Raw genomic sequence first — 115,659 nt, forward strand, 5'->3', positions numbered from 1 at the left:
AATTTTATCTCTCATAGTATTTGGTATAAAATTTGGATATATAGTTAAGTACATAGTTAGGAACTTAAATAAGCACAGGCATGGGGAACAGCAATGCCAGAGATTTCATCTGAGAAAGAAGCTTGGTTAAGCCATTTTGCAAAGGCTAATTCCGGCTTTTAGCCAATAGTTCTCTTTATAACGCATGAAATACATGTTTTGTTTGTTTGTTTGTTTGTTTTTTACTTTAAAACAATGCATAAACTAAGGTTTTAGCATTTGTAACCCTTCACTGATTTATTGACATAGCATTTTTAAAAGGTGGAGGGGAGGAAAGCTGAAGGTTTTGGCATTTGTAACCCCTCACTGATTTATTGACAGCATTTTTAAAGGATGGAGGGGAGGAAAGAGAAGAGAGAGGGCAAATCACTTGCCTCTACCTCTCCCCTGCCAAGTGGTTCTGTGCAGAGATATCCCGTGTCTTTAGTCCTGAACAAGGTAATGGCAAATGAGCCTTTTTCCCTCCAACATGACAAGTTATATGGCAGGGCCTTTGCATTTGCAGCTCATTTTGTTTGGAGTTCTTGTCCCCATATTTCCCCATAGCTGCCTCTTTTCCACCTTTTAAGTTCTTTCTCAAGAAGCCTTCATTCCTAGCTGTTAGCCCCTGCTACTCAGTCGCACCTAGTAACCCCATTTAAGCATTCCACAAACATTTATCTAGGCCTGATGTTATCTTATGTGTTTATTATCTGTCACCCTCAACTTGAGCATAAGCTCCTTGAGGGCAGAGAATTCTGATACATCCTCAGATGCCTGGCACAGAGCAGATGCTCATTAAATATGTGTGAATTTAACTTTAGGAAAACAACTCCTCCTCCCCCAAACCCCGCTTCTATATTCATCCTTCATCTCCAAGCCAGAAAGGCTGTACCAAGGCCACATCTAAGTAAGTGGCACTTCCTGGTCCTTGGTGGTGCCTAGCAGTCTCATTGTGACTAGAGCACTTCTGCTCTGCCTGTGGCAGCCTCAGCTCAAATCCTATTTATTTTATTTTATTTTTTAATTTGTTTATGTGGTGTGTCACATTAATTGATTTGCATATGTTGAACCATCCCTGTGTCTCTGGGATGAAGCCCACTTGATCGTGGTGTATAATCATTTTAATATGTTGCTGTATTCGGTTCACTAGTATCTTATTTAGGATTTTTGCATCGGTGTTCATGAGAGATATTGGTCTGTAGTTTTGTGTGTGTGTGTGTTATCTTTACCAGGTTTTGATATCAGAGTAATACTGGCCTCAAAAAATGAGTTGGGAAGTATTGCCTCCTCTTCGATTTTTTGGAAGAGTTTGAGGAGAATAGGTATTAAATCTTCTTTGAATGTTTGGTAGAATTCACTGGTGAAGCCATCTGGTCCTGGACTTTTACTTTTTGGTAGGTTTTTGATGATTGTTTCAATTTCCATACTTCAGCTCAAATCCTAATCTACACTCTTGGTGTATTGTTGCAAGGAGTCTCTATTATGAATGCCAGGGTTCAAATTCCTGCTCTGTCTCTTACTAGCTGGGTGATCTTGGGGCTAGTTATTTAATTCCACTATGTCTGTTTCTTTTTACAGAGGGGATATATAGCACCTATCCCGAAGAGTTGTGAAGATTCACTGAGATAATAAATGTACCAGGCTGAGTCTAGTACCTGGCACAAGGTAAAATCTCAATATATTATAGCTCTGAATTTATTAATGATGCAAGAAAATTTACACTTGTGCCACTAGTCCCTTTACCATGGGAGACCTCACTAATTGATTAGACCATTCTTTCTTTAAAAAAAAAAAAAAAAAAAAGGTCTCACAGCCTTCCTAACACTGCCCTCACCTAGGTAGTCATTACCAATAAATCATTTGGAATTGTCGTGGCAATTGAAATCTATTAGCCCTTCCTAATTCAGAAGCTCTTAACAAGCTGTCAAACAGGATTATTAACATTGAGCTTGGTGTCTGGGAGTAAATCAGTAGTTAATTTTGCCTCTGGACAAGTGGCAAATTCAGCAGTATACATCCATGGACAAACTCATTAGCATGAGAGAAGAGGAAGGAATAGAAGAACCTGCTCTCGATAGGTGAAGGTAGAGGGAAGGCCTTGCCTCCTCCCATTAGGTTTGTCTACCAAGAGGTTATACAAATTAGGACTATTGGAAGGCAGAGTGTGAGCAGTGCTCTGATTTGCTCTCTGATGTATTCCTTTGGATGATATAGCTCTGATGGAAATTGGGAGGGAAGACATCACTAAAACTTACAGCATTTCTCCTACCCCACAGTTTTACAAAAAGAGAATGAATCAGATCGCAAATCTGTTTACCCACAAGGCATTCTACACAGTCAATATAAATATGTTATATTGTCTTGCATCCCAAGAAGAGGTAGGAACAGAGCCATCTGGGACCTTTGGATTCAGGGATTTAAGAAGTGAGCACATTAGCATTCAAAGCATATTTTAAGGCTTTTCCAAGTGTTTATCAATAAATGGAAGTCAAGCTGAGGTTAAACCAGCCAGGTACTTAATACCAAAAAAAAAAGAAAAAAAGATGTAGCCTTCCTGCTGAGTCTTGTCCCCAGTGTGCACAGGCAGTCTACCCCTGGCCATTCCTTTTCAGCAACAGAGAGCTATCCCCTCTCTGTCTCCATCCCAATCTGGCATGAGATGTCTCCATTCATTAATCTTGAATCTGTAATGTTACCCATTCCGTTCTGTCCACCTTGTTCCCCTTGCCCAGGCCCTCTCCTCCAAAGCCCACTACACCTCCCCTTCTCAATTATCTATCTCGTATCTACTTCCCTGTGCAACACAGCTCATCCCACTGTGCAACAGACTCAAGAAATCCTGAGCAGAGGGCCTGAGAGGAGAGAACTGGGTCCCATTCTCCAATCGGGTCTCTGGGAGTTCTTGTAGCATGTCTGTTAAAAATGTATCATTAGCCTGATAATGCAACACTCTTTAGAAATCCAGAATTGACCCCAGATGAATAAATATTAAAATCTTTGGAGAAGGATCTTAACAAAAGAAAAATAGACAAAGGTTTGATTTTCTAGACTTATTTTATAGTTGGTTTCCTCTTCAAGAAGAATGTTAGCAAGATGACTTGCTTTCAATTGAACTAAGATTGTTTATTATGAATGGTTATTTACATGAGCCTTGCAGAAAACTATTTCTCAACATCTCCATCAGAACAGAAATTACCACAATGATATGTTCACTTAGCTCCTGTTAACCTGACACCTCCTCCATTGTCCAGCAGAAGAGAGAAGAAATACTAGTCTGTGGTTATTATAAATGACATAGTGAAATTTTAGCACATATATATTTTTTTACCCACTAAATTGCTGAATCCAGTAAAGGTGTGTTTGTTTTTCGCTTTTCTTAAGTAATGATAAATCAATAGAATTATTTGGCTTAACCTCTCTATGTTGACAGCTCATGGTAAATCATGAGGATGGAAGAGAGGACCATACTTGATTTCCTTTGTATTGTGTCCTTGAATCTCCAAGAAACTTTTCTCATTGTTCAGGTGACCTCACTCCCTAGGCTAGCTTAGCTATTCATGGGTAAGCTTGATTTGCAAGTATACACCCATAGTCTTTCATTCAGAGATACCCCCACATCATTGATTTTTCATCTAACTTTCTCTCCTTTCATCACATTGTAATTTGTTAGTCAATTTTCTTGACCAGTCAGTGTGTTTTTATTTTTTAAATTCTTTTAGGCTATATAATACCGATGAGAGAAGACAAAAACTGATAATGTTCTAATATGAATTTTTTTTCAAGTGGTTCACGGAGGAATTTGGTTTGATACTACTGAATGTGACAACTTCCATGAATGTCCTGTAATGTCTCTTGCAGTACCTGGTAAAATCTTCATATTCTTTCACAAGCATATCTATTATATTGTACATACAAAAGAACCTATCAGAGCATACAATTATGAATAGCTCAATCACAGAATTCTCCTAAAATAGTAACTAAAGGAATAAAAGCAGAGGTTAAAAATTGTTAAAAGCAGCAAATATAGTGCAATGCTCCCCATAAGCATTTAATAAACACTCACTAGCAAACTAAGAGACAAAGAAAATACCAAAATGTGACTCAGGTCTGTGCCTTCATAGATATACAATCACTGACAAACCACAGAAACTTGTGATGTGAGGTTTCATCAGCCTCTGAAGAATATAAATAAAGAGATAGAAACAACAACAACAACAAAAGGAAAAAACACTGAAAATTCTGGAACTGAAATTAAGTAATACAAAAGGCAGAATGAGCAGAACACTAAACATAGAGGAATAAATAACTTCATGAGATAAAACTTCCCATCATAGCCTACTTATGCACACAAAATGGTTATCTTGGTTTGGATTCCTCATACTCAGAGACACGAATTTAAGTGTAAGTATTTTGTTTGGCAGTATGATCCTAGGGAACTGTGTGAAGGAAGAGAAATAAGAAAAGACAAGTGATTACCAATAAAGGGTGAGTTATCAAGCTGCTTTGGGCAACTTGAGCTGATACCACTGCAGAACTCTGGGAGACAGTGAGAAACATGCCTCAAAATTATCTCAACCAGGAGATGTTAGGAACCTGGGTTTTTATCCACCAAAACCTTCATCTACCCAGCATCATTGGTTGGGTCTGCGTCCAGGAATGTTAACTCTCCAGCATTCCTGGCTTGCCCAGGTCTTGGCTGAGCATGTTCCCTCTGCTAGAAAAATCCCTCAAAAACTCACAGCTTTTTGCACTAAGCAGCCTTCAGCCCGAAGAGGTTCATGCTAAGGAAAAATGGATACAGCACCAATAGCACCTGACTCAATGGAAATCCGAATATGTAAGTTATTAAAATATGACTAACTGTATAATTTGATTTTGGTCCTTTGATTGCAAGGAAAGAAAGCACGCTTAAGATAACCAAGACAAGTTAAATTTATTTTAAAGATACCAATAGGCTCATGGGCTTACAAGTAGAGAAAACAAAGTAATGTCAGGTCTAATGGGAACTATAACAAGCCATTAAGAAGCAATGCAGCTACTTTGTCTCTTTCAAGGGCCAAACTCATGACTGTTCTCTGCTGGTCTCTTCCATTCATCTCCCTTTACTACCGTATTAGTCAAGTTAGGTTATGTCACTGTAACACAAAACCCTCACATCTCTGGCTTAACACAATAAAAGTTAATTTCTCCTTAGTCATTCTCTAGGTAGTGAATCAACAATTCTGATAGCTCTTTTCCATGTGGAAATTCAGTGATCCGGGCAGCTTTGATCTTATAGTTTAATGAAATCTCAACACATTTTCCAAAACATTGTGCAGAGGTTTTTACTGACTCAGTCTAGAAGTAACACACATCATTTCTGCATACAGTCCTTTGGCCAGAACTGGTTACAAAGTCTTGCCTAAGAACAAAAGGTTGGGATGCATAGTCTCCCATATCCAGCCCCCAGGAAAGAAGAGACCCAGATGTTGCTAAGCACTGGTAACATCTACCATGCCAGACATAATTCCTCAAAACTTTAACTTCTATGTAACCAAATTGGCTAATTTGGCTGCTAATACGGTTCATGACCTTTCTGCTTAGCCACTCAACTAACGTCCTCAGTCTTTCAGGTTTACGATTTCAGAATCCTAAAAATTCCTATACTCAGTGTCATCTAGCATTACCAAAAGTAGTAACACTAATTTTTTTTTTAAATGTGGTGCGAAAGACTTCTGACTTGGAGACTTAAGCATTAGAGAAGAGCCCGGGGCAATGTTTACTGAACACCTAAAGAAAAAGGATTTTGCAACAAGTTATTTTTTCTTGCAAACTACCTTCTTAAAGGCAGGGAAAAAATATTTGAAAACTTACAGAATGTAGAGAAATTCACCAGGAAGACAACTCCAGAGAACATTATAAGGAACAATGGCATTGGAACTGTCCTGGGAGACTTAAGAGGAAAGTAGCTATGATTTCTAATAAGGATAGAATAAGTGATATACGGTCTGATTAACACTATAATAGCATATATAAAGTAGAATTCCAAAATATAAGATCTGAAACATAATAGATACTTCCAAATTCTGCTGTATGACAATGAGGATTAGGTAAGAGAAAGGGAATCACAAATAGAAGTGCTCACAGTTCTTCAGAAATCACCTCCAAATTCTTCTAAAATTGTTGATTAGATGTTTTCCAAATTATAACACATGCTTGTTATGAAAAATGAAATAACCTAGTACAAAAGTATATGATGATGTGTGCATGTATAGGGTGAACTTCCACCAGGCTGGGCCATAACAACTTCTGAGGAAAGCACAGTTACCGAAACTGCAATACAAGCAATTCTCCTTACCTATCTTGAGAATCTTTTCTTTTTCCTTAGAGTTCGAGAATTTTATCTGTATATGCCTGGGTCTTTTTTCATCAAGATCATCTGTAATTCTAAAATCCTTTCAATCTGTAACCTCATATCTTTCTTTGATTCAGGAAAATTATTTTTTCAATTGTGGTTTTTTTCCATCTGTGTCTTTTCCCATGCTGGGATTCCTATTATTCACAAGTTAGGTCTCTTGGATTTATCCTCCAACTCTCTTACCTTAATACAAGATTCATTAAACCTCCATCTTCCCGGATTCTTCTGTCCACCCTTTCCAAAGTATTAGCAATATATTACTTATAGTTAGAAATACTACAGAATTTGAATAAGGTCATCTTCAAGTAGTACTAAATGGGCAAAACATTCTTAATTTACTATAATAATTGCATAATTAAAAAGACAAAGGAATATCAACAGTAAATAAATATAGAAATTATTAAAAGATGGTACAAATATAGCAAGTATAAATTAAATTTTAACAACCCCATAAAAAGAAGTTTCCTCAAAATTTCTTTTGAAATAGAACATCGCCCTCATCACTTTTCAAATGATGCAAATTTTACAAAACACATTCAGCAATATCATTAATCACAGAATATTTTTATCTATGTATCAGAGAATCTTAAAGTGCCAGAGCCTAGAATCAGCATCTTTCATTGATTTTCGCCCCCTACAACCAAAGATAGTTGGTTATAGGATAAAGTGAGGGGACATGAGAGAGAATTCTTTTTCCTCTGAGTGTTCATTCTTCAGAATCAAAGGGACTGTTGTGTTAAAAATTAAGCATTGTAGTCAAAAGTAAATAGGAACACATCTAATTTTTCACTGGTAAACATTTGTTTTTTAAAAAATGGAAAAGCTGCTAGAACATTTTAAGTTTGCTCTATTCATTGCTAAAGAACATGGTTTGGATGACTAATTTACTAAGTTCCAGAGGATAATCAGGCACTTTACACAAATGAGAACATCTGCAGTCATTCCAGGAGCGATGAAATTACAGAGCTATCAATCCTTGTGCTTCAGGCATTGGGTTGATCTGATCACCAGCTGGAAGAGAGAAGATATTCCCTGTAGTATTTCTATAATATCATCAATTACATTCAGATGTTTGTTTCCCTTTAAACACAACTCATTGGGGGGATTTAAAGTACATTATGGCCAAATAGTGCACCACGAAGGGAAAATCTTCAAAGGTTTACAAAAATATTTTAGATAAATTAATTTTAAAAAAAAAAAACCTCTCAGGGAAGGTAAGCGGAAGAGCATAGAAGTTAACAAAGACGATTTGGGGTATTTTATCACGCACAGAATGTGACAGAGTAGAACTCAGCATTTGTTGGATAAATGAATGAGTGAATGAATACGTAAAGAAACAAACTTACATGTGCCTGGATTCAAATCCTAGCCTCATCAATATTTGACCATGCTTATCCTTAGTTTACTCATCTTCAAAATGGGTACAAATGTACCTACCTCTTCTTGTTATTACTGAACTAGGTAATGCATGTAAATAAATAAAACCACTGCCTAGAACACATAACAAATAGCAGTCATTTTAAGAGCTCACCTGGGATTGATTTGGCTAATTCTCAAGATCTAACAATTAAATCACTTCAATATATCTCATTATAGATCAAATTGCATATCGACTGTACTGTAAATCTGTATTGTACCGAGTCTCTGTGAAACCAACAGTGTATTACACCTAAGACTATCCTTTATTTTGAACTAAGCATAAGTTTTCTGCTAGTAAGCAGACCTCATAAAATGGTGCCTTTGTCCGTTTAGGCTGCTGTAACAAAACACCACAGAGTAAGGAGCTTATAAACAACAGGAATTAAAGTTCTGAAGGCTGGAAAGTGTAAGATCAAGGTGTCTGCAGATTTGGTATCTGGTAAGGGCCTGCTTCCTCATATGGTAGAAGGGGCAAGGGACCTTTCTTCGGCCACTTTTATAAGGGCACTAATCTCGTTCATGAAGACTCTGCCCTCATGACCACCTCCCAAAGGCCTCCACTTCCAAATACCATCACTTTGGGGGTTAGCATTTCAAGATATGAATTTGGAGGAGATACAAACATTCAGTCTATAGCAGATGGCATAATGTTCAAACTCATAAAAAAAGAGTAACAGCTGCTCGCCTTGAAATGTCCAGACCCCTGGCCCAAAGTTACTATGAATTTCAGCCGAATGCATACGAAAGTCATGGAGAGGATTGTAAATTGTGAGTGGTACTGACACTTCTTTTTAACAGTTTCTTAATAATTACCCACTTGTTATTAGCAAATTCTCTTGGGACTCCTGAATTAGATGTATCCTACAGATACAGATAATGTTCCAAACTCAAATGAAGAAATTCTGTGCAAACAGAATACATATGCCTTTGGATGCTCTGGACTCAACTAGTTAAAACAGAGGTTAAAAATAAATTTCATAGCATTTGTGATTAATGTAACTTTAAATAACAATGAGAACTTTTTCCCCCAAATAGTGATCAAGTGCTGTTTTCATTGCAACTGAAGAGCGTATTAGAAAGATAGCCCAGTTTATGGGACTGTTTTTCCAAGGGCAGGGTTATAAAAAGTCCTTTTTTTCTGGTCAGTAAAATGGTTTTAAATTATAAATGTTGCTGCATATAATCAAATTATCTCTTTTCTGGAAGATGGAAAGTTGAAAGATTTCTTAGAACTTAGAGTTTTTGTCATTATTTCATGAATCACTCAGCAAAAGGCAGCCATGTACTACTTCAAATAAGTTACTACCTCAGAATGTTGCTATGTCACTTGACTCAGGTTTTTCTTTCTTTTTGTCTTCTATTATCAAATCAACAGTTCCGTAGGCAAGGGGCAGATAACTCCAGCAGTGTTTGGGGAGAGGGAGAATAAGGGTGCTCAATCTGTGAGAACACTAGAACCCCTCTATCTGTCCTTCCACTTCCCCATCACCATGACTTAAGGGAACAGAAGGAGCCCACCATTCCGAAGCTGTGGTAAATCCTCAGGCCACGTGACATTGCATAATGCTATTTGGAGTCAAATATTGAGACTCCTTAGTAACACAGTGATTCATTGGAGCAAGTTACTAAACTATGCATACCCAGAAATGGGTAACCCATTGCTGCCTCAGCTAAACCAAAGGTCCTGCTGGCCCCTGTGAAAGGCTCAGCCAGATGCTGAGAGCAAGCGGGGTGAGAACACAGCTTTGGGAGGCAGGGAGATTGAAGAGGGGACAGAGACACGTTCACAACATACCATAAGAAGCCTCTGGGCCAGCTGAATTTAAAGCGGGAGATGAAAGAGACATAGATTTGAACTAATATATTGAGTCTTTACATCGGCTACCTATTTTAAATCTCTAGGAAGTCGATATTATTGTTAGACACCAGAGACTGGTGGTGAAAGACGCGACGAGGCTGTTGCCAGGGCTCCCGCCCAGCGCCGTCAGACTGCGGGGATGGGGAGCGCCAGGGGCTGGCTTCAGCGAGTTCATGAGGGGGACAAAAGCTCGGCTGCCATACCGAAACCTAGGTTTGAGTGCGAGCCTGCCAAGGCTGCCAGCAGCAAGAGGAGAAGGGGGGTCTGCTGTGGTCGGCACGGAGACCATAGCTGGAAGCCAAACGCAGACTGTTGGCGAGAAGCACTAGCTCCCTCCGCCAGCCCACTCGCTGCGGGGAGGGGTTTCTCACGCCCCCTGCTCCTGGGTGACTGCACCGGAGGTCGGAAGGAAGCGGAGCGAGGGATGAGTCATCCCGCCTAATTCCTCCTTCCGGGTCCCCTCGCCAACGCACGCCAGCCCCCTCCTGAGATCATGCAGCAGGGAATGAAGACTCGGTTCATCCTCAGGAGTCCTCCACGAAACCCCCTGTGGCCTGCGGAGGAGAGGAGAAGGACGGGGCTTGTGACCAATGAGAGCTTTGCTCTGCCGCCCGTCGTCCAATAGGCAGTAGTTTACAGGTCGGGGCGGGACTTAGGAGGGCAGGAGGGGGCGGTTTGGGGCTGGCGCGCGGCGCCGCGGTTCTATAGCTCACCGAGTGCCTGGTAGGGAGTCCGCGCCTAGGCGACGCGGGAAGGCGCCGCTGCCGCCGCTGCCGCCGCTGCTGGCCAAGGTGCTGGACACGACAGGCCAGTCGGCCACCTCGCCAGCTCAGTCGCCCGTTGCAGCCGCCGCTGCCTCGCTTCCCGCCGGGTCCCCATGGAAGAGATGGAAGAAGAGTTAAAATGCCCCGTGTGCGGGTCCTTCTACCGGGAGCCTATCATCCTGCCCTGCTCTCACAATATTTGTCAGGCGTGTGCCCGCAACATCTTGGTGCAAACCCCAGAGTCTGAGTCTCCCCAGAGCCGTAGGGCCTCGGGCTCCGGGGTCTCTGACTATGACTACCTGGACTTGGACAAGATGAGCCTGTACAGCGAGGCGGACAGCGGCTATGGCTCCTACGGGGGTTTCGCCAGCGCCCCTACGACCCCGTGCCAGAAGTCTCCCAACGGAGTCCGCGTGTTCCCCCCGGCTATGCCGCCACCGGCCACCCACCTGTCACCGGCCTTGGTCCCAGTGCCCCGCAACTCCTGTATCACCTGTCCCCAGTGCCACCGCAGCCTCATCCTGGATGACCGGGGGCTCCGCGGCTTCCCCAAGAACCGCGTCCTGGAAGGGGTAATAGACCGCTACCAGCAGAGCAAAGCCGCGGCCCTCAAGTGCCAGCTCTGCGAGAAGGCGCCCAAGGAGGCTACTGTCATGTGCGAACAGTGTGATGTCTTCTACTGCGATCCGTGCCGCCTGCGCTGCCATCCGCCCCGGGGGCCCCTAGCCAAGCACCGCCTGGTGCCCCCGGCCCAGGGCCGCGTGAGCCGGCGGCTGAGCCCGCGCAAGGTCTCCACCTGCACAGACCACGAGCTGGAGAACCACAGCATGTACTGCGTGCAGTGCAAGATGCCCGTGTGTTACCAGTGCTTGGAGGAGGGCAAACACTCCAGCCACGAAGTCAAGGCTCTGGGGGCCATGTGGAAATTGCACAAGGTGAGTCCTAAGAAAACCCACCCCTAACTCCCCGCGCCTCCGATCCTCTGGTTTTGCATCATACAGTCTTCTTTAGCGCACAGTGCATCCCAGCGGGGGCGCAATGCAGGTGCCTACAATATTTGCTTCCGCCGTCTGGTGCATTGCAGGAAGCGCAGGGGGATCATAAACGGCGCACAGGGATATTGACTATTCCCAAGAGTTATTGCGGGGATGCCTTAGAGCGGGTCTCCCGGGGAGCGCTGCCTGCTAGCCAGCGCAGGGCGCCCCCTCTCCGCTGCGGACGTGCAGCTTGCGGCCGAGGCCAGCATGTGAGAAAGCGCTGCGGAACTGGGCAGAGCAGCACCAGTGCTCAGGGCCTCCAGGGCCCCTCCAGAGCAGAGCCGGCGGCTGGGCTCTGGCCGAGGTCCCCAGGGAGGAGGTAGGGGAGGTTGGGTAGCGCTGACCGCCGGGGACTGGAGCTGTTGGATAGGCAAGCGCCGTGAGCCACCGCCAGGGCGGGAGAAACGTCGCGGGCTGAATTCTGATGAGTCCGCTCTGGTCCAGACCTCGAGAACCTGCTGGAGGGGATGCTGTGCGCCTAGGAGGCGGAGGAGTCGGGAGGTTGGTGGGCAAATACTATGACAACACGGCTTGCAGGCTGTGATCGTGATCATCCGGGAGCGTACCTATGGCTGGAGTAGCAGGACCGGATGTTTCTGCGCGGTCACGGCCTGAAAGCTAGGCAGACATGTCTCCCAGGGTAACCCACTCCTCCTAACCTTCCACACACCCATTTGTTCAGGATTCAACCCTTTTCCTCTTTCAGTAGTTGTCTGCGCAAACTTCGAGATACCTGTTACCAGATTTATCTTTCTGGTCTCTTTTGATGGCGACTCCACCAAAGCTAGCTTCAAGAAGAGTGCCTTCAGTGTTAGGTCATATCATTCCACTGCTCAAAATCCTCCAGTTGTCCCCCACGTTTCTCAGACAGTCCTTAGAATGGTCCACCAAGACTTCCCCTTTGGCCTTATCGACCTCATTTCCTCCCACTTATTCCCTCTGCTCCAGCCACAAAGTCCCTCTTGCCATTCCCCAGCCCACACCAGGCACCTTCTGGCCCCAGTACCTTTACATTTGTTATTCCCTCAACCTGAGATGCTCTTCCCCAAAATATACCCATATCTAAGTGGCTCACGGTCTTGCCTCCTTAAGATCTTTGCCCAGATGTCTCCTTTGCGATGAGGCCTTCCTGACTGCAATTGCTGCCATTCATCTCAGACACTCCTTAGTTCCCTCCCTGCTTTATTTTTCTCAGTAGTAGTTATCACTACCTGGCATGCTACATATTTTAATTATCATGTTACTCTTGTATGTCTATTGCTTCCCTCCACTCCCCCCGCCCCGCCCCCGCACACACACACTGGAAAATAAGCTTCAAGAGATGAGATCTTTATAATGTTATGCCATCAAAGCTTGGAAGGAAGGGAAACACTCTTGAGGAGATGTGCATAAATTTGACTTCTGCTTTTTAAATAATCTAGTTAGTTAGGAGTGTGAAGAGCAGGGGTTCAGGATTATTGTAGGGAGGGTTTCTTCTCATCATTTAACTGCAAGCCCAAAGATAAGGCAGAGTGGTGAAAATGGTGTGTAGGCCTCAGCTATGGCTCCTCTCCAGGTGTCCTAGCATTCTTTGGAGCCTGGAAAGGCTAGCCTTTGAGAGAGGCCATTGATATTTTATTTACAGAAAGAAAAAACATTTTCAGCATTCAGGGAGGTTTTCTCAACTCAATATTAATTGAACGTAATCTATATTTACAGTCATTTGTGTTCTCACACATAACCCATTAAACCATGTCATTCCTGATGGAGATTTAATTCAGCACAAATTGAGCCCGAAGGCTTATGCCACTATTTTGAAAATGCTTCAATTAAAATTTTTTAAAATGACAGTTTTGAAAGTTCAAAAATTTAGTTCTTGGCCAATTTTCATTTCATTTTATGATTTCACTCTTAAACTGCCAACTATAGCCTATGTTGAATTGCCCTACAAAACTATCCTTGGAACTAAGAAATTAATCACCTTGTCTGGAAAAAGAACTTAGAGCCACACACTAATTAAGATGATCAAACCACAGCATTATTTTTCTGTGAATAAGAGCCTATACTTTATCCATTAAGATTAAAAGCAACCTTTAAATCTTTGTCTAGCCCCATGTAGATTTGAAATGTTAAACCATTTGTTTTATCCATAACGGAAGTGATAAGTACACATTGTGATGTGGAGTGGTTTGAAATTTGGATGTCTGCTAAAAAACATATGACAAAGTAGGCTAGAAAGAGAATGTTGTTTTTTGGTTTTTTAAGGCTATTTCTTCTCTGATCTCTTGCACATTTTTTTCCAAATTCTGTTCAGTCAATATCAGGCTTATTAAACTGCCAAGAAAATATAAGACAGAAGGATGACAGATTTTAACATTCACTTATCATCTGTTGGATGAACAACAAATATTACTCCCCCACCTTATCTCCTTAATAAGATAGTAAATGTGTTAGCACTGGATTTTCTCATAGTCTACTTATTTTCTAGTTAATGATACCCCTTATCTCCACAAAAGTTCACAGGCCAGAATTTCTATGCCTTTCAAAACATAGGAGAACAAAGAATTACACTAAGTAATTCTCTCAAAGTTGAGCAGTCAGTTATCAACACATGTGATTACTAGACCTGAAAGTTTTCATTCATATTCTACCATATTAATTAGCCATTTCTAGTGATAAAGAAAATCCTGTGAATAAATATTTTCCTTGGGCACTAATTCATTATCTTCCACACTCAAGACAAAATGACTGGTTTTCTTTTTAAATGATTTTAAAAACAACCGGTTAAAATTCATTAGTTGTCAGTTTACCAAGTTAAAATATTTTTCAGATATAATGGCCTTCAAAATCCATGAAAAATAATGCATGAAGTGGCCTTACAAGATAATCTGGTAACAGTTTTTATTTAGTATCAGCATTTGCTATATTCCTTTATCCAACTTAGGTTGGTATAAAGAATTGCTACACACGAAAAATGATTTTGTAGACACTTTCAAGTAAGCAATTAGAATCATTGTTATTACTTTGTAATTGATGCAATTCATATTCCTAAATTATCATTACCCTTGAATTCCCGGTGTATCAATCATTGAATCAGTAATATATTTGTAACCATTTTTGTGTGTGTGTTTGTGTTGTTGAGCAAGAATTTTCTTTTCCTTTGTATCCTAAGCACTGACTTTTCATTCTGACTGGTCTCAAATGTTATTTATCGCCTTTCTTTTTTTTTTTAATGAAGATTTGCAATTTAAATATTTTAAAATTAACCGTTAGTTGTTATGCTTTCATTTTCAAAGTATTCTGGGAAAATATTTGCTTTTGAGTGTGGTGACATCTCATCAAATATTTCTGCAGCAAAATGTGTTATTTAATGTAACAAAAATGATATTCAGTTAACTATATATCCGCATTAAACACAAGATAATCTAGACGTTCCTGTGGTAGCATATGTTCATGTTTTTTAATTTTTAAAAAATTTAGTTCTAGTACAATCAGAACATTCTGTGTGCAATGTAAACATACTTAAAAGTATTAAGAAGAATGCTACAGAGAAATAAATCGTTCCTCTTTGTACTGAGACATAACGGAAAGAGCTAGATGACAGGAAATCTGGGTTCCAGACCTGATGCTGCCACTTACTTGCTGGTAACTTTAGGCAAGTCATAACCTCTCTGTGCTTCCTATCCACAGGGATGTAAAGGAACTAAAACTATATTGTGAATGAAAACTCCATTTTGAAAGGATGATTTAAATGTTTATATCTTACTAATTTCAGGTTGACACAAGAGAAAGTTTTTGCACAAAATAGAAGTTATTGTCTCACTAGTCAACAATTACTACATAAAAATCTCATTCCCCAGTTTGGGGTACTTTGCTCACTCCTTTCAGAGCACAGAGTGCAATATAAAGGCTACTCTGACAAGTGAACTAAAAGAGTGAGCCACATCGTTATAGGTCCAGAGAGAATACTCAGTTGAATTAAGGTCAAGGAATAAGAACACTACACAAAGATATACTTATATATTGAATAAAGGTATCTTGTTTTTGAGTAACAAAGCTAAAACGATACTGACATAACTCAGATTTTTTCAGATTCTGCAGTGAAGATAGTGTTGTCACTTTGAAGTTTTAGAAATTGTTCTTTCTATATGTGCCATGAAAAGATGCTATGAATTAGAATTTCTGGTCAAATCACAGTTTGCATAAAGTAAGAGAAAATTATCACAACCATCTATTATTAAGTAATAAGAATAATGCACAGGCAAAAATTACCTTCACGATCAGTACAATTAATTGCACTTCTCTCACCTAAACACTTTTCAAAGTGTGTATGCATATAACCTAACCTTGGCAAAGAGGGTAGAATTCATTAAGAACAAAATAGTTCTAAATAATATCAGTTTTATTAAGGATTGTTGATTGTAAGAGACAGAAATCACTTAGGTGATCTCAGAGGATTTCATGGGAAATGAAACAAAAGCAGCTCACAAGGACAATGGAATTGGAAAGCCAGAAGCTACGTTTACTCTCGGTGTCAATCAGCTTGGACTAAATTATGCTGCAGTAACAGTTTCCAAACCTCAGTGAATTACAACAGCATCTAATTTCTTACTCATATCGATGCCCACTGAGAGTCAGCTGTGGCCCTCCTCCATATCCTTCTTATTCTTGAACTTAGACTGAAAGAGCATATTTGAGATATGCCAACTTTATGGCAGAGGATAGAGAGCAAAGCAGAACCGTTCGATGGCACTTAAAGGTTCTACTCAGATGTGACATGTCACTTTTGCTTATATTCCACTGGTTAAAACAAGTCGTGTGGCCAAACCTGATGTTCATGATGCAGGGAATACACTCTTCCTACAGAGAGAGGCACCAGAGAAAAGTCCCGTAGAAGTGGGCAGAGACTATTTTGAACAAATAATATAGTCTGCCGCATGTTTAGCTCTCTCATCTCTCAGGTTGGGCTTCCTTGGCCTGCGCAAGGCCTGATACAACTCTTCTAGCCCCAACTCAGTATGACATTTCAATTCAACTGTTCACTGTTATCTAACTAGCGTCTCTTAGTTCACATTTTCAGTTTAGAAGAAGAATCTGATTTGCTCAGCTTGAGTCAGGTGTTTACCACCCCTTTGGTTAGATGGGTGCAGAAGATTAGGGTGAGGCAAGTGGAAGAAAGAGGACAGAAGATGCCAAAACATGATTTTGCACTATCTTTGGGTGAAGCAAGTATGTAGTTGGGTTGGGAGGAAAATAGCAGCATATAGTTTTATTTCAATAATTCCATATATTTGTTAGAAGAAAAGAGCTCTAGTAACAGTGGAGTTTAGTGGTCTTTGTTCATTCATTTGTTGATGGACACTTACGTGGAAACCTTTGAGCACCGCACAAGTTTGGGAAACATGATTGCAGGCAATGATTAGCCAATAAGTCAGTAAGGAGGTAAGTGTTCTTAATTTCTTATGTACGTAGAACAGACTACTCTAAAATTCCAGCCTCTAGATAAATGTCCCTAATAAGCCTACTTAAATCTTATGTCAATTGTTAAATACCATGGTCAAAAACAAAGAGGTAAAAACAATTAATATAAGCTTTTGTACTATTTATATGCATATGTTGAATATATATTGGCTTGAATATTTGCTGCCTCCCTCTCTATTATAAATAACTCTGAAATTTTATTTTAGACATCAGTAATACTAATGTAATATAATTAAAATAACTGCGGATCTACTTTGAACTACTTTCAGGCTTTGTATACATGATACCAAATGACTAGCTTGATTGAGTTTTTCATTAAATTGTGGTGGATAGAAATAGATTGTTTTTAAAGTACTTTTGATAAAGCAAAAAAAGAGGGAATTTTAAAAGGTCAAAAGTCTAAGTTGCTCCTGTGACAATACAGCACAACAATTTATGAAAGTTAAAAGAGTAGTAGTGCTAATATTTTTGTAGTAGTGCTAAAATATTTGCTAATATTTTCATATTGATGTTCAGGGTCAATTTTTAACTATGGAAAGAGAAGCGGCTATAAAATGGCCACCAGCAATGTAGCTAGATCATTAGACACCTTCTAGGTTTTGTCAGCAACATGTCTCATTCATCCCAAAGGACATCTCAAAACCAAAAACATTTCCCTGGGGTGTTCTCACAGAATTTTTATCCCCAAACTTAAACTGGCCCCCTGTCTTAAACTGAGACAATCTCAGAGAGAGATTATGCAGAAAACAATCCAATACAATTGCACAGAATGCACTTGGCGTCATTGTCAGGGAAATCATCATCATTTTATTTCACTCCTGTTTGGCCTTTGCCTTGCCATCTTTTTAACTTTTCTGGTTTACAGTGCAGTATGTCGGCCACAGATCTAGTCATAGTCCCATCTACCCAAGTTACCTCTTCCTTCCTGACCTTCAAGGCCTTCTGGCTTCCTCAGTGAGCCCTCTACTCCTGTCCACCATGCCTGCCTGTCACCAATTCCTTGGACTAGACCTACAGATTACCTGACTAAGCTGGTCAAGCCTGCTCAGGCAAGCCACACTTGACAGCCCTGCACAAGACCATCCTGCCTACCAGGAACCTGAATGCTGCTCCTCACCCACCAGAGCTACCCTGCACCGGCAGCACTCCCACCTCAGCTGGGTTTGAGTATGGACACATCTTTTTTAACTGTAGAAAGTTTTCTTCATTTTGACTGAATCATTTTAAACTGAAAAAGGCAAGAAAGCATCTCTTGAGTTTCTAGTCATGAATAAACAAACATCACTGACTTTTCTCTCCTCCTCAACATGACTGTCTTGAGAGACTCATCCGCACCGTGGTTATAACTCCCACTTGTACCCAAATGTCTGAAACAGGTCTAGTCATCTCAGTCCCCCTCCCTTTCACAGTATGGTCTCAAACTCTCCTCTGTCTTCTATCCACCCCCCTTCAAAGTGCCCATCTCTGTGTTCTAACACTGAACGTCCTCCCACTGTATTGTTAGCATCGCCCACTGGATCCTAATGACAAAGTCAAAGACTGTTTCTGAAATGTCTTTGTTTCTCCAAGTTCTGCACTTAGTAGATGATAGAGAAAGATCTGTTTAGTGAAGGAATGAATCAGTAAGAATTTTAATGATTAGCAACATAGCTCAATACTTTATTTTTCATATTAACCTGATAGAAATAATTAAATTTGAAAATCTCTGTTTCATACTTTTTGCAAAAAAAGGTACTGAGCACATGGTATGTGCCAGGTACTGTTCTAAGCTCTTTTAAGGCACTTTGTCATTTAATTTTTAGAATTCACACCTCTTCCTATCAGAAAACTGGGACACAGAAAGGTTATTAAATCATTCCAGTTGTAAGCGGCAGAGCCAGGGTTTGAATCCAGGCTGTCTGGCTCCAGCTCATGGATAACTGCTATTCTGTCCTACCTGCTGAGGATCATAGGACATAGGACATATAAAGCACGGTTTCATGGTCTTATACATTACAATGACATAACAACTGAGATCCCTTAGTACTCATGTATGAAAATTACCAAGAAATTAGAAGTCATTTTTCTCCAAAGTTTTCTTGTGACAAAATAAGTTTAAAGAGGAAAGTATGGAGCAGAGGGAAGAGAGAGACAAGTATGTCGAGTATTCCATAGACTATATCATCAGAAGTGCACTGGTAAGACCAGACTACCTGTGAGAGGTCCATCTTGCCTCTCTGTCAGAACCCAGGAAGCGACAGATAGGCAGTAAGGTTATATCAGCTCTGGCATGGCTTCATTGTCCCTTTTCTAACTAAATAATCATTTTAAAATTGATAGAAATTACATAAAGGAATAAATAGAGGTGGGGTTTTTTTTGACATTTTAAGTATCTTTATTTCTGCAGATCTAAAACATTTCTAAGTCTATCGTGGAAAACATAAAAATATGTTTGAACCTGTAAGCAGGTATCTGCTCTATGTTTACTTTCAGTTTTTTTCTGTACGTTTTGCCAAAGTGGTTGAAAGAAAATTGGTGCATCCCTGTTTAAGAATATATGCTGACCCACCTTTACCATAAATATAAAAAGGAATATATGAACTGGGAAAGCCTATTATTTAGAAATGGATTTAAACACGATTAAATAAAATTATTTTCTTATAAGTCTCACCTAGGACCAGAAATGCGTGTTTTATACTAATAACACTGTTCAAAGAAGAAATTGTTTCCTGAAGAATTAGCTTTGGAAGTAGAATGCTAAACATTATTGTTTGGCGTAGGAACAGCCACCTTCTGTCATTAGCTAGCACACATAAATAGTTAATTCTCATCTACTGCTGATTTATTCATGTGAAGCTGACTTTCTAGCCAGATAGCATCAATTCAGCTTTATTGAGATTTTTGTTTTTTTCTTTGCTCTTACTTTGCTTGCAGTTTTCATTTTAAGAAGCAACTAACTGACGCCAAATACTTATCATTCTCGCCCGTGCTCCAGGGAAAACCTGTGAGGGGGCCACACTGCTGTGACCTGTGCTGTACATCAGTCTAAGACATTATCTAGTCTATGAACAAGGCTGGTTGCCGAGAGAAATGTGAATATGAGGAGTTAAACAGTTTCTGCCTAAGGCTTTTTAACTTTATAGGGAGCAAATGCTTGGAAGGTCAATATACACAGGTTCAACTATGATTACAACTCACCAAAAGCCAAAGGGAAATGACTCTATAACATAATCTACCATTTTTGATCACTATCTGTACTTTTTTTACTTTTCATCAGTGCAAATAACCATCAGCTGATTTTACTATAGATCTGTGTAGGCCATTACATAGTACAACTGATGATATTCATGCCATCACCCAGACACACCAATTCATGAAATTGATAAAATGGTGTCACTTATGTTCTACCATCTCCCACACCCCACAAGTGTGAAATGTTATCCCAAGAGCATTAGCCACATAAATCAGCTATAAAATTGGACATTCATCCAACCTAATAAATGGCACAGATAAATCTGTGGTGCTTTTAACAAGCAGTTGTTATCGATATTATTGACCATCAATCATCTGGCCAAGACTTGGCAAAGAAATATGACAAATACCTTTCATCATACAATCAATGAAATATGAAGAAGCTTGATGTTTACATTCAACTTGTGTTACCTGGCTATCTTCTGCCTTTATGGAAGCAAATCTGACTGATAGAATTAAAACATTATTTAGTATTACATAAAATTTTCTCTACTTTCTACTTTAAGGACCAAGAAATATAGTAAATAGAAACCTGTATGAGCACTGAGTTTCAAAGCTGTCCTCAACCATCACAGTAAGGGTGCAGAATATAACTACCATTCACTTACATTTCAAAATTGGTACATTTACACCTGAATTAGGACATGGATTTCTGATTCCTCTCATTGCTACATATAATAAATTTGTGGAAAATTTGAATTGATAGTGAGATCCTGCTATGCAACATATGAGGGTTCCAATTTCTCATGTCATACCCAACCCTTTTATTGTCTGTCTTTTGACTAGAGATACCCCAGTGGATGTAAAATGGTATCTCATTATGGTTTTGATTTGTCATTTGCTAATGACTAGTGATACTGAGCATCTTTTCATGTACTTGTTGGCTATTTTTATCTTTTTTAGAGAAACGTCTGTTCAAATCCTTTGCCCATTTTTAAATTGGGTTACTTCTTTTTTATTGTTGAGATCTTTTTATATCCTGGGCACTTGGTCGCTTTTAAAATGGAAAGAACAGAGATGTGAGCCTCTTATCTCTCAGAGGTACTTACAAGAAATAAAAAGCAGATACATAGTTGAGTGTGAAGGAAACTTGTCAAGTCTGGTCCACAAGGACCTACTACTAATTCCTTGTCCCAAAACCTTTATTAGCCAGTTCTGAGGCAGAATGTGAATAAGCATTGCCAGGATTGGCTCCTGATAAATAGAAAACATGGAAAAGTCTAAAAGCAGGAGGGGAAATAATTCTGTCATCAAGGTCTCTGGATATGGTGGCTGTGCCTTCTCTTTACCTCGAGTTCCATCTTTCTGGACTTCGATAATAGAGTACAATGTTATAAAATTCCAGTGGTGCTATGATTCCTGTTACTTACAGGCTACCGTTGTGGTATTCAAAAAAGTTACTTTAGGATGTCAAGATGGTGGCTTCTTTCGCTACATTTAAGAGTTATAAATTGATAGAAAGGACACTGGATCTTTGAGATTATTTGCCTAACCCCCTACAAAGTCAGAAAAATAAATTTCAGAACACTTCAATAAATTACCAAAGTCACACAATATGTATTACTAAAAACCTTTTATTTTTTTAGAACTTATATAAGGAATTATAAACATCCAAGAACCTATTTTCATTTGCTTCTTTGTGTGTGTGTGTGTGTGTGTGTGTGTGTGTGTGTGTTTGTGTTTAATGAAGCTCAATTGAAAATTTAAATCTCTCTTTTGGTGGCTCTCCTGTGCCCCCCAGACAACTATAATCACAAGTTTTTTTCCTATACTCCTGACCACAACTATTAAAGTGTGCCTTATTTTTGTTATTCTCTCTTTAAGGGGAAATTATATACGTCTATACAATTGAATTAATGTTCTTTCATTATAAGTAAGATTTTATTTTTTAACATTGACCTTCAATAGATAATGCCTTTGCTCAAATGATCAATCTAATGGTAGGAGTTCCAGCATGAGGCTAGAAAAGGAAGAATTTATAGAGATTAGGTTTTGCTTTGTCCCTCACACAGGGAGAGCTGCTGCATTGCAGTATGGCTGTCCCCTTGGATTGCCTGGCTGACTGGCTCTAGCTCTAGCCAAAAGTACAAAAGAAGTGTGTGGGATGAAGCAGAAGAGAATCTCTTGTTGCTCCTCTCCCCTTCTGGTGCACTACTTGCCAGCTTTGTTGGCTTTCTACTGACCACTAGTGCTCTCTACTCCTCCCCTCCACCTGTGGTCTCCTGTGAATCTTCGGTCTGTAAACCCAGATTGGGTTCCAAAACGGGTGCTTTTTTTCCTGATCATCTCCATGCTTTCTTCTGACTAGTGTATATCTGGTCTGCTCGTCCAACTCCAGAACCTTGACCAACAACTTCTGGGAAGTCTCTCTGCCCAGTCCATTTGGCTCGTGCACCTTTTGCCTCCAGCCTGACACTAGATTTCCCAGCCTTGGCTTCCTTCCCAGTAAAGGTCCAAGTGCTGACAGTTCTTCAAATCATACCTTGTGGGCAGCAGCTTCAGGGCTGGCACTGATCCCAACAATAGATTACTGTAATGTATTTGGCTGATCACCTGTAATGTTAAAATGAGATTATAACATATATCTAGGTTATATACAAATTCACTCACATAACTTTTCTTTTGGAACATGTCATAAAGTGATTTAATAAATACACACACAAAATCCATTGACATATAGCCACCACTGAAATGAAATATTTCAGATATTTAGTAGAACTAAGAAGTTCTGCTTATGTTGAGGGCAGAAAGTACAGAATAATTTATCAATTTCGTCTACAAAACAGGGAAGGAATGATTTAGTAGGTAGAATATTATTACCCAATTTGGAGGCTAGCCAAAGACTGGTGAATTATTCTCTTCTGAGTGGAGCCAAATAGCTCAATTATAGTTTCAGTCCCTTAAGCCTTCTATTTACTATTACAAAAACAAAGTAATCAATTTACCATTTATGTTATTTAATTCGCATGTTATGATGGCTTTGGGTTACTGTCAGTTTTTAAGTTTTCTAAAACGATATGTACAAAAGGTTATTATTGTGAGATTTAGCCATCAAAAATTAACCCAGTATTTTTAGAGAAATTCTTTAATTAGTATGTCTGAAGGGATTGGTATAAAATTTGCATAAATATTAAATTTAAAAATTAATTTCATTTAGTATTCATTTACATCTCGATTTTCTATAGGGATTCAATTATGTTTATCAGTGGTATATTAAACCCACTATATTCCTTCCTGTCATACTGTTCTTTAATCTTCCCAGCCATGCTAAGGAGTTTAAATGATCTGTATTCAGAGCTCTATTCTCACTGTAGCTATCTCAATTCCCAATGCAGGCTGGGTGGGGCCCTTATTGTTGTTGATTCAGATTCAGGATACTGATGGTATAGCATAAGACCACCTGCTGTTTAGCTGGTACTGAGCTCCAGTTTTATTCAGCTGCTCAACTGGGGAGATTCACACAGTAAGAGAGATTTCCAGTTTGATCACATAAACAAAGCACTTTTATATACCCAGAAAGAGGACTGAATCAATGGTTACACAGATAATGGTGGGTGACCATTTTAATTCCCAAGTGCCTCTGAGAAGAACTGGTTCTTGTAACATACTAAAACCAAGGTCATGGAACAGCTGTTGCTAGAACAAGATTCGCTGTGTGAACTGTTCTGTGAGATGTGATTTCATACCAGTGTCTTGTCCACAATGAACTATTGCTTTGACTTAACAATAAAGATCGTTAGAATTGGGTTAGGAGGACTTTGTGCATGTTGAAGCTTAGACTAGGGGTCAGGACTTAAGTCTGACAGCTCGTAATCATCATATCAAACCTTAAAATACCCTCTTGAGGCCACCATGTCACCTAGAGGAAATATGAGACTCCTTCCACACTCCTTAAAAAAGTTGAACATGTATGCTATTGTGAAGTTGCCACATCAATGCCTTGTTGACTAAGAGCAAATGATGACAGCATTTTGACACTATATATAAGCTAGGAGAATCTGAAATGCACAGCAAGATTCAAGTAACAGACAATAAAATAGTCAGGAGAAACAGGAAATAGAAAGAGTATGGCAGAAATGCAAAAACTAATCTCTGGTTAAACCCTTTTATAGGAAGCGCTAAAATGAGAGTTAGGGCCAAGGACCAGAGCACAGTTCGAGAGGCCTTTTTGTGATAAAGCCATCTTGGGAACTGCCTACATGGTTACTGGTACAGAGACAGAAAAGCTGGGTTCTCTTCCTGGGTCTACTATTATTCAGGCAACACAGTGGAGGGATTAAGAACTTGGGCCTTGAAGCAGATTGCCTGGGTTTAATCCCTGGCTTTTCCACCACTTAGCTGTGTGTACTTAGGTAAGTCCCTTGACCTCTTTGTGCCTTGGTTTTCTCATCTGTAAAATGGAGATAATAATCAGACCAACCTCAACAGCTGTGAAGATGAAAAGAATGGTAGACACAGGGCCCTTGGAACAGAGCCTGGCCAGAATAAGTACATGATTCATGTGAGCTAGTGTTACCTGTTAAATGGGGCTGGTAATTTCTGCCTAGACTTAGAGTGGTGATAAGGACTAGATGAGAGAATGAATGTATTAGAAAGCCTTTTGTAATAAATCCAAGGGTTTTTGTTGTTGTTGTTGTTGTTGTTATGATTGTGCATCTATACAGATGGAGGGCTACACAAAGCATGGAGAAGACAACTGAAACCCTTATGGCTGGTTCCCTTACACATCTGTCCCTCCTGTGGAAATGAGGGAAAGCTGTATACCTTTCACAGGGAGGCAAAGGATAAAGAAATAGAGAGGAAAGGAAGCTCCAGAAGACAGAAAATTTTAGCAGAAGGTTATGACAGTCCCTTAGAATCACTCCTGACTTTGAGAACATACCATTCCATGAGAAAAGGGAACAGTACATTCTGAGAAAGAGCCCAGGCTTTGGAGCCGGAAAAGTTCACCTTCACTTACTTGAGTTTATCTTTAAGTTATTTAACCTATCTGTGACTCAGTTTCCTCGTCTGTAAAAACACCATCGACCTCCTTGAGTCGTCGGGCAAGCTAAATGAGATTGTCTTTGAAAAGTACCTACCATTGGCATGCCTTTAGTAATTAATAGTTTTATTATTCAAAGGTTGTTCAATAATTTGTTTTGGTGCTCAGGTACTCTTGTAGGTGCTGGCAATACAGCAGTGAAAAAAGGAAACAGACTAAAAAATTTCCGCCTGATAAATTAAAATTTATTTAATGAAACATTTATCGAATTCTTACTATAATCCTTTTTTAGGTTATATGTTCCCTGACAAAAGAGCATATGAAAATTTTTTGCATTCAATGCAAACCTTGCACCAAATGAGGTAGAGGTAGATAAATTAACCAGGGGTCTTCAGAGAAATACAACAAATAGGAGATGTGTGTGTGTGTGTATATATGTACATGTATATATACACACACACATATACATATATATATATGTATGTATGTATTTATATAATTTATTATAAAGAATTGGCTCATGCACTTGGGGCCTGAGAAGTCCCATGATTTGCCATCTGCAAGCTGGAAACCTAAGCAGACACCAAGGGAAGCAGTGGTGTAATTCCCAGTCCGAGAGCAGAAGACCAATGTCCCAGCTCAAGCAGGCAAGTATGGAGAGCAAATTCTCCCTTCTTCCACCTTTTTGTTTGGCTTAGGCCCTTGATGGATTGGATGATGCCCACCCACACTGGAGAAGGCAATCAATCTGCTTTACTCAGTCTACTGATTCAAAGCTCTAATCTCATCTGGAAACACCCTCACAGACACACCCAGAAATAATGTTTAAATATCTGGGCACCTGGCAATCCAGTCCAGTTGACATATAAAATTAACCATCTTTTTGGGTTAGTTAGATGTTGGCCAAGGACAATGAGAAGAAATTCAGGTAGATTAGACCCCTCCCCCCAAAGTCTTGAGAGTTAGGACAGCTCAGCCATCTGTGTTGCCATTTGTTCCTCTTCAAAACCTGCTCCAAGGCTTCCTGACTGATCTCTGGGTGTTTGCAAAGAATTCAGGGCATGACTACAAGGTGGGCAGCAAAAATGAAAAAAAAAATTGATAGGCAAGATGCTAAGGAATGTTTCCAAAATGCAACCCCAAGTGGGCATGTATTCCTAAAAATTTTGTGTAAATCAAATCATATTTCAAATATAGTAGAGGAATTTTCAATATAAAAAAATTCTTTGGTATGTATTTTCAAATGTAAATATTTGTTGTAAATCCGGATTGCCCAGATTCTAGGTCACTGATAATAACAAGCTTAAAAATTTTTTTCTAGGAAAAAATCAACAAGAAAAATAATTGAAAAACAGAATTGTGAGGTACATCTCAATTTCAAAAACATTAATGTGGAATAAGATTGGGGGAGGGTTCTATCAAGGAATTTAGAATAGCAGTGGCCAAGTGTAATAGAAAAAGCAGGAGATGCAGTTAGAGGTCCCTGTTCTGATTTTGTGTCTCCCTCTTAAGCAATTTACTTTACCCCTCAGGACCTCCAGCTTTTCAAGTGTAGAATAAGGATGTAAGATTAGATGAGAGATAAGGTCCCAGTCAGTGGCAGGTTTAATTGGAATCTAGATTTATTGATGTTTCTCTGGCTCAGTTCCTGACGAGAGTTTCTCGGATAAAACCGTCTGCTACCTGCTGTGGTGTCTTTGTGAGAAACACTTTAATTTTCCTCCTGTTTCAAGTTTCTTAGTTGGGGCTTCAACATTTGGAGATCAAAAGAAGATAAAACAGGTAGCTTTAGGATCTTTCATTCCCCTCATTTTACCCTGGCCTTGGACATGCCCCAGAAGCTCCAGAGCCATGTGAGAGGGAAGCTGACGGTGCAAAGTGGGGAGAAGAGAGCACAAGCTGCCCAGCGTTGAGCTCTGCTGCCAAATTCCTGGTGGAACAACCCTCTGGCTGATTGGTCTACTTACTTGCAGAGAAAGAAAAGGCCAGGCAGAGGGGTTGGTCAAGAAGCAATAAAAAAGCTGTTTCTGACTATTTACTTCCTAAAATGAGATGTGAGATTTGATTGAGAGAGATATTAGGTGAAAACAAAGGGTAAATGTGCTTATGCCTTCCCACGCTTTCCACATGGGGATTTTGAAGCTTGAGTTGGGATGTGAATGTTTGTAGGATTTGTCCTGGAGTTCCTTATCTCAGGGTAAGAGCGGCAGTTTGGTACTTAACTTCTAAGAGGAGTAATGTATTGTTTATTTTAGATGCACGATTCCTTAAATTTCAAGTGATTATTATTTATGCAGAAGAAACAGATGTATGGAATTTTTGTTGTCACTGCTGTTATTTAGTGGTGTAAACACATAAAGCCCTGATTTTTAGCATTTGCCGTGGCCGACTTCAAGCTACTCCAACATGAGGGCACTGACCTTGGAGTTGGGAAGAGAGTCAGTACAAACCAGCTCCAGCATACCACTTCTTGTGTTAGTTCTTGTGCTTTGACAGATGGGTGGAACTGCCGGATTGTATGTTTTCTAAAATAATTTCTAAAATTATTTCAGTCTGCAGCTGCAAAAAAAAAAAACAAAAACAAAGATATGTTATAGAAATTTTGAGCGCAGAAATTAGGAATGAACAGCTCAGTGAATTTTCACAAACTGATCACATCTGTGTAATTAGCATGAAATCAAGAAACAGAATATTATCAGCCCCCGCAAAGCCTTCCTCATGCTCTCTTCCAAGTCAACAGTCCCTGGCCACCCCTGCCAAAACGAACCATATCCTGACTTCTTATAGCAAATTAATCTTGCCAGGGTTTGTACTTCACATGAATGTAACCACACAGCACGCACTCTTATACATGGCTTCCTTTGCTCCTCTTTATGTTTGTTGGATTCATTCACATTACTGCATGTAGTTTTAGATCATTCATTCTCATTGTTTTATAGTATTCCGTTTTAGGAATATTTCACAATTAATCCATTCTACCAGGGACAGGCATTTGTGCAGTTTCCAGCTTTGGGCTATTACGAGCAAGGAAACTATAAACTTTATAGTACTTGTCCTTTGGAGCACAAAGGTAAGCATTGGTTGGGTGTATCCCCAGGAGGGGAACTGCTGAGCGGCAGGATAGGCATAAGCTCAGCATTAGTTCATGCTGCCAAACAGTGCTACCAAATGGTGGTACCATAGTATGTTCCCACCAGCAGTACTCCTCATTCTCACCAACACTTGCTAGTATATACGTTTTTATTTCTCATTTTAGCTATTCTAGTGAGTATATAGTGGTATCACACTACTGTGATAACCAATGGCTTTTAAACATGTTTTCATAAGTTGGTCATTTGAATATCCTCTTTTGTTTGGAGTCTGAGTCATTTGTCTACTTTTCCATTGGGTTGTTTGGCTTTTTATTGCTCACTTGTCTTTTAAATTTCGTTTTTATCTGCAAGTATTAAAAATATTCTGAAATAAGCTGCTTTTTCCTTCTGAGCCAGAGATTCTAATTAGAAAAAATTGGCCACCTCTGCTTTCTCTTGCAATTTTCTCTCAATGCAGAGCTTCTGCTACACTGTGCATTGTTCTCTATCAAGTCTTTATCAGTTTTTGTGTATATTTCATAGCTTCGCTTAGAAATATTATAAAGCAATTTAGAGAGAAGTGTTTTTTAAGAGAAAACAGTGCAAATGCAAATATATTTTCGAAAGAACAATTCTTCCTTAAATGAAAGTAAGAGCTCTTCAAATAGTCTGTAAAAAAAAAATGAATTGAAACCTCAATAAGCTCAAAAAAGTAATTCTGATTTCATATTAAAAATGAATTTCAAAAAGTTTCCAGAGAGAAGCCTTCTTTTTCCACTCCATTATTTCAATAAAAAGACCTTCTCCCTTATCTATGTCTTTTTATTTTAAACCTTGTCCAGTAAAAATTTAATTTCTCCTATGTATTGTGTGAGCTGTATTATTTTTTTAATCCTTATTAGATATGGGAGTACAATCTGTTAATACATACATGATTCTATGGCAAGAAAATAGAGAAATTCAAAGAACAGTTGACTATTTCAGAGGTTAAGGAACTTTTGCTTGGATGCACGGATGTGGGTCAAACATGCGAAACGCGCTGTTCATAGGTGCTTGATTGCTTTACCCTCCTTCAGTACTTTTTCTCATATAATAAAATGAGATAAAATATGAAGATTGCTATTTTAGGAGCAAGAGCTAAGTCTCCCTATGAAAAAGAAGAAAGAAATTTCTTGAAATATTCCAGAAAGAACTGGGAAATAGTCTCAGAACTTCCTGAAGATCCAGGCACATTTCTTCCGAAGCCCGGGTGGGCCTTGTGATACCATGTGTGCTTTTCCACTGTATGCAGCATGGGTGGCCCAGAGCAAAACTGGAAAGAGTGGAAACTTTCCCTCCGTGAATTCTGCTCCCTTTGTTGCTGTCCCTTCATGGTCCTCCCTCACATTACTGAGGCCAGGATTAGCAAATATATACTGCCTTACCACTCTTTTCTGGCTCCATGGCAGCCATCACCGTGAATCATAGCACTTTTTTTTCCCAATTAGTCTAGGTGTAACTCAAATGCAGTTCAGAATTCTTTACTTGGTATGCTGAGAGACTAATACCAATCTCTCATGTTTGGCATTTAAGATGATATTTACTTGCCATCACTTTCTTAGGTGATATGATTGTTATTCCATCCTTCCCATCAGCCTCAAATTGTAAATGTATTACTTTTCCGAAGATTATTTACTTTATCTTTTATGGGAGTATATTGTCTGAATCTCTAACTCATTGTTTTCTGTCATGGTTCTAGACACTTTCTAGCTCCATAAACACACACCGATAAATATATGCCTAAGACTGTGAGTCAAATGCCTATGGGGACAAGATGATACAAACAAAATAGCAAGGTTTACACATTTAATATTTAGTCCATAAGGATAGGAATAATAGAAATAGTTTACACCTTTAGAAAGAAATACACTCTCCCATTTTTCAGGTAATATGTGGCCCTAGGTCTGTCTTTGATTTGTCCACTTTTGAAAAAGGCATATAAGTCGATTCTCATTATTTAAGATAGTTAGATTCTCTAAGCTATGACCACTGAATTAGCAGACACTGAACTTTTGCTCCTAGGGGAAATACAGAGTTAGATTTCTGCAAGCCTCTGGCCACAGCATTTTTTCACCCAATAAATATATAACCATTTTTATTTGTGTTTCTGTTTATACATACCTTATTTTACACATATTGTTAATTTATTATTAGTGAACTCATGGCCAACAACACTAAAACTCATGCCTAAATGAAGCTTGTCTAACACACATTGGATTTGTTGTGATAAAGCTATTCATAATATTTATTTATGATCCTTTTAATGTTTGTAGGATTTGTAATGGAAGAAATATTCTCTCTTCCATTTCTTTTATCAGTAATTTGTGTCTTTTCTATCTTTGTTTCTTGATCAGTATTTTTCAAAGAAACAATTACTGACTTTAAACAATTACTCCCTATTGTTCATTCTCAATCTTTAAGCCATAACTGATTCTATGGCAGAAAAATAGAAAATTTTTTTATTATTTATTATCACTCAATTTCTTTATTATTTCCTTTCTTTTTCCATCTCTTTTCTTTTAACCTTTGTATGTTCAAAATACAAATATTTAAAGTACGTCTCTTGTAGAGAGCTTATAGTTGAGACCTAATATTTAGTCTGCCAATTTCTGCCCTTTAATCAAGGTTATTAGACTTGAATTTAATATAATTATCGATAATGTTGGATTTAAGTCTACCATTTTCCTGTTTGTCCCATCTGCTTAGTGTTTGTTTGTTGGCTGGTTTCTCTGTTTTTCTTTCCTACCTTTCTGTGAGGACATGAGGTATTATTTTAGTATTTAATTATATTTCCTCTATTGGGTTTTTAGTGGAAGTTTTTAGCATTATTTTTAGTGGTTCTCGAGGGAATCTAATATACATCCTTAATTGATATTAAGGTCTGCTTAGAGCTAACATTTACATAAAATATCAGAACCTTGCAACAGTATAGTTCAGTTCTCCCACCTCTTACTTTTTGCTATTATCATATATATCACATATATATATGTTGTAAACCCCCAGTACAGTGGTACAGTGTTATAATTTTTGCCTTTAATAGTCATATGCCTTTTAAATATATGTGTGTGTGATATGTAAATATATATGTAAATATATGTATATATATATATATTAACTCCCATTTCAGATGCTCTTTATTTCTTTCTGTAGATTCAAATTACAATCTGATACTGTTATACTTCACTCTAAAAAAAAAATTCTTATAACATTTCCTGTAGTGTAAGTCTTCTGGAGACAAATTCTCTTAGTTTTTGTTTATCTAAACAGGTATTTATTTTGCTCTAAGTTTTGAAGGTTATTTTTATTGGACATAAAATTCTGTTGTTTGTTTTTTGTCTTTAAGCACTTTAAAAAATTTGTTCCAGTATCATCTTTTTTGTTTCTGGTAGGAAGTTGGCTCTTCTTGTATTGCCATTCCTCTCCGTGTACTGTGCCTTTTTCTGGCTAATTTCATGATCTTCTTTTTATCTTTGGTTTTTAAGAGTTTGACTATCATGTGCCTAGGTATGTGTATGTTTGATTTGTTTGTTTTTTAATTTATCTTGTGTGGAGTTTACTGAACTTCTTGAATTATAATTTTTGAGTTTTTTAAAACCAAATTTGGAGGATTTTTGACAAATGTCTCATCGCATATATTTTTCTACATTGTTTTTGTTCTCCTCTCCTTATTCTACTTTAATTAAGTATAATTTAGGTTGTTTGTTATTTTCTTGCAGGTCACTGAAGATTTGTTCATTTAAAGCATTTTTTCTCCTTTTCCTCAGATCACATAAATGATATTGATCCCTTTTTAGAATTCTTTATTCTATGTACTTCAGTATACTCTGAAGCCCTTTAAACTGATGTTTATTGCAGATGTTGTACTTTTCTGTTCTAGTACCTCCATTTGGTTCTTCTTTTATAGCTTCTATTTCTTTGTTGCAATTCCCTATCTGTTCATACATAATGGCTATTTCTTATTTAAGGCATTGAACATACGTATAATAGTTGTTTTTGAAGTTGTTTTCCACCAATTCCAACACCTGGGTTATCTCAGGTTCTGTTTTTATTGACACATTTTTATTCCTTTTTTCAACTATGGATCTCATTTCTTATTTCTCCATATGGCTCATAATGTTTTATTATATACTGGACACTGTAAATGACATTTTTTAAAATTCTGGATTCCGTTATTTCTCTGAAGAGTGTCTTTTTTTACTGGTACACGTATAAATTATTGAGTAATCACTCTGACCTTGTAGAAGCTTAGTGTTCCAAGCTGCTTACCAACTACTCAAACAGATTCCTCTTAGATCCTTTTCATTACTCAAACACATCTGCTTATATATTTCACCTTTATAGCTATTAGTAGGTTCCCATAGGCTCTCCAGAGTCTCTCCCATACCTCTCTAGTTCTGGATTAGCCAAGCATTTCAGGAGGGATTTAAATGCAGATTTCAGGAATCTGCTCTCTGTACCATTCTTCTTTATATTATTACCCTCTCAATTTCCAGCCATCCTGGCATATATGAACTTCTTATTACCTGACCACAGGCCAATAAGACTTCAGCTTTTTCTAGCTGCCCTTGCCCCAAAGGAAAATCCCTGTAACATAGATCTACATGTAATTTTTTTAGTGTATAGTAGACATAATGCCTTTAAGTACTTTTTAAATATATAATTTACACAGGATTTATAATTGATACTTGTATGAGGGTTCTTTCTATAAAATCTATCCCACCATTAGCAAAAGTGATATTTCAATTATTCTTTTCAACATGACATCTGGCATGCATTCAAAAATTGCGAAACATGGAGAACCCAGAAAATATGACCCATGGTCAAGACCAGAAGCAGTCAACATAGAAAACCCAAAGATGGCCCAGGTATTGATATTATCAGACAGGGGTTTCAAAAAAGTATGATATGCATATCAAAGGATTTAGTAGAAAACTTAGCTAACATGCATAAACAGATGAGTGATTTCAGCAAAGAGAGGGAAGCCAATGTGACTATTGGAAATGAAGAATTCATTAATTTGGCTTAAAAACAGACCAGACATAGCAGAGGAAAGAATCAGTGAACTTTAAAAAGTCATCTGAACTGAAACACTAAGAGGAAAAAAAAATAAAAACAAACAAACAAAAGGACAGAACAGAGGATCTGAAATTTAGGAGATAATATTATATGGCCTAACATACATACTACTGGAGTCCCAGAATAGTAAAGAAGGAGACTAGAACAGAATAAATATTTGAAGAGATAATGTCTGAATTTTCTAAAGTTGAAACTATTTCAACCCATGGACCCAAAAAGCTAACAAAACCCCAAGTAGGACAAATTGTGATAAAACAGCTGCATACTGTATACATTAATTAGTTATTTTAAAAAATGAACCTCAAGTGCTACATTAATCTGTACACAAATATTAATTTGCATTGGATCATAGACCTAAAAGTATAAGTTAGAACTATAAAGCTTCTAGAAGAAAACATAGGAGAATATATTTTCAGTTTGGAAAGAACAAAAAAATTCTTAAAGAGGACATACAAAGTGCTAACCACAAAAGAAAAAATATGTAAGTTAACTTCCATCAAAATTTTTAAATTTTTTGCAAATCAAAAGGCATCAAGACGCAGACAAGGAAAAATAGAACATTTTAAAGAACTCGAACCTAGTATATGTATTCCTGCAATAAAAAACAAATAATCCAATTTAAAAATGACAAAAGACTTGAGCACATGACAAAAGACTTGAGCACAGGAATGTCCATTAAGCACATGAAAAGGTATTCAGTATCATTAATCATCAAGTAATTCTGAATGAAAACCACAATAAGATACCATTTTACATTATACATTATAATTATTTTACACTACCTTTTATATAATTACTACCTTTTATATAATTTTATATAATTAAAAAGACTGACAAGACCAAATATTAGCAAGGATATGAAGCAACTAGAACTTTGATTCATTACTGGTGGGATAATACAATGATTTTTGGAAAACCAAAAATTTCTTATAAAATTAAACATTTATCCACACTATGGATAAACAATGCCACTCTTAGGTATTTACACAATAGACTTATACAAGACTTGTACAAGAATTTTCCACAATAGACTTGTACAAGAATTTTCATAGTAGTCATATTCATAATAACCCAAAAACTGGAAATAACTCAAATGTCTATGAATAGGGCATAGATAAACAAATTGTGGAATATCCACATAGTGGAATACTATGCAGCAATGCAAAGGAGTGAACTTATCATATATGTAACAATATGAATGAATTTCAAAAGCTTTATGTTGATTAAAAGCAGCTGACACATAAGAACACGTACATATGGTTCTATGAAAATAAGAAAAGTATAGTATATGCAGAGAATGTCATGATGTGTTGAAAGAGATTAGCTAGATGTTAACAGGAAGATGGACCAACACAGGATGTTGAAGGGTAGTCTAAGGGAGTGAGAATTGACAATACAAAGTAATAGTATTTAGATTCTTAACAGGTAAATAATGTGATTAAAATGCTGTTTTTGAAATATTATCCTGACAGGAGAAATTTGATTTATACAAGGAAAAAATAGAAAGCTAGAAAACCCATTACCAATTCTGAGGTGTTCTAGGCAGGAGGTGATCCATCTGTATATTCCAGTTTATTGGAATTCTTTTTCAAATGAAAGACTCATAAAAATCTTTAAATTGGGGTGAAAGGTTTTTTATAAAATTTATTTCATATTTTCCATTTAATCACATTAGCTTGAGCCAGTTGTAGGGCCTTGCTAGTAACCATTATTCTAAAAAGCTATACCGATGATTAGATGTCCAAAGCCATAAGTAAAGGAATATTAAATTCCTTAGTCAGGCTGTATATTTTCCCCATTCTTTTCATTGTGCCCCCAATTCTATACCTCCAATGTGAATATTGCTGAACAGCCAAAAGTACATCGTGTGTATTTTTAGTAGATGGCCTGTATTTCCTATCATTAACAAAGGCACCTGGGTAAATGCTATGATAATCGGCTTCCGCAATTGCTGTTTCTGTAGAAATTAATTCATAAGTCATATGATAGCCATGGTAACATGGCCAAAGTTGTAGAAATGGTATTTAAAGGAAATGAAAAATCTCTGCCCTTCTTTCGCTCTCCGGTCTTCTGTGCCCCACTGTGTCCCTCCTTGGAGGAAAGAATTGATTTCCCAAGAACTATTATGGGATGGGTTGGGGGGTTACTGATATTAGCTTGATCCTAGGCCTGACCGATAAGTCTCCATTTCATCAGTTCTTCCTTTACAAACATATTTTGACCTGCCCCTGAGAACCTGGAGAACTGTGTACTCAGCCCAAGGGTTCCAAAATCCTTGTTTTGTACTACAGTTTCTGAAGAAAAAATGCAAATCATCACATGAGAATTCTTATTTGTTTGTGGAGAGCTAAGAATAGAATTCTTAAGCTTAAGAATGAGCAATATTTTTCTCATTCTTCAAACATCTCATAACAAATCCCATCCAGAATTTCAGTGACATTTGTCATTCTCAATTAGTATGATCGAAATACATCACATGCATCTGAATTGAAGGGGCTTAAACAAGACAAATTTATTTCTTTCACATAAAAGTCTGAGCTGAGTGTATTTGTTCTGCTGAAGCAGTTATCAGGAATCTAGACACCTTCAGTTTGTCGCTATCATCCTTATAGCCAGATGGCTCACCACCACACCTGCATCCTCAGCACCACAGTAGGAAAATGTAAAGGGAGGGCATGTTCTGGAGGATGCACATATGACTTTCCCTCACATCCCAATAGCCAGAAGTTAGTTCTAGGGCCACATCCAACTGCAAGAGAGGCTAATAAATTCAGTCTTTATTCTGGTGGAGAGAATTCACATGCAGCTGAATCAATAACCTAGCTAATACACACATGATCTCATTTGGTCTTTTTGATCGATAACGTTGATAGAGTAGGCAAGCAGAAATAACTCTCCCCATTCTGTGGATGGGAGACTCTCAGCACTCAAATAGCTAGAACTAGGGTGCTCGGATGAGAAGTGGTTACGTCTGGACTAGACTCCAGTTTCAGATCTGAGTTCCAGTGCATGATTATGTTGTACTACAATTTAAGTACACCCTCAGCCCTACTGTGGGAGGTTGAAATCTGCTAGTTTAGGCCCCTAGATTACTGCAGAACTTTTCATTTTCACTTGTTTTCTTAGTCTGTTTATCAGCTGCTGTCTCTTGCTGCAATCTGTTTATAGAAACATTACTTTTTGAGTTGTAGACTTAGAAACTAAATAATCAAGGTTAAAATTTAATCTAAAATCAGAGTAAATTGGCATGGAATCAGGGCTGAAAGTTCTCTCCTTTAGTAGATTATCTTTAATTGGTCTTTAAACTTGTGTTTCAACTTCTTTCTTACTTGAATTCCAGAGAGATGGTTTAGCTTTGTACAAATGTTTTAGTCTTGAAAGAATTTTTTAATTTATGGGTTTTATAAGCTAGGCCTATTTTTTCATCAATAGACTACACTAGTGAAAGAAAAATAAATTCAGATTTAAAAACCACGATTTCGATTTTACAACAAAAATAAAAACATGATTTTCATACATTCTGATAATCGCTGATGTACAATGCTGTTCTGCCCATGTATGTCATATTTTTAGTGGGTCACAAATGAACAGTTGAAAAGCAGATTTTAAAGATGAAAAAAATCTAAGAAAAAATTTCAAATATGACACAGCAGTATTTTAAATTTAATGTGTTTTTTTTTAGCAGATAGAATATTACTATAAAAGATAGGGAATTCAAGTTTCAATAATGTTAATTATGATGCCTTCCAGAAAACAAATTCCTTGATCTATATGACTTCCTTTATAACTTTCTTGAAGACAATTAAAGGAATATCTGTAAATTTAGAAGATAGAAACATTTTAATTCTGTCAAAAGAATGGCACTGGTAATAATCGAGCTAATAGCAGTAATGGAACAATTCATTAGCTCAGTCATTTGCCGTCAAGGCCACTCAAGTAATTTGCTTCCCTCCAAAGTGTGAGCAGCAATATCTATCAAAAGGTGGTGTGGTTTTAGGGTGATGAAATAAAAATCAGAAGATTAGAGCACAGCATCAGTGACCATGAAGATATAATACATCTGAGGCCTTAGGCTGGCTACCCAGAGATTTATCAGTGAATACTCCAAAAAGTGAAAGGCTCCAGAATGATTCTGTTAATGAATGGGAGGTGGGTTTGTTTATTCATTTTTTATCTGACTGGCAGAAGCTAAGCCAAGCCAAATGAGTATTAACAGGTACGAGATATTGCCTTAAATCTCTATTTCACCTTAATAAATATTTGCTTCTTGATCTCAGAAGCCGGAAACGCTGACCTTTGGTATGAAGGAGATAAGGGAAAGGCTTGGGCAAATTCCATTATGTATGACAAGACAGCAATGAGAGGAAACAAAGAAATAAAAAGAAAACAACTGTCAAAGAAAAGCAAGATCTTGGACCAGCCGCAATTAAAAACCTGGAATTGTGTAAGGTTAATGGCATAAGAATAACAAAATAAGAATAATCTTTGATGGTTTGCTGAGCTGTTGATCCAAACCAACTGCCCGAGTCACCTATTTTGTATTCAGAGTGCCATGCCCTCTGATGGATAGCTTGCCATGCACATGTGAGGTGACATTTCCAAACTGTCTGAAAAATGCTGGACTCATTTGTTTAATGTCAAGGTTTTATTATGTGAGATTATGAGATCTGGGATCTAGAGTGTAGTATATCTGGCATTAGGGAGTATTTCACAATGGGTCCGTTTATTTTGTTTTGTTTTTAGAAATTCAGCTTTCGCTTTGGGTAATTTACTTGCAAATTGCATTTGTACATTCGAATTAATATATTTATGTGCTGGACTGAGGGCTAACACACAAAATTTGATATTTAAAAAAAAATTTAAAGAAAATAAATATTAATATTTTTATCATTCCATGGTAAAGATTCACTAACCATAAACTAATCTCTGGTCTAGTTAGAGAGGTTTTAATACTTCTAAAATATTCTAATTTTTTAGCTGGATCAAGGATGATGAATGCATAGCCCTAATTTTTGTCCCATTGTAAAGGTTCGCTTTTCCACACCTTTAATAAACAGGAGTGAATGAAACATTAGAGACATGAGTATTGAGTAGTAAAGCTGGTTTTTGGATGTACTTTTCTGAATTTATACATCCAGTGAAGGTTGTTTCCTACGGCTAAAGAGTGCATAATTAATCTCTTCAGGATTGTCTAAAATTATTTATTTATCAAGAACAGTTGAATAATTCTTATGAATTTATATATCTAATAAAATATAAATATTATAATTTCAAATTGGTACAAGTTATAGTATATTCTTGGATTCTAAGATGTACATTATATTAGCTTCCTGTTCTTGCCATAACAAATTACACAAACTTAGTGGCTTGAACCAACACAAATTTATCTTTTACAGTTCTGTAGGTTTGAAGTCCGATGTGGGTTTCTACAGGCTAAAATCAAGGTGTCAGCAGGGCTGCATTCCTTTCTGGAGGTTCTGTGTGAGAATTCATTTCTTTGTCTTTTCTAGCTTCCAGAGGTCACCCACATTTCTTGACTCATAGCCTCTTCCTCCATCTTCAAAGCCAGGCACACTGCTTTTCTCTGACCCTCGTTCTATAATCACAGCCCCCTCTGATTCTTCTGCCTCTGTCTTTCACTTTAAGGACCCTTGTGAGTACATTGTGGTTATAATCCAGGGTAATCTCTTCATCTGCGTGTTAGCGATCTTAATTCCATCTGCAGTTTTAACTTGCTTTTCCCCTGTAACCTAACATATTCATGGGCTCCAGGGATCGAGATGTGGTCATGTTTGGGAACCGTTACTCTGCCTTCCACACATATTTTTTCACATTTTATGATCTCTACAATCAGAATATGTCTTACAATCAGGGTGAGAAGAAAACATTGTTTTACCGTTTAATTGGCAATGCTTTTCTTTGTTATTAGAACATAAAATAATGGTACTTCTTAAAATTGGTGGCTTTTAGACTTAATGAAATAGCTTATAACTTCAAAACAATAAGGCAAATAAGATCTAATCCTTTCTCTTCTGTGTGAGTCATAAATCATACTCCCAAAATGATGTCAGAGTGATTTCTAGAGAAAGATTAGTTAATTCTGTGATAGTCTCTGGACTTCAATAACTAAATCTTAAGATAATGTATTTTTAAAATTCAGGTTGACTATTCATCTGTCTCTAGAGATGATAGCTGATTCAATTGACAACTTTCTTTTTTAAATATTTTAAGACAGCAGACCCTAGAAGATTCATCTTTGCCCTTACATTTTTTCTTTCCTTGTTATAGTCTTTATCTTTGGGTGATAGTTTGTAACCCCTCTAACCCATAAGAATACTTGTTCTGGTCAATTTTACAATTGAGCCTGTGTGTCTGAGACACTCCAAAGAATATGAGGTGTGCACTACAAACCTAGTGTTGAAAGAGCCTTTCTGTGTTTGAATCAAGGCATCACCTATTGTCAGTATGCACTATGCATCGCTTCCCCAGCAATCAGAGACAGCCCCTCTATAAAGACTCAGCTCTTTAAAAGAAAATTCTAGGAAGAAGCAGAGGATTTACTGCAGGAACTTAGGAGAAAATGGACATTTGAAACTTGACATATCTTGGGATGCTGATAAATACTGCAAGAGTACTTAAAGCTCATCTTATTTTCATTAATAAAACCATTTCATAAATATGAAATAAAAGTGTAAGGCATTTTTCAAGATTCTTTTCGATTCTGAGTTTTGTTTTATTTATTTTTACTCTATAGTAAAATGACAAATTTTCTCCATTAATGTCAGGAATGAGGTGTGGGGCTTATACATATGATGCACCAATAAAGTAATACGACCTGCTGAACCCTAACTCTCAACAATTAGAGAGTGAGTCATAGGCAATGTCTGTGTCTTGAGTCAAGAATAAGGGATGAAGAGGAACTTGCTTAAGTAGTAAGCTCTGAGTACATTGTGGCAGCAGCTAAACTGAATGTTATAGAACCTTGGCAACTTCTGTGCCTACATCAGAACTCTTATTTTGAAATCAAGGGCTCATATCATTGAAGAATGATGATATGTAAGATCAACTGTGCTGTTTCAGGCAATCAGAATCACTGTCTTCTTTCCATTCAAAATTAAATTCGTGGAGATTAAAAAAATACAAGTTAAATGTTTCTAATAGCAACAATAGATAGCCAGAAATAAATAGTGCTAAAGGAAGAGGCTGTTGATGATCAAATTTAATTCCCAGGAGAAAAGGAATTTCAGCAGACATACAATAGTAGGTAAAAAGCTTTCGAAGAGGCGTTATTAAGTAAAAAGTAATTCCTAATATTGTTCTCAGATCTTGGCTCTTCTGTTATTTTTAAAGGGGCTCCTTAAGTGTTAGGGATTTGGTAGTTTGCTTTACAACATTTATAAGTCTCTTTTTTTACCATTGGAAAAATATGTATTGAGAGAATTAATTTAATGACAAGTCAGATAAGGATATTAATAGAATGCAGTAGCTGGCTCACTGTGCCTGTCATATAAAAGACCTTAAGGATGGTTTGCTAGAATGTTCCATCTTTTTCTTTGGGGAGCCCACATTTATACCTCAGTAACCATGCAAGTTTAGGATGACTTAGCTATTTGCATTGTACTCCTCTGCTAATTACACCTACACTAGCAAGTTATGTGAATGCATCTCTTCCTAGGTGATTTGTATAAAAATCTACATTTGTAACCTCAATGTGCAGCAGAGGCCTGCCTTTACCTCACTCACTCCAAATTCCTCTTCAATCTTTTCTCCACAGTGGTGGTGTGACTAGGAGAATCACAGATCCTCCAACTGGCCTTGGGCAGGCCAAGAAGGAGGAAATAAGAGTAAGTGAGAGGAAGAAAGAGAGCAACAAAGAATAGGGGGAGAGAAAGAGAGCTAGAGACAGACGTTAAAGAAAGAGCAAGAATGGAAGAGATGAGATAAATAGGAGGAATGAAAAAAGATGGATAAACTTTTCAGGGACAAAGAAGGTTATAAAGAGGGTTTCCTGTGGTTACCTGGTTATGATATATTTTTTTTGTAACTGGTAAATTAGAGCATATCAGTTCCTTACTAAAAATTCTCCAATGATACTTCTCTCATACTTAGAATTAAATCCAAGATCCTTACCATGACCTACAAAGCTTAATATCTAGCTCTTAGACATGACTTAGAGGCTAAAAACAATTCATTATCTCTCACAGTTTCTGTGGGGCAGGAATCAGGAGTGGCTTGGCTTGGTGGTTCATGAGGTTGCAGTCAGGTGTTAGCTGGTGCCAAAGTCACCTGAAAGCTTGGAGAAAAAGGCTTGGTTGTAGAATGCATTTTCAAGGAGCCTCATTCAAATGGTTGGCAAGGTGGTGCTGGCTGTTTGCAAGAAGCCTTAGCTCCTCTGTGTGTCAGCCTCTCCAAGTGGTCTGGGCTTCCTCACAACCTGGCAACTGGTTGTGGAGAAAAAGAATGAAGGGGAGAGAGAAGGAGAGAGGGAGGAAAGGAGATAGAGGGAGAAAAGGCTTGTTGGCTCTCTTCCTGGACTGTCACATTGAATATGGCTCCTGTGTGTAAGGTAGAAACTTTATCCTTTTTACTACCTAGCCTTGGAAGGCACATAGAATCACTTTTGTCATGCTCCGTTGGTTGGGACAATCCCAAGCCCCTCTCCATATTTAAAGAGAGGGAACACAAAACCCTTCTATTGGTGGGTCACATTATTAGAAGTACATCTAGAAAGAGATAAGTATCTAGATATGGCCATATTTGGAGAACACAGTCTTCTGCAGGAAGGGTTTCTTGTAGATATATGGTTATAATAACTCTTTTACATAACTGGTAAATCAGTTACATCAATCTATCCAATGGCTTCCTATCAATTACATTATCTAGCCCTTTACTCTGAACTGCTTTTCTACCACTCTTGACCCACCCATGCCCCTCTCCAGGCACATTCATCTTTTTGCCACTTCTTACACATACCAAGCTCATTCCCTCTTGCTTGGATTGGTTTTCTCCCAAATATTCACATGATTTGCTTCCTTGCTTCATTTGGGTCTCTGTCTAAAAGGTACTCTCTGGGAAATGTCCTCCCTGTAACCCCACACTAGGGTGCCCATGCACATACTCACTTTCTCTCTCTCCTTCTCCCTTTACCCGTTCTATTTTTGTTCAAGGCAGTTATCACTACCTGACATTATGGATAGATAGCCAGATAGATAGATAGATAGATAGATAGATAGATAGATAGATAGATAGATAGATAGACAGACATATTTATATAATTTCACATATATGTACATAATATCATACAGTCTATATCTACATCCATATCCATATCTCTACCTCTATCTATATCTATCTTTGTTCTTTTGCCTCCCAGAAGAATGTGAGCTCATTTGGTCACCACTCTATCTCCAACGCATGGGACAGTGTCTACCCCAGAGTGGATGCTCAATGTGTGTGTGTGTGTGTGTGTGTGTATTGAATGAGTACATGAAAAAACAAATGGATGGTAACTTTTGGTGAAGGTCATTTTCAAGTTGCTCTGACTAGTTGTGTTTGGGAGGAATGGGAATGGTAGAACTCCACCGCATGTACAGATTCCGGCTCCTAAGAAGCATTCGCATTACTGCAAGTCACAATAAGACCCAGTATAATCTTTTCAGTCTTAAAGAATGAAAGCCCAGAATGGTGCTTACGCTAAACTATATTAATGTAAATAAGACTAAGCTGTAATGACTTTTAATTTGTGCATTCAGAATCTAACCCAGCCATTTACTTCTAAATTTGTTGATTGTTCTTGCTGAAGTCAATCATCTTTGAGGTTTTTTGAAATAGTGTAGTGCTATCTTAATGATGATATACCAAAGGATTAAAACCTCTATAATGGTTTTTAAAAGCATATCACTGGGTCTTGTCTTGCATATCACTGAGTCCAAAGTAAATTGTGCTGCTAATGAGATGATGGTTCAGACCTTTTCTGAAAGCCAGCAGAATAAAGCCAAGCAGAATGCCCATGCCTGATAATTTAAAAAATTTAGCAACAGCTTGATCAGTGATGGCTATGCTTACTACAGAAAACAGAGAAAGCATCAAGAAACCTCTGGACCAGGTCTCCTCGCTTCCCTGATGCAGCCATGCTGAACTGCTCACAAAGCCCAGCTAAGCTGGTTCATCTCACACACCCACCGCTATGCTTGCTCTGTCCCTTCTGGGAACGACTCTTTCCTACAACTCTTGAGCTTCACCTCCTCTCTAAGGCCTCTCTCAATGCCTACCCACCCCGGGTGCTTCCCTCTGTTAACTCCATGGTACCCTGTACACATACCTTTTAGCACTGTAACACCTTCTTGTACTTATTTAACAGTTTGCATGCCTGCCCTCTCCTGGATCACCAGCTTCTCAAAGGCAGAACCTGGGTCATGTTGTAACACTCGGTGGAATAATTTGATGGGTGAACAGGCAGAAAGACAAATGCATGAACTTTCGTAACAGTGCTCTACTAACAAGGGCTCTAGAAAGTGTAAGGGAAGATGCTGAGTAAGCAGCATCCTGGATAGCATACTCACTGGGGAAAAGGCTTGGTGGCTCTCTTCCTGGACTGTCACATTGAATATGGCTCCTGTGTATAAGGTCTGTGAGATAAGAATTCTCAAGACTGGCCTTCAGGGACAGAGCTGTGTGATATTCAGTCTGGCCTCCACAGCTTGTACAGTTAAGCATTCACAAGGCAGAGATTGCCCATGAAATTATTCTTTCCTAAGCTGCTAGGCAACCATTTTAACCCTGAAAACTTCTGCACTGCAAAAAAATTGGGGAATTTAATTTGGTTTAGCTGGATATTCATTATTCTAATATTAACAACAGAGTCTTGGATGAATAAAATTTAGGAAATGACATCTTGGAGCAAGCTATTACCAGGAAGGAAAATATTACCTTTTGTTGCCTGAATCAGGGCATGTATTGTACAATTATAAGATTTGCTAAGGGGTTTTTTTAAAAGAATAAATTATATAAGAATATATATACTTAAAATAGATTGTGCTTTTAGGTGTTTTTAAATTAGAATTAAATATGTTTTTGTTAAAAGCTATATATTTCCATCAAAAGTTTTATTCTTGTTCTCTAAAATGTATTGCATTATTCTTACTTGGAAAAATAAAAAGAATCTCTCAGATCACCCATAGCAATTGGTTAGTACCCTTCTTTAGCCATTTTTCTTACCAGATATAGATCATATGTGTGAGTCTTTCCTATACTAGGACATATGTCCCTTATCCTATTTGTCTTTATGCAGCAAGATCTGGACCAGTGCCTTGCACATGTTAGGTACATCATGAATATTTTAATTAATTACCAATCACATAACTTGCTGCAGAGGGTTAACTGTCCTCTTTTGCTTCCTAACGTTGCAACACCTCTGGTAACAAATCAGTCTCATGATTCTATCATCCTACAGAATGGTTTTCTATGCATGATCTTTCCTCAGTAGTCAACCATTGCATAATGCAGCTGCCCTTGCCATCAAAGAGCTCCAGTGGGAAACGCAGCCATGGAAGAATGAGTCCTGCAGCACAGGTAGATGAAAGGGCTGTCCAGGTGGGACAGTCAAGGACTACATCTCAGAGGAGGTGATATTTGAGCCACAGGACTTGAGAAAATAATACGCTGTGCACACAAATGCTACTCCCTCTGTGCCTCTCCCCAGGAACATTCCCTTCCTCATTATCAGAGGTAGTTCTGTCCTGAATTTGTATTTATTACCTTCATGTATTTCTTTATAGTCTTACTCTACACATATAAATCCCTATTCTATTATCACCTATTTTCGAACTTCATATCAGTGATACCATAGTGTTTATATAATAAGAACTAACAATTTACTGGGCACTTGAGATGTGCCAACACCACTGTAAACATGGTATATATATTGAGCCAAGTAGTCATTGCAACAACTGAATGATGTGGGCACTATTGTTATCTCATTTTACTAAGAAAGAAACTAAGTCTCAGAGTTCTTACTTTGTCCAAGGTTTCACAGATAATAAGTGGGAGAGCCAGGATTCAGTTGCAGGTAGTCTGGTTCCACAAAGTCTGAATTTTGTTTCCCTTGGCTTTCAAAGTAATTTTATTAATGAGAATCATCTTGTTTTTCTGTGAGAGTAAAAAAATATTTAATTTCTATCATAGAACAGAAGATCAAGAATATTTTCCAGGTTTTTCACATTTGAAGTGGTGTTTCCTTCTTCCTTTTTCAATTGAGATGACTTCAGATTCATATACAATTGTAAGAAATGATATAGAGCAATCCCCTCTAAACTTTTCTCAGTTTCCCCAGTGGTAACATTTTGCACAACTAGAGTACAGTATCACAATAGCACATTGATATATGACATTGATACTATCCACTGATTTTATTCAGATCTCCTAATTATACTTTTACTCTTGTGTGTATGTGTGTGTGTATGTGAAATTCTGTAAAATTTTAGCACTTGTGTAAGTTTTTTAGACAGAACCACAGTCAAGATGATCAATTGGTCCACGCCACAAGGATCCCTCATGTTGCCCTTTTAAAACCACACCTTCCCTCTCATTTCCCCCACCAACAACCTGCTCCAATCCCCAACCTCAACCCCATCCCTAACCCCTGGTAACCACTAAATTGTCCTCCATTTCTAAAATGTTATCGTTCCAAAACCTGAATTTCTAACCTCTCCATTACATTGCAATTTGCTTTTTCCCAATGAACATTATATTTTCAAGACTGATACATTATGTTGATGTATGTTGCTCTAGTTCATTCATTGTAACTGCTGTGTGGGTATTCCTAGAAGTATTTACCTTTTCTTCTGCTGATGTACATTGGTGCCAGGGCTTTTTTTCACAACTATGCACAATCCATGAACATGTGTCCTTGTGCATACTGTTGCTTCTTCACACTTGAATTGGGGTCTGCCTCTGATGACCAAAGAAAGATAAATGAGAAAAATTATTTAGTACAGATAATGGACCTATTTGTTATAATCAAGCTCACTAGAAGGGTCTTATCAGGGCCATTCACTATCCTCTTGCTAATGAATATTCAAATTATTAGATCTGCCCTGTCACTTTTAATGAAGGTATTTGAGTAAAGACGAACAATGCCACAACATAACTGCAATTACATCACATGTCCTATATTCTAATGGAAATTTATGTTACATTGTTCCTTGAATCACAGGATATCTAGTTGCAAGGGACGTTCCAGGTAACCCAAACCAGTTGAATATCCTCTATAATGTTCCAATATAAGCTTGACATCCTACACCTGACTTCCAAGGTCAGGTAATTCAGCCCCTCTCCAGGCAGCCCATCACACCTCCTGCTCTATTATATATTAAAATGAAATCTGTGTTGAAAGTTCTATTATATATTAAAATGAAATCTGTGTTGTCATGAGAACTCATTAGCTAATGTCACAAGCAGAGTAGTTCCTCCATCCCCACCTGCCAATTGGACTAGGCCTCCAATGGTTTCAGAGAGCTGCTCTTACCCTAAGGAGGAAGATGCCCAATGGGAGGGATGGGAGAAGAGAAACTTCATCCTAAAAAGATAATATTAGGTTTGCCTTTGTGGCCAGCCAGGTAAAACTAATATAATTTCAACTTCCCCTTTCCTCACCCGAACTGTCCTTACTTTTCTCAATGTTAGCAAAAATTCTCTTACCTACAAAATCTTTCTTCTGACAACTTGAAATGAAAGCTTTAAAAGGGAAATCTTTGGTTTAGATAAAAATTTAATGTGAATGAATTTCAATGAAAGGATAATGGATGGGGTATTTGGCAGATCTTTTAAAATGACTGGTGTCAGATCATTCCTAAGCTTTGAGAGAAGGAAGAGAGTTGGCATTGGGGACAAGCTGAGGGGACAAGGAAAGTGCACAACACTTTACCGTATTTGGCCATAATTATCTTCTGCTCGGTGTGGACAATGACAGGCTGTGTACTGAAGGATTGCTGTCAAATACTTGCAATGGCTTTTAAAAACCAGCTCACTTAGCGTAATGTATCACAAGCTGGGGTGGGAGGGAGCTGATTTAGCTATGAAGTTTGCATTTTACAGAGGGTCTTCATCCCAATCTTGTACGTTTTCATCCTTACTCAAGGTTGCACACTCATTTCCCTCCTCAGATTTCTGCTGAGGACACAACCTCACTCCAACAGAACTTCCTGCTTTCGCAGGAAGTCTACTGTTCAGAAGGAAATGTGGTCTAATGGATTCAGGAAAGGAATTAATGAAATTTGTTAATTATCCACCACTAGATTGATAGCAATTTTTTTCTTACAAATTGGAATTAACCATTATGATTTATATAAATGTTATTAGGAAAATATATTACAAAGCATTATTTGAAACAACACCATGTTAGGTTTTAAAATGAAAATAAAAAACCTGAAAATGTTTCTATATAATTTTTGATTAGTAAAATAAGACAGATTACTAAGAAGGGGAAATGATGATAAAGAGGTACAATAGTAGCACCTAATTTTAACACAGAAATAGATAATAAGCAATTAAATTCATACCATACTGAATGCACTAAGAACAGCTCTGGGAATCTCATCTTTTTCAAGGAACTAATAGTTTCTGGAAATAAGAGGAAAGACATCTGAGAGTGAACACTTGTCATTTGCTATGAGATGCTCTAAAATCCATTCCCTCCACCTCGGATTAAAACATCATTGAAATTCGAAGGAGGGCTAGGGTGTGCAGCCCACACTGGGCGGGTGCAGAACAGAGCAAGCTGCAGCTCAAAACAAGCATTTTCCTGCACATTGCTCTATCTGTGAGATGTTAGCAGCAGATTCAGCAGTCACCTCACATAACCTACCTTTGCTCGTGCAAGCTTATAATGGCCTTTTCTTTGGAAGTGATTGCACGGTTTATTTAGTCGTTTACAAAATCAACCCACTCCCATGGTGAGATTTATTTCTGTGGGAGTCAAATCTCAGATTCTAACTAGCAGAGCAAAAATCTGTTGTCATGGAAACCATTTCCATTTCACTAGGCTGGAGCTGCAATTCACTTGCATGGAGATGTATTGACAAAGATGCAGAGGGAAAGGGTGAAAATAAATGAGACATGGCTTAAATCCATTTTCCTGAACAATATTGATGAACCCTATTAATTTTACTTTGGATGAAAATTAACCTATAAATACTGGATCCTAATAAAACCTTTCCATACTGGGGAGGAGAGAGGAAACCTAAACCTGTTTTAGAAGCTATTTAAGATATCCCAAAAGGTTTCTCTTTTGCTAGTGAAGATCATGTAGTAGAATAATAAGAATGTGTTTTAGTTGGTTTTCAGAGTAATTAAAACCATAGTAGTGAGAGGGAGAGTTATGCTAAAGATAATTTAATTTCCTTATATTGAGGTTTTATAAATTAAATATTAGGACTCTCAGAGAAGGAATATGTGAATTTATCATCAATATGAAAAGATCACATGCCTCTCAACTTGTAGACCAAGTAAAGGAACCAACCATATCTGCACATAAGTTCTTTCTACAAACTTATGACATCATAAGTTGGCCAGGAAAGGCACATGTATATTATGAGCCTTATGGTATTTGTGCCTTCCTAAAGGATGGAACATTTCTGAGGGTGGGCAAAGGTACTGGCAGAGGTAGTGTCTGTCATCCCATTTCTTACTCCGTGGCCCCAATCATTCCTGCTCCCTCTGAGGAATCACTGCTTATCAAATTAGGCAGCCATTTCCTCCTTAAGGACTATCAGCTGGACAGATCTTTAAATTTAAAATTATATTGTTGTGAAAGAGCACACAGAGCAGAGTTGGCAGTTGCCATGTAACTGGATTTCAGATGCTGCTGGGTTTCTGCAACAGAAGAAAAATGACAACATGGCCAGGGGAAGGGCGTGAGTGATGATGGTCATCATCCAAGGCAGCAACGGCCTCTGAGCGGAGGGCTCCCAATATCAAGTATTAAAGAAGATCGAGAGATATATTTCTATTGGTCAATTATAAGATATTTGAGGGCATGTGGGTATCTATTTAAATCAGAGGGTCAATTGGAAAAAAAGAACAACATCTGAAAAAATACTTTTTTTCTACACAGCATGGAATTCTTAGTAAACAGAGATTAATTATGTAAGGAGTATTTATCCTTGGAGAAGAAAACAAATCATCCTTTTTTAAAAAGCATACATCATCTACAGTAAAATACACAGTAAAATATACAAATAAAATGTGTAAAATATACACCTCAATAAACTTTCATTTATATTTGTATATATGTATATATACAGACATATAACTGCCACCCAGATCAAGATATAGAACATGTAACTACCTCAGAGAATTTCCTCACATTTTCCAGTTAATCTCCCCACCTCTAAAGGTTACCAGTTTTTTTACCTCTATCATCATAGGTTAGTTCTGCCTGTTCTTGACCTTTACGTAAATACAATATGTACTTTTCTTGTCTAGATTCTTTTTCTCAACATGTTTTAAAAATTCATTTATGTTTCACATATATCATTAGCTTATACTTTTTTATCACTAAGCAGTAGTCCTTTGTATGAATATATGCAATTTATTTATCCATGTTGTTGATAGACATTTGGGCTTTTATAAAGTTGCCGTGAACATTTTATCAAGTCTTTTGTAGATCTATGCTGTCATGTAGGGTGGGTGCATATTTAACTTTACTAGAAAGTGCCAGTTTTCCCAGGGGTTTTACCATTTTAATTCCCACTAGCAATGTGTGATTCTCCCCATTCTCACCAGCACTCAGGCTTGTCAGTCTAGCAGATGTGTAGTGGTCACCCTTTGCGTGCCCTCTGTTTTTAAAGAAGCTGTGTGTGGATGTCAGCATCAATATTGCAGTGGGGTCCTGAGGTCAGAATTAAAATTCAAAATTGTGATTAACATTTCCCAACCTCTTAATGACTCCATGCCTTTGAAAAAAATGTAGTTTTTCTAAGATAAATAAAAGTTCAAGTAAGCTGAAATTTCAGGGTAACCATAAGCTAATGACCAAAACAGATTTAAGTAAGAAAGGAACTCTTTGCTACCCAAAACACACTTTAGTTTAACCTTCTAAAATGAACAGTAGCCACTTACTCTGAAGAGACCGAAAATCTCTTCTCTGTCTCTATTTTAAAGAAGTTATTGAAATTCAATAGCTTGCTCCAGCCTGATAGGGAAACTTCACTCCCGGGATTAGCTACAGGGCTGTTGAGCCAGCTTAATCTCACAAAATTTCTGGTTTATCAGGAGTTCAGGTGCCTTAAATACTTCACATGTGTATGAAAAAAGAGCTGAATAGCCAATTCTTGTTCTTTCACTTAACTTTAAAATGTGTCCACAGATTGTAATCGGTCAGATTCTTTTTATTCTTTGGGAACATTTTACTGTCCTTTTAAAACTCCTGAACTTCAAAGGGAGAACAGAAGATGCATATTCTAAGCAGATTTACAAAATGTAAGGTGAAGCCATCTGGCCATTGCCAAAGGAAGTAAACAGCCAGTTCTTACTGACTGCCTTCTCAAGTGTACTGGGTTTCTCTTACCAAAAATTTTGTGACTTAAACAACAGATTTTTTATCTTATAGTTCTATAGGATAGGAGCCCAACACATAGGGTTGAGTCCCTTTTGGATGCTCTAGGAGAGAATTCATTTCCTTGCCTTTTCCATCTTCTAGAGGCTTCCTGCATTCATTGGCTTGTGGCCAACTTCAGAGCCAGCAATGTGACTTCGCTAATCCTTCTGTAGTCACAACTCTCTCTCATTGACTACAGCCCAGAAGGTCCTCTACTTTTAAGAATGCATTTGATTAGAATGGTCTTATCCCGATAATCCAGGATAATGTTCTCATCTCGAGGTCCATAACCTTAATCACATCTGCAAAGTTTCTTTCGCCATGTGAGGTAACATATTCACAGGCTCCAAGGACTAGGGTATGGACATCTTTGGGGTCCATTTTCTTGCCTACTATATTAAGAAACAGAATCTATACCCAGGATTGAACCTGGTCACTCTGATTCTAGTGGCTGAGTCCCACTCTCAGTGATGCTGCCGAGACATAGATACTCCCCCGATGGTGAACATTCTTTAATGCTGCTTGATAGTGTAGGTGCCACAAGTGTGGCTTTTATCCCTCCCAAGGTGTCTCAAAGGCTGAGGAATGGATAGTAATGCCACAAGTTGTATTTGCCTCCCAGTAAAATGTAAAGGAAACTTGTGATTTCAATCTAAGATGCAGGGTTGTTTGCTATGGTTTATTCTTTGATATTATGAAAAATATTTTTAAAAGAGAGAGACTATTGTATCTTGCCATGAAATTCATAACTTAATACTGAAAAAAAGACACTCTGAAATTATTGAATGTCAAGAACATGAGAACAGTCTGCCAGAGCCATCCTAAATATAAGCACGTAAGTGTAAAAAAGCCACCGTTTTCATTCTTGATCTGGTTACTATTGTGATTTAGCTTTGAAAGTATATGAGGGGTAGGAAGGATTCTATTCTGGGTCTCGTTGGTACAAGATAGGGAGAAGGGAAAAAAATGTTCCTGGTTTTTTGAGTTTTACCTAAGAACAGTATTTCCAGTGGGAACAATGCTATAAAGAATATTTGGATTTCCTAGCTAGCCAAATATATATTTTAAAAAGCAATATATTTTCTAATATATTTTCATAAACTGTTTCTCCTCTATCTAATTTACAAACTCAGTTTTAATTTCCAGTTTGATCTAGGGGTTATTTAGAATGGCATTTTTTAATTTATAAAAGATATTAAACATTAAGTGAAGCATACTGAAGAATGTGGTGAAGTAGGAGAATCAAAATTATTAGTTAACTTTGACTTAGTAATGGACAAATTTAGGTTCACATGTGATGAAAGATGGGAAGGTAACAGCTTGCAAAATGCAAAAGCATAGCAAAAATCAAAATTACTTGTTGAGTAGGATTAAGATATTAAAAGAAATGTGATAAAGCCACAAAAATTTAAAAAACAAGAAAAATGGGTTTAACAAATAGATATGTAAATAATATTGATGAAATAAAGCCAACTATGTCAGTTAACACAATAAATGTAAGTAGCCCAAATTTCTCCGTGATAAAAAAAAACCAACAGAATGAGTTAAAAATGTAGTTTTAAAATAAAAGATGAGCAAAGTTATACTAGAAAGGGAGAGAGGTATACATAATAGTATCAAGTGAAATGGAATTCAAGGCCAAAAGAAGGGAAATATAGAAGGATATGATCTAATGTTAAAACAATGAATGCACAAAGATATATGAACAACAAAGGCGCAGGTTACATAAACCAAAATTCCTAGAAATAACGGAGAACATGATGAAAGTACAATGCTTGTGGGAAATTAGAATGCCTGTTTATTTTAGAATATTATAAATCCAGTAGACAAATAATAAAGAAAAATACAGAGTTTCTGAATAACCCAATTAACACATTTAATTGTTTACAAATATATTACATAATATTATGAATATTATTTTTATATTATCTATCTCTTCTCCTATTAGAAAAGAATATACTCTTATACCCATTGAATATTTACCAGAAGCTATTATGTACATGCATCTGTCCACAAAATGATTATACTATAAATTTTAAAGAGTGGAGATTTTTGTGAACCAGACGTTCTGACCATAATCTTCTAAAACTAGCAATATATTTGACTTTTCACTTCCTCTCCAACAGACCACCTGAATTTTCCAGATCATTTTCCTATTTTGAGACCCTAAGGCTTTCTTGGTAAACAACACGTAGTGAGGCCAGCCTTGTCCACAGTTATCAGCCTGGGAAGAAACTAATTTGTTTAACAAACACTATGAGCTAGGACCATTTTCAAGTGCTTTACAAATAATACCAATGAGAGCTTATACCTTAACTAGGAAAAGGTCAACAAGAAGCTTAAAAAATCCCCAGCACCCTCATAATTTTAAAATGCAGATTTAAAAAACAAGATTTCATTTTTTTGCCTATCAAATTATAAAAGCAAATACAAATCATAATATTTGGAGGGAGATATACAGGCAAGTATTACTCTCATCACCTTCAACAGAAGCGTAAATTGAATGACCACTCACAGGGACGTTTTGATAATATGATTTTAAAAACCCTCTAAATCTTGAAAGTTTGTTGATCAAGAAATTTCACTTCTGGAAATGGGAATAATCAAGAATGTGTTCAGATATTTACGACATGAATTTCATTTCCACTCTTTGCAACAAGATGGAAACTAAATGTCCTAAAATAGGAGATTAGTTAAATAAATTATGCTGTACCTACACAGTGGGTTACTCTACAGTTTAGCAGTTAATAGCATAGATTCTGGCTACAGACTTCCTGATTTGAATCCTTGTTCTGCTTTCGTTATGGCGCGAACGATTCTGAGACCCACGGAGCCAACTGAGATTAATTATGAATCTTTATTAGCTGGCCAGAGACTGACTCTCTACCACTCAGGGCTAGAGGAGATCAGCCCCGAGCTTTCAGAGGAGGCAGCTGATAAAGCTTACGACCATATCCTGGTGGTCTCCTGAACAAGCAAGCAGATTACAGAAGTGGAAGTTGGCTGTTAGCATATCTTTGCCCGGAACAACACCCTTTATTAACAAGTAAATGGATTACAAAAGCAGACATTGGCCATCTTCATATCTTATACAATACACTTCCTAAACCACACACAAGCAAGTAGGACAACTTCTGATATCTAAAGATATTTCTTCCCTGTAGCTGACTTAAGTTAGTTGGCTCACTTGAAAATTTTCCACCCTTAACACTTTTTAATAGCTTTATTGGACCACTTAACCTCCCTTGCCTTAATTCTATCCCCTATAAAAATTTGAAAAATAATAATACTCACTTTTGCTGGTTTATTTTGTGAGAAAAGATGAGTTAACATGTGTAAAACAATGTAAACAGTGCCTACCACATAGCAAATTTTAGTAGTGTTAGATAGCTATTAAAATGGAAGTACTAGTATATTTAGCCAGATGGAAAAATATTTATAACATATTAAGTGGAAAGAGTAGATTTTAAGAAAGCAATGGGTATATATCATGATCTGTTTTGTTGATATACATTTTATAGAGACATACATATCTGCCTATAAATTTATACAAGGTTTTCAGGGTTCATTATCAAGGTTATTAATAGTGTATCCCTAGTGAGATCAAGAGTTTTATTTTCCTCTTCTTTTAAGTCTTGTTTTCCTGATTTTTCTGAAATGAGCATGTTTTGCTTTTAAAATAAAAGGTAAGAAGTTATTTCTTAAAAACAAATAGAAGGTCTTGCTCACTAGCTATTTAGTTCTCATCAATGGAAGTCATTTTTGATTTGGCATTGAACACTCAAGTCTCGAAAGAGCACAGTAAAAGTATTAGTATATGAAAAAAATAGTTCAGTGGTTTTTTTCACTTTATCACATGTATTTCTAAGAGGGTGTTTTTAGTTATTTAGTGAAAAGCTCTTATGTGTAGAACTGAGAGTTTCTATCTGAGGCGCTTACATACTTTAGAGAAATGAAAATGTATAGATCTCAAATCTGTTTTGCATATCTTAAAACTGTTCCTGGTAGTAGTCGACAAAGCAGAATTCTACACCACCTGGAAGAACATGGTGAACCATGAAGTGTGAATGTAAAAGGCAACCAGAGGGATCCGTAGAGAAACAACTTTCTGGAAAGGGACTCGGAGCCTGCTGGTCGGGGCCCTACAATTCTCCAGTGAAAAGGCAGCATTTGCACAAAGGAAATCTAACCAGTAGTCCATCTCCAGGATGTGAAATCCAATATTTACATAAAGGCTTAGCCCAAGGAAGGCATATTTTTGATCCTGGGCTGTAAATACTTAGTAACTGCCTAATAACACACATATCACGGTTCAGAATATCCATAGAAAGGCATGCTCTCTTGACAGAGCCTTGGGTAGAGTGGCGTTGACCTTACAGCCTGTAGGCCTGCCACTTTATTAAAGTTTCATTCCTTCAATCACAGTCGCTGCATGAATTCTTTTACAGCCTCCAGCACTCTAAGCAAAAGCCATAGAGACATGGCAAATCAATTTTCTCCTAAGAAACTATGAACTTTGGATGAGGGCAACAGTTTTATTTTCCTATGCTGTGAGGTGAAAAGTGGCTCCTCTTTCCCATTGCTGAAAAATACCTGCCATGGGGATTTGCATCTCCAGTTTAAGAATTTCCCATCTAAGACAGAGAAATATCTTAAGTTTGGTGGAGTTCGAAGGCTACTTAGAATATCTGGAATTCAGACTCTGGCCCAAACTAGCTATGCCTTGCTAGGAAAGCAGATACTTCTCATTTTCCCTGAGAAGTAGGGAAGCTATATTTTCCGTTGCTGGTTGTTATAATATTCTAGACTTCTTCTGCTTCATTAGAGAAACTCCAAGAATTTATTAAATTAATAAGTCGTGAAGGGAAAAATTATCATTGTTATCTGTATTAGTTTTGCTGCATAACAACCCCAGCATCTCAGTGGCTTATAAAACAAAGGTTTATTTCTTGTTCATATTAATATCATAGGAGGTAGTCTGAAGGTCTGTCCTACATGTCTTTTTTCTGAGGCTCTTAGACACTGCATGGGATATGCCTACCTGGCTCATTCCAGCTCACAGCTCAAAAGAGTTGATGGTACACATCTCTTCCCAACTCCATATTCAGTCATGTTATTTTGGTAGCCTAAAATCAACTATGGATTTATATCATGGAAATTGGCAGACACTACAAATCAGAGAGCTAGTTTATTTTGTTTTCTTGAGAGCCAGTTTATCAACACACCACTGGATTCATGTGACAAAGAGGAGGAGCAAAAGAGCTGGCAGAAAAATCACAGTGCCTCTTTAGGCCAAAGCAAATCACATGGCCAAGGATGACAATGGAGCAGGGACACACAGTCCATCTACAGGAGGCCCTGCAAATCATGTGGCAAAATGGGGAGCAAGTAGTTGTGAAAATTTCAACAATCTACCCCACTGTCTGAGTATTTGTAATTAACCGAATTTCAAATTGGGACATGTGGTATGACAAGAGTGTTTTAATGATATATGTGTATATTTTAACATAATCTTTATTATAAAAATAATAGTACTTATTAAATGTTTGCAAGGTGCCACGTGTTGTGTAGAAGAACTTTATATATATAATTTCATATAATCCTCACTGTGGTCTTGTGATATAGGTACTATTATTATTCCCATGTTGCAGATGAGGAAACTGAAGCCTAGAAACCTTAGTATTTTAGATTGGATTTCCTGGACACAGACTCAGAGAGTTGCGTAGGGATGGTTAGTTGCTGAATGATTCCAGGAGATCCACATGTAAGGAAATGAGAAGGCCAGGATTAACAGAAGAAAAGCAGTGACCTGCGATGGCCTCAGCCAGTCCTCCAAGGAGTTCTGGAACTGGGATGGCCCTGTAGGGTTATTCTCAAATTCAGGCAAGGGGCCCCCAGCAGTCACTCATAGGACACCCTGGAAAGAGGCACAGCAAAAGCAATTCCTAGTGTAATCTGTCAACAGTGACATTCTCAGCAGCTGGAAGAAGGATGTATCTGCCTTTAAAAGGGGATCTGGGCAGAGTCCCACAGCATGCAATACAGTTAGGTAACATGTCCATGGTAAAAGGCTAGTAAAAGGTTAGAGTTTAAACCTAAGTCCATCTGACCTTAAAGTCTGTCCTCTTAACCCCAGTGCTATATTGGTCCCAGTGCCCTGTCTATCTCATTCATTTGCTACTATCTGATGAAATAATGACATTTCTGGAACGTGTTTATGGTTTTAACAAGTGACTGAAACAGAATGTTTGGATTTGAATTGTTATTTTTAAAAGGAGGTAAATGGCATTAACTGTGGGTGTGAATGTGTGCATTAACTGTGGGTGTGAATGTGTGCTTCTGTATGTAGACCTAGCACTGAGGAGTAAGAAAGGGAATTATGTGTAACAGCATTAGATTAAAAGTGCAGAGTGTCTTCCTTCTTCCTGTTTTCCCCACAACTTATAGGGTCAAGTTCACAGTGAAAATACTGAGATTTGTTTCGTATATGAGAGATGTGCCAGCTTAGGCAGTGGAACTTGGATCTGCTAGCGATGTGCTTCCTTACTTACCTTTAAAGTTAACCTGGGCCTGCCGCACAGCCTCCTCATTGCCCGGGGATTCCCCCAGCTCTTCCTAGGTCAGAGCCAGGGTTTGCCACTGTCAAAGATAAACAAAGCAGACACTAAAGTGGTAAGGACAGATTTTTATCAGTAATATACTACTGTAATAGGGAATAGAATCCAGCATGAACTGAAATCAACTTCAATTTGTACAGAGGTGACCAGATGTTTTAAAGGGAGAATGAAGGAGTAGGGAGGGCTGGGCCAGAACTCAGTGGAGTCAGAGAAGCGAAAAATTGCAAAAAGTGGGAGGGAGGGATTGGCCCATGTGACACAAATCTGGATTTATTAAGTGGCACTTATCAGTGTTGGAGTTCCACCCTCCCACTGAGACTGAGAGACAGGGGCCCTATCTTTAGGTGATGGCTGGAACAAACAGTAAATTCATTTGGCAGCCTTGAGTTTTCTCAGACAGGCACTTTAAGCAGGGCTAATGTCATCCCAGGGATGTGCCCTCGAGCTGTTAGAAACTATGGTAATGTTTTGTGCAAGTCTTTATAGGCCAAAATTGAGGACTCATTGAGAAGACAGCTCAGAGGAGCCTGGTTAGAGTTTGGCCCCAGAGAGAATCTTTGTCATAACCAATGAGAAACAAACAGCAGTTTAGGGGACCAAATCCCTACCCTCAGACCCCTCTCATACCAGCCTTATCCAAAGCCAGGAGCTTCCCCATACTCCACTGATGAGCACTCTCATACACACACATTCATATACTCTTACACACTTACACACTCTATACTCATATTCACACTCGCACAGGTATATACACATAGAAACACATGTACAATTTCACACACTCTCAGACACAGAGCCACACACACACACACACCTTGGCCCCTAGACTATAGTTCCCAGGCTCGGGTACTCAATTGGCAGGTCACAACCTGTTCACTGCCTCAGCCCTGCTGCTGGGCTTTGTGACAGGGTGGCAGTTCCAGGCAGGCCAGCCCCTGAGGCTTCCTTCCCATCTAACTACAGTGAGCTGGGGCTGGGGTAGATCCAGGAACTTCCACCACCAGATAAACCCGAGTAGTGATCCCTTCGTGGGGGTAGAAAGGGTGCAGCAGGAAGAACAGAAGTTTCGGCTAGGAGAATCAGGCCCCTGGGCAGCTCAGCTCAAAGCTTCCTCAAGTAATAGTCAGTCAGTGAATTATCGTTCTTTACCTCATTCCACATTCAGCCCAAGTTCCTCCCAGGCTCTCAGGTCAGTAGGTGATAAATCCAGCATTGGACCCCAATCCAAAGCTTCTCACCTTTCCCATGAGACCCCTCTCTTTAACAGAGATCTTTTTCAAATTTACCAAAAAATTTTATGCAGAAAAAAGAGGTTAAACATTTCATAGGTTAACTAGCCATGTTATGGTTTATATATTGTCTGATTATTAAGCATAATCAAATTCCCTCATAATCAATCATAATCCTCTCATCAACTCACCTCCTTTGGTTTACATGCTCTTACCATGGATTGTTTTTGTTCCTTTGTGCATGGGTAGGGGAAGAGTTCACTTCTTTGGGAGGCTGAAACAAAGAGCACTTTGTGCTCCAGCTCCTCCATATGTGAATGGTCAAACCTAAACTCAGGTGTATCCTCCCCGAGCCTCTGCAAAATGTCAGGGCAGTGATTGGGATTAAATAGGATACACATTCAAAGCACCCATCAGAGTTCATGGCTTATAAGAAATAGCCAGTATATTTTAACTATGAGAATTTCTTGCTTTTACTTTTTAATTATATAATGTCAGTAAAGTAGTGACTCAAAAATCAGTGTTTCTTCAAGAAAAATTATTATTCTCCTGGGAAGGCAGGCGGACCTTCCTTCAGAATCACATTGCATGGGTTGTCACTTTGCTCCTGTGTTTTGTGTTGGTACCTGGGCAGAAAATGGGATGGGCTGCAGTCCAGAGCAGCATGCATTGTGACAGAGCTGCCCAGGGAAGCAGCAAGGTTGTCCCTATAACTTGAGATCCCAGACAGCTAGGAGGCTTTCTTCCATTTGCCCCAATTTGTCTCCATCCAATAGTAGTAAATTGGGGTCGGGGGAATGATGAATGAATCATGGTCACAGCAGGGGAAGGAAAGGAGACCCTGTCTTCTGTCAGGGCATGCTCGACAGCTGGGTGGACGCATGGGTTAGGATGCATAAAATTCCATTACCTGTTTGCCGAGCCTAAATAATATTAGGTTCTGAAATATCTTCCACAGGTGCTCCCAGGTTGAGCTCCTAATCCCCTGTAACATTCTATCCTTAGGGAGGTGAGGGGAGCCAGTCCAGGTGGAAGTTGGAGGGGGAAAGCGGGAGACGAGGGTTGGAGGAAGCAGAGTTCTCGTTTCTCTTTTATCATGCTCCCGACAACTTGGCATCTTTCTGGGAAGTCTTGGTTATTCGGAGCATGCTCTGAGCTCTTGACAGGAAATTTGTCAGTATTTCTCCGGCCACATCATTTCCGACTCTCATTCTCTTTCTGATCATGACACCTTTTCTGTAAATTGGAAGACAAATATCCAAGAAATCAGAATGCCATTGCTAAGGCATTATAAACAGCTTTTAATGACATGTACAGCCAAGATGCCATAATGAAAACACACACTAAATATTTGCATCTTCGATGTTCTAAGATAAATTTACAGGGCTGCTCTGTGGTCCCGAATACAGAACATCTCTGTTAGAATGGAACGGGAATTTAAACACTTTTGGGAAACAAAATCAATCGATAATAATGTCCTTCTACATCAGATGTAGTTTATAAATGTGATCAAAAGATTATCCTATAAAAGCAACACACATATTTGTGCATTTTCTAGTGATAAATAGTCTCCAGGATTTTTCATTGTCTCTTGCTCAATTTCTGCAAGTTAGCAAAGTTTAAGAGAAAGGTTTCTAGATCTTTATCTTATAATGCAGTTGTGTATCAAATATCAGGACTAGCTAGGAACTGGTAATGAATGAGTAACCCTTTCAACAAGTGTAGGCCCTCTTTGTGCTTTGCCTTACTCAGCTGCGTTGGTCCAGCCTCCCAGAGTCTTGAGTACATAGATCAGAGCACAGGTGGTACAGGATATTCTTCAACAGATCCTGTTCCAGGAATCTCCCCTTCAGATGACCCCAGTCAGTCAGCAGGTATTTGTGAGCAGGAAGGAAGAAGATAAATAAGAGTTAAAATAACAGCCAACATTTATTAAGCATGCGCCATGCGCCAGCAGAATTCTAGGCTTAGACATGGTATATCATGCAATGCCCACGACACCCAAGAATAGCAGTGTTCTTCTCATTTTGTAGATGAGTAAAACTATGTGTAAAAGGTTGAACAGCCGGCAACTGGCAGCATTTATGAATCCAGAATAATTCCCTTAACCACTACCCTTATCTATCAGGAGCTTTCACATTGATGAATACGCTAAACCCTCACAATAACCCAACTACAAAATATTATTATTATTATTCCCATTTTGTCCATTGGAGTAATTCAGGCAAAGGGTAACTTTCTCAAGGCCACACTTAGTAAGAGACAACCAAAATTTAAATACTTCCAAGCCTGTGTTCTTTCTACCACCCCATATTGCTTACACCAAGCATTTGCACGCATATTCTAAAGAGACTGAGTGCCCAACTTTGTTTTTAATAAAGCAAATATAAGAGAAAAACATTCATAGGACCAAAAGATATAATTTTAAGATTCTGTCCTTTTATTGTAAGAAAAGAGTAGATGCAGCATTGTTTGGCAGGGAGGAGTGTGGGTTTTAGTTTTCAAAGAAAGCATATGGGAAAGGGAGTTTGTCTCTGTAGTTTGCATCTACAGTGTTCTGGTGTAAGTTTACAGGGCTGATCTGTGGTCCTGATGGAAGGATATGCCCAAACTGCTAGGACATGGAGTTTTGTATCAAGTACAATGATAGTGCCTGCAAGTCATGGAAAACTCCAGTACAGGGACTTAACAAGGAGTTAGTTTACTCCACATCACGAGAAGCCTAGTGGTAGAAGACTTCAAGTGTTTGTTCAGCTGCTCAAAGATGCCATTGGAACTCAGGCTCTTTCTCTTTCCACCTCTGCTCCTTTATCATGTTGTCCTTCTCCTCATTGGAGTCACAAGACATTTGCCATAAAGTTAGGAACAAAAGAGAAGAGGAATGCACCAGCCATGCTGGTCCCATGTTAGCAAAAAAAGCAGAGGCTTTCTCAGACCCAGTCCCCACCCCCTCCCCCGAAGCCCCAGCCACCTTCCACTTAGGTCTTGTCAATCAGCATCGTGTCCTGTAGCCGCCACAACAGACAGGGAGGCTGAGAATGCAAGTGTTTCCCCTGACGCGTGGCCCACCCAGCAGAAGTGCATGCCCATATGGAAGGTGCAGGTAGGAAATCACAAAAGCGGTACACCTTCATTTAGGATGTTAGTGTGGAGAAGAGTTAGGGCAATAGGGCTGTACTTGGGAGAAGGATGATATTGATGAGGAAGAATGTTGTGGTACCCTTTGTATCTATCTTTCATTTAAATAGACCCAGAGCATCACACCTGTGATGCTTCCTTTACTCCTTCATCCTGTTCTTGAATCTTTATTCTTTCTGCTCAAACCCAGACCAATTATTTAGCCAATTATTTAACCAATTATTAAATAATGTTGCTAATTATCCAATCTTCTGACTCTGTGTTATTTTTTTTTTTTCAATTCTTGGCAAATAATATGCATTGAATAAATTATCGCTGAATTACTTAATGAGATGAGGAAATTCCAAGCAAATTTCAGCTGATGAGAGCCTTTGACTGCAATGGCCGGAAGTCTTCACTGCTCCAGGGGAGAAACTACTCAGGAGCCTGTGGAAGGCATCTAGACACCCGTGTTACCAGAATCTAGACGTATGAATGTCAGCTAAGTGGCCCAACCCACATAAGAGGAATATATAGGAGGCTGAAGACTCTCGGGTCTCGGGTCAACACGGCCCTGTGTGGTCTTGTTGCTACTCCGTATGATGATAGCTCCATGGTTTTCTTCTTCTTCTTTTGCAGAGCCAGCTCTCCCAGGCACTGAACGGGCTGTCGGACAGGGCCAAAGAAGCCAAGGAGTTTCTGGTGCAGCTGCGCAACATGGTCCAGCAGATCCAGGTACCGACGGCGCCTGAAGCAGAAAGCAAACCCCACGGTTAAGATGAAACTGTGTGGTGGAGAGTTCGTCTGTTTCTTCTCTTTTACTTTTATGTGTTGTTGGGAACTTCCTATTTATTTTTTTTCTGCTCTGTCTCTTCTAATACATACAAATACACGTATGGACCCACTTGGAACATACCTGTTCTTGAGATGGTTACGTATGCCAACAAGCCAGAAAAAAACCTGGTTTTCCAAGTGGTTTGTATCTTCCACACAGAAGTCCTAATTCTCCGCTACTGTGTATTTAGAAAGAGGCCTTTTTCTTTGTGAATTCAGAGTCATTATTGTTGAGTGTTTCTTTTTTAAATATATAGGTTTCCAAAGCACCTTGCAATAATTATATCTTATCTGATGGTAACAAACAGGTCACACTTTCTCTTTTTTTTCTTCCTTCCTTTTTCTTTCCTTTCCTCCTTCCTTCTCCTTCCCTCCGTCCTTCCTTTTCTTATATCCTCCTTCCTGCCTGCCTAACCCATAGTAATGCTTCTCCTCTACTTAGATACTTAACTATTTTTCATCCATGATCTCCTGGTAACTACAATTTCAGATTGCTTAATCTGGACACAATCATCAAGAAACCGGCTAGTATTTGGAAGCTTGTGAATTTTCCACTATAGCTAAAGAGGAGAAGCCATAAACTGCATAAGATGCTAAAAGAATGACTTTTTGCACTGTACCGTTCTTATGTTTTGAGCTTTGCCTCACAGAAATCTTAGCTCTGGCCTCCCAGTAAAGTGTCCCTCTGAGTTAATATTTAACCTATGTCAAGGCAGAAATGGCTTTTTAAATGTAAAGCAGCCTTTCAAAGCACCTCACACTGATTTTTTTGCCTTTTTCTGTTGTTGTCTGCATGTCCATGTTAAAACTTTTGATTCCATTATAGCTAACAGTTGTATATTTCCTTCTGTTTTCCACAGAGGTTATCAGTCAGTCCCTTCTTTGCCCCAGGCTTGCCTCTGCACCTCTTCTCTTCATCAGAGCGAAGCATTCTTTCTGGTCTAAATTAGAGTCTATGAGGAGAAGGCTCCCTGCTCCCTCCCAAAATTGCCCTGCATGGGACATAGAGAGCTCTTAAATGATGTTTTTCAGGAGATTTCTCTGAGAATGCAAAGCAATTGCCATGAAAGTCAAAACTTAGCATTTGTAGAAGTCATTGCTGACGTGATTTCTAATGCATGCCTTATAGGAAGAAGACGTGGCATTTGAAAAGTTACCAAATACTTATCAGTAGATCCTTTTCTTAAGAGAGACACACAATTCTTTATGACTTTGGTAATAAATTAAAATTTGATAGTCTAAGCTCTTTCTTCCTTGCCAGCTCCCAGAAGTTTACAGTTTATGCAGTTGAGTGCTATTTTTTTTTTTTTTTTTTTTTTAGTGCTATGTGAGTATTTAGCTTTCACTTGATGTAAATTACAAGTTTTTCAGATTATGGTTTGAGAGTCAAAATTATATGTGTAACTTACTGAAAGGATTACCTTTAATGGATGCTTATAATTTAGTGAGAAAATCACTTAAATTCTGTGGCAAGTACAGATTTAGATCAATTTAAAAATTTAGATTCAGCATTCAATTTAAACATCACGGAGAAGCGATCATTCATTTAGAAAATGGTTACCCTTCCCCCTCAAGTTATTGGTTCATGTCTGACTTTTACAGCCTACCTGTGTTCACTTTGCTTTCCTTAATGAAAGGAGCAGGTGCTTTTGCCCGTGATTATTCTTATAAACTTCCATTGTCATTGGTTTATTGTTTAATATTGAAGACCGTTGCCATCTTTCTTTTTCTTTCTTCCCCTGAATTGACTGATTTTTTTATCTCTTATACCTCAACAATACTCTGCTCCCTTGGGCAACCAGCATTTCTCTGAATACCACCTTCCACCATACACAGCTGGACGTAGACCGGCTTTCAGAAGGATTCATGTCCAACTCTGCAAACAACGCTTTATTTTATTTACTATAAATCAAACTTTGGAGATAATTTCCTTTTGATAGAAATAAGTTTGTTGAGTAATATTTATCCTTTCCAATCTAAATTTAAAGCAAAACACTACCACTGTAGAATGAAATTTATCCAGTTATTTTTAAGATGCCGAATGTGCATTGTGCACGGAGTTCCTCTTCATCCCCTTCAGCAGGGGTCTCCACCCCACTAATGGGTGGGCAGCTCTGTTTTCTCTGGCAGCCCGAGGTGCCCAAGCACCTTATGGCTGAGAAGTGTGCTCTGTCATGCAGGAGAACAGTGTAGAGTTTGAGGCCTGCCTGGTGGCCCAGTGCGACGCCCTCATCGACGCCCTCAACAGAAGGAAAGCCCAGCTTCTTGCACGCGTCAACAAGGAGCATGAGCACAAGCTAAAGGTGAGTGCTGTGCTATGTGGGGAGCAGAAAGCCAATAAGCCTGGCTCCTAGGGCTGTGATGAAATGTCTAGACAAGGAGCAGGATGCCCACAGCCTAGGGTGGCCATTGGCCTCCCTGGCAAGGAGTGGGCGTATTCCTTCCTTCAGCACCCAGTCCTTCATTTACCATATTTGTTGGTTGACTCCTCTGGGGCAGGAATTTCTTTGGGGCTAGGCATAATAAAATAAATCAAAATCCCTGCCCTCATGGGGTTTATATTCTACCAGGAGGGATAAACGATAAGCAAAATAAGTAAGTAAACTATCCAGTATATTAGTAAAAAGTGTTAAGAAAAAAAATAAATAATAAAAAGGGGTGGGGAGTACTAGAGTTGAGGATTGAAATTTTAGACAAGGTGGTCATAGAGGCCATACAGAAGCATAATGTATTATTTAATTGGGAGATAGAATCTGTACCTTCCAGAAAGCAAACAAGATTTGCCTCAACTTCCGAAGTGAACTGTGCATTTGGACAGTTGTACAGACTTTCATCATCACACAATGGAATCTATTAGTTACAAGTCTGCATCCCTAGTGGCAGAAGGACTGGTCCTCCTGGAGACATCTGGTATCCCACCCACTGCCTCATTGGAGCAAGGCATCGACATCTGAGAGCAGGCTGGATGCATAAGAAGAGCCCGGCCGAGGGAAGCTCGGAAGCAGGCAGTCAGCAGAGGTCCACGTTTATGGCCAGTAAGCCTCAGGGTAGCTACCAGTGGGTAGCAGATGGGTAGTGTGCACTGTTGGCCTGGGATTGGGGTGGAAGGAGAAGTGAGTTCTGACCATAGGCTCTCTGTTACGGTTGGGCAGTCCACATCAGGGAGCTTTAATAGTGGGCAGCAGTGAGTGGATACTACCTTGAGGGCGAACAATCCGGTTAGTGTCAAATATCTCCAGCAGCTTTGGAACAGGCTCTAGTCCCTGAAGGACAAGAGAAGATTCCATTTCTAAAAGAATAGAATTCCAGTAGGAGAACCAAGGAAGAAAGAACGCAGCTTACAAGACTTGAGACCAAAGCTCGGTGGCAGGGAAGCTTCTAGCAGGGCCAGTACCCACTTCACGGTTATCAGAAACAAGGCAAGAAACCAGTTGCTAAGGGGAGCATGAGACCTGGGCAAGACCTGCAACAAGACTGGCAATGCCAAGCGCTGAGCAGCAGAGTCACCAGTCCCTTCTCTGTGCCCATCCACACACCAGGGCCCAGAGCCCAGGAGGACAGGGAGCCAGGCAGCACGACAAAGAGCAACATTTCCTTGGGGAAATTCTCTCCAAAAGTGAAGAAAACTCCACTCTAACTGCATCCTCTGAGGCAAGGGTCCCCAACGCCCGGGCCTTGGACCGGTATCAGTCTGTGGCCTGTTAGGAACCGGGCCGCACGGCAGGAGGTGAGCGACGGGCGAGCCAGCCAAGAATTCATCTGTATTTGCAGCTGCTCCCCAGCACTAGCACCACCACCTCAGCTCCACCTCAGACCATCAGGCATTAGATTCTCATAGGAGCACCGGACTCTGGTACCAAAAAGGTTGAGGACCACTGTTCTAAGGCACCTTCCTCCACTACCCACCTGCTGCTCCTCAAAACACATTCAGAGCTTCTTCCTTCTCCAAAGCCAGGGCAATAATATGGCTGGAATATAAACCTTTCTCCCCTGCCTTTGTGACTTGCCCAGCCATTGCTCTGAAGGGACCTGTGATATGGAGGCAGGCAGAAGGCTGAGCTGTGACAACGAGGTCCAATTGCTGGTGAGGGCTGTGCCCCATGACGCAGTTTGCCAGTGAGGCCTCTTCTGGCTCTGTATCAGGGCCATGTCTCTTTAAGTGTTCCCGATGAGACAGCAATAGTGCAATTTTATCAAGGAGAGGCACCGCAGATTCCTTGACAAAGAAAACTGCACATCTTAATATTGAATATGAACCAGGAGTTTGGAAAGAAAAGTGCCTCAGCCTATTGATGTAGATAGTGAACCAAGGCTGGGGATTGTAACACTCCTTCCAGAGAGGCCAATAATGTTTCCTAGTGGTGAGTCTAACTAGAAGACCCTCTAAGTTTATCTTAGAGTGAGCTCAAGCTCCTGGGGGCCACCACACTGATACCCACCTCATGGAGCCTTCAAACTGGAACTGAAAGCAATCAGGAAGACACTGAGCTTTCAAAGGAGGCACTCTGAGTGGCCTGTGTCATGCATAATTCACAAAGTGCTGAATAATGGCAAGTTTTATTTACATGGCTTTTTCTAGCTCATAGGTTTCCAGGCTCCAGTCTCCTAATGTCTGTGATCAAATTGTTTGCTTTTGAATTCCCTGAAGGACCACTGGACTGTGTCTCATGGCAACCTATGTAGTAATTCCCAAAACATGGAGGAGGAACCTTATACACTTAGCTTCAACAATCTGGGAAATGTTTCTACTCTGTAAATATTTTCATTCAAGATAATCACACATTAGGTCTCAATGAAAAATTCTTCTACAGTCATCTTTTTTTTTTTAATCTGAATTAAAATCTCAGTATGCTCAGAGATGTGATTCTGTAGTTGCCCAGCGAGCAACACAGAATGAGCATCCTTGGCAACCGAGCCCTGGCTTTTATAACGGCAATAGATAACACTTGGGGGACACTTTCTTCGAGGCAGCACTGTACAAACTGTGTTATAGGGATCAACTCCTCTATTCTCCATAACACATCTGTGAGGCCATTATTACTATTGTCCTCATTCTAGAGGTGAGGAAACCATGGCATCATGATATTAAGAATTGGTCCAAGGATCCAGAATTCCAGTCCTAGTAACCTGGCTCTAGAGCCCAGAATCTGGCCCACAGCACTCTACCACCTCTGGCTGGTATAGAGGTAGAATGCAGGGATAAGACTTGCCCCAACCCTCATCCTTTTATCAGTCAGCCAGTACCTAATGCACACCTGCTCGGGGCTGAGTGCTGGGCAGGGGAACACAAGAAGGTTACTCAGGATGAGTTCTGCCCTTTCTGAGCTTTACGTTTCATTGGGTGAGATAAGTCATATCCACAAAGGACTCCAACACAGGTAGAAAGCGAACCTCCAGGAGAGAGACAGACAACGCCATTAAAGTTGGGAGGAGGGTAAAATTATGTCCAGCTGAAAGGGTCACAGAGACGTCATGGAAGAGTTGGCATTGGAGTCATGCAAACTCTGGGATGTGTATGTGTTAATGGTGACCTATATTCTTGCCTGCAGGATTTGGCAACTGTGAGGGATGAAGACAGTGATTAGCACAGTGCACCCTGGTCTTGCTCCGTGCAGTTAGCCATGAGGACTTATGGATGTTTTCTGTTTCTGTCTCCTGTTCTAACATTACTACAAGATCGTCACTATAACCCTTCATTTTAGCATGCTTCAGAAACCTGGAACTTTTATTGTTACAGTGGATCTCAAAATCCCATTTGGGTCACATAGAATGATCTAAAATAAAAACACATTTGTCTTTAGGAAATGAGCCAGAAAACTGGGATTTTCCCTCTGAATAGTGGGCCAAACATTTTAGTATTTAGCTATAAAATTTTAACTTTTTCTCAATGGAAGTCTCTTTTTTAAAATATTGCAAACACTTTCCTGGCATCTTTAAACAGAACGCGGTGAACAGTTTGTGATAAGTCGTATGGATGTGGCTGTAGAGGCAACTCCAAGTCTCCTGTTTGAGAGAGACATAAGGGCGGGAATCTGGATGGAAGAGGGAATTAAACATTGAGAAAGCATTATTTATTGATGTTAAAAGTGGCATGAAAGCCCTCCAGTCTCCCTCGTTAGTATTGCCTCTGCAGAATGGGACTGTATGACAATCAGCGATGAGCTGTGCTGTGGACAGGAAAGGCTTTAACGTATCACCGGGACTCCATGTGCCATGACTGTGCATTGGTCCTGGTGACCTGCCCTGCAGAGAGCACTGCAGCTGCCTGCCTCGTTCTACCCTGCCCAGAGTGCAGTCCTTGCCCCAGACCTCAAAGGGCCACGGAAACCAGACACAGGTGGCTGGTTGTCCCCTACAGCAGCAAAGCTGTTCTAACTTCTGTTTCAAGTGATTTGTTTCTCTGCTGTTTCAGCTGATTATATCTGTCACTGCTTCTAAAAACAGCCAGCAAAGCTGATGCTGTGACTACTGATGCCAGCCTCCATGTCTCCCTTCCTCTGCCTTTCTCCTCCTGCCTTTTCCCTTCTTGTCACTTCTGTTGCTACTCAGATTTGTGAAAAAAGGCTGGCATTTTATAGACATCACTTGCCAAGCACAGACAGTCCTTTCTCTTCGTCGGCTAACCCATCATTCACAGTCCGGCAGGGATAATCTTATGGTCTTCCGCTTCCCTTTGGCTGAATTCTCTGGGGTCCTGCTTTTGCTGACAAAGAGGAGAGTTGTATGTGTGTTTTTCTGGCAACTTTCTCTTCTTGAGCAATCCCAAAGGCTAGGGATGCCGGAAAGTGAGTGCATATAAAGACAGTCTTTATAATCTACTCCTACCCCTTTCTGAAACCACTGATTACTTGAACAGATTGAATAGTTCTGGTTCTGAGGCAAGATGGAGCTAAGTGGTGAAGAGCCCAGACTCTGTGTCATAGAGTAAAGTGAGGACACACTTTTTCACTGACTAGGTCTCTAACTGTGGACAAGTGTATGTCTCGATCTCTTTCACCTATGCGTAAAATAAGGCTAGAAGTAGTTGTCACCTCACAGGGCATTGTAAAGCGCTGAGCACAGTACTCAAATATTAGCTATTATTATTGATGTTATTGCTGAGAGAGGATGACCGGAAATATGGTTTCATTCAGCACAGTGAAGAAAGGCTCCTCGGGGTTTATCTTCCATAATACCGGAGTTCATAGTGTAGAATTAGCTTATAAATGGGTGTCATTGTCTTAGTGGACTGAGTTTATCATTGATCAGCTTACAAAATAGTTTACAAAATTTGGCAAGCTATTTTTAAAGGCTAAAAAAAGGCTTTGAGACATATGCAGATGTGACTGTATTTTAGGAACACAGTTGGAAATGTAAATTACAGTTAATACTATTCTGAAAAAAAAACACTGGGAGCCAAATATCTATTTTTAGGATGCGGTGAACTAAAGCAAATGTCAGAAAGCTACTGGAGAGAAAAAATGCTTTTGCACTTTCAAGAAACATTATTACTAAGTCATATTTGGAACTACTGGGCAATATCCCAATGACCGACAGAACATATTGGTTTCTTGTCCTATCTGTATGTTTTATTAACCTCTTTCCCAGGTCTTCCTTAACTGAATAAGGCCCTAAATCATCCTCTCTGTCTGTGATCCTCACAGGGAATCTGTGACATTAAGGAGATCTAGGTTTTTTTCAGAAACTTTACAAATGTCATTTTTTTTTTTTTGGTAAGCCCAAAGAAACACCTGAGAATTATTTTTATTTATGTAATATTCAGAATTTGAAATAATCCTGTAGTCACCTTAAATGTGTTCTCTCTCCAATATTTTAGAATAAATTCATATGTTGAATAGTATCTGAGAGATGTCTTTTTGGTTACCTTTCAACTCTAAGACCCTCTGGAAAAATAAAGTTACACTTATCCAAAAACATTCTTAATCTTTAATTTCCATGTGTGGTTGGTATATTAACGTACCAACAAAATTACTCAGTGAGAATGCTGAGGGATAATAATAAAGCTTACTGTTTTATAGAGCTTTTCATATTTACAGAGGGTCTCCATGTCTCGATTGTAGTTATCTATAGAATGCTTGATTTTGAATTCTACTGTATGGTTGGGTTTCATTAGAATCATTATTTTTATTGTCATCATTATGTTTGTTATTATTTACTATGTATTGCCTGTTATGTTCCCATTATGTTTGCAAACAAATTAATTATATGGCCATATCATTGAGTACAAACTTACACTAGGAATGTTATTGGTTTGTCTAACTGCTTACTTCAGCTATTTTGCCATTGCTTCGTAATAGGTAAGTAATCAAGCCGGGAGGGGAGAGGGCATGAGAAAGAGGGAGGGAGGAAGTAAAGGAAGAACACCTGCCCAAGCTCACAAAGAATTTTAAAAGAATTAAATAGTATTTGACTGGCTATAGCCATTACTAGGAAAAAAAAAAAAAGCAAAAAACCAATAATCAGCTCAATCCCAATAAAACTACTAGTGAGGAATTTAGTTAGTCTATTACGATGAGGACATTTGGAAAAATTAAGCACACTGAGGTAACTCGAAACCTTCAACTGCCCTCAGCAGAACTCTAGAGGGCCAACTCTAATCATTTAGCCACACTTTTTATTGATGACAAGCCCACTCTTAATGAGGAATTCCTCACAGTTTCGTTTGGCAAATTCTGTGGTCCTCTGCTTCCCATCATGTAGGAGCAAAGTCACAGAAGGTCTGTATGGAATAGGGTGCCCATGAACTCACCAAGATGCCATCGCATGCAGCTGGAGCTCAACGAGGTTAGGGGACACACTTCTAAATACTCCCTACACACCTTAGCAATGCTAGTGAAGGGCAGTCACAAAGCTTCTTTAATACTCTTTGCCTAAACCCAGACATGAATGACACTCCGTACCTCCGGAAGACTTTACGTGTATTTTGAAGATGATGGAGTAATCTACTGTACCTCACTACACCTCACATTCTACAAAACATCATATTACATACATCACTTTTACCGCGGCCCACCGTAAGTGGTAAACGTTCTCTTGTGTGGGTGGGACTGCACTAACATGCTTATCTCTCCAAATGGCTTGCATCTCTTCCTTCATTAACTTTTCTGTACAAGGGTACAGTATTCTATACATTAAAGAACATGCTTTGTATATTCCACTCAGTGTTTATTGATGAGACTGTTGGTGGCATTCACACTTCTAGGATAGAAAGTTCACAGCTTTACTGTTAAAATCTCAAGCCTTCCTCTAAATAGGTACCTCCTTATTTACTTACTAGGCCTAACTGATCTTTTCCTTGATTAAAAACTCAAAGCCCAGACACGTCTTTGAAACGGTTAGTTGCCAATGTTGGATGAATGAATAACACAGGTACAGAGGGTGATATCAAAAGAATGGGGAAAATATTTGCCTAAAACTATGTGAGAGGATGGCAGCATGTGAGAAAATAAAGATGTTCTTTCTTAATTTAAAATAACCCTAAGTTTCAATGAAAGTAATGATAATATAAGAGATACCATTCTATTCTAGGCAAAAACAACAGGAGAATTCTTTATTTTATTAGATGAATCTGATGGCCAAAGCACTTCACCTGTAACTCAGATGAGTCCATTCCAAACATTAGTTGGTCATCTTGCCTCAAAATGTGTTGGAACACATATAAACTCCCTCTACTGACCAAAAGGACCTGGAATGAATAAATTCTTCAAGCTTGCATCATGAAAGTACTTGTACCTCAAACAGAAAAAAAATATTACTTGAAAGTACTTGTACCTCAAACAGAAAAAAAAATATTACCTTATACTTAGGGGAAATTGTTTTCAACTGTGATTGGAAGGTATAGATTATATTTTAAAAGAATTTCTTGAAATAAACAATGTTATTTACTTAGCCTAAAAATTCATTAGTGATATTCCTTCAGATACCATGATGAGAGAGAATGCTATGAGAAAAAGTATTTACTAAAAAGAAGAAATAAAGAAAAATTTAAAGAGCCACATGTATGATGGAGAGGTGAACAGAGGAAGGTTGTCAAGGTCAAATTAGATAAAATAATGAAATTCCCCTCAATTAACCTTAGTTCATGCTATTGGATATATTATATGAGATGGGTGGAGGGAGATTGGTCTGTTAGAGGTAGAATGGGAAAATATAGTTGTAGATAGGCAAAACAAAATTTTGTATTTGTATTGTATAACCTATCGTAGGTTGCTCTATGATACTGAAAAAGTCTGAGCATTCAAAGGGGCACAACAGTCCATTCTCAGATTCTCCTTTTTCAAATAGATGTTAGTGTCATATCCTGACCCGAGAAATGACCTTTATAAATTTTCCACTTAACAAAATAAAACTGTTCAAATGATTAATAGGCACTTGCCATCCAGAACAGATGGTGAGTACCGATAAAATGGTAAAAGCCTTTTCTGAAACTGTGGAACACAAATTAATTCTTTGTTCCAGGAGAGATGGTTTAGGCTTTAATGCAGATGAAAGCAGGAAGATTGTTTCCCAGTCCCTATTGTGTCATTCCTGCAACTTGCATGTTTCCTAAGAAAAGGCACTCTCAAGTCCAGCCAGCTGCAGCAAACAGAGTGCCAAGGGTTTCCCTAGAGCATCAGAACCACAGCACAGAAATGTGGAACTCAAAGATAAAGCAACATGGCCTGGCTTCCTAGGAATTGTTTTCCATAAAAAAAAAAAAAAGTAGAAATAATAGGGTGAAGAAAGTAGTAAGAGAGCTAATAAAGACACTCAATTAGAGAAAAAATATTCATACACTTAAAAGTTCTAATTATTTGGCTGATTTCCATAAGATGGGAAATCTCACTAAATTAATTCAGGAACTAGAAGTCAAATACAACACACCCAAAAATGCTGCTTCTGGGACCCTGTAGTTTAATTTTTAGCAGTGATTTTATCCCAAGCTATGATGATTATTGTGAAATGGTTGATTAAAATGTAAAAAGATAAACCAGAATCCATTGTTGCAACAGTGGGAATTAAGAGCCAGGAACTTAGGCATATGGAGTCCTTCCAAGAAGCCTGAACCATGGCATTCAGGAGCCAATGGCAAACCCCCGCTGAAACTCTGACACTTTGGCAATGCAACAATTAAGCTTCTTAAAAGTAGCCAGAGAGCCCCGACACTTAGACAGCTCCTTTGGCACCACATAAACCTTGCTTGAGAAGGAAATTTGCAGAAACAGACATAGAATTTTATGAGGCCTGAGTATTGTATTTATTTCACCACATTTATGTCATAAAATTATCATGGAGCTGACTGCTCTGGAAATTAAACACAACAATTTAGTCTATTTTGCCTCAAAAGCAGACTCACTTTGGGTTACTGTGCTCAGATCCGGTTTGCGCTGGTTAGTCGAACTTGCAGGACCAAAAAGTTAGGCAGAGTGCTAGGGCAGATGCCATTTGGGTAGAGCATGGTGACTGCTGAGGTTTCTGCTACTTAGCAATGTTGATGCACTGGCTACCAAAATATAGAAACACCTTCTGAGAACAATTCAGTTAAGCCTTCTACAGCAGAGAGGAGTACCATATTAGCTAGAGGCCACTTGCCTTGCATTTTTAAATGTTTCCTTGTCGATGGTTCTCTCCCCAGCCCGAGAAACAGAAACCTAACCTTCTTGTTTATTTTCTGATTAAGAAATAAAATAATTTGCATTCCTTGAGCCCAGAGCAGCAGATTTAACAGAAACATACTAGATGCCAGAAGAAAATAAATCAAGCAGTGAATCATAAATTCGATCTCCTCCACACTTCCCACCAAAACAACAAAACAGATAATCTTCACATTGAAGTTGGTTTCTTTCATCAATTCTGATAGAGATTTTATATCCTACATTTGTTTTTTATTTTAATTATATAAAAGTTTAAAAGCAATAACAAATCATCCGTCAAAATATCGAGAGACTCCAATAGCCAAAATTATCTTGAAAAAGAATACAGTAGGAGTTCTCATATTTCCTGATTACAAAACTTACTACAAAACTACAATAATCAAAACAGCATAGTACTGGCATAAAGACAGACATATAGACCACTGGAATTGAATAGAGAGCCAGGAAATAAACTCTCATGTATATGGTCAAATTATTTTTGACAAGGGTTCCAAGACCATTCAATGGAGAAAGGGCAGTTTTTCAACAAATGATACTGAGAAAACTGGCTATCCACATGCAAAAAAATGAAGTTGGACTTAACATTACGTGTAAAAACTCGAAATGGACCAAAGACTTAAATATAAGAACTGAAGCTATAAAACTTCTAGACGAAAACATAGGGCAAACACTTTACAACCCTGGATTTGGCAATAATTTCTAGGCTATGACACCAAAGGCACAGGCAGCAAAAGGAAAAGTAGACAAATTGGACTTCATGAAAATTTACAAATTTTGTGCATCGAAAGACAATAAAAACAAACAACCCTATTTAAAAATGGGCTAAGGAGTTAAATAGATATTTCTCCAAAAAAAAATATATATACGAATGGCCAATAGCACATGAAAAGATGCTCGACATCATTCATCATTAGGGAAATGCAAATTAAAACCAATGATATACCACTTCACACTCATTAAGATGGCTATTATAAACACACACACACACACACACACACACACACAGAAAATAATAAGTTATGAGGCTTTGGAGAAATTGGAGCCCTTGTGCATTGTTAGTAGGAATGTAAAATGGCAAGGCTGCTGTGGAAAATAGTGTGATGATTTCTCAAAAAAATTAAAATAGAATTACCATGTGACCCAGCAATTCTACCTCAGGGTGTATACCCAGAAGAAGTGAAACAGGGATTCTCACAGATATGTGTATGCTCATGTTCATAACAGCTTTATTCATAATAACCAAAAAGTGGAAGCAACCCAAGTGTCCATCAGTGGATGAATGGATAAATAAAATGTGGTATATACATTCAATGGAATATTATCCAGTCTTAGAAGGAAATTTTGACACAAGCTACAACATGGATAAACCTTGAAAACATGCTAAGCAAAATAAGCCAGTCACAAAAGGACAAATATTGTATGATTCCACTTGTACGAAGGTCCTAGAGCAGTCAAATCCACAGAAACAGAAAATAGATGGTATTTGCCTGGGGCTGGGAGAGAGGAGAATGGAGAGTTGTTGCTTAATGGGTATAAAGTTGCAGTTTGAGAAGATGAAAAAGTTCTGGAGATGGATGGTGATAATGATTGCACAACAATATGAATGTATTTAATGCCACAGAACTATCCAAATAAAAATAGTTAAAATGGTAAATTTTATGTTATGTGTATTTTATCACAATAAAAATTAGACCCTCACATTAAAAAAAAAGTAGAAACAAAGACCAGCAATAACGAATGGATAGATTGCCAAAAACTTAGGAAGAACTTCAATGTCCAAAAATAGGGAAACAGAAACAGTTAAATAAATTATGATAACTCACTCGATGGATATTTATGTAGCCAATAACGTTTACTGATGGTGGCAATGTGGAACATGACCATGATATAGTGTTAAGTGAGAAGGGGGTAAAATTGTCACATACTATGATTGCAGCTGTAAATAAATCTAGCTCAAGGAAAAGAACTAAAAGGAAATAGTAAAGCCTTTAAAAATTTGCATAGAGAGGTGAAATGATTTGCTTCTTTCCCATCTATTTTCCAGTTGTTTTGGAAAGTGTATGTAATAATTGTTAAAGGAAAATAAGTTTATGGTAAACAAGAAAAAGTTGTTTAATTATTATTATTATTAAAACTTTTAGTTATTATCCATAAAATCTGGAATGCTGGATATTGTTGAGGCTTTTGCAAAGTAGCATAAATATCTAGGATATGAGTGATTGAGATTCCTAGATAACTCTCATTCAACTCTATGCTTCAAAAATAACTTCAGGATTTGGGTCACTGAGCAGAGGACACAGAAGACTAACATCTTGGAAGAAAGAAACTTTTCAGGGACTGTCATGCATTTGACAATGGCCAAAGACAACTTCCCAGAGGCAGAAACTGCCTTTCTAGGTTGAAGCTGACTCACAGCTTGACAAATAGAACAGCCTTTAAAACTGTTTTCCAAAATGAGTTGATTCTAAGTGGGTTATCCTTAAAACATAATTCTGCATTCATCTTTCTCTGGCTTACTTGTCATTAGCTCATTGTCTTTCAGCAACTCCCACCTCTAGCTCCACCCCATCGCCCACCCGAAGAAAGAGAATCAGAATGAGAAATGAACTGTGTTCAGATGGTGATGTCTTGTTGAGAAGGACAGGTAGTGGGTCGGAGAGGGTGGGCCACTGTGTCACAGAGCAGAAGCTGCAGCCGCACATCAGGTTACTCAGCTCCTTTTAAGACTCTCCACGACCTCCCACTTAGAGCAGCTTAGGGTCGTCAGCTTCCTAGAAGAAGGGAGCCCGGAGAACTTGTAGAAGATGTCCCATGAGGCACCAAGGTAACCATCTTCCCATGGTTCCAGTCTGCACACCTTTCTGATGAGTCCTTTTGTAACAAGTTCCTATAAGAACCATTATCCAATCTGTCCTCTAGAGCCATTGTCCACAGCAGACATTGTCACAAAATCGCCTCATAAATTTAATTCCATTCCACGATGCTCTTGGATTCTGGTTTGAAGAAGCTCTCCGAAGTCCTAGTTTGCTTCTTTTCTACTTTCTGCCATTTTGGACCATTTTGTTCTTTCATCATTCCTAGGTGGTTCGAGATCAAATCTCTCACTGCACAGTGAAATTGCGCCAGACCACGGGTCTCATGGAATACTGCCTGGAGGTGATTAAGGAAAATGATCCTAGTGGCTTTTTGCAGGTGAGTATTAATTAAAGTCTGCTTCATTCTCAGTGTCCCATGAGATTGAGTGTACCAAGGCCAGACTCCCAATGGCCCTGGCCCCCTTTATAACAGAACCTGCCTTCACACTGCGGTGTGTATGTGGGTGTCTGCTAAACTCCACTGACTTCCTGGAAGTCTCTGCCACCATGTGCTATAAGATTGAGAAGCGCATGGACTTATTTATTTGTTTGTTTTTGTTCTTGCGTTTAATCATGAAAACATAATTCTTTATAAGTTCCTCCAAACCAGAGTTATTGCCTTGCCTAAGAATTGGGTTCTTTTCCATTAATATATTCTGGACAGTTTTATTAGCTAGAATGTCTAAGTATGCAAGGTTTCTACCTTCTTGATACCTCTCACTGCCTGTAAGTCAGTGATTTCTCAAAGTGAAGTTTTTTTATTCCTTGAATGTCTCATGACTTCTTCAGTGTTATTTGTTTGAGTGAGATGCTATAATGTCAGCTGAATTTTACTTAAGTTTCTACCTAAATTATTAAGGGACATTTTATTAAAGAATATGTAGATCCCTTGCAGCTCACTTTCTACCAAACTGTCCAAGAATGATGGAGACTAAATATAAGAAATGAAAGCATTCTCTACCAAAGAATAGAATGATACATGAAGATGATGGCTTAAAGTATAAGAAACTTCATTTTACAGATTATCATATGTGGCCTTTCTAAACTCTTCTGAAAAACTCATTTCCAGGTCTTGACAGAACACCCACACCTCATATTAGAATCAGGGTGGTTGGTTCTGTAGGATTAGTTAATCGCCAACACATCATTACTTAATGTTGTTGGCTCTTAGCTGATCAGTCATAAACGGCATGATCATATATCCAGGTTTGTCTGTTAGAGCAATTAACAGCTCCTAATTATTTATAGCATTCCCTGTGACTCACAGAAGTGTCCAGATTTTTGTGATAAATCATGGGTCGCCTCCATCCTAATAGGCTCCTCACCGGAGAAGGGACGTTATAAGTCCCAAGGTGGTTTGGTGGTCACACTCCGGCAGAGTCGAGAAGCAGATTTCTGCGTCCAGTGTGGTGTTGTATTTCTTAGGCTGTGGTCTTTGATGTGATTAGATTTCTGACGCCCTCATAAGGAGAGTGCACCTGACTGAGGATCAGTGGGGGAAGGGCACACTCACTCCCAGGATGACCACGGACTTCGACTTGAGTCTGGACAACAGCCCTCTGCTGCAATCCATTCACCAGCTCGACTTCGTGCAGATGAAAGGTACGTCCCTACAACCCCCCAGTCATAGCAACATCTCCAGTGGAGACTGGTGCTTAAAGCAGAATAAAGGCAAAAAGGCAGCTGCCAGGTTTATAAATCACCTGAGAGATGGGGAAGTAAACACACACACACCTCTGGTTAGTGTTACGAAGACATGGAGTGTCTCCTATCTTACCAGGTAATGGAAGCATACCCATGTAGCTGTATAACCTACATCTCAGAAAGTCAGATAAATTCAGATAAATTCAAGGCTTGTCACTTTAAGAGTCTTAGAGATTTCACATGCTCGGCATCAGGGAATAGCTGACATAAAAAGAGAGAGGAAAAGAGAGAACGAGCATCTCTATACCTCGTTATATTAATATAAATAACCCAGAAATACTGATATAAATCAAGAGAGTTCGGAACTGAAACAGCTGATTCCACCCAGATAGAGATAGTGAGCAAAAGGCTGAGTGAGGATTTAGTGGGAGGATTTGATGGGAGAGTGGATTTAGAGGATCAGAGTCGGCTTGCCAGTACTGGTCAGGAAAATGCCACCCTGGATACAGAAAGAAAATGAAAGTTTAAAATAAGAAAATGAAAGTGTAAAATGAAAGTTTAATTTTTTTTTAACTTTTTGCTTTATATGATTGAAAAATATGGCAAGATCTCCCTGAGATGTAGTAGTGGCTGAGGGAAAGTTCAAGTCCTTAAAATTATCTTAAGGAAAATAACTTTTTCAAAGAAAAATAAAAACTCAAGCTAACCCATGCAATGATATTTTAATGGCAGTATAAGTAGTATTCATTTGAAAAATATTTCTCATAGTTTTTTTAACAATTTATAAATTGATATAATTGTACATTCACAGGAAGATGTAACAATAGTAAGGAGAGAACCCATGTACCCTTTGTCTAGTTTCCATCAAAGGTTACATCTTGCATAACTATCATGTAATGTCCAAGCCAGGAAATCGACATTCACACAGTGTATGTGTCAAGTTCAATTTTGTCAGGTGTGTAACCACCACTGCAATCAGGATACAGAACTATTACATCACCACATAGACCTCCCTCGTGCTGCCCCTTGATAGTCACACCCACACCTCTCTTCCCCTCCACCATCTCCAATCCCTGACAACTATGAATCTGTTCTCCATCTCTAAATAATTTTGTCATTTTCTGATCTTTCTTAAAACTGAAGAAACCGATTTGTTCTTTGTGTCTCCCAATTTAAGCATTCAGGTAATAATGACTTAGAAGTCAGTGCTTTAAAATTTTTGTTTCTTAAGAAAAATCTACACACTTCCCTTTCTCAGACAGAGAACCATATAACCCAGCAAGTTTTAGGGCTATCAACTGCTGGCTCATATCATACAGTTACACTCACACTGTACCTGGTACATGTACTTCTCTCATCCTTTTAATTGATTTTTGCCCTCTTTTATTATCAGTTTTCTCACTTTTTGTTTAATATGTATTGCTTTGGGATGATACCTTAATTCACTTTTCAAGTAAATAAAAATGCTTCGTTGCAGTAACAAAAACGTTAACATTATTGACTGCTTACCGAGCTAGATACTCTCCTAACTGCTTTACATAGATTAACTCATTCTTACAGCCCTAGGAGGCAGCCAAGGAAACTGAGGCACAGGAAAACTAAGTTACTTGCCTGAGCTCCAAAGCTAGTGAGTGCCAGGCCTGGGATTCAAACCCAGGGAGCATAGCTCCAGAACCCAGACCTACAACTTCTAGTTTGTACTGTAAAGTTAGATCCTCACTAAGCAGTTTCTTCAAAGGATAACTAAATTCCTCTTTTAAACTTAAGAAATTTAATTTTTTGTTGCAGCGATTCCTTCTCTCTATTTAAAATTCTCTCTTTAACACCTACACAGTAGCCTGTGAAATGTAGCCATCTGAATAGTGTATAGAGCCCCAGGTAAATCCCCCTCCATTAGCCTCTCTCTGTACCCAATTCTTTCAATGAGGAAAAATTATTGAAAGGTTATGTCACAAGAAGCTCAAAGGAGAAAGTATGTCACAAAAGGGCAATGTAAGGGCTTTGGTGGAAGAGAAAAAAAATGAGCCAACCCAATTAGCCTTGGTGATGAGGCAGGAGGAAGGGCAGGTAGAGGGTAAAAGCCTCAGGACTTTGAAATGCTTTCATCAGCTGGTAGAGTCCACTCCTCCCCCACTCGCTGTCATTCTGAGTCATGTCCATCTGCCCACCCCTGAGTCCAGGCCCGTTGGCGGGATGGTAACAATTGTATTGGAGTGAGCAGGTCCTTCATCTGGTATGGGAACTGCAGGTTCATGCGCTGTGCACCCCAGACTGCATTCCTAAAGCTTTGTCACTTGGCTGTTGAGGGCTGCACACAGAAAAAAGCAGGACACGGCTGTGGGTACAATCCATTAAAGTCTGTACACACAGCAGAGAATGCCAAGCACTCTAAAGGCCAAAATTCAGAACACTCTCGCAGCAAAATTCACTTGGAACACAAAATTATCCAGGACAGTTATTTATGAAGGTAATATAACAGGCCATTTGGTAGTATTCCATTTTTCTTTTCTTTTTAACACTTCATCTTAATTTAATTTACTTCTGATTGGTATCCCTCTGCACAGTTAATTTATATGCTTTGTCTTGTGCTCATTAAGCTTAATTAATTCAGTGAGAGCCCAGTCCTCTTTAGAATCTGAATAATTTTTATCTGTCAGGTGTTTTCAATGGAAAGAAAAAGGCAAAAGGTAATGACACAGTACAACTTGATTGGCTGTAGTTAAGACTTCTACTGGCCTCTTTGATATGTTAACACATATATAACTGAACCAGTGTAGTGGTAGACTTTTTTATAGACTATTCATAGTCAGTTTAATAAATTTCAGTTTCACAGCTTCTCACTAAAAATATTTCAAGAAACTACTCTCCAAGATTCCTGTACAAATGGACAAAATTTAAGTAGCATTTGGAATGGTGTTAAAGGAATTTGACCACTGTAAAACTAATAATATGTGTAATGCAATATTTTCTAACTGTTCTAATTATTTTCTAATTGTAGATAATAGTAGAAAGTGAAAATATTTTCAAAATTACTTAATATACATTTAAAGTTATGACTCAAACTGACAACCTAACATATCTGCTTACATCTTGCATCAAAATTTTAGCATCTCCCTGGTTTTAAAATTTTATCTTCGATGTCTTTTTTTTTTTAATATCAAAGAAGATAGCTCTGTTGTTAGCTTTTAAATGTTTCTTCTTAGGCCAGCAAGAATGCACTGCCTAAAATTATTCTATTAGCTAAGGATTTAACTAATCTGTTCTTTCCGATTCCATATTACCCCCTAAGCAAGTGAGATCTAAGTGAAGAATGCTGGTACCTTCCTAGTTCAAACATCCCTAAATTGTAATGACATGTTTTCTGGTTGCATTTTTATTAGAAAATTATATTGCCCTCTTTCGAGACTATTGGGAGTGGTGTTTGATCTCTCACGCTATTTTTTTCTTTTATAGAAAACAACAGATTAAATTTTTTTCCTGTTTTTATTAGAGAATAATGGAAACATTTTTCCCTTAATTTTAAGTTGGTGTTGTCAAGTCTTTCTCAGGTCATGGGAAGGAAATTTTAAGATTCTTTCCCTAGTCCATCAAGGGCTCTGCTGCTTGGCTCAGAATAGATTTCAGATACCTATCCCCTCCCAGGAAAATATTACCTCAGAATTGTCTAAGTACATAAAGTATCCCAAGATGCATGAGTTGTGGTGCTAAAATGAAACACCATTGTGTTCATTCAGAATCAGGATGAAATAGTGACCTAACACTCCACCAAACCTTTTTAGCATATAGACCGATAGCTATTACTCCTCCTAAGTGCCTCTACTCACCTAGGGACACATTTATCTTCACTAACTCGTGTTGAATGTTAAGAGCCCTGAGTATGCACCAAGGTCATGAGCAAGGACAGTGTAATCTGAACAGACTCTCCTTTAAATCACGGAGAAAGAGGGCCCAGAAGTTTGGCAGTGATGGGCATGAGCACACACACTGACGTGCTTGCAATCTGTTCGTGAATGTAATCTGTTCGTGGTTTGGGGGCCTGAAAGGCTGGTCCTCAAAACCTGTGTTCACGTTTATCCTTAACAGTGTACTAGTGGCAGCTTTCCAGAAACAACTTCTTGGTCTTCTAAAATCTAAACTTTCCTTTGTATTATTCGGCCACCATAAAAAGGAATGACAGTTCACAAAGGAACCTCCAGAGAAGATGACTCAGTGAAATTACATTCTCAACCACCTTAGCTCCTACAGCGAACTATTTCATTAATCCACACCAGCAACTCTTGGGTAGCTTGATCGTTCACATGTAGGAACCAAAAAGAAACATTCCCCTTGGAGTTAGGTGTGGTGACGTCCCTCTAGTACAGCAGATTAGAAAGGCGATATAATGCAATGTAAGCACACAGCCCCTGGAGCCAGGCATGGCTTCAAATCCCATCACTACCACTTACTAGCCATGAAAACTTTCTGTATTTCAGTTTCCTCATCTACAAAATTGAGATAGTAACAGTACTGGTGGTTATCGTGGGTTGTTGTAAAAATTAAATGAGTGAATACATGTAAAACCCCTCACCACATTGTCAGGCATTCAGTAAGTGCTCCAAAGCATCACCTATCATTATTTTTCATGCTGAGGGTGAGAGGCCAACTTCCCTTCCTCACATGTCCTCGCCATACTCCTGGTATCTCTCACAGAGGAATTCCTAGATGGCTGTGAGTGTTCACAGTCTGAAAGATCTGGGGTAGGGGGAATTTAATGAATACGAAAAATGTAAGATATGATTTAAACTAGAATGGCCTTAAATAGGTAAAACATTTGAGAACTTTGGTATAAGAAGACACTGTTGCAAAATTTAATTTTGAGCCATAGCTCCAGCAGGCCCCTTCAACGAAGTCCATAAGAACAGCTGCCTCCTGTATCAAAGAGGAGAGTTCTAGCCCTAAGCTTGATTTTATAGGTTGAAAGATGCTAAGTGCTAAAATTTTGATGAGATAGGAGAAATTAGTTCTTTAGGAAAAACAACGATATCTAAGAGTGATCATGAAAGTGTTAAGATTAAGGTAGATATGGCAGCTTTAGTGACAGAAATTGCAATAAAACATTCTTTCTTATAGTTCAGCCCAGGAACTGTAATGCTATCCATCTCTGAAACACAAAAGATAAATTAATTTGGAAATACTTTGGATTCTTATGGACCATTTATTTTATACATAATAAAGTGAAATGGGATAACATAACACCCACTATAAAATGTGTTTCTAAAATGTCAGCCTTAATGTTGTCACATTTGCTTTTTTATATGCAATATCACTCTGGGGTAAATAAGGAAAAAGAAAAAATAATTCTGAGCACATCGAGAAATAGATTTAGACATGCAAATGTCTCTCTGTTCCTTCGTTTAGTTTTCTCTCTCTCCTCCCCTCTCTCTCTCACTCTCTTTCTCTTTGTTTTTTGTTTGTTTGTTTGTTTGCTTATTTGTTTAAACTTGGAACAATATTAAAATATGAAGATCAGTGAGTGGTGAGATTTTTCCCCCTCACTGATCTTCATATCTTAATATTGTCTTTTAAAGTATATCCACTGTAGTCTATGGCCATGTTACCCTGAACAAGCCCAATCCCATCTGATCTTGGAAGCTGAGCAGGGTCGGGCCTGGTTAATACTTGGATGGGAGACCACCTAGGAAGACCAGGTCGCTATAGGTGTAAAAAATAGAAAAATAAGAGATAGTAAGCTCACAAGGTCCTTGCAATCAGTGAGGTCAACCAAAGATTGCCTTGCCTAAAAAACAAACAAACAGATAGATAGATAGATAGATAGATAGATAGATAGATAGATAAAGTATATCCACTGAAAATTTATAAGTGAAGTTCACATTTTAATTACACACGACACCATGTATTTCAATTAATCTTTTAATTATACCTTTGTCTATACAAGGAACTTTGAGTTTCTTATCAGAGACATTGCAAGCATTTGTATGATTCGAGTTGAAACCATCTTATTGGTTTCTTATTGTAACTTTATTCTTTGCTTTTAAAATTGATGAAATATAGAGTTGCCTGAAACGTGAACAAAGGGAAAAAGAAGACCGATTTGGGAGCTAAAGAGATAAAGAGAGTTCTAGGAATTGTTGTTTTGTGGTAGCTCTAACTAATAAGGCCAGTTAAGAGCAAATATCCCTAGGGAGAATCATTCTGTGTCTCTAGAAGCCCTCTGAAGAATAATTTGCTTAAACTTGTCATATTTTATACCACAGTTAATATATTAAATTGTATTCTTTTTATAAGGAAAAAGTATTTAAATGACAAAGTAAGTTTTTAATATGTTTAATGACCTAAAATTATCCCTCTAATTATAACTCCTAGGTGCCCATTTATGTATAGACGATCATTAGAAATCATTAGAAGGAATTATCTCTTCTCTCTCTTCCTTCCTCCATCCAGTCCTGTAGTCTTTCTATTGAACAAGGCAATGAATTTATCTCCTTTCTTCTGAATCCAGATGTTCTGGGACCTCTAATGGCAGAAGCCATTGTTCCGTGATGAGATTCCACCTGAACTCTGTGTCACTGAAACTTGAAACATGTTGTCCCTTCCTAAACTGATCACCTCCAATTAACTGGTCCTAATTTTAATTTAATTAGGCTTGATCTGGTAACTCAGGCATGGTTTTCTCTAATGTATCACAGTCTTTTCTTAAGTGTAAGATGATTAACCTGCTTCACCTTCACATCTGTCATGGTATAGTGGCTGCTTTTGTTTGGTAGGTTATCTACCATAGAACCTGTTTCCGAAAATGTTGTTAAATTAACCATCTTCTTGGTTGGGGTGACTGGCAAGGAGCAGATTTACCTCAATGCATGACACTCAGAGTCCAATTTTGGTACAGCATACCAGGTGTTCCACAATTAGCATTTGTTCATCTGCATATCCCTGGATGTGGTCCAAACTGTTCTCTCCTATTGTTAAAGTGCTACAAAAATAAATTAATGCATTAGCTGAAAAAAAAAATTTTAAGCAGTTGGTAAAATCATTGTTCCCAGATATATATATTGAGTTTATATATTAGGAACTTGGATTATTCATTACCTAACATTTCTATACCTGTGTGTCTGAAGGCTTAATTAATCTGCAGTTTTAAGTAATACAGAAGACTCTTGGCACGAAATGGGGACAGGGAGATGTTGTGACTAGTGACGTGACAGATTCTCGCAAGGTCACGAGGACACCTTAACTCCCTGCCAGGCCCCATCTGCTCCCATACTACTCTCTAGGCTCACAGTTGACTATTCTATACCTACAGAAAGAATGAACTTGAGCTAGTGCTATTTTCAAGGTACAGCTACCTTGAAAGAATGTCAAGTTCCTCAGAAGTTTCAAAATGGAGAAATCATTGTTTGTGTCACTTGGTACCAATTTTTTAAAATCCATTGTTATAGCTACTTATGTACATAGGCCTAGAGTAGAATCACTAGTAAAAAATAAAATAAAATAAATTTTAAAAAAATAATAGAAAAAAAAATAGGACCTTAGCAACAAGGTGATTTCAGAGCTGTTTCTCAGAATAGGCAGTTCCAAGTTTATAAACTTGGAGTTTAAGGCTTATACTAAATTTTATGATAAATTTATCATCTGTGTTTTGGATGAAATAGGCTTTAGTGGGCTGGACTAGAAATCTATCCCCCATGTAAAACATTTCCCTTAGGGATGATGTCTTTGATGCCCAAGGGGGTGATAACAGAGCACTTGTCTCCCCTCCAATTAAAGGCAGGAAATGACACCAAGGGCTTGGAGAAAGGCAGCCCAGTAGCTCAGGAACCAGCCCCACTCCAGGAGACTGGGAGGGATTCTCTTCGGGTCCCCCATGCACATCAGGCTAGCTACCTAGTCTAGCCGCATGTTTATCAGTCCAAGATGCTGAAATGTTTGCAACTTCACAGAAGCCAGGGTTACACTAATTTCTGTTTAGCTTCCTCTCCAGTCCCAGCAACCCCCATCCTACAGCTGGAGGAGTGTTGCACCCACAACAACAGCGCTACGCTGTCCTGGAAACAGCCACCTCTGTCCACCGTGCCCGCTGAAGGATACATTCTGGAGCTGGATGATGGCAATGGTGGTCAATTCCGGGTAAGCAGAGATCCTACGGCTTGTGAACCAAAACCAGTGACCACCTCAGAGGACCCACTATGGAATCTCAGGCCCAGCTATCCCACCTCTCCCAGGGACAGGCCATCCCAGCAGGGCCCACCTGCCTTTCAACTGGGACCTGCTTTCTCCTTGTACCATCAAAGATGGACAAAGGAGTCTCTGAATAGAAATTGCCCTACCCTTTTTAAGAGAAAGTACATGCAGTATTGAGAGCTCTGGAGTCAGAATGCCCGCACTCAAGTCCAAACTCTACCACTTAGCTGAGTGACCGTGCCCATTTCTCAACTCTTCGAGCCTTCAGGTCCTCATCTGTAAAATGGGGATGACAATTATATGTACCTTAGGTATCATTAAGAGTCAATTAGATAATTCATATAGAATTCTTAGCATGCTGCCATCTCAGACTCTGATCTTCTTAGTATCCAACTGGAGAGTTGTCACTTTAAGGCCATGCTTTGAATGCAAATTATTTTTACTCATTACATCAGCATAATGCTACAAAGTATATAGCTAAAGAGGGAGGCATATGCCTAACCTATGCTAAAGATGGATTATGCTAGGATTTATTTTAAGGCTTTGAAATGTCATTCTTCCTCCCTTCCCTGTTTCCTCCCCCTTCTTTCTGTACTGTGATGAAAACCTATGCTCCCATGGCTTTGAGTGCAGTCTTTGTGATAGTTCCTGAAGCTGTTAGTGGTGTTACAAATACAGCATAGAGACCACCCTCATGTTTTCAAACCTGTTTTTTACCAATCACATAGATGGATAAAGAGCTTAATAGTTATTATGCACTGTATAAATGCCATATTAATAATAATAATAGTAATAAGTAAAATGCTAACTATAACACCCAATTTTAATTTTTTAGCCCTGCTACTAATAACGACCATTCATTAAGCTGCCAGGCCCATGCTAAATACAAGGCACTAAGCTAGTCGGTTTGCACATATGACCCTATATAATCCTCACACCAACCTCATAAGGTGGATATTACTGTCCCCATTTTACAAATGAGGAAACTGAGACTAAACGGGGTCAATTAAATGGCCCAGTATCTACAGGATTCAAATCCAGATTAGGCCCATGCCAAAGCATATGCTCCTAACCACTGGGCAACCCCACCTTCCTGACCCCTCACAAAGATTCCCGTTAAATGGTGGCCTGTTAATTTCTTGACCCTCAGGAAGTGTATGTTGGAAAGGAGACAATGTGCACCGTGGATGGTCTTCACTTCAACAGCACGTACAACGCGCGTGTCAAGGCCTTCAACAAAACAGGAGTCAGCCAGTACAGCAAGACCCTGGTCCTCCAAACGTCCGAGGGTAAGGCCCTTCAGCAGTACCCCTCAGAGCGAGAGCTGCGCGGCGTCTAAAACGGCTGGCGAGCGGGAGGTAACCCCACCACTGCCCACATTCTGAAGTGTTTCCGTGACTTGCCCTGCGTTCTGGCGCAGAGCCGCTGTTCCTCTCCCGCCGCTAGCGAGCCCGTGGTATGTGGATGCGATCAAACCAAAGAGTCCACAGCGGCAGTGCAAATGGCTTGGGCCGCCGGCTTCCTTTGATAACGTTCTAAATAAGCTGCAATTGAAGAAGCTGAAAAATGAAGGCCTGAATGTCCCCCGGTGTGTGAGACCAATGTATTTAGGCTCTAGGGCAGGCTCCCATTCTCCACGATACACATCATTTGCCACTTTTGCCCAGATGATTCTCAATTGCTTTGTAGTGCTTGCTAGATCCTGAGGGTGGGGCGAGGTTCTTTCCAGCTGTGGATTTGTCTCGCTGACCATGTTTCCGATGGGTATCGGGTGCTAGAGCCATTCAGAGTGGGCCTGTCGGCCACTCCTGGCTTAACCAGCGTGGACGGCTTCCTTTCACACCCAAAGCCCAGGCCGGCGGCACCAGGACTGAGGCTTCCTGTGGGCACCAGAAGGAAGAGACCGGCAACTTCGCATTACCTCGCCATTTTCACCTTTTCCAGGCCCTCTAGGCTCGGTTAGGCTGTCTAAGGTCACCAAATGAGGTCACTCTCTAGAGAATGTTTGCTTCTTGGCTATATTGTAAATATTTTGGTCATCAAAGGCAAGCCATCCATCTCAGAAGAAGGGCTTGCATTTGATGGCCAGATATAACCGCTGAGGCTTTCAACATTTTCATTTTAAAAGCAATTGCAATATATGAAATTAAACCTATGAAGAGATATTTGTGGTCAATGCCAAAGCATTTCAGACCTTCTGGGTGTCATTTTAATCATAGAAGTTACCCCACCCCACCGGCATTCTCCATAACTTCCCTCTGCAGAACTAATTATGTTGATTTTGGTCAAATTCAAGGCATTAGCTAAAAGAACTGTGGTGGTGTTTTTTTTTTCCCCCCACTTCCCACAAACCTCAGCATGTGCCAGTCACCCCTAAAATGGTTCACATGGTTACAAACAAGCACAACTTCAAATCCCACAGCAAGGTTGATAGGCCCCTGGCCATGAAAACCATGTGTGGGGAGCAGTCCTAAGTCTGTGAGGAAGGCCATTCAAAGAGCAGGATTTGTTGAAGGGAAAATGCCCACATGGCCCATTCCCACTCGGGTTACAAGTATGTGATAGCGAGAGCCTCTCCTGGAATGATCGTTTCAGCACCTTCTTTCTGGGATGACCGATCAGCTTCAAAGCAGTTGCCTCATTTCCCAAAGTACCATGCTAAACACTAACACCCTCCCAGAGTTTTTCCTAAATGCAATGCAGAAGGCTCTTCATGGTGATGGCCTCATCTCCCATGTGTGTAAAGGAGGTTTGATTGAAGAGTGAGGTGCATGCCATTAGTGCAGCGAGACCATTTGCAGCAGTGTTGCTAATATGTCATCAGATTTACGGGAAGACTATTTCTATTCATGATACATCATGGAAATCATACTATTCTGCAAAAATCAGTTATTAGCATAGCAGCCTGAGCACTTATGTCTCTCCTTTCATCCTGCAGGAGGATGTAGTCTCTAGCTTTCACTTAATGTTCATAAGATTATGGTGTCTAATAAATTACAGAATTGGAGCTGCGATCCTTGATACCACAGTCACAGAACTGGGGGTCGTTTTCTAAGAGAAACTAACGAAACGAGTCCTCTTCCAACAAAGAAACTGTACTGTAGAAATTAATTTCCTCCATAATTTTTATATATTGTGTACAAATATAAGGTATGTATCTAAATACAAAGAAAACCCTATCATCGTGTAGATATCAGCATTCTCTGTTACTGCACAGAAGTGATTTTCTCATGATGAAATAAAGTTCACACACATACTTTCTCCATAACTTTGGTTTGTTCTATTTGTTTCTCCCTCATTCTAATTCATTCAAAGAGTGAGCAAGAAAGAATGTAATGAATAGCTTATTTTTTAATAAAAAAAAATTTTCAATCAATCTGTAACAGTAGAGAAAGCCTATAAAATTTAAAAAATTATATATCCTTTTTGTTGTTGTTTAGAACTCAATGATAAAAATGCCATTAATGGAGTTTTGATGTATTCACTGAACTTATACTCTATTAATCATTTCCTACAGTTTTTTGAAAGGTTTACTTTCAAGATTTTTTTTTTCCTGCTCTTGGGGGTGATGTGTGGTTGATTGTGGCTTTCTACTGTAACAAAATCTTTTGCATCCTTCTTAGCAAGAGTTAACTCCTTTCCACAGTTCAAAACAAAAATTTGTATCACAGAAGGGTCTGATTTCATATGTGATAGTAAGTCTAACTCATATTTACATGCATTTAGTCTGAAGTTTTAAATCGCTTATCAATTATACTCTTCAAATTATCACAAAACCTTCTGCTGACCAAAAGGTAATGTTATACAGAGGAGATCAAATGTACACATTGTTATGAATTCTGATTGTTTTTTTCAAAAGCAAATTTGTTGGTCAGTGTTTGAAAGTGCCAACTGCGTACTAGGCTGTGGGTATAGAGTGTGGAGCAGACAACACCCCTGCCATCATGGAGCTGGCAGCCTAGGAAGGAAGACAGGCCTTAAAGTAATAGACACATGAATATAGTTACAAGCTTATAAATTATGATAAACACTGTGAATAAAAGGAAAGGGGACCAGCAGAAAGACTTAATTTATATAGGGGAATCGGTCAGGAAAACAATGAAAAATAATTTAATTCAATGGAAATGATAAAGAATGTGTTAGTAAAAGAAAAAAGGAAAGGAAAATGCATTGTTATATGAGTTCAGGTTTGGATAGTTCCCTGAAAGCAAAATTCTTGGAGATGTACCCCAGACAGCCATGTGAATAAGGCCAGAATAAGGTCTTAACCAAATTACACTGACAAGAAAAAAAATAATGGTAAGCAATTAAGAATTTTAATGGAATTTTTAAATAGGGCATATAACCCTGGTTGTATATATCTTTAAAGCAACTCATTTAATAGCCATTATATCTGCAAAAGAGTACCCATTAAAAATGTTATGTAACAAGACCTTCTTAATACTTGGAGTTCTAGGCTCATTCTGTGTCTGGGAGACTACTCCTTAAAAAAATAGACAAGGCTGAGAACAAGATAGGAAATTTTTTCTGTTTATTTTTCTCTATTTTCCCTCTGCCCATCTAAACAGACTATGCCTTCTCTTTTTCTTTAATCTGGAGCGAAAATGGAATAGACCAAAGGTAATATTCCTGGGATCACATAACTCACAAAGACTGTTAACTGGCTGAAAAGAGAAGGTCTCTTTCTCACCTGCCTCAGCTCTCAGAGCCAGGGAATTGCTTCCCACAGCCTTCTCAGCAGACATGGAGCTCTGCTCACCAAGCCTGCAGGGATTTAGAACATGGAGGGTTGCACTCTTTATGCAATAAATACTCTTTAGCACAAATCTTTGTGTAAAAAAGATCATTTTCCTTGGACAAATTTTTAGAAATGGAATTACTGGACCAAGGAGTATGAACATTTTTAAATTGCTTTTCAGATAGATTTTACACCAGAAATATATGAACCATTTTTTATCACTTTAATTCTACTATTTAGGGTTTAATTTTGTCTTGTAAGCTGCCTCTTCTGAAAGTAAAAATGTTCCTAAAAGGGGTTTTTTAATTTATATTTTGATAGGAATAATATTCTGGTTGTTTCATATTTAAGAGCTACATGAAATGTTATAACATGGTGCATGCAAAATGACCATAAACTAAAGAAGGAAGACTTCCCAGAGGGGGCGGAGGGAGAGAGAGATCCAAACAGGGAATAACTGTTTGCAAGGCAAAAAATTCAAAATTGGCCTTGATCTAAATATGAAAAGGAACTCAGAGATGCATAAAGCATGGTCCCGCCGGCTCTAGAGCGTATGGACTTTACTCCTCCTTCCTGAACTTCATGGCACCTGACTCCAAGCGCCTAAAAACTATGGTACCATTTCACCTCTCTAGAACAACAATATCTACCCTACAATCTAGATAGTCTTCTTATAATTAAGAAGTAAACCACAATGATCTCTGATTGGAAGAAGAAAAAAAAAGACAGTGTTCAGGCATAGAAGCTCCTGTGCTGTCCTCACAGCAGAGCCCTTGGTCTCACTTAGCTCAGTTTACCCACAGTTCCACTGAGCTCGCAAAGAGCAAAGAGCACAGCAGACTAAATGCATCACATTAGAAGAGAGAAGAAGGATTTTGTACAGAAGTGAGTTGAGGGTATTGGCAGCATTGAGCAGGGAAGGTAACTGGAAAAACTGAACAGACTAAAAAAAAAAATCAAAAGAGAACATTCTGTGACATATGTTCTGATTAAGAAAGCTAGAAAGTATATAATGCATTTTAGTAAATTTTCCACCTAACACATTTAAAAGTCAGTATATTATCTGGAACCCTTGGTAATGAGGCTTTTAGGCATATCTAAGGCTTTATGGAATCACAATATGAAATAAGCCAAAAAACTATGATAATAAACCCTAATCCATTTTGCGTCAAGCTTCTAACTTTCTTCATTTTCCACTAAAATAGTCCATGAAAAATGACAGCTATAAAGACTTTAGACTATACCACTGTACACATTGTTCACGTCTAAACCCCTTTCTGTTCTGTTGCTGCAACACACCAGATTTACCCTATGTATTAGTTTCTCATTGCTGCTTTAACAAGTTACCACAAGCTTAGCAGCTTAAATAACACAAATTTATCACTTTACAGTGCTCGAGGTCAGAATCCTAAAAGGGTTTAAATTGAGGTGTCAGCAGGGCTGTACTCCTTCAGGCGGTTCTAAGGAAGGATCCAACCTCTTTTCTTTTCCAGCTTCTGGAAGCCACCATGGCTCATGGCTCCATCTTCAAAGCCAGAAGCATAGCATCTTCCAATCTCTGACTCTGACCCTCCTGTTTCCCTTTTATAAGGACGCAGGTCATTACCTTGGGCCCACCTCGATAGTTAAGATAATCTTCCCAAATGAAGATCCTTAACTTAATCACATCTGCAAAGGCCCTTTTGCCCTGTAAGGGGACATAGTCACAGATTCTAGGAGTGATGATGTGGACATTTTTGGGCAAGCTATTATTCCGCCTCCCACACTCTATGAGGAAAGTATTATGTTATCATTATTATTATTATTATTATTATTATTATTATTATTATTATTAATCATTATCATCCCACTCTACATATGGGAAAACTGAGCCTCTGAGAGGTTAAGTAACGTGTCAGACCAGGCCTTTCATCCTCCAACGCCCAGTGCAGTGCACTTTGGTGCCGATATTAGAACAGTGCGATTTGCACTCAACCAAAAGGAAGGGAAGAGGGAAAACTACCCTAAGTCTGTCTGCTAGGTGTCTGAAACATCTTGTCAAAATGAAGCAGTAGTGTGTAGCTGCCTCATGAGGTTATCCAGAAACCCCAGCCAGATATAGAAATTTAGCACTTCGAAAAAGTCATGTTAGAGTTTTGTTGAATAGAATTACATTCTGCTTTAAAAAAGGAGGTGTGGGAGTAGCTGTCATTTCCAGCATAATACCTAAGCTCCTCCTCAGGTCCTGTCCTTTTTTCATGTGTCTGCACTTCGTCTAGCTCCCCACTTCTACCCTTGCATGAGTGCTCACCTAAAGAGCCCCTTCTCCCCATTTGGTACCAGTGAGTGCTCCTGGCTGGCAGTGACGGATTGCCACCTGGGTAGGAAAAGGAATGTTGGAGCCACATCTTCAAAGTCCTTGAAAGACCATGCCAAATGAGGTCTGGGACTCGGAGCTCTTGTTTGGTTTGAAACCACAGAGCTATTTATTCACAAAAGCTCTCAGCCCTTCAGATCTCAACTGTGAGGAAAATCAGGGAGAAGGTCTAGTGATAATTAGCAAATCCGACTTTAAATAAGGCTGCAAATTCCAGCGTTCCCAGCAAAGAGGTGCTCAGAGCACTGAAAAAAGCATGCTCCCACATATCCTCTTTGACTGTCCACAAGCGCCATCTCCCCAGCACTTTCCAGGACTGTTTATCTAATGACAATAAAAGGGTTGGGATTCCTGAAGTTACATCTTAGAAATTGCTTTCTAAAAGGGGGCAGAGAAGGCGTTATTCATAAAGATTAAAATACCTTCTTTCTACCCATTAGACTCTCACATTACCCCTTCCAATGTGATAGCTCCACCTACACATCAAAGGAAATAACCCAGAGAATATTAACTGGTGCAGACAGAGTATAGCCCTAGAATGGCCCCAGATGCATCTATCCAAAATCTCTGCAGATATTTCATGGTGATTTGAGACCAGCATAAGTACTATACTCTTAAACCCTGATGTACTGAGACTCGCCCCCAGAGAAGCTGTAACCTTGTGGGGGGAAAAAGAACCTCATCTGATCTCAGAGAAAACAACAGGGGATGCCTCAACTCGCCCTCTTCCTGTGGCCAAAATCCCAAAGGGGAGAGTGATGCGTTTGCCTTTCAATCCTTGACTAGCACAGTCCATGGAACTGCTCTATGTAGAGAAGAAAGATTCATCTTCATTATAGAACAGGGTTTGGAGAATAATATTAGGTCACCTACACAAAACTTGGTCACCCCTGAGACCACACTAAAATGTGCCCTGTGGCCTGTAGCATGCACTTTACCTTTTGTACATTTCCAAGGCACAAAAGAGCAGTGATGGCCTTGTCACCCCCAAAATTTTATGCACCAGGAATCGATCCTGCCAAGGTTTCTATCCAGCCCCACCACAGCTAGCAGTGAGATCAGATATGTCCCTTAACCTCTCAGGACTGCAGAGTTTGTTTTTCTGTTTATTGGGTTTTTTTGGTCCCTAATACTATAGACTTACAGCAAATGATCTTTAAGTTATTTACAATTGTACTCCCTGGTTTTCTTTTGCTGCTTCTCCAAAATTACTGCTGAAAACTGTTAACTATTTCAGAAAAAGCTACTATGAACAGATGTAGATACCTCCTGCCTCCTCCAAGGGTTTTAGTGGGTCTTGGAGATCTGCCATGACACAGAAAATTCAACACTAATAGGAAATAGTTGATAGGGAATCAGATCAGAAAGAGTATATGGTCCACTGGAGATATTTCTCCTATGCCTCTAACTTTGCTTTTCCTGATCCAGAGAATCACACCCTCCCCAAAAATAACTTAGTTAGAAAAAATACGCATTTCCAGGACAAAAATCCTTCAAAGGAGGTAAATTGTACCTGAACAAATTTGGGTAGATTTTTTTAAATTCCAAGGTGAAAGGCATGATGGTAATTCTCAGAGCCCAGAAAAAAGAGAGACTTTGTTCCTTTTAATTTTGACAACATGCATAATAACCCAGAGAACTTCCTGAATTCTTCCATAGGACCGAATTGGATCCAGACCCTATTTTTAGTTCTGGGGGATGCGCTTTGCAATTGACACTCTGGGGAGCAGTTTAGTCCTTTGGAATCTCCTGTATCTATTTGAAATATAGGAATTTTCAGCTCTTCTGATAACAGTTCCTTATAAATAATGCCATGGTATTCTAAATTGGAGTGGAGGACATTGTGACAGAATATGCAACTGTCCCAGGGGTGGTAAGAGGCTGTTTCATTTCTTCTTTTGAAAGGAGGTTTTCAAAACATTTGTTTCTTACTTCTCAACCGCAATTAATGCCACATTTAAGAAAGCTTAAAATACCACCTTTCACTGTAAATTATGTACCAGTCGGACATAATTGTGACTTTAGATGCTTATTAGATCACCGAAGGAAACTGAGCCCCCTTCATTCATTTCTTTGTCTCTTTTAAAATCTTCCCAACAAAAGGAAATTCCTTTACAGCTGGTTTGTAATTAAACTGAAACTCATCTTTACTGCTGCACGTGCAGCCCTTAGTGACATATCTTGCTTTACTATGCTTGGAAATACAACCATCTTGTTGGACCAGTGCCCAAGGGCTGCTTAAGTTGTGAAGCTGTTCAATACCAGACAGGAAGGCAACCAAGACTTCGCCAGGGCACAAAGGAAGCTGGATTAGTGTACACTGTCATAAGGAGCCCCCGTCGCTTTGCTTTTCCTCTTTGAACTCAAAAATAACACCTCAAAGACCATACTTTACATTTCCAAAATACTCGACAACATTCATAGAACTATTCAGTACTCTGTGCACGTTGGAATCGGTCAAAAAAACTTCTACTCCCAGGAGTGTAAAAATAAGTCAGTAAGACACAAGTTTTCTCTAAATTATTTTTCTTATGATCAACTCTCTTATGAACGTGTTTCTCAGCAGCTCAGTTGTCATATAATGTCTGGCACGTGGTAGGTGTTCAATAAATGTTAGCTAGCGAACAAACAAAAGAAGTATACAGTAAGCCAAACCAAAGTACACCACCTAGATATTCTTTTTTCTCCTCAAACCCCAAAGTCAGTAAATAGTAAGTGAGATCCCCCAGCCGATCTTTTCCTTTGATAATTCTTGATTGCTTCTTTCAAACAGAGGCCCCGACTCCAGAATCCAGCAATCCCCGGTGGGAGAGGAAAGCAGCCCAGACAAGGGCAAAAAGTTATTGACAGAGTTGATGGAAAGTGTGTCTTGACCCCTCCCCATTATGAAGACAGTTCCCATCCCAGAGCTACAGATATGTCTAGAGTGGCCACACCAGCATTCAGCCAGCATGCTGTTTTGCGTTGCTCTTTCCTGCTAAAGTGTTTTTACTTAGCAAGCTCTTCAACAAACAGGATCACTGCACATGATGAAATATGACAAGAAATTTAAAATCTTTTAAGGAGGTACTTGTCTTTCTCTAATGATCTATACATTAAAAACTAATGATAATCATCCTGGATATTAGCTATGAACTGAAACATAGCTTCATATCGTGTATTCTGAAGAAAATAATAACCTCATTCCTGTTTATCTTGACTAATAGACTATTAATGGCTGAGAAGCCTTCTCCAGATGTCAACAGTTGTACTTTAGAGGGGTGGAAGCGGGATGTACATCCTGCATCCCATAAGTACAACACAGATACACACTTGGGTAGCTGTGTGTATGCTCAGTGTGAGCCTGTGTCATTTGGCAAAACCAGGGAGTGGCAGTAACGTTTCTGGTATTGTCTTATCTTTTGTTCATATCTATGAACATGTCCAGAGGGGCATAACAAAAGTAAAGATTCGAAATCCATACCATAGAAGAAAGGGTGGAAATAGATTCTATTTATCTCAGAAAAGAGAAGATTCAAAGGGGATCGGTGACTGCCCTCAAATATAAGAAATAGCAATCCGTTCTGTGTGGCCCCGGCTGATGAGTTGAGCTCCCAAAGAGCTATATCTAGACCAATATAAGAAATAACTGTAAACTCTGAGTTCCTCAATCCAGGAGATTTCAAAGAGAAACTTGATGATTGCTCCTTAGATGTTATTGAGTTAAGTGTCTTCTAAGACTCCTGCAATCTCAAATAATATCAGATGGCATAAATGACCCATAGGCAACTGACCAAACATTTGCACTATGTGCCATGAGGGTGAGCATAAAAGGCACTCTTTGTCTAGTCTGGCCGGGATCAAGCAGGCATGCTCTCTCTTTTGCAGTTCATTTGGAAAGTTTTCATGACAAGGTAGGAAATTTTTTTTTTGGAGCTGATTAGAGAAAATGGGGTAAGAGCCCAGCTGGTAGGGTATGGGAAGCCATAGGTGGGAAAAACTCAAAGACAGAGATGGAATGGTTAGATAATGTGGATATTAAATAATCTCGCCCGAATAGAGGGCATAGTTCAAGAGTGAGACGACTCAAGGAAAACTGGGTCATCAATCCACAATGGAGCCACATAAAAGGATAGAAAAAGCAGTAACTGTTTTAGTGGCAAGTTACTAGCCCCATGAATAAGCATAGCTACCCTCAGCCCCACCCCGCAAAGTGGTATCATTACCGACTTTAAGTTCTTCCTGGTGCTGACAATAGAAAAGGTAAGTACAACCCCTAATGGGCTCGTATGTGCTCCCCAAGGTCTGGAATCAGTACACATCTCTTCACCGGTTTTCAGATGATTACTTGGGGTTTCAGTATACTCTGAAAGTTATTTTACTATATATGTCCTTTCTCTTAATTTTTAAAACAGCAAGTATTTTCAATATAATTAATTGAGTATTACCACCTGGTGAAAAAGTACATTTCTGAGCCAATTTTTGTTAATAAAAAAATCTTTTATTGACATAAATATCACCATAAATGCCTTTTCTCCCTAAAAGAAGCTCATGTCAGTTTGTGTTGCTATACTGTTGTATTTTAGATTTTTCCATTAAACTAAAAGACTAATTTCCCCTTGAGACAGTTATAATGGGAATTATTTCTGATTTACTGTTTATGAACAAAGAAATGACCACATATGTCAAGTCATCCAAACTATGCAAAGTTGAGGCAGAAGAAAATTTACGTGTATTATTGGGACCATAAATAGCAATTTACGTGGATTAACTCCATAAATCGCAATTCCCTTTCTCTAAGATCTGCTTTATACTTTTCTTTAAAAAAAAAAAAAATCCCCCAACAATAAGTCTAAAGCCTGAAACGCCAACTTTAATATTCTAAGTTCAGAAATGAAAATGAGGCAAACTCTTGCATATTAAATTTAAAATTCGACAATGCCCTTGTTCTGAGCTTTTCAAGTAGGATCACGTTCCACACACATGCACTCCAGGTTTTTTTGCTTGAATATGCCCATAATAGCATTTTCAAAGGATAAAGTGTGGATTCAACACAGAGAGGCATGCTAACAGACTCAAACCAGAAAAATATTCCCAGAAACACCCTCTGGCCACCAACGTGATTTTTTTTCCAATGAAAAGAAAGTTCCTTGGAGGTTTTGGACATGCCATCTGTATTTCCTAAATTATGACTATCAAACTGAGTTCTGAGAAGGCCTCAAATAGTAAAACATCTATCTCTGATCAGGCCACGCTACTGCAAAGAACCAGTTACTGACTGACAAAAGAGAAAGGAGTAATTTTCGTAATTTAGAGAAACGACCTCACAGGCCTTTCTAAAACTGGATCAAGCAATTGATAAATTGTTATTCTGGTATAATAGTGATCTTCATGCCAGACCTGAATATCTGAAAACACTTTTTCTTTTTTTTTTTTTTTTGCTGTCAACGTCCCTCACTGCTGCCCATGGTGGTTAATTATTAGAGAACCAGAGATGTTCAAGTGGCGTCCCTAGGGCCTGATCATAATTCAGAAATAGAAGAAGTGCTCCTTCCCTGATTACTTGCTCAGCCCTCTCTTCCTCTCCTATTCGAAGAGCAAGTCTTGAGTGCGCTGGTATAGAAAAATCATCTTATCCATTTAGAAATGGGAAATATATTAAGGGAGAAAAGGAAAAATATGGAAGGAACAGTGCAGGATTGGTAAAAATCATCATCTCCTAAATAGACGACACCCTTTGAGAGGCCATTGTTGGACAGGTTAGTAACTTCCCAGGCAGCCGAAGGAAGTGAAGTGTTAATCTCCTCTTGGTCATCGATGGGTAAAATTTCCCTCTAAAGTTTCCAAATTCAACTCCAAAGATATTTAATTAAAAGGAAACATTCCAGAATACCTTCCCTACTACGAAAAATTGGGAGGAAATGGAAACAACTGTCTGCGACATTCAAAGTGTCCTCTGGTCTTGGGTTCTGACCTGCCGAGAATTCCCTCCCAGACCCAAGCCACTTTGGATTAGCAAATGCCTGTGTCACCTGTGGGCTGGATGAGGCTTTGTACAGATGCATCGGTGAGGCAGGTCTTGGGAGACTGTGCACAGGCAAGTGGCAGATTTCTGATCTCCAGTTTGCATTGATCTTACGTTTAGACACAGATTCAGAAGAACAGACACCCCCTTTTCCAGTGCCTTCGGAAAGAATGCCGCTCCGTAGAATGAGTCCTTTCTCCTCCACCCTTAATCTACAACCCAGCTTCCCCGGGAGATCCTACTTTGATTTCCGATCCTCACCCCACCAGCTGAGCTTGCATTCCTCCTTACAGTCTCTCAATGCACCGGGTGAGCTGAGCTCCTCTGACCTTTCTTCTTGATCTCTGTGCCTTGAGGGCATCTCTGAAATACCTGTTTTGTTCTTGCCATTCATGTGTGTGGAGAGGGCGATGAGCTGGTCTCTGTGTCTGTGGCCTGCTTCTGGTATGAGGGGCATTGGATGACGGAGCTTTGTGGCATTCTTGTTTGTGTGGTGTGAGGACCCACCATCGAGTTGTGGTCAATGTGTAATGGCATTGGAAAGTGATGAGTGAAGTTGTTCTTTTTGCACAAGCTTGAACCACCATGGATAGCCTGTTCTGTCATTACATGCAGTGGCATAGCATGGCACAGGCGCTGGCTAATTGGAAGCCTTAGTTTGGAGGTTTGCAACCCTGCTGTATCCAGGAAACCAGCTGTGGCTGGGAAACTGGATCAGTGCATCCAGCCTGGAGTGGTCTGATTAAACATAGACTCAAGAGATCTTTATTGAAAAAATAAAAGTCAAAACCCACCAACAGAATGCATCACACAAAGCAGAAAAACTAGGGAGCAGAAAATGAGTTTTTTCCTGCCAAAGCCTGTGCTCACTGGTAGGACAGTCTGGCTCACGGCTGTTTTTCCCCAAGCAAAGGGGCAAGACCACCACTAGCTGAATTAGAAATCTTTAACTAGCCTAAGGCCCAAAGATCGGCATCATAGAAAAGTCTGGCCTCCCCAAAGTTTTCCACAGCCAAATGGGTTGTGACAGGGCATTAGGCTGATTTCAGGGAAGCTAGACTTGTGTTACCATGCAGTGAACTGTCTAGCAAATAGAATCTTTAAATACCTACAATGCAAACCTACTTGATCTCTTCAGGACTATATTGTAATCATGGATACACGTGATGCACATTTCACATTTCCAAAGGTTTCTTTCGTTTTTTATTTTGGTTTTTTTTTTGCTCATCCCACATCCTGGAATGAAGAAGGCCACAGCATGGCAGTGCAAAAAGGATGCAGGGACTTCAAGCTCTCTTTAAAATGACATTTTTCTTTGTGCTTTTATGTTTCTTATTGTTTTTCTGTGCACTACTGGCTTTTAAACACGCTTTGTTATGGAATCCTTTTCACTTGTGTCTAATGTACTGAAATATTGTAATAGTCTTTGTAACGTATATTGTCTCAAGAATAAAATGAAATGTGGGTTTGGGGATATTTGATGGCTGCATTTGACAGCACTGTTATAGTTGTATCGTTGAATCTTGAATGTATGATGGTGTGTTTAAAGGAATGTAAAAAGATTTCAGAAAATATGTTTTGAAAAAGACTTGCACAAGGCATGATTCATTTAAAAATTTTAAAAGCCCTATTCAGATTCTACAAATTTATTTCCAAAGGTGGATATGAGATCCAGTTTTAAAACTCATTCCATTTTAAAACTTCTGTACTCGCTAAGCTCTAGCTCAAGAACAGGAATTGAAGCGATGATGGAAACTAAACATAAAATTCAGCCATGGATTTGGGAGAAAATGATTCTTTTATATGTGAGTAGCCGAAAGTAAGATCATAATCTTTAAATTTTGTTTTTTGACTCAATCATTAGTCCTTTTTAAATTGCTTTTTTAATTCTTCTGAAATTCTTTTAATTCGGTGTATTATCCTTTAATTGTTTTGGAAATTAGCATGTAAGGGCCTTACCGAGTTGAAAAAAATTGAACGATCTTTTCCAGGGAATACGCTAGTTAGCTCAACAAACACACATTTTCTAGATCAGTCCCTGACACCACTTGAAACGATAGTTTACACACCTTTGAACATTTTAAGACAAGACTGCTTCTTCCACCCGAATGCAACTTTTCATGGGGTAGATAGGGGTATCCAGATCTTAAGGCAGCGGGGAGAGTGGTTGAAAAAGTTCCACAGGTGATTCTAATATATCTCTGGGACCACTCTCTACCCCACCATCTACCATCCCACCTCCCCTCTCTTAGATGAGAAGGATTGATGTAGTAAATCTAAGAAGATGAGGTAATTTTTGTTTTTACTACATTTACTTCATGTCATTATTAATAATTATTATCTGTATTTATTGTCATATGTATTACATTCACATTTAGCTAAATATGGATCATTTAACTTGGGCCCAAGTCACAACAAAGGCCTTTTGGCATAACTCGAGTTAGAAGTTCATGGAATAGTGATATAGAATGGAGTTTTATCAAGACCCAGTGTTTTCTCCATTTCAGTTGGATGAATTTTTCTATTTTTAAACAGTAAGCCTTCTTGACGTGGAAACTTTAGTGGAAAAGATTGAACTTGGAAGATGATGGAAATTTAAGCTGTACAGATTAGACTCAATTGGAGGAGGATTTGATAATGGAAAAAAAGATATACTTTTCATTTCAAAAGGCAGAGAAACAATTTTTACCCAGCAAAGTAAACTAACATAGGAAGGGCTTTGGTTTTTCATGAATCAGGCCTCTGGTGACTCTGTTCAGCTGGTGCTTTTAAGTGTATACAAATAATTTTTATCAACCCGGTTGTTGTTTCATAGCTTTGATGTGTAGTATCTCTTTATAGGATGCAATTTTGAGACACAATCTGCACCTTACTCTCAATTAGGCAAGTATACCTATTGTAATTGTTATCTTTTACTTATGTGATTGGTATGCTCACTAATTTCCTTCACAAAATAAAATGGAAGTAGCTTATTTTATGTCAATAAAATTGTCTAATTGTCATTCAAATCTCATTATAACAACTTCTCGAATACTTAGAAAAATCAAAGAGATACCTGTATTTTTAAATTTTATACCTCAAGATTACTTTCCTCCCAGTTTTCTTATATGTCAATGCAAAGCACTCTTTATGAGCGCTAAATGTGGTGAAGGTACAGTCAGACTATCTGTTGTAGTGTTTGTAGTGTTTTAAATTAAACTCGTTTTTTGATATTAGCCTATCAAAAGAGCTGTTTTCTTATCAATGTCAATTTTGCTTCCCATTTCTCTCTCCCATGCCTTTCACTTGGAATGACAACAGTTGACATTAAAAAGCTGTTGGCAGGTATGGAATAACCTTATTCTGTTACAAATAGCAAAGGCCTATATGCACATGAGGTGACTCACAGTTTCAATAAATCGGCAGTGACATCTTTCCAGAGCGTGTTATTTGTAGGCAGCATTTAGAATTCGGGGCATAACAATGTATACAAAGACATTATTCTCTCTACACCTAATGTCCAAAATACTGACTGTGCTAGCAAAATATTTTACATGTTAGTGTTAGGAGTAACATAGAAACTGTATTTTCAAGTTACGAAGCAACCTGTCTTATGTCCAAGTCAACGATCACTCGTGAAAATTCGTTTATGTTGCCGATAGCTTTATGGCTTTTGAGCTTTCACTAACAGTGAGGACATTTTCACAACGACTAGATTTTAGCATCCTGCTGAGGGACATTTTCTGGTTTCACGTGTGTTTTATCCCTCCTCCATCTAGGACTCTAGATCCTAGCCTCCTCTCCCCAGAGTTACACAAGCATCTTAAGCATATCCCTCTTCCTTTATGTCTCTGGTGTACTGTTCTGCCAGTCACCGGGTGAAGGGACTTGCACTTTCCAAAATCGATGCCACTTCACTCCCGGATCCTCTGGTTGGGAGTGCAGTCTGAGCCAGGTAACCCCTGCTGAATCGGTCGTGTGCCCTCCATCTGCTTCTGGGCGCAGAGAGTACCAACTCCCAGGACGTGGCCCCTGTCTGTACACTCACAGCCCCTTCTGGCCCTCGACACCTCCTTCCTGCATGGCAGCATGAAAACAGGACACAACACTCCTCCCCCACCCAGGAGCCTCTTATGGTGTTGAGTTCATTGGGTCCGTCTTAGTAACCCACTCCCTTCTCTTGTTCCCAGTGGCCTGGTTTGCTTTTGACCCTGGCTCGGCACACTCTGACATCATCTTCTCCAATGACAACCTGACTGTGACCTGCAGTAGCTATGATGACCGGGTGGTGCTGGGGAAGACCGGCTTCTCCAAGGGTGTCCACTACTGGGAATTAACTGTGGATCGCTATGACAACCACCCCGACCCTGCTTTTGGCGTGGCTCGCATGGATGTGATGAAGGATGTGATGTTAGGAAAGGACGACAAAGCTTGGGCAATGTACGTGGACAATAACCGGAGCTGGTTCATGCACAACAACTCGCACACCAACAGGTACCCTGCAGCCCCCAAACCGAGCCTTCTTCAAGTTGGCTTCTGGTCAAAAATGAGAGCCCAAGTTTAAAGACCTATCAAATAGACAACATTAAGGAAGTCAGGCAGGCGGTCTTCACTTAGTAGCACAGATGTCTACTAGTCTTAACTGAGTCCATCTTAGTAGGGGTTTTTTTGTTTGTTTATTTGGTTGGGGTTTTTTTATTTGCAGGGGGGTTATTGCTTTGTTTTTTTGTTTTGTTTGGTTTTTTGTTTTGTTTGTTTGTTGTTTGTTTGTTTTGCATAATGACAGAGACGTGAGCACTTTCCTAGGCTATTCATTGCTATATTCCACCCATGGCTGGAAACTAAGAATCGCCATGTGTATCTATTATAGGAAAACATTCCAGGATTTAAAATCCAGTCCTATAACTCATCAGAAAAGCACTTTTGGACAAGTTATTGAGTTTTCCTAAACCTGGATTTTCGAATCCACCAAATTAGGATAATAATATTTTTCTATGCAGGAGTATTCACAAGATTAAATGGGATATGCAAAAATGCCTCACAGCAGAGGCACCTAAAAATAGAAGCCATTGTTATTATTATGGTGATTATTATCAATACCACTGCTCAGAATAGAAGCCATTTAATAGACTAAATCTTATAGGCACCAATTTGGATAGCTTCGTACTTGAAGAGCTGTCTTATGATTGTATGGATTCAGTTGACTGGGGAAAGAGAACAGTAATCTCCTTAGGTTTTTCTCTAACACCAAAATATAGGCAATTGTAATTTAACCCATACTGTAATATTTTCCTTAGACTTCCTTTTTTCATTTGGTTTTCTACCTCAAATGTATTTTTCACAAACTTCTTAGATAGATAAGTGTCTTTCATGGACACTGGTCCTTCTTATTCTCGAAGATTTCCTTAGGGTACATTCTCATCGGTGTCTCTGAAAAAAATTCAGTTTTATTCAGCCAAATCAAAGGAAAGTGAGTCAGGCAGTGGTAAAATAGTGAATTCAACTGTCTCAGCTTTTTCTATATGCTCATCGCTGCCCCTTCTCCAGCCATTAGGACTCCTAGGTCCTCCACTTTCCATTCCCTTGGATATTTTTTATATACTTCCATTTTGGTGTGTATTATTCACTATCACTCTAAGTGAACACACACACCATTTAAGCCTGATATCAATCCTACTAGATGTAGATAAGCCATTATCTTCAGTGATTTACATTTTTGGGGAACCCTCCGTCACTAGATCTCCGATGCCATCACCAATGTACCATGTATCTTTTCCCTTTTAGCTTCTTTATTTTGGAGTGATGGAGTGGATAATAACAAAACTGTCACACTATGAAAAGAAACACATTCTTAAATCTGAACGTGTCTGCTTGCATGCAAACTGCATGTCACTTGTGCTGTCATTGAAGCTGTGAATTAACAAGATGTAATTTATAAACCTATTTTTTAACAGCTATGTACAGTCTGTATTCTGCACGCCAGGGGAACAGAACAACACTCTTAAATTTCTGCGCTCTGCTGAGATGAGGATGAAATTCAATATTACTAGATCACGAAGAGGAGAAAAAAGACAAATCTGGTTATCATGCTTAATAGCTTTTGTGAAACCATCAACTAAAGCATAAGGCATAATTCATTGTAAAATGACATTTGAATGTAGGTTCTTTAAAAATCACTCCATCTCCTACAGCATAATTACTTTATAAAGGAGAATCCTCTTCTTCAATGATGTCATTTTATAGAGAGCCTTCAATTTCCCAATTCAAACTCAATATGTCAAAAACTACCATCTTTCTGGAATGAGTGTCTCTATTTAATGGGTAGCATAAACCCCCAAATCCGATTTTTCATGCATGTGTTTTAGGTTCAGCTGAAGTGCTTATTTATTTTGATTTTTAAGTTAAATCATTTTGTATTAAATGATATTTAATTCACACCTTTTGGGTGAGGGGTATGACATAACTATGGACAGAACTCTGACAGCCCATTTCCTGGTCTGTAATGTTTTGTTTTCTGAGCTGTGTCTCAGTGGTAGAGACTCTGTATGAATGAATTCCCTCTCAGCAATAGCACAGCAGCGTGGTTGAACCTATATATTCTCAACTCGGGCTGACACTTCCCCCAAGGGAGTGAAATTTGTTTTGGAGAGTGAGCAAAAAAAAAAAAAAAAAATCTTACCTTTCTTATATATAAAGAACAGATATACATACAGCACATAAACAGATACAGAGTATATCTGTGGTATTAAAATTTTCTGTGAGGAGGAGAGATTAGGAAAAAATATGTTTTAAAAGGCTCCTGGGATTGGGGGATGATGCTTTTAAACAGGTTGAGAAACACTGGTTTAACCATACAAAAGGGAAGCTTCTAGAAGGACGACAGACAAGTGAAACCTAATTGTTTTCTTTTCCCACAGAACTGAGGGAGGGATCACAAAAGGGGCCACAATAGGGGTCCTCCTCGACTTAAATAGAAAAACTTTGACATTTTTTATCAACGATGAGCAGCAAGGGCCCATAGCGTTCGAAAATGTGGAGGGCCTGTTCTTCCCGGCAGTCAGCCTGAACAGGAATGTGCAGGTAAGCGCCGTGCCCCTGAAGAGGTTTCTGCTGGCTGGGCCTCAGAGGCTGCTCCTGGCAGGTAAATAAATCCATCCCTGGAAAAGGGAAGCCAACCATGTTAGACATGCAGGATAGGAGGCGGGAGAGGGGTCAACGTTGACAACTGACATGATTCCAAACCAGCCTGAGCCCCTTCCTTATACTTACTTGGTCACAGTCTAGTTAACAGCAAGTGGGAAATTGGAGTCATATTCATGGTTCGCTAACGATCGTCCCTCTGAGCCCCGATTCTATCTCTAGTAGAAATGGAACTCTTAAACCAGCTGGCATAAAAACAAAAGACTTGTGCAAAGTTCCATGAGTGCCTGAAGGGGCGGGGCAGGGCAGACGGGCTGGAGGTGTAGGACTGAAGTATCAGAAATTTTGAGCGTCTTCTCTGCACTCTTATTTGGTTCTACAGGGATGGAAAACACAGTTCCTGCCTGAAAGTTAGTTACTTATGATTTACTGTGAATAGAAAACAACAGGTTCTTCTTATCCATTCATTCAACAATTATCTATTGAGTGCCTTTAATATGTAAGCCACTGTTATAAGTATTGTTGTTTATCAGCAAAAGCAAAACAGGTAAAAATCTCGCCCTCAAAGAGCTCATATTCTGGTTGTACGAGACAGACAGCAAATAAGAAGCACAATTGCCACTTTAATTATATAGTGTGTTAGAAGGCAATAGTGCAATAAAGGAAGGACCAGGAGGAGGATATGGGCATCAAGAATGCTGGGGTTGGGAGGGCACTGGGTGGTCAGTGTGGGTGGGCCTTATTGTAGTCACCGGTGAGCTGAGCCTTGAAGGCGGTGAGGAAGTGAGCTGTGTGGAACTTTCCAGGCAGAAGAAACAGCCAGGGCAAAGCTTCTAAGCCATGAGGGGCCTTACATGGGCACGGAAGGACCAAAAGGCTGAGCCATGGCGGTGGGGGGCAGTGGGAAAGAAGATCAGAGCCATGTGGGGAAGGGTGTGCCCTGCCAGCCACTACTTTCATTTTTCTCTTGAGCGGGAACTTGCACCGTCAGCTGTGAACCTCATTCAGCAATTAAGTTAGTTAAGGCTTGAGAATCAGTATGTACAGTAATCAACCCAGTGACTTCTGCTCTCCTCTCTTCCTGCAACTAGTTGGGGTTTTCTGGGAGGCTGAAATCTAGTCTATCAGGTTTAGCCCTCACATTGAAGGAAAGAAAACCATAAATTACTCTAGAAGTGAATCTTAGAAAATGCTCATTCAAAGTTTTCCACATTTTCAATTGTTCTGAGTATCTTTAGATAAAGATGGGCTGGGGAAGAAAGGGAGAGATGACAGTGATTTCACGGTTCCAGCCTTGTCCACTGAGGTCAGACAAATCAGTGAAATAGGATAAGTGCCCATGTTTCTTCATAGCTGGCAATCATCTATGCAATCTCAAAATGAAAGGTTTATCCTAATTGGAATAATGAGTGGACAAGTAATAAAGGAAAGGTTGTCTGCTCATCTCTTCTCTAACTATGGATTTGGCAGCGATCACTACGATATGGCCAATAGGCTTTGCTACCTGCAGATCAATGCCTGAGTCTACAGTCATAAGGAATACAGTCTCCTCCAGAATCTTAAAAAAGGCAGGTGGATAAGAACTATATTATCTCCGGGATTTGGGAGCCCACCATGGTGGCCAGGTTCTTAGCACAGGCTGAATTCTACTAGACTTCCCTTTAATGTCTTCTAGAATAGATAGATGTTAAAGTGAGCAGACCCCCTTTTAAAGTAGGAACATACCCACTGTGACCTGGGGAGGAGGATGCAGGGGGCGTTTTCTAGGGTGCCTCCAGGACTCACAGTCTCTCCCCCCAGGTCACACTTCACACCGGGCTCCCAGTCCCTGACTTCTACTCCAGCAGAGCATCAATTGCCTAAGGACATGCGGTGGAGGCGCCAGCTGCCTAGTCTGACCTCCACCTGAAGAGCAACAGCAAGGAGCTCAGCCAGAGAGTGGAGAGACACCAGAGAGCTGGAAGGAGAGGAAGAAGGAGGAGAGAAAAGCTGGTCCTCTACAGTCTTTACACCCACAGCTGGTCCTCTACAGTCTTTACACCCCACAGCTCCACTCCTTTTTCATCCAACCTCTCTACTGCTGTAATGCCTGTGTTTGCTTTCAAGTTCAGCAATTCCAACCAACAGAAGACCTAGACAGCCCACCATGCCACTATTTCCAGATTTTACTTATATTTAACTTAATTTTTTATGTGAGTGAGTTATATTTTGTTCTTTTCTGATCATGTTATTGGTGACTTACTGAAATGGCACGGTCAAGAGGAAATTCTCCTGATAGCTTTTTTCTTGAGCTTCCTGTCAAAGAGGTTGTAGGGAGAGGAAGGAAAGAATGAGCTGAATTTGGAGCTTGCAGTTTACCTCCTAGAATGTTCTTGCCCTGTTACCTCCCATGCAGTGTTAATAACTCTGCATAACTAATCTTTGGGAGGCGGGCAGAGTGGATGTAGCATTGAAAAGTTTTAACTATCCATCAAAGCACAAAAGTATCAGCTATACAGCTACCCCAAAAGTTCACAGTGGGTAGGATCATTAGGGCGGACCAGGAACTCTGGTCACTCAGTGAAACTGGAAAATCTCTAGACATAGGCAGACCAGGGGACTTAACAATTTGGTTCACTTACTTAATCCAAGTTTTTAACTAAGAGCCTACTATGGAGCAGGCACTGTTCTAGATACTGGAGAAACAGCGGTGAATACAGCAGGTGTGGTTTCTGCCCTCCTGGAGCTTATATTCTGGGAGAACAAACAAAAATAAAATAATTACAAATTGTTGTAACTAGAAAGGAAATAAACACGGGGCAAAGAGGCTCATTGGCAAGATCTTTTAAATCTCGTAGAATGATGCTAAAAATCCACGTATTCTGGCCATAGCACCAGAAACATACCAACTCGATGCCTTTTCAACCGTGCTGTTTTAATTCTGGTACCTGCTTCCATCCATCACAGAGCCCTTCTTTGGTAGAAATGATGTCAGCATTCTTATTTGTTAATGCTGCCATGATACCAAGCCTTAAAAATAAATGTGAAAAAAAAGATAGTGGCCAGAAGGAAGAGGACCCATCGTCAGTAACGGGGGATCTTAAGTTGCAGTCCACAGCATTCACATTCTCAGGATAAACACACCTGTCTCCATGTATACTCTCTGTGCCTGTTACAAATGAGAAATCCATCTACTCAGCTGCCATTTACAAACTAACCTTCTGGAGTACTTCAAATAATGTTGGGGGGAAAATGGAACTGTATGTCATTGCTAAGACTGAGAAGAGAATAATAATGTTTATTACTTCTCTCTATAGAGATAGACTTACATGAGTTACCCTTCAGTTTCTTTAGTTTGACACGAAATTTTAGAAAATGTAGGATCTGAAAAGAAGTTCTGATTAGTTATCTAAATATTTGCCAGCGAGCCAAGAAATTCACTAGGAAAAAAAAAAAACCAAGAATTACAAATAGAAGGGAAGATGTAGGATGGGAAAGCTAACAAATGAAAGTTTGGGCAAAAAGTGATATATGTAAATAGCTAATTATTTACTTTTGTGCTTACTTGATTTAGATTATTTTCTAGTTACGTGTACCTAATTTATTGAATGGGTGCTATCCTGTTGATGTTCATCTTGGTTTTTCTCGACTGTAGAAGAACTCTGTTGCGGGGCAACACTAGGTTGATATTTGATTTACTCTCCAATGAGACTCGATGGCTGGGCTGCTGTAGACTCATAGTTACTCCTGTTCTTTATTAAATTCATCCTGCTAATTAGATTTCTAGTGACTTGTAACATGTAGTTTACACAGAATTACAAATAGAGATGCTTACAGCTACTGTACTAGAAAAGAAAATGATATTTCTGGTGTGCTAATAAATAGTTTTTATGAGAGAACATCATATGTCTCTTTAGAATTTCTTTAGACTTTTTTGCCTGTTTGGGATGACAATTTACCTTTGTCAGAGCAGTATTTCTTTAGTAAAGTGTAATTGGAAATACAGATATCCCCTAGAGCTCTGGAAAGCATGAATTCTTCACCAGATATCCTCCAGAGCACTGGAACTGTCTCCTGGTGGTACTTAACTCCTCAGTCTTAACTTAGCATGAAACATTTGTAGGTTGGGTGCTTTTGGAGTCTGCCTCCAAACATTGAGGATTTACTTTAACAAACCTGCTCCTCAAGACACCACAAACTTGTACCACAAAATATGATATCACTGACTGTTTCAACCTGGTTCCTTCAACATTTCTTTGAATGTTCATATTGGCTAAATAATACAATTATGTTTTGTACATTTGTATAGCTAACCCATACGATTGTTTTTAAATAATTACAACATTACTGATCTCCTTTACACTGTGAATAGTCTTTTAAAATAAACTGCCTTTGATTTTGATTAAAAGAAAAACATCCACGTTCGAAGTTATAATCTCAAAGTGAAACATTGGAGGGTTGGTAGCAGCTGCTGCTCTGCATCTCTTCAGGTTTCTGCTCATTTCCCTCACTCCCTATCCTGATGCTTTTTTCTTCTTTCTCTATTGGTCCCATCTTTCTTCTGGTTTTTTGTTTGTTTGTTTGTTTGTTTGTTTTTTCCTCTTCTGTTCACTCCCTAATGGAACACTTTAGCCATTTTTTATTCTTTTCATGGTACTAAGGTTCATGGAACTTCTGATCCCTGCTATTTCCTCATAGAAGTGATTAAGTTATTTACAAGAAATCATCCCGTTTTCTGGAAATGAGATTCTTTTTTCTGCCTCTAATGCATACATTAATCTTTTGCCCATCTATTCAACTCACTGGTAAGAAAGGAAGGCTTACTATTGAATCAAGACCTCTGCTTACGAATCAGGGGAACTGTAGTAATTAAACAAAGAAGTTCTTGGATCACACTACCATATCATTTATATGAGCATGCTAAAGACACCTGTATATACTCTTCAAATATATATACCAGCTACTTCCACCAAGACTGGTGTTTAGGGAAACTTGGGTCTGACGTCACGCATAACTGAAGCTACCTAACTCTTGTCTTTGTCTGAAGAACCAGCTTTTTGGATACACACAGAATTTGGGGTACTGAATAAAAGCAAACAATGGAAACACCTAATTAAACACACAGAAACATCAGTCTGATCCTTTGAATTTATTTTCTGCTCCACTTTGCCACAACCATGGAGAAAACTTGCAGGTACAGAATTAGCTATAACAGAATTAAATAATGGTGATGATTGCATGACCTAGTGAATATACTAAAAATCACTGAATTGTCTACTTTAAAAAGGTCATGTTGGACATGACCAGGACTCTCCTTACAGCCTCCCTCACACTGTACCTAGGAGTCTGTACCTATTTTACCTTACCTGTGATCTGTGGCTAAGCTCAAGGCAGAATTGCTGACCTCTCGACCCTACCTTTTCTTTCCCTTCCCACCTTCCCTCAATCAGTAGAAGGGCTTTGGCTTGCTCACTCTTCCTGAATGGTGAAGATCTCATCTACACTTCCTTCTAAGCCTTCCTGTCATGGACTTTCACCTGCCCTTTCTTGAGGGCTGTCATGGTAGAGAGAGTCAAAACCTGGCTACCATTAAGGAAGCAATTCAAAATACTTCTTAAGACCCCCAGTGGTTGTAAATCTTGTTCACATCTTTTTTCCTTCTCCCACCAGGCAAAAATAAACATTCACCATGAAGTCTAAAAGGATTAATATTTTGGTTGATAGTCTTGCTTTTTTCCTCCAATATTTTTTCTAAAATTCTCTAAAATTAATGAAGATAAAAAGATAATTTCATCAATAAGCATGGTTGCACATTAAATTTCAGTTACCTAATAACAACTGACAATCAAACCATCTTTTGAGTTGGCCATGATTTTTAATGCGTATAATCACAAGAAATCACCTCGATGAGAGACACTTCATAAAAATATAAATCAATGGTTCTCAACGCTGGCTAAAATTCTCTAATGAGGACAATATGTTCAATATGCATTTGCACATGTTCTGCACAAAGAAAGGGACACAGTGATATAAAGCATGTAGAAGTGCTTTGTGCAATAGAGACGAAAGACATGTTAAATGTAAGTATTAATTATTAAGTAGCCTGTACACTCCGCATTGTCACACAACACTGAGAGTAATAGTAGAGTGGCTGAGAGCACAGTATCTGACAGTGAATGAATTCTGGTCCTGGCTTCAAGGTGTGCCAACTGTGTGCCCTGGAGCAAGCAATGAAAATTCACCCACAGTTTCCACAACTCTAAAGTGGAGATAAAAATAACATTGTTTTGAGGATTAAATCAAATAATATATGTAAAATACTCGGAACAGAACTGACCCATAATGAGCGATATGAAGTGTTAGGTATTATCCGTTTTTGTGCAATCTGTTAATGATGCCACAGGTCCATCCCCTCCCTTTTTTATTACTGAGATCCCATCTCAGTGTCCATAATGATTCTGTCATCTTCTTGGTAGACAATACCTATTTTGGGGGGGATTGACAAAATGTTTATTAAATCCTTCTGAAAAAATTAATGGAAGAATATAGGCAAGGAAATTCTGAGAAAAAACAATAAGTTGACTTATATGACACATGAAAATCTATTGCAAAGCCACAATAATCAAAATGGTGTAGTATTACTAAAATCAGCTACAAGATAACTCAGAAATAGAGATTTCAATAGATGTTGAACAGAGACTCACGAAAGAGGAAATAAAATTACTCAAAAATGTTGAAAAATGTTTGAAAATTGGTTAACTATTTGGAAAGCAAACTATATTCTTAATCATATCACTTTCCAGATGTCAAGATGTTAAACATAAAATATTTAAAATTTTAACATACCAGAAGAGAACGCAAATATTCATCTGATCTTTCTCAGGGAAGCTGAAGTCTGTAAATTACTTTATGCTATTGGCTTATCAGTTTTCTAAAACTCCTGTCCAACTTATAGTTTATATTGTAAACCCTACTTTGTTATCTCTGCCTATATATCATCGCCGTTTTCTTCTTTAATTAACTAGGACCATTTTTATTCTGTCTAAACCCACTTCTAATACTATAGATTTATTGAATATATTGATTTATTGTTATGCTGACATTTAACAAATTACTTTTAAGAAATGATTGAGGTGTTAAATATGAATTACTGTGCATTCTGTTTCCGAACTGTGTTTTCAACCCTGTAGTTAATGAGTTTATAACGAAATAGTCATCTGAGGTAAATGAGGACCCTAATGGTTCCTTCTGTAATTCCTATTTCCACATGTGATCTGTGAGAAGACCACTCAATATATTTTCCTAATTGCCTGGTGGGCTGTGTGGCTATCAGATGTGAAGAAATAAGTCTCCAGTCTTATCAGTTGGGCAGGCTTAAAATGATGAGCAGTTGAGGGTTAATCGCAGCTTCTCAAGGGGTGGGTTTCATAGTTGGCAATACCAGAGGCATTGCAGAATATGCAAACCTTAACTATCTAGGTATAGTGTTGTACTCAGTCCTGATATACCCTCATAAAATATTACAAATATCTATCAGAAAGAAATTAGTCAATCTTAGAAACTTCTGAAGATCAGACAAAACTTCATGTCACTACTAAATTCCATGTCCTCAAGATTTCAACTAAGACCAAGAATTAAGATGTAATGCAGTTACCACCTATAATACATACACTATGTGTAAGCTAGTTGCCCATCAAGCTAAGGGCATACTTGATGTTAAGAAAATCTGAGCATCTGTTCTCCATGCCTTGGGGATGGATAGAGGGAGAATCTCAGTGGATCATATGAAGCACTGATGGCCAGTCCACAGGCAATGGGGATGTCAAATTAGGGGCCCAAGGAAACAAGAGAGAAAAGTACACAGGGGCAGACTCAGTAACAAGATATTCAGATGTATTTCACACCTGCTTCTTTTCTTTAAGAAGCTTCATCCTTAAGCCTCTTGCAGGTGTTTGGGAGTAACTGAAGAAAAGTTAATAACCCCTGGGGCATATTACTAGTGGAACCTTTCAAAGATGCAGTAAAAGAAGACAACTAAGAAACATCGTTCTTCCGCAAAATGAATCTGACTCAATATGATATTTTTCAAGTTCTGAATCTTCCTGGGGCTAGATTAATAATAACCATAACAATAATACCTTATTTTCTTATTTCTCAGATGCAAGAGTTACTTTTTGATTTTTGTTTTTCACGCTTCAATATCTCTGCAATGAAGATACATCATACATGTGTCAAAAGAAACTCATCAACTACTAATGAAATGATGGTTCTCAACCTCCACTGCACATTGAAATCACCTGGAGAACTTTAAAAATATTGATACCAGGCTACTAACTTAATTAGTCTGAGACACAGCCTGAGAATGTGGGATTTTTTAAGTTCCCCAGCTGACTCCAACCTGCA

At 38.9% G+C, this 115,659-nt stretch overlaps 1 protein-coding gene and 1 pseudogene across 6 annotated transcripts; both read left to right on the forward strand.

Annotated features, from left to right (window-relative positions):
* The first annotated feature begins 10,185 nt into the window (after positions 1 to 10,185).
* On the forward strand, positions 10,186 to 111,155 carry TRIM9 (tripartite motif containing 9). Of its 6 annotated transcripts, none has more exons than XM_039865141.1 (14): positions 10,186 to 11,394; positions 62,556 to 62,651; positions 64,931 to 65,053; positions 77,465 to 77,575; positions 78,687 to 78,840; positions 86,849 to 87,006; positions 88,211 to 88,349; positions 89,189 to 89,219; positions 100,277 to 100,467; positions 103,000 to 103,041; positions 103,459 to 103,482; positions 104,328 to 104,631; positions 107,055 to 107,217; positions 109,078 to 111,155. In XM_039865141.1, the coding sequence occupies exons 1-14, from the start codon at positions 10,573 to 10,575 to the stop codon at positions 109,138 to 109,140; spliced, it is 2,421 nt and encodes an 806-aa protein (XP_039721075.1). In that variant the 5' UTR covers positions 10,186 to 10,572; the 3' UTR covers positions 109,141 to 111,155. The 6 variants fall into 6 exon arrangements, with proteins under 6 accessions (XP_039721075.1, XP_039721077.1, XP_039721076.1 ...); XM_039865143.1 differs by having other exon boundaries at positions 104,328 to 104,577; XM_039865142.1 differs by lacking the exons at positions 89,189 to 89,219; positions 103,000 to 103,041; positions 103,459 to 103,482 and having other exon boundaries at positions 86,861 to 87,006; positions 100,279 to 100,467.
* LOC120604649 (uncharacterized) lies at positions 84,463 to 84,582 on the forward strand (annotated as a pseudogene).
* Positions 111,156 to 115,659: the final 4,504 nt, after the last annotated feature.

The sequence above is a fragment of the Pteropus medius genome, unplaced genomic scaffold, assembly GCF_902729225.1.
Source record: "Pteropus medius unplaced genomic scaffold, Ma_sr-lr_union100, whole genome shotgun sequence".
In the NCBI taxonomy this organism is placed as follows: domain Eukaryota; kingdom Metazoa; phylum Chordata; class Mammalia; order Chiroptera; family Pteropodidae; genus Pteropus; species Pteropus medius.

Excerpts from the sequence above, each read along its gene's own strand:
- TRIM9 (XM_039865141.1), top strand. The coding sequence starts at position 10,573 with ATGGAAGAGATGGAAGAAGAGTTAAAATGCCCCGTGTGCGGGTCCTTC. Across the intron at positions 62,652-64,930 it reads ACATGGTCCAGCAGATCCAG|GAGAACAGTGTAGAGTTTGA; the intron begins GTACCGACGGCG and ends TCTGTCATGCAG. Across the intron at positions 104,632-107,054 it reads AACAACTCGCACACCAACAG|AACTGAGGGAGGGATCACAA; the intron begins GTACCCTGCAGC and ends CTTTTCCCACAG.